The sequence below is a fragment of the Carassius gibelio genome, chromosome A24 (assembly GCF_023724105.1).
Source record: "Carassius gibelio isolate Cgi1373 ecotype wild population from Czech Republic chromosome A24, carGib1.2-hapl.c, whole genome shotgun sequence".
NCBI classification, from domain to species: domain Eukaryota; kingdom Metazoa; phylum Chordata; class Actinopteri; order Cypriniformes; family Cyprinidae; genus Carassius; species Carassius gibelio.
In genome coordinates, this window is record NC_068394.1 from 6,099,520 (window position 1) to 6,243,698 (window position 144,179).

The window sequence follows — 144,179 nt, forward strand, 5'->3', positions numbered from 1 at the left end:
ATAAAAACAAAAGAATAATGATAAAAGAATAATGCGGATAATGTGTCATACTTGGCGGAGGTGTGAAAGAACCGTTTGGTGAGAACAATACAATCATGATTCGGGCAGTTTTCTACAGTGAAACATACACAAAGAGCACAGGAAAGTTTACATGTGAGATCTTACAGAGATGACAAGGGCCATAAATCAATCTGATTAGCCTTCTCTAAAAACACACATGACATGGCCTTAGAAAATATTTCATAAAATTCACAGTTTTACAGATTCGATTATGAAATTTTTTATGAAGTCTTGGAAGACTTGTGGCCTTAGCTACACTGTGTTTTCAAACTCATTTCCTACATCAACATTTTTTTAAATACATTTAAAACATATGTTTTTAATATTTTTATTTTTGTTTTTATGTTTGAGCTTATATATCTCTATTATCATAACAGTCTGAGTGATTCTGATTCCTGAACAGTAAACTTTAAAGTGTCAGCTTTGTGAACAAATGTTGAATATGTATCTAGTCAGAAAGAATCATGAGCAGAAACCTTTTTATTTTGGGTATGTAATTTCGGTCTCCATGCCAAAAAAGGGGGGTTACTAGTAAGGGGTTATATATGGGGGCGTGGCTTGTGAGATAAGGGATGGGGCTTTAATGCTATATTTGAAAAGGTAGCCTAAAAACAATGATCTTATATGTGACAGAGCATCTTCATGTTTCAGATTGTGGGTAAAGAAAAAAAGAAACAGCGGGCATCAATTTGATCCTCAAAACTGACATGAAATAGCAATGCAGGAACGTGTTTATAAACTCATGAAAAAGCAATTTCACACATGATAACATGAACGTGGAATCTGTCCTTGTTCTCCTGATTAATTTACCTTCTTCAACCACAAACGGAAGACTGACAGTGGGAAAATTAATTAATGGAGCAGATATGCAAATATGTTAGCCAACCCCGTGTAGCAGAGGTTAAGATACGCTAACGACTTTGAGCTCGGAGAGATAAAAACTGTTACTAGGAAAATCAATCATAGAAAAAATATCTTCTAATAAGTAACAGACTGTAGGTAAATTGCAAATGGGGATCAGAGGGAGAGAGATTGATGCTTGCATTTTGCATTTATATGATATTCTCAGAGGCTTTCTCTCCTAAGCTATTTGCAGGAAAATGAATATGCACTGAAGTCAGTTATTTTTGTTGGTAGTCAGGATGCTTGAGAGTTGAGAACTAGTGAAATAACAAATGTCAATAAAATGTTTTGCCAATATTTTTTTTTTTTTGCTGCTGTAATTTCAGTTTTTAAAGGCAAAATCAATCTTAGTTTAGTATTATTCATACACCATTATCATTTTTGTTAATGTTGAATTTGCTTTTATTTTTACATTTGCAGTTTTCATTTTTATTTTATGTATCTTTTTAGTAATTTTGTTATGTGCTATAGTCATTAAAAAATCTATTTAGCTTTATTTTATTTTGAAAATAGTCAAAATAGTAAAATAGTCTAAAAGGGAAAACTATTACTTTTTTAATCCAGTGTCATAGAAAAATGTCTTAAAATATAACAGTTTGCTCAAATAATACGTCAAAAATTTTACCTTAAATATTACTTATATTCTTTTTTTTACATTTCAATTATTTCAATTAACAAACAAAATGAATAATAATAATAAATAAATAAAAACACTTGTATATTTGTGTGAATATGCTTAAGTAGTTTCATCTCTTTCATCTGTCATCTTGTTAGTCCACAACTACGCAGTAGGATGGCTGATGCATCGCAGTCCTTTGTTTCATCACTTTTAATATGATGCTGTAGCTTCTGTACTGCCATTAATCTGAAGTTGTCTGCTGAGCTCTGTGCGTGGTAGATAATGTGCTTTGGTGCCGTCCCAATGCCAGCTGTGCCAGACACCACCCAGATTGGAGCCTGACTGGGTTCATTTGACCACAGCATTCTGCTCATAATTCTCTGTCCTATTGAACATTTCAGAATAAAGCCTGAACATATCCATTGTACAAAACTAAACAAAAGTGTCATATAAGAGTCTCATTTAATTTTAACACCTATTTGTATGAATTATTTTCCAAACTGTTTCTAAACACAGCCGTGCATGTCGCTTGAGCCATTACTGAAGAGTCCCTTGCCGGCAGTTCTCTAAATACTCCCTGTATTTCCCAGGAAAGGACATTTTATCACAGTTAATTCCCTCATCTTAATTATATGTGAAATGAGACAAAGAAAAGGCAGCAAGCGTGAGCTGCAATAATTAGTTGCAGTGCTGTAATTGATATTGTTCTGTTGCATTGACTGAAGTCATCCGCATGTAGTCAAAGACCCTTTCATTAAGCTATCAAAACAGCCGCAGCCATAACATGCTCAATTATAGAAGAGTATTGGATTCTTTCCCTGCTAATCTTTTGCACGGAAAAAAGTGAGAAGTGAGAAAAAGGCTGAAACTGACTTGAGCAATTAATAGAACAAATTATAAAGGTGTCTGTGTTTGCAATAAAATCCAAAAGAGAAAGAAAGAAAGAAAGGATGGACAGAAAGGATGGACAGAAGGATGGATAAGAAAGGAGTAAAGAAAGGAATGGAGGAAGAAAAAATAATAGAAGATAGATGGATGGATGGATGGTATGAAAGAAGAAATGGAGGAAAAAGTAAGACAGGATTGGTGGATGGAAGAAAATGAGGAAAGAAAGGATGAAAAAGGAAAGGAATGGAGAAAGTAAGGAAAGAAGAGGGAAATATGGATGATGGAAGGAAATGAGGAAAGAGAAAAGAATGGTGTGATGAAAAAATGGAGGTAGAATGAAAAAAGGAAGGATGGATGGATGGAAGGAAGGAAATGATGGTGGAAGAATGGAAAGGAGTAGAAACATGGAAGGGAGGATGGATGAAAAGATGGGAATGGAGGATAGAAAGAATGATGGAAGGAAGAAGAATGGAAAGAAGTAAGAAAGAAGGAATGATGGACTGAACCTAGGATAGGAAGAAAGACAAATTAAGGAAGGAAATAAGCGAGGAAAAAAAGGGAATGAGATATAAGTAGAAAAGATGGATGGATGGAAGGAAGGACAGGAGGAAAAAATTTTGAAAGGATGAAAAGATGAAGAAAATACGAAGGGAGGGAGGTATGAAAGAAGTAAGGGAATGATGGAAGGAAGAAAGGAGTTGAATGAATGAATGGAGGAAGAAAAAAGAATGTAGGAAGACTGGAAGGAGGGTAATATGAAAAGAAGAATGAATAGATGATGAATGGATAGAAAGGGAAGAAATGAGTGGAGGAATGATAGGAGAAGAATGATAAGAAGGAAACATGGAGGGAAGAAAGAATAATTGATGGAAGGATGCATGGAGAAAGGAAGAAAAAATAAAATAAACATCTTACGTCTTACATGAATCTTATGCTGCAAATGATACATTTTCCTTTTAATGAGGAAAATGATTTATAAAATATCAACTCCAAGAAACAAATTGTATAAATATGTTGATTCAAACAGCCACGTCCCATTAGAAGCCTTCCATACTTCCTCCCACTTATTTTGATCCAGACATCAGAGCGTTTATGCGGATAGTCTTGAGTCAGAAAGGTGGTTTTACTGGCTTTCAAGTGCTGCACATTGTGAGCTGTTCTGACCCGCTCTTGTTCTCTGAAAGCAGCGATATTTCTCCCCCGCTGTGGAGGCAGTGAGGCCACTACTTCAACGGTGGGCTGAACTCAAACTTCGTCTCTCCGACAGAACTCTCCACGAGTCCCTTCTGCCGGGCTATTTGGAAGCTGAGGGATCCTGGGAGGCTCCTGACGTGAAGAGGCTTACGTAATGCAGTTACTGATGGAGAGTGACTCTAATGCACACCTGGAGTGGCTCTTGTGCATCTGGGAGGGCTCTTAAGGGGAGCAGGGCCGCACCTTTGAAGAGCAGGTACCGGGGGCCTTAGGAATACCACTCTGCAAAAAACCCCAGCGGAGATGCAGACATGCTCACACACATTCATTTGACTCTCAAAACTATTTAAGGAATAATTCACCCTACAATGGAAATTATGTCATGTTTGGCTTGCCATATGATTTTCTTCTGTGGAACTCGACAGATAATTTGAATGAATATGGAATATGTGGCTGGGTACATTTACTACAATAGCAGTACATATTGACTTACTTTAATGCTAAATGAGACACCAAAGAGTGTTAGAAAAATCAATACATGTGGCTCACTAATCATTTTAAAAAAAGATAATCCAATATTTTAAGCAGTTTTAAAAGTAAATTTAGTTGTTTTGTCTTCCACAGATTATATACATTTACTTCCATTATGTGGACAAAACTAATTAACTCAATGAATTAATTAGTAAAATGGATCATTTTCAAAATATCTTCTTTTGTGTTCAACGGTTTCCAAGTCATACAGGTTTGGTAAAACATTAGGGAGAGTAAATAATTATCTATCCCTCTGAAGTACGAAATCTGTCTCAGTTATTTCTGTTAAAAAATCTTAAGAGAGTTAATATAAACAAATGACACTTCCTGACACGTTATAGCATAAATTATAATATACTGTAGATAAATGGTTAGTATCGTGCAGATCATTTGGTCTTGCATCTCTACGCTTGTAAAGATCTCTTCTGAAACTGCTAAGGGAACATGTGGGGAAACTAGAATTTAGGCATTGTCTCCAGTTGCACTCTATTTAATCTCATTGAGATTGTGTGTGTGTGTGTGTGTTTCATGTGGCTGTTCTCTTTTAGTTATCAAATAAAGGTGGTACAACACGTTGCTGTCAGAATACTATTGTGCATCGTGTGAGTTGAGGTCATGCCTGGCTGAGAGTTTCACTTTGCGAGCTGATAAGACAGCACTTCTTTAGTGCATGCTGATATTATGACAGGTCCAGGGTGAGAGCTTGAGGCTATATCATCGTTCACATCACAGGCGATGAATTTAAGTTGATTTTCACACTGAAAGAGTGCAAAGATGCGAACACATTCATTTATCAACAACATATTAGCAGTTGTAAAAACTGTTTGACACAAATGTCATGAGAGTGTAGCAAATGTGTTCAACTTGGGTTTTCACAGCTGTTCATATTTACACGTCATTACTTTTATATCGGGTTTTGGACAGAGTGTCAAAACTTGTCACAAACTGTCAGTTCATGCATACATTAATTAAATGTATGTGATGAATTAATCAAACTGTTAGCACACTTTTATTCAAAACAACTTGCAGTACATAAGGTTTTTTTTTTTTTCACCCTCTACATTATTTTGTTTTCACCAAATATAAAAATATCTCATAATTTACTTGCTCATGTCATATGATATCCATTTGATAAAACAAAGATTATGTTGTACAAAAAAAAAATTCTTTTTTCACTGAACATTAAAAAAAATATATATTTTTTTTCTCTGTGTATTTGCATTAAACTCCAACAATGATTATTTTATTGTTCTATTCTGTAAAAAAGCAAAGTTCAGTTCAGTTTTCAAAGAATAAAACTTTGGTCCAAGCTGTCATATGAATTCAGAATAATTACGTTAATAATTTTATGTTGGTATTTTGTCATTTTGAAACTTGACAGCTCTCATACTCTTTCATTACTAAATTACACAATACTATTATTCCCACAATATTCTTCAACATTCCTCAAATTTTGTTCCACGGAAGAAAGAAACCCACACAAGTTTTGGAGCAACATCATTTGTTCCTTACAGGGCTCATATCAGCCCTTCTGTCCAGACCAGCGCTTCAGCCACTTCAGCACCATCTCTTTAGATATAGTAAATACAGATGGTGAGCTATGCCAAGATACATCTCCAAGTATCATTGAGTAGGTCACCATCTGCCCCATGTTTGTGTGCGTCTGCTCTCTCACCTGGGAGGTTATTTATGTTGAGAGGATGGAAGGTCATTAAAGGTCTCAATGGTGCCACAATGATGGATCCAAGAAAAGACAGATGTGTTCCACACCACCGTTCATAGCCCTGAAAGTCAGGGAGAAAAATACCCGTCATTCAAGCAACATGATCCTGGGAAATTGAACATGATGTGGAAGCAGGATGAGCTACTGTAGCATTATTTCACCTTCTCTTGCATCCCAGACATGAGAACAGGACGGACTGGTTGCATATGGGTCAGTGTGTGAGGCATTTTACTTTGTACTGGAAAGGCCATTTTGAGAATGTGATTTCCAAAGAAAAGACGAATGGATTTGAAGATGTGCTCCCTATGATGCAGTGCAGAGATACTGCTCTGTGTGAGACAGGGAAACGTGCGTCGCTATAAATCTTGCATGCCATACGCCAAGAGGAATTCTGTAATCCTGAGATTTTGGGAGGGTGATCATTTTTCTTCCCCTTCCTCTCAATGCACGCCGGAAAAGGGAAAATTAAAAAGGGATTGCAGGTGATTCATCATAGCAGGTGCGCCTGGAAAACCTCCTCATTACGAGGACTGAAACTGGAAAAACGACTCTTAAAAGAATCAAGATTTAACTCAAGTATAGTAGAATTATATGATACCACATCTATATATAGAATAGCACTGGAAGCTGTTCATGTTCGCTGAATAGGATAGAAAATTGAACAGTCTGTACTTTTTCTGTTGAAAAGATGAGAATATTTTCATTATGTTAGAGAACAACTTTTTTTTCACTATTAGTATCTATCTATCTATCTATCTATCTATCTATCTATCTATCTATCTATCTATCTATCTAATCTATCTATCTTTCTATATACCTGTTTATAGACACATGCTCACACACACATAGTCTAATTTATTAAAGTGAAGGTAGATACTATAATATGAAATAATATATGTATTTTAATATCTGCAAACAGGTGTGGCAGTGAATATTCCTCCATGGTGCATAATATCCATGTCTTAGCATAACTAAAAAAACATTTGGTATTGCTTCTGTAAGTCAAAGTAAGGCTATGGTTTGTTCATAAAGTGTGCAGTGACTGATTGAGGCGGCGTCTTGGGAAAGAGAGGGATTATAGTCTATTAATTTTGGTTATTTTTGTCCCTTATTGTATTTGGCTGCATGGCCTCAATGCTTAGGGTCTAATGGGAATGCTAATGTATTCCAAGTCCATGAGGCATGAAACGATTCTTGCTTTGCATTATGTTGCATTCTCTCTGCCATTAAATCAGGACGTTGTGCTGATGTAGTCAAAGAGTGGGCCGGCCCACAGAACTCAATTTGAATAATTTGCCTGTCACTCTGCATTGTCTGTTTATTTACCTTCCTCTCTGTTGGCTCAGTTATATATATAGTGTTCCTGTAGCTCAATTGGTAGAGCACTGTGCTATCAATCGCAATATTGGGGGTTTGATTCCCCGGGAACATGTGATATCTAAAAATGAATAGCCTGAATGCACTGTAAGACGCTTTGGATAAAAGTGTCTGCTAAATGCACAAAAATATATATATAATATATATTATAATATAAATATAAGTCACTTTTATTTTAAAACATGCTTGTAGCCTGAGTGTATTTTAAAACAATAAGTGTATGTTAAAATAAAAAGCAGACGACTTTATATAGTGATGTTCAGTCTAATTATTTTAATGTGTTGTCCAGGGTTATCATAGTTAACTAAAACTATAAAAAAAATTCATTACTTGAAATAAAATAAAATAAATATAGATATAACTTCTATTATAATTCAGCATGTTTTTCAACGTTTTAAATTTTACATCTAGTTGATGTACTAAAACTGACTAAAACTGAAATAATTATATACGAATTTACTATATAGACATGCTTAATAATGTCATAATTAATCAAAATATGACAAAGAACCACAACAAAAATAGTTAACCTTTAACAAAACGATAACAGACGTATTAAAATATTATTTCAGCCTTTCTACTTCCAAAATTTTTTAATCAGTGTGTTACTTGACATTTCTTTGTAATTTATCATGAAATTCACTAGCAATTTCTGAGTAAATCTATATGTTTACTGTCGATTAAATGGAAAAAAGAAAGGCATATATGCGGTCATTATTCTAAATGATCTCTGGGATTCAGGTTATAAGCAAAGTTTACCACGTGGCTCACTTCAGCTACTGCAGCCTTGCAATTTGCTAAAAGAAGCTTATTGTCCGTGTGAACAACAGACTGCCCAGCAGTTGTCTTTTTACTGCTTTTCTCTCATTACCAGGAAGACCATGGACAGAAAATCTCTGAGGCCATGTGCATATCAGATTCAATTAGAGCCTGATACATTATTCTCAGAGCTTTTGAAAATGAGTTAACTTTAATCGTTTCGTTGCTGTGTAACTGCTGCTTTCTGATTTCCATGCTGCAGTCACACAAAAAGCTCTGTCCCAGACAGCAAGCAGTTTCGGGCCAGACCTGGCCCACATTTGGCCCGCATGGATTTTACACAGGTCAGATGTGGGCCGGTTCTGGGCCGAAACTGCTTCCTTTCCGGGCGTATGGGCTTTCATTCAAGTTTGAGTTCATTTTTAAGTTTAGCCTGAGAAAAGATATACAGGTTGGGAAGAAAGCATAAAAAGTAGTACAGGGTCATTCTACAGAACACTATTTTTTGTCCCTCTTGTATCTGACACATAGACATAGAAGTTTAAGGTTGGTAAGATTTTTCTATGTTTTTGAAAAAAGTCTGCTATCTTCAAGGCTGAGTTTATTTTTTATAAAAAAATTCTGTGATATTGTGAGATATTATTTGTTTTGTATTCTATTTTAATAGTTTTTTTCAATGTAATTCACATGAATAATTTCCAGCAGACATCAGAGTCTTCAGTGTTGCATGATCCTTCAGATCAACTCTCCATTTTATAAAATGTCCCATGGAGAGGACAAGACTGGAATAAGGTCTGTTTAGTTTCTTTGTTGAGGATCAGAGTCTGACAGTCATGAGCTGTAGGAATACACTAAGCAGGACTGCCATCTGTGCACAACATCCTGGAGATCTGCTCCACACACACACACACACACACACACACACATAAACTCTTGATGCTGCATGAACAAAAGTGCCAACGGATTTAGCCGCATGGATACATTGCCAGTTTTACAGCCATCTCAATAATCCATGGACAGTCTATTTGTAAATGTTTCTCATTTTCAGAATTCTGTCCTACAATTTATAAATTCAAGATGATGAAAGTTAAAGTTGATGTTCATTAGAGATAAAGTTGCTCTGAAAGATCCGAATGGAAGGACTTTGGCAGCTGCCACAGCTTGTTGTGCACACATGTGTGTATGCTTGGGCTAAACAGACACATTTATGATAAAGATTGGATTCTCCAAGTAGCATTATGTATTGGCTGTCACTGGTGATTTGTCATTAACGCCGCAAAGCGACTTTGTAGACTAGTCTATTATAGAAGAGGAGGAAAAGAGAGTTGGTTTATCTTCTTGAATTAGATTTGTGCTCTTCCCTGGAGCGATCTTTCAAATGTGTTTTCCTAACCGCGGCACAGAAACAAAAGCACACAAAAAAAGATGGAAAACAAATGTGGTCTTTAGGGTGAGATTGATGAAGGAGAGATGTTCATGACTCAGTGGAGGTATTTTAGAGTTGGGCACCTCCTTACCAGATCTCACAGCTATGCCGAGCTTTTGCTGAAAATAACATGAGGATGCATTACTCTCAAATCACATTTGATGTTAGCCATATACATAAGCGGCAAAGCTACACGATCAGATTGTTCTGAAATGTGTCTGTTTGTCTTGCCATAAAGAAAAATAAAGGACAATAAATTAATGAATGGAAGAAACATATGAAGGAGAAACTGAACAAATGAGAATATGAATGAAAAGGGAAATTAACAAAAAAAAAGTGAAAAACACCATAAAAGGAAAAAAAATAAAAAGTTGAGCAAACAAACTAAATTGAAACTGAACAAAAAATTAAATTGAAATAAAATGACAATCCATGAAAAAAGTTACAGAATTAATGAATGTTGAACAAAAATGAACAGAAAAGTGAAAAAACACAAGGAAAATAAACAAAAGGACAGACAAACTCAATTGAAAGTGAACAAAAGAGAAAGTGAAATAACAATGGGATAAATAAAATTAATGAATGTAAGAAAAAATCACAAAAAAGAGAAAAAGAAAATATACATTTTGAAGAAAAATTAACTGACAAGTGGGGGGGGGGGGCAAGCATAAATAAAACAGTAGAGAAAGTCAACTGAAAGTGAACAAGAGAGAAATTGAAATAAAAGAATTAACAAATTAATGAATCAAAGAAAAAAACAAATGAAAGAAAAAACTAAATAAAATATGAATACAAGAGGAAATGAACAGAAACGATAACAAATGAACAAAAGAATCAATAAATCAATGAACAAGTTAATGAGTCAGACTCTGATTTCCTCTGATTACACACTAACTCTTTAAAATAATAGTTCTTCAATGAAGAATCTTTCATATACATGGAAATCCTGATTCATTGTTTAAATTCCACTACGATATTTTGTTTTGTGTGGTGGTTTCCATTGTTGAGCTGTGTAGTCCCAGAAGTAAAATGCCAGCTTGCTGATCACATTCATTACTGTTGTACCTGCTTGTATCATGTTAATTGCTTCTCTAACGTATATATATATATATCAAATAATATTTATGTTTATGGACCCATAACAGACCAGAAAGACAATGCACTGACAGGTTCTGAGCATGTTTCCTGTGTGCGACTATTAATAAAGAGCGGGTGTGAGCAGTAAACAAACTGAGTGTGTGTGTTGTAGCATGTCGGAGCAGCGAGCTAAGACCACTTTAATGATTCGAAGGGGCCTTAGGGCTCCAGAGTCCAAATGATGATTATCACACCCACTGTAATAACCTCAGCTTTATCATTTCCCTTTTACAGATCTCTGCAGCTTCCGAGGAGACACATAATCCAGCCAGGATTGAAATGGATTTACCATTTTTTCAGCAAATAAACATCATAAAGCCATACAAGGGATGGGGAAAAGATGGATGACTGGATGGATGTGCCTGGACAGACCAGGATAATCAGCAAAAATACACAGAACTGCAGTGGAATGTTAAATATACCTATAGCATATATTCAATAATAATGATTTATATGAGGAATAGGGAAGCTGTGCTAAAGTTTTTTCCTTTAGGTTTAAACCTTATTAGCATAAAAGTATATGCTAATTTTCCCTTTTGCCTCTCTTAAAGGGATAATTCTCCAAAAAATGAAAACTATCCCCATGACGTTTTGGGTGAACTATCCCTTTAAAAGTACATGGTTATGGAAAATAAGATGGTAGAGAAAAAAAAATGTCAATACTGTTGCATTCTCCCACAAAACTTTCGCATTCCCCTGAGATGTTGTGTGTCCACTTGCAAAACTTTAGTGATGGAAACATTCTGAGGTGAGAGGAAAAGTTATTTCAGTGATGAGAGAACACTACTGTTTTAGAGAGAAAGCGCAAATGTAACGCAGTACTTTTGCAAACAAATGCAAATGTTTTGTGAGTGAACCCAAAGTTTTCCTGGGGAATGTAGTACTTTGGGAAGAGAACGCTAATGTTTGTAAGCAACTTTGCGTTCACTCACAAATTATTTACATTCTCTCAATCAAGTATGCCATTCCTAAATGAAATCTTGAAAAATTTTCTCACAAAATTATTGCATTACCTGATGCAAAACATTTTGTTCTATCGCAAAACATTAGCATTCTTTCACAAAATTATTGCTTTCCCCTAAGAAACTTTTTTTTTCCATCACAATGTCATAGGGGCTCTGTGGTATCTTTTGCCTGGGCTGCATTTTTTTTTTTCATCTTTTGTATCATTATCAGTTTCTTTATAGAGGCACTTCTGCTTTATTTAATGCATACTTGCATTAATGCTTTGTGTTTCTGAGGTGCAGAGATTCTATTCACCACACATGCTGATTCAAGTTGACCTTTTGATATTTTGAATTCTCAGTGATCAGGTAACCAACAGCACTGCCTGGGTTGTTGCTCTGTCTTTGTCTAACGGTATCTTTCTATATCCATAACAATATAAACAAAGTTTACTGAAGTGGCATTCTGTCAATATCCCTGTAGGGGTTAAAGATATTGAAAGGGGCTTAAATGTCACAAACACAGCATCTGAAATGAAAACCCAAGTGCGCTTCCCCATGGTGAAAACAGTCATTTTTTCCATATCCACAGTGTTTGCTTTAACAGGTTTAATCAATGGGCTTCATGTCAAATATATGAAAAAGTCTCTTCTTGTGTAAACAAAAAAATGTGCTTATGACTTAGTTTGTAAGAAGCTGCTTGTAACTAATGTTACAATCACAAAACAGTATGTTTTAGAATTAGCAGTGCTAAACATTAATACTGGCAAACCGGCACTACTTCTGTGATTACACAGCTTAACAGTGGTAACACATGTAAACAACAAGCGATGTTATACACATTTCTAGACATTTAACTAGTAAAGTACATCATTTGCAAAATTTATTTGCTCAGTCTCTTTGAGTAATTTGATCCAAAACTGCTCACAACCACTGTACAACTGGCAGCACTAGAATAAAGATATACTGTATGGCTTGCATCACCAAATATACAGGTGCTTCTCAATAAATTTGAATGTTGTGGAAAAGTTCATTTATTTCAGTAATTCAACTCAAATTGTGAAACTCGTGTATTAGATAAATTCAATGCACACAGACTGAAGTAGTTTAAGTCTTTGGTTCTTTTAATTGTGATGCTTTTGGCTCACATTTAACAAAAACCCACCAATTCACAATCTCAACAAATTAGAATATGTTGATATCCCAATCATCTAATCAACTCAAAACACGTGCAAAGGTTTCCTGAGACTTCAAAATGTTCTCTCAGTTTGGTCCACTAGGCTACACTTCTGACAGTTGTCCAGAAGAAAATCATTGACGGTAAGCCACAAATACTCATTGCCAAAGAAGCTGGCTTTTCACAGAGTGCTGTATCCAAGCATGTTATCAGAAAGTTGAGTGGAAGGAAAAAGTGTAGAAGACAAATATGCACAACCAACCAAGAGAACCACAGCCTTATGAGGATTTTCAAGCAAAATCGATTCAAGAATTTGAGTGAACTTCACAAGGAATGGACTGAGGCTGGGGTCAAGGAATCAAGAGCCACCACACACAGACGTGTCAAGGAATTTGCTGAATCACAGACAACATCAGAGGCATCTAAGGAGAAGAAGAACTGGACTGTTGCCATTGGTCTAAAGTTCTCTTTTCAGATGAGATCAAGTTTTGTATTTCATTTGGAAACCAAGGTCCTTGAGTCTGGAAGAGAGGAAGGGTGGAGAAGCTCATAGCCCAAGTTGTTTGAAGTCAAGTGTTAAGTTTCCACAGTCTGTGATGATTTGGGGTGCAATGTCATCTGCTGATGTTGGTCCTTGTGTTTTTTGAAAACCAAAGTCACTGCACCTGTTTACCAAGAAACTTTGGAGCACTTCATGCTTCCTTCTTTTTGAAGATCCTGATTTAATTTTCCAGCAGGATTTGGCACCTGCTCACACTGCCAAAAGCACCAAAAGTTGGTTAAATGACCATGGTGTTGGTGTGCTTGACTGGCCAGCAAACTCACCAGACCTGAGAATCTATGGGTTACTGTCAAGAGGAAAATGAGAAACAAGAGACCAAACAATGCAGATGAGCTGAAGGCCACTGTCAAAGAAACCTGGTCTTCCAGACCACCTCAGCAGTGCCACAAACTGATCCTCTCCATGCCACACTGAATTGAGCAGTAATTAAAGCAAAAGGGGCCCCTACCAAGTATTGGGTACATGTACAGTAAATTAACTTTAAATTATTATATTACTTTCTACAAGTGCAACAGTTCACAATATTTTTTTTTTAATTCTATAATCGGTCTTATGAAGTATTCTAATTTGTTTTAGTTTTTTGTTAAATGTGAGCCAAAATCATCACAATTAAAAGAACCAAAGACTTAAACTACTTCAATCTGTGTGCATTGAATTGATTTAATACACAAGTTTCACAATTTGAGCTGAATTACTGAAATAAATGAACTTTTCCACAAAATTACACAAATAGCTTGCCTTATTGAGAAGTACCTGTATATGTATTATAAGCAAACAATTAGCAATAAACAATAAGCAAACAATTAGCATATGCTAATTTGGTTGTATAATTTGGTGTTTAGTTTAGTACAAAATTAGAAATGAATAAATAGGACCATTGTGACCTACAATGGGACACAAAGTATCCAGTATTTTACCCCTTAAATCTAAATGAATTAGCATGACCACAATAATATTAACAGATCACTTAACCAAGAATGAATGAATGAATGTCTAGTTGAAAGGTTTGTTTGTGGGATAGCTCAGGCAATAAAGAAAGAAAGAAAGAAAGAAAATGAACTTATCCTCATGTTGTTCCAAACGTGCTCTTCCTTGAGAAAAAAAAAAAGTTTTGAGCCATTGACTTCCAAAGTATTTTTCTTCCCTACTATGAAAGTCAATGGCCACTGGCAACTGTTTGGTTACCAAAATTCTTAAAAATATCTTCTTTTGTGTGTAAATGATGACAGAATTTTCATTGTTGGGTGAACTATCCCACAATTAGTATCTCCTAGAATGTGACACATAGCTTTCTCTAATGACTCTCCCAGGCCTCTCATTGATAATGTAACCCCTGCAACAATGCCGTCCCCTTAATGGAGGTCTTTTTCTCTCCATCCTGGCTGTGCCAAGGGAGGGCGACCAGGTGAATCATTCTGTCCACTTTTACTGAAGCCATACAAATGTCATTATTCATGCTCTTGCTAGTTAACATGATCAGTGGATAAGCATATTAATCCACTGCAGAATGAATGTTCATTTAATATTATTAATAGTGATATGGTTTTGGAAACATAACGATCCGGGGGGAAACGTGTTGTGAGCCCAGCTGTTGTTTTTTTCTGCATGAGCAGCCATGATGTAAAGGGCAGCGGATGTCTGTACTCCGGCACACAGGGAACTGCTGTTCCCTTTCCATTTGTTCCCCTCATCTGGGGCACTTGGTAGTTTCTGAAGAAAAAATATCCAATTAATTCCTGTTTTGTTTCGATGGCGTTTGTTGTACTAATTAATACTGGTTGAAGCATTATTTGAATGCTGGCGTCAATCTAATTGTTTTGGCCATGTGCCGCGTAAACAACATGGTTTGCATTTGCACATGAAAGATGCAAGACATTTGTTTCTGAGTGTTTCAGAGATAAGTTGGCATTTTATGTTTTTTCATTAGAGTTTAAGAGCCTCGAGAGGTTTTTTTTTTTAGGGGAAATTACATTTTCTACATACTGAAGCTGCACATCTCTTTACTATTTTACAGTCTATCAATGCAAACACTGGACTGCCAAATGCAGAACATAAAAGTCTTTTAAAATGAAGCCTCCACACAACCTGATTCTGAAATGTTGTGGTTACCACTAGAGAGCCAACGATGGCTCAAACTGCCAGACAACACACAAATAACTGAAAATAGCATATGTGAAACAAACCTGTTGTAAGATCTTACCAAAAAAAAAAAAGACTAAATACTGTAAAATCTTAGTGATGTCAAAATTTGGAATGGTAATGTAGTCCTCACTTTAAATATCCACCAGAAAAACTATAAGATAGCACTCGCTTATTATTTTAATGGATTATTATTAGTGTGGATTTGGGACACACTAATTCTAGTTTTATATAACCCTGTTTAGGATGGATAGCAGCCAGTGTGAATTGTGATGGAGCTCAAAACTGCTCATTAGATGCAGACACATCTCTCTCTGGCCTGAGAACAGCACTGAATGAACATTTATTGTAACACCTACAACAGATTCTAGGTGGAGTCTTTGATTGTTTTGAGATCTAATGCTATTATTTTTCTTAATGTGTAATCCATCATTCAGGAAGTCGTTCAGGAAATCAGCACTTTTAAACATGCATTATGGGATCAGGGTTTTCTTGAGGGCTTTCTTAGAGATTTCTTAGAGATGGTTCCATTCCCATGACCTGAATAGAATGTTTATGAGTCGTACTGTGCTAAATCTGTGCCAGCCTATCTTTCTCTCCTTTCCTTGAACTCAGAATCTAGAAGGTAATTTCTGTGATCTAAAAAAGAACTGCTTGGTTTCTCCACTAATATTTTTTGTTATGAGACATGCAGAATCTGAGCTGAACTGAGGCTGATCTGACAAGTCTCTGTGGACCAAGGTGTATAGATCACTTTCAGCTGAACATTGCTCTGTTTTTTTTCTCATTAGGGTCTCATTCACTGTCTGTGCTCATGTATAAGTTGGGTTGCATCATTTATTTTTTGGCGTGTGTGGGGTAGTTAAAATTGCATTAAATGTTATTCATTTATAATAATAAGTAATTTATTAATTTTATTATATTAAAGTAAAAAAAAGAAATATATATATATCTTTGTTTTCTCTAATTTTCTTTTATTTCAAGTAGATTCTAATTTTTATTTACACACACGCAACAATTGTACTAACTAAAACTTTAACTAAAATTAAAGTGAAATCAGAAAATATAAAATCTATTTCAAAATATTAACAAAAACTATAAAACCAGTAAAACACAAAAATCTATCATTAATAATAATGAAAATAATTAGAAAAAATTAAACATTCAGAATCAATAAATATGAAGTTACAGTTTTGAAATATAAAGTGACAGGTGGACAACCCACAGACCTGACTGTACCTCGGTCCCAAACAGCTTCATTTTCATTCACGAAAAATGAAACCTAGCATCTATCCTGACTAAGATCCATAGAGAGCCTTTAAGTCGGTCCAAGTTCTAACTGGTCTTTTCTGGAAGCCTTAAATTGAATTTGCCACAATTTGTGCTCAGAAGTTGAATTGGACAATCTTTGCACACTAATAAATTAGAAACATGCTGATCAAAGAGAAAGAAAACAAGATAAATCGACACAGAGAGGGAAACGGGGTGTTGTAATTCCATCTCTATTTGCAGATCCCAATCCTTTTCTTCTGGTGTTGTTTGTCTGATGTAGTGGCTACAATTGCTAGTTTTTTCTTTCTCCCCAGTAGCTGTTTCCATCTTAAAATACCCCTTTCCTCTTTTATACATCTTAGAATAATTGAGGCGAGACTATTTGTGAGAGTGCATAGAATAGAAAGATATCAATTTATTTTGAAGAAAGAGCCACATGTCGTTCCGAAGTTCAACAGTGTGAAGAATAGAACCACTAATGAAAATGGTCTATTTCTCTCAGTGGGAGCCATTCTGGCACTGTCGCCTGAGATATGACTCACTTCTGGCAGAGGGTATGGAAACAGATAAAAGACAGGGTGTCTGCAGCAGCTGTGCAGGATTTTGGATGTTTGTGGCGTTTCTTGTATGCCCAGAAAAGTACGGGCAACAAAACACTCCCTCCACTGTGAGGCAGAAGGTCACACACAGGAGGAGGCAGGACTGTGTGAAATGCAAACGTCGTCTCTGCCTTTCTCTCCACCAGCGCTCACGCCTCTAACGGCGCTACCAATTAACAGGAGAGTAAGGTGTGAGGACTGCTGTGTTGACAAAGCGTTCTCATTCCCCTGTGAGTTTTGTGGCTCCCAGATCGCCGCCGTTCCGTGTTTTCTCACTTAGGCCGATGTGTTTCCAGAGGCAGTGCCTCGTTTCCTCGCCCAACTGCACAGACTCCCTTTATTTGTAGTGAGCACTGGAGTCATTAAAATGAAGGTGACCCAGTATTTGCATACACAGTGGTGCAGCTAGTATATGAATGTAAAGGGATGACAGGTCCGTTTGGTGGGGTACCCTATTTTATTAACTCTTTAGAGGATTTAGTAAGCAAAACCACTGTAAATTACATGATATTTTCAATGATGATTCTGTATTCAAACCCATTTTGAATCTTTAATTTGAATAGAAAAAACTGAAGCGTTTTATTTTTATTTTTTATTTTTATTTTTTATAGACTACTCTCTCTAGCCCTTACGAAAAAAAATTTACCTTGGTTTTGCTTCAAATAAAATCTAATAAAAACATGGTTAATATGGTTAAACCATGATAACCACTATTTATTAATGAAATAATTACGTTTTTGTAAGGAACCCTTAACTGGACTGCTATTTTCCTCCTGGTCGGCAGGTGGCGTCTCTCACCAGACTCCTGCTGAACAATACTACTCATTATGCCTGATGCATCACACCTGTATCTTGCCCTATTTAAGTGTGTTTGTGCCATGCCTTATTGTTCAGTCTTGAGCCTATGTAGTTTAAGTCTTTGGACCCTTGTGTCTATTTTTCTTTGTACTGTTTTTTGGAAGCTCGGCTTCTCTGTTTTGTTGCACCTTTTATTAGTAAAGATTTTATTGAAGATCCCGACTCCTTGCTGTTTGATCATCCATGCTCTTGGATTCATTAAGTGGGGTGTTAGCTCAATCCATTAACTCAGTGATTTTGAATGCAACAATCCCCACCTAGAACAGCCTCCTTACAATTTTTGTAAGAGAGATTACATTGTTTCACCAGTAGTTGGTGACTTTTCATTCAATTTTAAGCGATTCTTTTACAAACATTGATTCATTCGGAATTTAAACAAGTGGTGATTCACTGGATAATTCACTCGTTCGTTCAAAACACTGATTCATTCTGCAACAAAACAAGGAGTGAGCAAATCAATCAACTAATTTGTTTTAAAACACTGACCCTGAGTCTCGATGTTCATACTATTCATCCTAAATAGTATGTGTAATTAAAATAAGTGTATCCCAAAGCATAGTATGCTGAAAAGAGTATGCCAGAAGTCTCTAGATGGTCTATTTCAGTAGATTTTTGAAGTGTGGATCTACTGTATGCATACACTAATGGATAATATTTCCCATAATAGGTTGTACTTTGGTGAGGGATTCAGTTCAGTATTACAAACACCAATAAAAAGCATTAAAAAACTACAAACAACAATTAACCTGGTTAAAATATTTATTTAATGTTATTTGTGTTATATTATAATTTAGAGGATGTTAAAGGTGCCAAGATGACTGACATGCCAGTTTACAGTTTCAGGCTGTGCATAACTCAGAGCTGTCCGTTAAAGACACAGTTGTATGATGTAATAGTATGTCTCAAAGCTTGCGTACTCTTCTACTACACGCTCGAAAGTGTGTACTTTTTGTTCACCAAAAGAGTACATACTTCAAGTGCGTATAAGTAGGCACATTGGGACGCAGCATGATACATTCAGGAATTTAATAAATGGCTATCTTTAGGAGTGAGTCATTGAGTCATTCACTCAAGTGATTCATTCAAAAGCACCGATTCATTCAGGATTGAAACAGCAATAATCTTTGTTGGTGATTCTCTTTTGGCTTCGTTTGGATCTGTTTTGTATTTGGAGCAGAAATGGACAATATTGTTTCTAAAATGTGAGTTACTCAATATCAACTTCTTATTTATTGAAGTTATCAAATCTATATTACACTTGCAATAATGTAAATGAGCTTGCATGGTCACATAATCTGTATGTACTGTTCTTTGGACACGTGCTTTGAAGACTGTGCTATTCATTTTCTGATTGAATGGACATATAATTTTGGCCTCTTGGGCAATAAAATCCCATTGACATAAAAAATAGAGATCTCAAGCAATATCTACTGACAAGATAATCATAAGGAGGGACTCTTTTGACCAGTAAGCAGCTGTCATTAACACCCTAGCAACAGCCCAGAACACCCTAGTAACATGTCTCTGAGTTGTGCATAAGTAAATCACTCAGATTTTCTTCAGAAAGGTATCACACGCAGTCTCAGTTGTCATTTAAGTTGCACCGTCTGAATGATACATTGATTATAATGCTTTTATAGTCTTCACATGTCCTCATATACTTTCATTAAGCACTACATGAAGTTATCTTTACATTTATTTTTCTTCAATATTCTCAGCTGATTTAATCTTGTTCTGCTTGTTGATTTCGAACGAAGGAAATTACCTGTGCTTGCTTTGTCTTTGTGTATGAATTCAACTTTGTTTCCACTCAGCAGATCTGCATGGAGAGAAAGGGAGCTAAATCGCTGATTAAGAGGCATATGTAAAGACAAGCATCTATTTTCTGAACTAATGCCAGGCAGGAGAGGAAGTAGAATTGCAATTGTATAAATGCTGTCCTTCATTTTCCTCTTTAAAGTAAGAGGGGAGCTCACTGTGCCAAAATGAAATGTGATTTATCTTGTGTCGTGAAACACTGGTTGTTTCTGAGGAGCTCACTCTTTCCAGAAGTAAACAATCAGATGCCCTTAATGAGCATAAATTGCACTGTTGTTTCTTCAAGGTCAGACGTTTACATGAGAAATTGGTCAGGGAACATAGTTATTTCATTCCCATTGCTTGGTGTGAAATAAATCAGCTCTCCCCCATGCATAAACCCTACCAAATTGAATTGATGATGGGATTTAAAAAAAAAAAATCTGAGGGGTTATTATGAAAGCATGCAGAAATCTTGCTAAGATGAAAAGTCATATATCTTAAATTCCACCTTTGGCAAATCGGTAAAGGAAAACTGTATGCTCAAAGTTCGATTGTGCCAGAAATGACAGAAATTATTCTATAAATATGGTAAGTGATAGCGGCACGGTAAGACCACACAGCTTATGCCCAATCTCTATTTTACTATTATTTCCCATCCTGCTACCTCCCACAGCTGTGTTTTTTGTCTGCAATTTACATTTTACCACTATTAACCAAATAACTCAAACCTGAGAGCAATTACTTACAGACCATTACACAAGGTTTTGCTTAAACCTCTTAAATTTTCCACCTGAGGCTGCAGGCAATAATTTTATGATATTATACAAAATGAGATAATGAAATTTTGAACTGTCACACAATAACTCTGATTGATTTTCCGAGATGTTTTATGCATGCATTGCTCCCTGCAGAGATATAAAAACAATGATGCTTTGCATTTCACTCGTGCATATCCATCAATCCACTCTTAAATGAGAGAATGATTGCATATACTTAAGCATGTTTATCTGTTGAAGACTGTTGGCTGCTCCCCAGTGTGTAGCTCTGGTTTAGTTTGAAAACACTCACTCACACTTGGCTTGCATTTCCCCATTAAGTTCCAAGACAAACCTGTGGTCGTAACCAAAGAACAAAACACAGTTGGAAAATAATAATAACCAGACTGAAAGAGTTGATGACCACTGAGCGCGGAATGAGAACATGCCGCCTTTGCATTCCAACTCAGAACATATGTTTAGAAAAACAACCAGTTGAACTTTAGATTGTTGCTGGATCACAATTATGTTTTCAAGTAACTTTTAGCACTGGTTTTAAGGGAGAACTTAAGGAATGGTCGTTGAATGGCATTTCAAAAGATGATCCTAATGTATCCTGCTTGGCTTTTTCCTTTCATTTTTAAATAACATCCAGTTTTTCATTTTTATCTGAAGTCTTTAAAGATGTTAAAAAACACAGATTTACATCTAAAGCTTCGAACATGAAAACTATCCTCAGCATGCAATTCAAAGTAGGCCTGTGTGATGACACTTTTTCAGGATCAAATACATTTTCAAAATCAACTTTTGATCAAAAATGTGCTATTTTGATTTGTTAATTTGCAGGTCTGGGAGATTTATATCATAGCCAGCACTGATGAAATGATAGAATATACAGATTAAAGTAAATATTATTAATTATTATTAAATTATTAGCTAACTGAGAGCATAATTCGGAGCATAATTCATTAATGTATTATCAATTAAATGAGGGCTCTATGACTTTATGATTTCTTACATCAGAAACCCACAACCTGCTGTAAGTCCTCTCGAATACTGTCTATTCAGAATGTAATGTTAACTGACAGATGATTGACAGTCATGTATGAAGGTAAATCAGTTGCAAAACTCGAGAGGTTGTAAGTTGGAATTTGAGAACTTGTCATATTAATATTTGTATTTGTAAATTGAAATTTACACTCACGACCCTGATGTGAAAAGCTGAATCTTTCGATTTGCACACACAGACAATGATCAAAACACCCCTGTTTTAAAGCTGAACTTGCAGATTAAAAGTTACAAATGTGTAAAATGTCATTCACATGTACAAAATGACAGACACAAATGTGTGTATTTTGCACTTTACTTCAGTTTCGCTGTACAACCTCAAGTCGGCGCTTACAACCTCTCAGATCTGGCAGTACAAGTTCAATTCCTGGCGCTTTGACTTTTGCTACTCTTTTTGCGATACTCCTGTTGCAAAACTGACTTGTGCACTTGTAAACGCAGACGCGAGAGAACACGTGGAGGGGGGTTGGGGGGGTGATTGAATCCGTTTTATTGGTCGATGCCTGACCAATGAACAACGCCAGCCAGTGCGACTTGTCATGCTGAAAAAAAAACATTTTTATGCATATGTATGCTTCATTTTTAAAACACTTGGACAATATTTTCATTAAATATCCTGACGGGATTTTATATTGCACTAAAAAAAAAAAAATTCGTTTATTGGTTGGAGCCAATGAAATGGGACGTTTTTATGTATGCGATGACGTCACTTCATAGAGCAGATCGCGCCGTTTGGCGGTCAATGTAGCAGTCTGTCATCACGATGGAGGCATCAAACAATCCCAGGGTAGGTTTTTATTTTTAATAAATTAAGACAGTTTCAAAAATCAAATCATTATTATGTTTTCCTTGACTGATATGTTTCACTGATGACGACTACCATCCACACAAAAATAACTTTTTGCCATTTGTTTAAATGTGGGTGTAAATGCTCAACATAATTCATTATTTAAGGCATTTTCTTTGATGTAACGTTAACGTAATAAATGACGAGAAGGTGATAAGAGCGCCAACGCGAAGTGTCACCATGTTATCACACTAAATGGGGTTTATTTTGAGACAATGGCCAATTGATTATGATGTTACATGCTGTTTATTACACATTATTTGGTGTAAAAAGAGGTCGTACTCTTTTTGCGACCATATATGAATATATATATATATATATATATATATATATATATATATATATATATATATATATATATTCATACAGATTAGGTATCCCAAAAGGTATTTTATTGTTGTTGTTGTGGTTTTTTTTATTATTATTATTATTATTATATAATTTCACCCAATGTCAAAAGTTTCAAATAATTACATTTTTTGTAAGTTTTTCAAAGGCATCTCTTATGTTCACAAAGGCTGTTAATTGATCAAAAATACAATAAAATGGTTAAATTGTGAAATGTCACATTTTAAAAGAACCGTTTTATTTTTTTATACATTTTTCCTGTTTTATTAACTACAAGAGCTTGAATAACGTGTAGTACAGCAGCAATGCATTAGCAGTATTTCTTATCTCATTTGGGCTGTTGTGAGTTGCGAGTAGCTATCATTGCAGCCAGCGACTGACTGATGTCTGAAGAGTTGTCACAGACGTCTTCTGTCATATGTTTGAAGTTTCTTGTGGCTCTTCTCACCAAGAGTGTGTCAGTCAGTCACACCACTGTTGTTCCTGGCACACTTTTAGTTTGGAGCAGTTTATTCATGCATAAATTGTATTTGGCTGGTCTACAGGGTTCAGGCTTTTTACCAAGAAATAATGGTGGTGTGGCATAGTGGTTTAAGATTTGGGTTGATGACCAAATCATTTTGGGTTTGAACCCCACACTCTTCCAGGAAGACTTTTCTTATATAATGTGGACTGACACTTGCATCTGCTTTGCATGTGATTGTTTGTGTGGTGCTATTTCATTGCCAGTCCTGCTAAAAATTGTGTGTGGTCAGGGTTCAGATGTCAGTCACATTTCTCCAGTAGCAGTTATGTGGGTCGTTCCAAAGCCATTTTATCACTTTGATCTTTTATTATGAATGGAATAAATAATCAGTGTAAGATAAAGAACGAGGAAAAAGGTGTTGTTGGCAAGGTTGAAAAAAGCAGTGTCATATCAGACAGACATTTATTTATTTATTTTTGTTGCATCTATTTTATTTATTATTATCTTTATGTAGTATTTTATAGTTTAATATCTTTATTTTGTTGTTTCATATTTTATTTGAATAAATTTTTTAACAAACTTGTTTTTACAGTCAGCAATTATTCACTCCAGTATTTTATATTGTTTCATATACTTTTTTTTATGCCTATTTGTCCTGTTTTGAGACTGTTTTGTGTTGTGTAATTTAAGTGTAAGTTATTTTATTCTGGTCTTTATTTAGTTAACTGTACTTTCCAGCCCTTATCTATATAAGGTTTATATATATAAAGAGAGAGAGAGAGAGAGTGTGTGTGTGTGTGTGCGCAGTGATGTTTCAACCTTCAGTTGGCCTTTCTGGACTGACCGTGTGACTGTAATCAATTGAAGGAATCCCACTTTGACGCTCTGCATCTTTCCCTCTGTGATTTTATCAGTACTATACTCTGAGGATGAAAGTAAGGCCTTGCTCTTCTGAACTCTTTCATAAAATCAGTGTCCCAGTTGGCTGAGAGCTCTCGTGAGTCACGCCATTCAGATTCATTTTTCTCCATGAAGAATAATTAATTTTTCCTGTCTTATTCTCTGCATCGGGGTCAGTTTTAAAGGTGATAGCCATGAGCACAGAGAATAAGACAAAGAAAAAAGTAAACTAAAAAAGGAAAAGATTTGTATGATGATGATGTCTGCTGATGGTCAGATGATCGGCAGTATTTCCAGAGAATTTTCTTCTTTATAATGGTATATTTAAGCATGTGTATGAATTGTTTAACCTTGTTCTTAACCATATATTCACCTGTGTGTTATTTAAATGAAAGACTGTCATAGGATTCACAATTGAAATGCCCCCCAATCCCTCTCCCCCGTCTCCTTCAAGGTCCTTGTAGCTGTCGAACCACATTCCACAGCTGTTAATTAAGCTGGTTTGTGCTTCATAATGTCAACCCTGAAGGCCCTTATATCACAACAATGTCTTTCCCAAGGACACCACCTCCAACTGCCCCTTTGACAGGGTCATGACCCCACCTAAATTTTGTAGATGCACTAATTAGGGCAACCTCCCATGTGTCCGCACTAGAGGAATGAAGTTTCAATGAATGTAGCATAGCCAGACTTGTTCTGTGAAAACCAAAGGCTTTTTAATGCTGTGAATGGCATTTCTCTGGCCTTTGAAAATATATATGGAACAACTCAAACGTGACTATGCTGCTAATTTATTGATAGAAAACACTGAATGTCCTGATATATATAGGTAAAATGTTTGGGATAAAATTAGAGACATCATACATCATCGAAATCCTGCTTCCCAAAAAAATGAGCATGTTTGTCTGTTTCATATTTTCATGATAATCAGAATTATACCCTGAATAGAGATGTTTAAACCACACACTCAGATAAAAAATCCAAAAATCATTTTGCTGTAGAGGGCTCTTACAGTAAGTAGGCTATGTTTCTTTGAAGATTTAAAAAGTTTATGTTTCAAAGGTTCTTCAGATCCACATATTGGTGTCTAAGAGCTTTAAACAGGTCAAATAATGGAAAATCACATTTTTAAAGGTTGAAAGAGTACTGTGTACATCACATACACATACACACTCACATCGACAACATCCATTCAGAGTTTAGCAACTGCACCCATCAGTCTCAGTGGAGTAATTGTAGTATGTACTGTATTTATGTATATTTGTATCTATTTGTCTGTCTGCCTCTTACCTGTGCTGTCTCTCTCTCTCTCTATCTGCCTGTTCATCTGTCTATCCGTCCATTCATTGTTGAGCAAGATATTTCACTTTTGGGAAAATCAAGCTACTAATGTAGTAGTTATAGTCTCTTCATGTAGAGATGTGATAGCAAAAAGTATTTTAACATTAAAAAAATACACCCTTCAGCTTTAAGCGCTTTGTTTCAGTGGTTTTAGTGTCTCCAATATATAAATCATATACAGCTCATACAGTATGTAAGTGAGTTTCAGGCATTAAACTTTACATAAAGAGAAACTTGAAGTTAAATATAGTACCTCAAGAACATGTACGAGTACATTATAGTGGAGTGTGTGGAAAGGTGAATGCCCCAGTTTGTCCCAGTTTGGTCAGCTTGCCTCTGGGCATTTCTGACTGGGCTGGGGTGCACAGTAGGACTTCAGAAGACTGTGTATGACTCCCACTCGGTGACTCCTGCTCATGCACCCGGGCTGATTAATCTCTATTTCCACTGCAGTGAGTGGAGGAGTGTAGAGGGGATATCACATGCTCTCACTTATTCCCTGCATTAATACAGTGGGTGTGGGTCACCTCGCTGAGGAGTCTGTAGACGCTTATTTTATCTCTCTATTCTCAGCCCACGTTCTGAATCAGCTTTCAGGACCACAGAGGCTCCTCTCTTCAAGCAACTTTTGTTTCTGCAGAATATTATAAATAGACCTCAAACACACCACTGGATAGAACGGGAGATTTAGTGTGATTTGTACAGGTTTATGACTTCCCTGGTCTTACGTGTCACTCAGTTGATTTAGCTGCTCTTAAATGGCCTTTGAGATTTTGCCATTTTTCTTCCATGGATTTCAGAGGTTTTTAGCTGGACCTCAGGGAGGTTGTATGTTTTGTGTCCTTTTGCATGTAGCCAAGAAGAATCACAAATGAGATATTATAAATGTCTGTTTTAGCAATAAGATGAAATAGAGAGCATTGCATTATAGCACGTTACTGTCACTGCATGTCAGCAAATGTAAAATCAAGTAAGTAAGTACTTTTGATTTTGTAGTTGATGTAGGCATCTCAGATTGGATCAAATTATTTTTATTTTTATATAAATGTATGTGGTGGGTTGCATGACAAGAAACACAATCTGTCAGCCTGTAATGTGCACATATGTTCAATGCTGCCATATGTTGAGACAATCAAGTATTTTTATCTAATCTAGCACATTATATAGTGTACCCCGAGTCAGGAAGCAAGAAAAAACTGCCATCCTGCTAATTCACTGAAGAAGTCTAACGTTAAATTACATGGTTAACACTAGAAATAAAAGTCCCATCAATTACCAATAACTATTATGATCCCATTTTCCAACCAGCACTACTGATTACATTTTTTAAATGAATTACATTCTTTATTCATTTCTATTTTTTACTGACTTTAATTAAATGACATAAATTTGTGCTAAAATGAACCTGTGTAACCAGAATAACCAGAATAACTGCATATAATCCAGCATACTGTCTACTTTCCCTTTGTTTCTTACACACTCTCTCTTTCTCCTTATATTCTTATTACTGTCTCTGCTTCTTCTTACTGTGCCACAGAAATGTAGCTTTAGCCCTGGAGGCAAACTACTGGTCCAGGAGATTTTTACATAATCAGCACAATAAAATGTGCCTTGTTAAAGATGATGAAATTGAATATTCTGGCCAGTTGGATAGCAATGATTTCTTTAAAAGCAGCACAGTATGCATGAACTGAACTCCAGTAAAGTTGCATAACAGCATCCTACATTACAGTAGATAATTCTCCCCCATGTATCTGAACACCCTTAGTGTTGCTTTAGTCTCAGTTCTTCTTAATTCAAATTTATGTGGGATTATGTTCTAAATATGCAAATTGTGGCACTCAAAACTAAACTTTTTTTTTTTTTTTTTGAACATTCCAACCATCCTGATACGACAACATTGGCTCAACCAATAGTTTGAGTTTAAGGGCAGGCCTTTCTCTTTGATTGACCAATGCCTATGGCTTAAATTCTTTGTTCTAAAATGTTATCTATGTTGTGTGTGTGTGTGTGTGTGTGTGTGTGTGTGTGTGTGTGTGTGTGTGTGTGTGTTCTTGTTTTTGTGACATATCAGGACTCAACTCTGTATAATGACATGGGTATGCCACAGGTATTACAAGGAGAGGGTGACTTATGAGGACATAACCCATGTCCCCATTTTTCAAAACGCTTATAAATCATACAGAATTTTTTTTTTTGAGAAAGTAAAAATGCACAAAGTTTCCTGTGAGGGTTAGGGTTAGGTGTAGGGTTGGTGTAGGGCCATAGAATATACAGTTTGTACAGTATAAAAACCATTACGACTATGGGATGAACCCACTTTTCACAAAAGCAAACATTGTGTGTGTGTGTGTGTGTGTGTGTGTGTGTGTGTGTATGTTTTTGAAATATATTTTAAGATAATTTTGAATTCAGATATTCAATTAATTTAATTTGGGGTTTTTGCTCTTTCCTACACGCAATATACTGCAAAAAGGATATTATAACATAAATTAATTATAGAAACTTTGGAGCAAAGTTGAATTTTTGCAATCCGTTTGGTGTGATTCTAATGGAACAGAAATTAAACACTTTTTAAGAAATAATGTAAATGGCAAATTAATGTCCAATTGCTATAGATTCTAATTCATCCTTTTATGTCATCCATTTCTCCACTAGAATGCTCAGCTTGATGATCACTGTAGAGGAATTGCAGGCTAAGAGAACAGATGGGTCGGACTGATGAGAGCGAACCGTAGAATCTTACCCATCAATCCTGTATGAACGATCCCCAAGGACTCACATGTGGCCTGCTTCCGTCTGCCGTGTTTCCAAGTATAGGCCCTAAAAACGTACACTATTTTGCACATACTCTCACCGCTGACTCATGGGTGGGCTTCAGCGGGGCCCAGATATGCAGATGTACACTGCCAGATGAGCATCACTGTTCCACTTACTGCCACATCCTCTTTCGTCTTTGCTTTCACTCCATCCCCCTCTCTGTCCCTTCTATTACCGTTCTCTCCTTTTCCTTCTCAGCAGCTCTGGTCTCTACTATTCTTACATCGTAATCAGGAAACACTTCTCTGCAGCCCCTTGAATGTACCATTTAATTAACCCTGCAATTATTGCATCTGGAGCTTATTAACATATCAAATGAGCAACCACTGGGATGCAAAAAGGAACTGGGGCTTTTTGGGAGGCATTGATTACCTTTTCAATGCACAGCTTGCTTTAATATGACTCATTGTGTTTAAAGCAGCCTGTTCATTTTCTCCCATGCAAATGTGTTGTAGCACATTTTCTCGGCTCATTAGTTTGAGGTTCACGTCAGCAGCGTGCAGAGATGGAGTTGGTGGATGTGATGCACATATTTCTGCAAGTTTTCTGTGTTGGTTTAATATATGAATAAGTTCTTTTTTGCTGATTATGCCGAGGTTGATCAGCACAGGGCGATAGGTTTCAGTTCATTGTGGCTCGGCAGATGGGACGTTTCTGTCTTTATTGAAGTCAGTACATCATTGAGATGTAGTCAAATTCCAACAGTCATTACAAAATTGATTGTTAGCATTTTAGCTTGTACATTTCTATTATCCAAACTTTGGTCAGTCGTGTATTTCATTGCTGTAAAAGGGCACTGGATTTCAGATCTGTTCTGTTGAATAACCGCACATGTTTGTGTTTGACCTCTAATGTTGTTCTTTGCATCCACGGCTTAGCACAGATGGTTTTAATTGTGATTTTGCAGGCATGATGAGTTCTGCCCTTAGAAAGACAACAAAGAGCATATGGATAGACTTGTAGGAGTGGAGAGGGATACCATGTGCTGGGGTTCTATGACTTTTGTTAACCTGTGGGCAACCAATAAAGTCAAAGGCATACCTTGATGAGTAATTTTATCACAAGATTCCTTGTCCTACAAAGAGAGAAGGAGAGCGAGTGAAGGGTGAAGTAGTGGAAGAAAGCAATTATTTCTGGGAGAGGACCCCTTCGGAGCCTGGTGAACATATATAAGATCTCACATATGGAGAGAGGTCTGATTGGCTGAGGTGATGAGGAAACCTGCATAGGTGTGTTTCTACCAATCTCACAACCCTCAGAGTGTCAGAGACGAACTACAGGTCATTAGAGACACTTCACCGTCTTTTCACGTAACACAAATAACATCTGTCTGGGAGCAAAAAACTTTTCACACTAACCACGAGGGGTATCATTGCCAACATATCGGTTAAATTTAAATTACTTTCGTTTTTTTTTTTTTTCAAATCTTCCTTAACACATGCAATCTAGAAAATACATTTCTTAAAACAATTTGTATAAGCAGCAGCACAAAATGGATCACCTGCAAAAGCCTGCACATTGCTCAAAATCCTTAGTTCATTTCAAATATAAATAGTTATGTCAGTAAGCACATCGATACCATCAGAATGACTAATCCTGGTGTCATTGTACACAAACAAGACTAACAATTCTTATCCATGTTATTATCAGTATAACAATGTACTGTCAATATTTCCTTTTGTAAACTGTGGCTACTTTTTTTTAATGTCAATTAGGGCTGGGCGATATATCTAACGATATGATCATGCGCATCTAGTCAGTAAATCTGGTTCCGTGATTACAGCTAAATCGCCATCACCTGTTTTTGAATGGAGCAGAATTTAATAGACAGAGCCGTAGATCGCTGACAAGCTACGCAATATCGCGTTCATTATCGAAGGCGATTCATCTGCGATAATGAACGCGATATTGCGTAGCTTGTCAGCGATCTACGGCTCTGTCTATTAAATGCCACTCCAATTATAAGCAGGTGATGAAGATTTTAGCGGTGATAACGGAAGTAGCTTTACTGATTAGATGCGCATAATCATATCGTCAGATATATCGCCCAGCCCTATAATGTCAATGATTGGATACATTACTGTATATGGATACTGGATTGCACATATGTGGGATACTGGCTGCAAGACACTGGACAAGATTTACATTTATGCATTTACTTTTGGTCTGTCAGTAAATGACAGTACAATGTATATACAAAATGGAATGTCGAATCAATTCAGGACAAAAATATCTAATAGAAATGTGTTGAAAAACTATGACCACTGCTTCAACCATTTTGCATTTAATGACTTAAGCAAAAAACTAACGCTTAGATGTTCTGGGGAGTAAGCCTTTTTACTGTATGTTTTGATGAACTTGACATTAGCAGCTGATAATGCAGATTTGTACATAATCAGTTGGCAATTGGTTCAAAAGAATGAAAATTGTTTTTATAGTGTGCACAAGTGACTAGATTGATTGAGAAGTTTGGAGCACATTAGATGTAATCTGGAAAATACCAAGTGCCTGAAAAAAAACTGTCAAGTGGAATAAGAGAAAGTATTTTAACATCATAATTAAACACTACATTAAATAAAGAAATAAAAGAATGTGCTTTAGTAAGAGCCTAGAAGAGCAAAACTGAATGCATTTAAGTGCTTTGGTGTCACACAAGGCGTCTGCAAACATTTTTGCCGTTTCCAGTCTCCTTTTGTGTGAGTGTTTGTAGGTGCATGTTATTTCATTATCTCTGAATGTGTGCTGTTCGAGGTCATGATGGAAAGTATGAATTTAACAACTCTTTGCTTTCATGGCATGCTCGACAAGCCACCTTGTCTCTGGGAGGCGTGTGGATTTGTCTAATCTAATTTTGCTTTGCAGCTGCCTCGCTCTCTGGCATCAGCCCTTTGTGCTTCAAAGGCGAACCCACAGAAACTGAAATATGGAAGGAGTTATTTTGCTACAATTAATCCATGGCCCCAAGCAAATTCATAATTTTCACACTACTGATACGCTGGAGCCAGTGTCTTTGCACTTACTGCCTTTTATAGCTTTTTGAAACGTTCCAGTGCTCAGGCACGCTGAGTCAGAGGAGACATTCATTCTCATTTGTCAATTTAAATGACCAAACTAATCATGCTGGGGAACATCATGGAACATTTGTAACCCTATAGTGACAATAAAAGTCCATTAAATAGAGAAAGTCTCATATTGGTAAAGTGCTCTGGTCAGTTCCGTTATTGGATTGGTTGCAAACAATGTGAACTTAATGTCTCAACCATAAAACAGGGTTCAAATTCCACACGAGCATTGCTTATATATTGCAAGGTACCCCGAAGTGGACCATTTAAAGTCTGGTTAATGATCAAACATGTTTAACCATTAATACACCATATATTTCTGTCATTCTTTGAAGACTAAGCATCCACTATACTCTTTTTTTTTTTTTTTTTTTATTCTTCACTAGGGGTAAAAAGATGTGAAGTATATGAGGGTCTTAACTTATTCAGCTTCACTGTCTCTCATTCAGGTGAATTATATCATGTACTACTTTGCCTTTGACATACTTAAATGTTAAATGCAAATGAATCTACCGAAAACATTTCTGAAAAAAAAAAACATCATAACAGGAAGTGCTTCCTGTTCTGTGAAACAGTAGATGTTCAGTGCTCAGCTGCATTCAAGAGATCTGCTTCTGATTTAAAAAAAAAAAGAGCATTGTGATGTGTGGATGAGTCCTGAATGCATATACACTACATCAGCATATCCTTCAGACCTTTCACTTCTATGGGCATCACTTTGTATTAAAAAGCAGACACATCCTGGCTCATAATTATTAATTTGGTTGTGCAAAAAAATGTAAATATGAACTTCTGCTGCTTTAATAAATAATACTGACTATGGAAACAAAACTCAGAAACTTAATAATCAATTATTATTCTTCTGTATAGAATTAAAAACCATGGTCTGAAACTGCAGTTTTATGTTCTGTCAGGGAAAACTTCTGTAAATGTGGACTAAGTACTATGCGGCATGCTGTGATAAGTTATGCAGAGCAAAATGTGGTGTTTGATGACAAAACATCCCAACAGCAGCAGGGAAACACGCAAGGCACACTTTGCAGCCATGCATGTGCTCTTAAAATAAGAGAAATATTTCCTCTTTTAATCCAATAAATGCAAACCATCTGTATTACCAAAGAGGCATAATGATTACAAAAAAGTGCATAAGCGACACCAAACATATCGCATGACAGTCTTTTTCCATTTAATATGCTGTTTGCCTCGATTTTCCGTAATGATCATGACTGGTTTGGGTCAGACTCTACGATCACTGGTCAATAAGAAGAAGAATTGTGAAGAATCATACTGTGTCCTTGCTCATTATAGGAACTTGAACCACTTTCTTGCTTCAATGCTTTCACCCCTTAAGGCAAATAACAAGGTTAAAGCCAAGGACACTCAGACAATGTTATGAGCAAGGCCAAGTCAGACGCGATGCATTAGACGAACAATTGCAATTGTTAATCTCAGGTCCTTCTTAAAAAACATTTAATTAAATGAGCTCCTAAGCTCTCATGTTCAGATGCCAATGGTTTTTGTTAAATTAAAAGAGGTACCTGAATAGTAGAATATACATACCTAAACTACATACAGAAATAACTTAATTGTGTATTAGAAAAGGGGAGGGGGGAAAGGAAATGTAATCTTCACTTTACAGGAGTCCAGATGTCTATAATCAGTCGTCTATAATGGAAACTCAATTAACTGCTATATTCTGTCAGGAGATTGAAGGTAAATGTAGTTTGCACAATCAGTATTAGTCATTATCTTTCAGGATACAGGCCGTATTCACAAATCTGTTTACTGTGGGCAATGACTTCCTATTGGTCATGTGAATAGAAAGTGAAAGTGAAATTGACGTGACATTCAGCCAAGTATGATGACCCATACTCATAATTCGTGCTCTGCATTTAACCCATCCAAAGTGCACACACACAGAGCTGTGAACACACACACACACACACACACACCCGGAGCAGTGGGCAGCCATTTATGCTGCGGCGCCTGGGGAGTAAATATTAGAGTAAATGCTTTTCATATGCCCATCCCCAAACTTGTCCTATGTATGCTGGAGCCTTATGTGAAATGTATATAAATATAAGTACAATACACTCTATGTGTATTATTTAATTTATTTCTACACTTTTTGTACAATGATGAAGGATGTTACTTTTTTGGTTTAAAAATACTTAAAATGTATCCTATTCTAACTATTCAACTATACGTAAGCCGCCTATTGTTTTTGTGGCTATCTGTACTTCTGTTCAGGGTTATTTTGGTTAACAAACTAAAACCATACAAAAATAGTAATAATATTAATCTTAAATTAAATAAGATATTGAAAAACTTTAACTTATTTTATTTCACTTAGTTGCCAAAGCTTGTACTTAACTAAAACCAAAAGCATTTTTTTCTGACTAGTTGCTAAAGCGACACCTAACCTCTCTCATTGTCATTTGTACTAAAGTAACTAAAACAAAAACTGAAATAAAAAATGATTAAAAACTATATTGACATTAAAAATCTAAAAATGACAGATTTAGCAAAAACTAATGTAAAATAAAAAATGAAAAATACTAAAATACAAATGAATTCAAAATTATTTTTAAAAAGTATATATTAAAAATAGTATCTTAATAATGCTAAATTAACACTGCTTTCAATAAATTGCTGATAAATGGCATATTGGGAAGTTGTTTTGAAAACTGCTTATTTTGGATTCCCTCTTTGAGATCTGTTTGAGGATATTTGTAATTACTTAATAAATTGCTGTAAGATGTGTTGATTTTAATTATAATAATAATAAATATAATAATTATTTTTGGAGTTTGGTGGTGCTAGTGGCACAGGATTTGAAAACATTAATAACATGCGAGTATACAGGTGCTGGCCATATAAATAGAATATCATCAAAAAGTTTATTTATTTCATTAATTCCATTCAAAAAGTGAAACTTGGTAACTTGGACTTTTCTGAGATACTGAATTTGGGATTTTCCTTAGTTGTCAGTTATAATAATCAAAATTAAAAGAAATAAACATTTGAAATATATCAGTCTGTGTGTGATGAATGAATATAATATACAAGTTTCACTTTTTGAATGGACTTAGTGAAATAAATACACTTTTTCATGATATTCTAATTATATGACCAGCACCATGTATGTTTGCTGATAGAAGGCTAGTTTGTAAAAACAAAATCATATTCTTTTATGCATAATTTAACCATTTAAAATGCTGTGATGGTTCCGCTGCATGATATCATTTCATTTATTTGCTAATGGACTCTCTCCAGAGATAAATAAAGAGATATAGAAAAAAAAAAGAAAAACACAGCTGATTGCTTCATTGAAGTGACAAAAGAGATAGTTCACCTCTGTATTGTCAACAAATATGCCTGGGATCAAGCAATCTATTTCAGCCGAGCTGACATAAACATAGAATATTACATGGGTATGTAGTCAGGTGAACTGTACTGTGAGGCTGACCCTAAAGGTTCATTTAAAGCTCATATTATCATTAGTATTTGAGCTAAAAGGGGTTGAGGTCAGGCTTCCTACTGAAATTTTAGACTGACAAATGGAGCTGGAACACGTGTAAATGACTACGGGGAAAACTGAAGGCAAAGCAGATTTCAATGGAACACCACTCAGAAACTGTACAGCGTCTACGTGGGTTCGTTCACAGTCACGACAGCCACATACAACATGAAATAAGCTTACTTCTAAGCCTTATTGTCCCTGATAGTGGGTTCTGAAATGGAACATTTAAGACCTAAATATATTGCTTTACTTGCACTCAAGCTTAAATTCAAAAGCCTTAGTGGTTGAAAAATCCTTTGTGTCACAAATCATCCATGTCCATCCATCACTACTGCTTCTGCTTTTAGATCTACTTTGAAAATAAAGCTTAAATGGCAGAATAAGACATTCATAGGGAGGAATTTTACATGCCATCGTCAGGCCTCGTTCTCTTCTGTGTCGCCCCCTGTCAGTTCTGTGTGGAGTCGCGGAACAACTCTAAATCTCTTCAATTACTACAGGTTTGATGTTTCGGTTCTCGTTCGAAATTGCTTTATGCTCCGTGCACCGGCATAAAGCTATTTAATTATTTTCAAGTTACTAGTGCAAGTCCACTATAAAACATGACGAAACACAATAGACTTTAAACGAAAATACTATTTATATTAACTGTCTTTTTTAAACAAAATTATTATGATCTAGACCTTTATTTATTTGTATCTCTTGCCTTACACACACACACACACACACACACACAAATATAGAGATGAATAAAATATATAAAAAATTAAAGGTCTAGATGATAAGTTAGTATAAAAAGAAATTTAATAAAATTTGTAATTATATTTCAGATAGTAATGTGTGTCTTTTTAATAATTAAATCATATAAAAGTTAAATACTTTTTTAAAAAAGTTAGGCTGATTCTGTAAATCCATTAGCCTATTTTGTTTACACAGTATAAATTGGTCTTTATATATGATATAGGGCCCCTTGAAAGCTATCTACATATTTGAGGATCTTTAGAATTAAAAACTGAAAACATGTCTGTTAATAAAATAGTCCACGACTAAAGGCTTCCTCAAAAAAAAAAAAAAAAAAAAACCTGCAAGCGAGAACTCCAAACCGAATTTTCTTCATAGTTACGAGCATGAGGTTGATGTGTGTGTGTGTGTGTGTGTGTGTTGGGGGGAAAGTGGGTGTCGCTGTGTAGAATAATTATACGAGACAAGGGAGGTATTTTCTGACGGGTGGCTTGGCTTCACTCAACAACTCGAGGTTTGAGGACTGCTCTGCCTTCATCTGCAAGAGTCCCTTGAACGGATTCGAACTGGATTTTAGACAGGTAGGACCGGTCGAAATGTGGATATAATTTATCCAAACACACATTGTCTGCAGATTCTGAACTCTTAAGTGGACCTATGATGATCTGCCTCCGGAGAGACGAGAAGGGTGCAAGCCACCACAGAAGCACCGCGGACTGTTGTTGTCTGAGAAATGATAACAAATGAACGACACGGAAAGGAACATGGTTGAAAGGACCAGTAAATTTCTGTTGATCGTCGTCGGATCAGTCTTCTTCATGCTGATTTTGTACCAGTACGTGGCGCCCGGGGTGATAAACTTCGGCTCCCCGCACGGGTATGAAGAGGACATGACCATTTTCCCCACTCCGGACCCGCACTATGTGAAAAAGTACTACTTCTCTATTAAAGATCTCGAGCGCAAGATAGATTTCGAAATCAAGGGGGAGGACGTGATTGTGTTTCTCCACATCCAAAAGACCGGCGGGACGACCTTCGGGAGGCATCTAGTCCAAAATGTTCGACTTGAGCTTCCTTGTGATTGTAGACCGGGCCAGAAGAAGTGTACTTGCTACCGTCCGAACCGAAAGGAGACCTGGCTGTTCTCTCGCTTCTCCACCGGCTGGAGTTGCGGCTTGCACGCGGACTGGACCGAGCTCACCAGCTGCGTTCCGGGGGTTCTCAACAAGAAAGAAAGCAAGTCGAATAAAACGAGGTGAGTTTGCTTGTTTCACCCTGCAAGTGCTGTAACGTTAGTCGCAAGGTTTTCCAAACATTCAGTGTCGCCGGGAGTTTAAATAGCCCAAGTTACCTCTGAGAGATTCGGCGTAAGGGAGATTTGCAAAAAGTCTCAGATATTGGGACTGGCTGTGCCTATATTGATACTATTACCGTTTTAAACAATTTTTCTGTGTAAAATCTCCTCCGTATACATTTTCAGTTGTGCTTAAACCGTAGACTCTGTCTATTATTCTCGCTAAACCGTTCAAGTCGTTGTTTTTTCTCATTCAATATTACTGTATCAGTTTCAGGAAGGAAAATATACTTGAATCGGATACATTGTTATTGAAATAATATAGGTATGATCCGGTTAGGCAATTTAATTATTATATTATTATTATTATTATTATTATTTTTTTTTTTTTTTTTTTTTTTTTTTTTTCATTTACTGCTTCATGGCGGGATGAGGTTTCCACTTTAATTTAACTGAAGTTATGCTGGAAAAGTCCAAAGGGACATTCTACATTTTCCATTTTGTAAATGGGAGTTTCTTTAGTTTTTTAATCATTTTCATCAGACATGTAGCTATAGCCGCGTTTCCACCGCAGGAACTTTACCCAGGAACTAGGGACTTTGGCCTGGTACTTGGTGTGTTTCCACCGCAGGAACCAGGAACTAAATAAAGTTCCGGGTAAAAAAATGCCCCTCAGAAAGTCCCTGCTGGCGAGGTGGTACTTTTTCAAAGTTCAGGAACTTTCGGGGGCGGGACTTTGGCGCTAAACATGCTGATTGGTTGAGTTCACGCAGCATTGGTTCAGTTCAACCACCATTTATTCGTATCAACATTTTCAAAATATTACTGTTATTGTGTCATGAAATATAATTTTAAAACTATTTCAGGCGAGAATGTAGTTATTTAAAACTCAAATCTGTTGTTTATTTATGAAGACAGCGTCTATTTAAAAATGTGTTTCGCCGATCTCTGAGACGGTGAGCTCCACGCAATCAGCGGGAGCTCAGTGATCATCTATCCGCCGAGAAGCAGCCTCTGCTGGGATAGACCTTCTGATATGTGCCGCTGGCTCTGATATCTCTTTAGTGGTTAAACATAAAATATAATTCAGCTGCGGGGTAAATCTAGCAAGTTTTCTTTGGTCTGTATTCAATTTATCTATATGTTAAAATGAAAATAAAAAAAAGGCAAGTCTATATAATATTTCGTTTCATTGTAATGGCTGTATAACGTTACACATATACCTGAAATAAGTACATTTCTGCAGCAGTTATTATGTTTAAATGAAAACGAAAGGAGGCAGTGGTATTTTATATCCTATTTCGTGTTATTGTAAATATACTGAGGGGAAAATTGCTGTAGCCAAAGCCATCTGGGTTCACGCAGCATTGGTTGAGTTCAACCTCCATTTATTCGGATCATTTTCAAATATTACTGTTATTGTGTCATGAAATGTAATTTTAAAAGTATTTCAGGCTAAAATGTAGTTGTTTAAAACTCAAATCTGTGGTTTATTTATAAAGACAGCGCCTATTTAAAAATGTGTTTCGCCGATCTCATAGACGGTGAGCTCCACTCGATCAGCGGGAGCTCAGTCCTCATGTATCCGCAGAGAGCAGCCTTTCCTGGGGTAGACCTTCTTATATGTGCCGCTGGCTCTGATGTGTCTTTAGTGGTTAAACATAACATATAATTCAGCTGCGGGGTAAATCTAACAGGTTTTCTTTGGTCTGTATTCAATTTATCTATATGTTAAAATGAAAATAAAAAAGGCAAATTTATATAATATTTCGTTTAATTGTAATGGCTGCATATACACATATCCCTGAACTAAGTATATTTCTGCAGCTGTTATATGCTTAAATGAAAACCAAAGGAGGCAGTGGTATTTTATATCCTATTTCGTTTTATTGTAAATATACAGAGAGGAAAATTGCAGTAGCCAAGACGAGCAGACTGAAGTTATCAAGTATGCTGCTGTTTATAGATTTACCGGACTTGCGTCGTCGCTGACATCACACTCCCCAGTCGAATGCACAAAGTCTGAACTAACTACCGATGATGCACGTCCAAAATCAGCATACTTTTTTTTTTTTTTTATCAGAGGTACTTTGTAATGAGAAACGCGCGCGGACCTACGTCACCAGTCTATTTGCCTAATCTTCCCGGTACTTTACACCGCGGTGGAAACGCAGAAAGCAACATGTCTGGGGGGAAAAAAGTTCCTGGGAAAAAAAGTTCCTGGTAAAAATGTTCCGGGTAATTTCGGTGGAAACGCGGCAAAAGTTATGATTTATAGCTAGAGTTATTTAGCCATTAGTCTTGAGTTCAAGGTAGTGGCACTGCAAGGCGTTTGCTAGAAATATTTACACATGCTGATGTTTGTACAAATGTCCATTTTTCAATAACCAGTTGTTAACTGTGAGAAATCATGGTAAAAGGGCCGACTTTTTAAGACCGTTCAGCCAACTCATCTGACATTTATCTTTAAAGTGTCCACTTCCAGAAGGGTTGAAGATGTTATTATGAGAGATTTGTTTGTAATTATTTATAGCATAATACATCATTTTTAGTTGTCACTTTTATGTAGAACTCTTATTTTGACCTGTGGTAATAGTTAATTGTTTCATCCCTTCGGGTTTGAAATTGTCCTTACACAAATTAATATGTTAACCATAATTTTCTATAATGTCAAAGTTGCTGCAATATAATATAACTGTCCCTCTCTCATTGAATATTTTTCTTTCTTTCTTTTGGATGACAGTGGTACCACAATTGACTATAGTTATATTTTGGTATTCTTTTTCTTTCTTTTTTTATGTAAAGGAAAGGATGCAGGGCTTGAACCTACAACCTTTCAGTTCATAGCTTGGAGCTTCAACCACCATGCTATATCTCCCCCTTTCTAACCCTGTGCGCCATTTCTCTGTGTTGAGCACAAAATAAAGTGGCTTGATTATGTTTATTGTCACAAGATCTAGAAAACCAAAGCAGTTGCAGTTCATACACAAGGAAGCTCTCCAGCTGTGTAACCAGTCAGACACGCAACAGGGTGTGTTTTAGCAGGCCTGCAGGGAGAGCTGAAATAACATGTTGATATCTTCCTATTCTGGACAACTTAGACTTCTTTCAAGACTTCTCTGTGCATTTGAAAATCACTGGCCTTAAATGTGATAATGGATACTGTTACTCATGTTTCAGAGTTACTAAGTGCAAGGAAAAAGACATCCTAGAACTTGCCTTGGCTTTCACTTTCCCAGGTGGTTTTCTATGGACTTTTTTGACTCTGCCGGGGGAACTTTGTGGAATGCGTGTGCATTCCAATGTACTTTTTAGCAAATGGCCAATTAACCTCTTAAACCTTGAACTGACAACCTGTTCATTCATGATGGTGATGATGGTGATAGTACAAATGTGCACTTTTCAGTAAAAACTTTCCACATCCACAGGCATTGCAGCCGTTAAATAGCCACATTCTGTCAACTGTACACTTGGTTGGTGAAAATTGGGATTTTCAAGGGTGGTTATGTCCAGTCTCTGAGAAAGAGGGTTTAAAAGCTGGTCCAACTAGCCTAATAGGTACCCTGCTGGCTGAGTGCATCACACTTGCCTTGACACAGGCCTAAGTGACTCGCACAACCAAGAGAACTGTCAGTTTTTACTGGATGAGCTCAACGGCCCAACACCATCAGCCACACTTACACTTAGGGCTGCAAAAAGGTGGAAAATTTCCAGTAAATTATGGAAACAATCCAGAAATTTTAGAAACTTTCTGGGATTCTTTTTTTAATTTTCCAGAGATTTTTTGGAGAATTTCTGGAAATTTACCTAAAATGTTCCTCCCCTTTGCAACCCTAGTTACACTTAAACAAGTGGAGTGCTGTTCACACTTCCCTGTTGTTGACATGTTTTCGTGTTATGGCACGACACTTTTACCAGGTGTTTTGAAGGCAGATCGACATTCACGACGGAAATTGTGCAAACTGTAATGAAGCAGAGATCAGTTAGTTCCTCATTTTCCGCGCTTATGCTAAGATCGTTCACCAGCTTAAGTTAACGTACCTAGTTTTCAACTTATAAATTACACGTCACATTCTGATGTCACATGTCTTTACGGGACCTTTATGGGTTGTGTGTGAACGCACGCACATATACCAGGTAATCACTGGCAGTGTGAAAGGGGCAAATTCTAGCAACCCAGGAACAATTGCCGGAATACATTACACATGTATTTTCTGGAATCGCAGTGTGAAAGAGGCTTGAGTGTCACGGTGGATGCCCAAATAAAATAATAAGGTTTTTGTGTCACGAAATGTAGTTTTGAGAGTTTTTTTTGTACTTGTTTAGACGTCTAATATGCAGTTTGTTTGTTGTTAAGATGATGTCTATTTGAAAATTTGCTTCAGTGTTTTCAGAGATGTGAGCTCCAGGGCATCCGCTCATGAACCTGCCTAGAGCAGCCTCACCTCGGCCAGATCTTCATTTCAATTAAAATTTAGACTATCTTTGCCATCATCTACTTGCTGATTAAATTTTTTTTAATAAAAATATTGCTAAATGTAAGCAGCAAATCTGAAAAAGAATATAAATTTTTTTATGTTATAATGTTATAGTAATGTTGTAATGCCTAGATTACATTTTAGTATTTAAAATAAAATTATTGCAAGTTTTAAATGCTTCATTATTAATTTATTTATATATATAGTAGTGTAGAATTTGAATATTACTTAATACAGCAATTTATCAGCTCTAACATGAAAATAATATCATCTTACTGGCATCAGACAAAAAATTTACATCTGTGTAAAAACTTTTTGTGCTACCTGAACATGAGAATTAGAGTTCACTGAAGTCTTGTTTTGACATTTTCAGTTTATATATAAATTCATCTGTTTCTACTCTAGTCGACTGACTATTGATTCTGCCAGAAGTAGTTGAACCTCTTGCTCTAATGGATTTCATGGTGAGGGCAGTAGCTTGTTAAGATTATCATAAACTCCACACTAAAGGCTCATTATCTGTTCTCCCCCTGGGTAACATCTCAATGACACACACATTTGTGTGTGTGTGTGCAGAGAGAGGGAGAGCAATTTGACTCTCAACCAAAAATAGAATCAGGTTAGTTGCACTTGAGGAAGATGTTGTAACTGATAGTTAGGATATGGTCTGTGCACTACTAAATTAATGTTGCAGCATGCAGTTGCATGGCGAGGAGTTATCTGAATGACTGGTCAAGGGGTTTAGCTTCATGGTGACTCATCGGAATTGCATTTGTGGCTGCGTTTCTTTGTGTTATCTTGTGTTAGAAATACAGGAGATTAGGGCTGCACGATTATGACAAAAATCATAATTGTCGATTATTCCTTTGAAATTGTAATTGCGATTATTAATTACGATTATTACAATTTACATTTGATTGATGTTTTAAGTAGCTTTATACCATGTTTAAAGCAACTTCATGCCATATTTGTATATATATAAAAAAAAAAACAAGCTGAAAACACTCTTCCTGAAAAACTTTTATTGCTTTTCTACATTGGTTTGGTTTCTTTAAATAAAAAAAAGTGCAAATATGCAATAGTATGCATGGTATTATACTAAAACTAAAATTAAAACAATAGAAAAACTCAAGATAACCTGTAGAAAGAAAAAAACTGAGTTTGCCATATGAAGTATTTTGGCCTAGAACACAAGACATAAAAACACTTCAAGGTTTCAGGAATGAACAACATCAAGTTAGACTTTTAAAGATTTTTGGCTAGGAACACAAGCCTGTCCACACTTTCAGGCTTTAGGGATGCACGCAAACAATTCACAATGTTTCCTCCAGTGCTGAATACTCTTTCCGAGGGAGAGCTTGTGGCAGGAATGCACAAATACTTTTGTGCCAACTTGGATAGTGCTGGGAATTGTTTTGCATGTTCCTTCCACCAGACCAAAGGATCCTCCTCACTATCAACAGCAGCAGATAGAAAATAAGACTGTAGCTCTGCAGTAATGGCCATGTCTTGGAGATTGAGAGATGGCGATGCTGGCCTCTGGTCCTCATCTACTTTAAAGAAGCTGCCCAGTGTTTTTTTGGTCTTCTTTAGTGCTGGAGCATTTTGGTCATCTGCTTCCTCTCTAACAGTCACCGATGGTTGAGGCTTTTAATTAAACAAAGGCAAAAATTTTGTTTAACTCATAAAATATAATGTCATGTACTAGTATAGTAAGGACTATTTAGTAATTTTAAATTAATACTGAGAATGGCCAAAACAAAATATACATGGCACACACAACCTCTGATAATTACCTTGACTGTAGTAGATATTGATGCCATTTCAGCTCTCAAACGAGTCTTGACAGCTTCAACTCTGTTCTCATTGACGTACTTGAGCTTGAATCTGGGATCAATTGCAGAAGCCATGTCAAGCAATTCTTGAGTCAGTGGATCATCATACTTATTATTCAGGTAGTCCAGGATCTTTTTCTTGATGCATTTTGACAGTTCTGTTTCTCCCTCTTTCTCTGCCAAGATTTTATTGTTGAACAAATGAAGAACAGGCTTCACATATGACACACTTACATATTGCTCTCCTGAAAGAGCATCCGTGAATTCAGCAAGTGGAGAAAGGGAGTTGTTGACCGCCTCAAGGACCTCTACATCCTGCCATGTGGGGACAAGGTGTCTGGCTTTTCTGTCCGCGGAGAGAACAAAAGAAATGGCACTCTGTTGTTCCAATACCCTGGCGATCATTGCTTGTTTTGAGCCCCATCTTGTCGGACACTCAGTCTTGAGCTTGTGTTGAGGTAACTTGAGCTCTTTCTGGGCCTCGGATAACTCCCTCCTTCGTCTCCAGCTATAGGAGAAGCACCCTACCACCTTTTTGCAGACATTTAGTGCACGGTCAATCCGTCCATCTTTCAAAGAATGTTCTAAACACACACACACACACACACAAACAGTTTACTAATGCTATACATTTTAATTACAATTAAACAGACACAATTTCAAAATTACAGTAACAGTACAATTTATATTAGTATAGTTGTAAAAACATTATAGTTACAGTTTATATAGTTCACTTATCTATATTTATAACATTATATTAATACAGTATATATATATTAATACAGTATATAAATATATATAGATATATATATATATATATATATACTGTATTAATATAATGTTATAAATATAGATAAGTGAACTATACAATAGCCTATATATATATATATATAAATATATATAAAACACTGAAGTTGTTGCATGCTAAACTGTTCAATCACTGAATGCATTATAATCCAGGAATGAATAAAAAAAACCTGGTCTACATATTATTAGCCAAGTACATATGATATTGCAATGAAATAAATATGGAATTATGTGTATATTTTTAGCTAAATGAATATTAATAGCAGGCTACTACTTACCAATTGCTAGGTGCAGCCTGTGTCCAAAACACTGAAGTCTGCTCCACTTATTGATAGCAATAGCGTTCACTATATTTGCTGCGTTGTCTGTTGTGACACAGACTTGTTGCTCCTCCTTTAAATCCCAGGCACCCAGCATCTCTTTCAGTCCTTGAGCAATCGCATCCCCGGTGTGATCTTGCGGAAAATAGGACGTTTGCAAGCATCTGGTTTTGAGTTGAAACTCGTCATCAATGTAATGAACCGTAAGGCTCATATATGGTTCCATAGTTCTACTCGACCATAAATCAGTCGTGGTGGAATAGAACTCAATTTTCTGCAGATCTGATTCAATGCTTTCCCGGCATTTTGAATAAAGCGAAGGCAGCGCAACTTGAGAAAAATAATTGCGGGAGGGGATGACGTATCTCTTGTCCAGTGTGTTTATGAGTTTTTTAAACCCCGCGCTGTAAACTGTATTAATCGGCACCATGTCTTTTGCAATGAAATGCGCGATCGCTTCAGTTATCTCGATCTGCTTTTGGGAACCTGCCGGGTACGGAGTAGCATTAAACAAAGATTTCGTGATGGGTGTCTGTGTTGCAGTTCTCGCATCACTTGGCGCTTTTTTTTTTACGCTGAGACACTCCTCGTATTGCACTCTGTGGTTGAATTTTAAATGGTTGTATAAATTTGTGGTGTTGCTTGATGGTGCAGAAACAGTTGATCGACACAATTTACACAGTATAACACGCTGATCGACATCATCTCTGGTGAATCCGAAATAATTCCACACCACTGATGTTGCTTTTCTTTTCGGTTCTAATTGTGGATGAGCACTTTGCACGTTGTCGGAATCGGATGTTGTTCTATCAGCAGACATGATGAAATTAACATGACATGAGACGTATCAGTGGATAATCTGGTCGTTGATAATGACACGCCTACAGACTATTATTAAAAGTGGTGATTCGCCACTCACAACCTGACATGATCTAAACACGCCTCCTATGCGCGCAGATTTTTTTTTTTTTTTTTTTTTTTGTGTAATCGCGGCTTTGGACGATTACGTAATCGTGGCTTCTGTAATCGTGATCGCGATTAGAAATTCGATTAATTGTGCAGCCCTACAGGAGATGCACATACAAGTTAGTAAGCAGCCTTTAAAACATTTAGGCAAACTTAGCAGATTTCCCAGTGTGTCTGTAAAGAAATAGATTTCTTGTTCTGGGTTCGATTCGGTAATCAATTCCGGGACGTGGTTGCTTTCACACAGAAGGCGACCAGGCAATGTTACGGGAATATTGCGGGTCCGACGTGCAGTGTGAAAGGGGCTCATGTGAGCTGTGTGCACATTCTCACTGGCGTCAAAATAAAAGTCCTGCCTCAAACACATCGGCCAAGCAGAAGAAAATATCGGCCAATGCTGATATTAGAAAAATGCCAAATATCGGCTGATATATATAGGCCTTGGCGATATATAGGTCGACCACTTGTCAAAAGAGCACATCTGTTGGCCTTTGACATTCTGTTTGTGCTTTGATTAAATGTATTTCTTTACTTTCTTTATTCACTCATTCTATTGTAGTTCCAAGGGAATTTCAAAGGTGAATAGTCATCAACAAACTACACTTAGTTGGTCATCGGTCATGTTAATAGCACAATCCGTGAACATTGCAACTTTAATACTGAGCATTTTGAAGAAGACTCTGTATTCTGGCCCTTTGTTTAACCCATCACCCACACACCGTGTTAGTTTTCACCTAAGCACACAACTATTGACAGCCTTAAGTCCAGTCTGTCTGTAGCTTCTGGCAACAGAGTGTTTACATTGTCTGCATATTTTGAGAGTTGCTTATCTTAACGTTTATGCAGGACTTCAGTTAAAAAGCCTGTGAAAGCATCCATAAACCTTGTCATTATCAGATAATTAGATTGTTGCAGTAATGTTATTTAATAGTTGATGTGTTCAGTATCACCGCACCTCGGTGATGTTGTGCAGTTCAGAGTTGAGGTGCGATGAAATGCTGGCTGTCTCGATTTGGATCAGGCGGGATGGTGACATAGATTTAGACAGAGCTGCTTTTGTGCTAAATTTGGGTCTCTGGATCCACTGGGAACTGTTCAGGGATATTATGTCTAGTTAACGTCTCTTTGTAGCTGGAATGCTTATAAGAGGATTTATGGACATAAATGCTGATTATCAGTTCGGAAGATCTTCAGCTTGAATTTCTACTACACCTATTAAGAAACTTGTGTGCAGCACAGGTTGATTTATGAATTGCTTTGTTTTATTCATGGTGCTTTTGACGCTTTGGGATAAACAGAGTAGAATGGAGAAACGGAGTTAAAATGGCTTCAGTCAAGGATGTACTGTAATTAAAGTGCTTCATGTGTTAAACTGTAGCATCCGGAGAAAGCTATTTGTATTAGGGGTGCTCCGATCACGATCGGCCGATCGTTAATGCGCATCTCGTCAGTAAAGCCGGTTATTTAATCAGCGGTTAATTCCATCAGGTGCGTGATTTCACATAGAGCAGCTGTTACTACACAGAGCCGTTGTTAACTGAGAAGATGGGCCAATAAACGCTGAAAATTAACGTGATTTGCGCATCTTCTCTATTAACAACGGCTCTGTGTAGTAACAGCTGCTCTATGAGAAATCAGGCACCTGATGGAATTAACTGCTGATTAGAAAACCGGCTTTACTGAGGAGATACGCATAACGATCGGCCGATCGTGATCGGAGCACCCCTAATTTGTATTCCCAGTTCTCAATGTCCAGTGTGGGTATTAGGGCGATTTTTAAGACATAAGTGTTCATTGAATTGATTGTAAAGTCGATTTTCCATCTCTAAAAAAAGACCTTTCCTTTTTCAACGTCAAATAACGGACGAATGTAAAGAGAGCGCTGGAAACGCACAAGTCAGCAATATTTCTTATTTATTGGCATGAAGTTTCGTGCAGAATAACAAACAACAACAGGAGTGCAACATTCTCGAAAAAATATATATGCAGAGGGGACGGCTGCCATAAAAAAAGAAAAACATCACTGCAGGCTTCAACCCGGCTGCATTTATGATTTAGGCAATTCAATTCAAAATCTCCAAGATTATTTTTAATAATGATTCAATCCATTTCAAACAACGGTTAAAAAAATGAAACTTTAAATGGACTTGAGAACAGGCCATGTGTGTTTTTTTTTATTGAACGTAACTGACATAAGGCTAGGGCCATTACAAATTTATTGGACTGGAAAACAAGTCGATCAACATTGTCGGGGTCTAGAGCAGTGCATTTTTAATTCACTAATGTCCAGCTGTTGAGAAGACGTGCTCCGACCGCACTGATGTCCCAGGGACACTCTGGTACAGCTGCGCAAGGTGGGGGTATTACTGCCAATTTTCCATCACCAAAGCCGGTCGCTCACAGCTTGCAATGGTCCTTTTCATAACTCAGAATCTCCTGTAACTAAATGCGCGAATGAGGCGAATTTGCTTGTACCGCGGTAATGTTAGCCTAATGTTAAACCTTAAAATGATCAAAGTTGTTATTTAATATTTAAGTAATCATTAAATGTTTGTAATTGTATTTCGAAACTGATGCATTGCAATTTAAAAATGCTTTTAAAAGAAGCCTTTTATTCTTTCCAATGCTGCATTTATTTGATTAAAAATGATGTGAAAGTAGTAATATTGTGAAATAATATTTCAATAAAAATAAAAAATAAACACTATTCTAAATGACTACTTTTTAAAGGTCCTTAGTTTTGCTTTTTGCTCTTGATTTAATGTAGTTTTGCCATCTGCCAGTTGGCACTAACTGCTAAACATAACCAGCCAACAATTAAAGCAATGAGCAATGGCAACACGGGGTCAGGAAACCATAGGATCAGAGGTTATAAATGGACTCTCAATGGATGAATCCTCTTTGCCGCACTGGTGTAATCTTGGAGAAGGTGCACAGACTGGTAATAATAGTGGTGCTGGCTGTGGGATGTGATTTACTGTGAGCTAGAGAGACAGGACAGCAGTCTGTGACGGAACAGGCCAGCGGTAAGCCACTAACTACCTGTCCGCAGAGACAAATGAGGGCCAAATTCTCTCAGACTTTCCCCCGCTCTTATTTTCTCATTGTGCTCATTGCCTTCCTCACTGTATCTACTCCTCTCACTTTATAGCTTCTCTCTCCCTATCCTTCTCTGTGAGCGTGACTGAAGTGTCTCTTTTAATGTAAAACTACACAAATATAACCATTTTCTTTTGTATTGCTTGTTAAGTAAATAATGTTGGCAGATTAGGGTAAACTACTATATAAATTGTGGTTCCCTTACATATGGGTTTAATGCAGAAGTCCCTTTAACCCTTTAAGGTATGGATTTCCTGTGGTAGGCATGAAACTGGATGAGCTCTGGATGAGCAGTGGTCTGTAGCAGCGGTGAGAAGCAGGAGGTTCGTCTCTAAATTCTCTAAACTCTAAACGGTTCAGTGAGAGCCACTCGGAGACACTTTGGAGATAATTGGAGGACTTTTCTCTTCAACCTCACTCGTCCTTTGGATGATTTACCTTAAAATATGACTGTAGTGCTGGTAAAATTTGACACTGATATCACACATTCAGACCCACTTCTGGGTCTGAAGTCTCATGTAGCCTTTTGAAGAGAGCCTTTAAGAAATTGTTACTTAAAATAAATGTCAACTGAAATAAAAACATTTTAAAAAAAATGATATAATTTCAAATTTGGTATAGTTTAACTTGAAATGCAAAAATAACTAAAACTAATAAATAAAAATTATTCTAAACTATAAACACACTTATTCTAAGCACCTTGATTGAGATTCCGAGTGAACCGCACTATTACCAAAACGTGACATGTAAACTCTGCTGATCACGTATTGGCCGGAGAGAATCGTCTACAAAACCCAACAGGTTCGCCAGATTTAAATCAGCACAGCTAGCAAAGGCTCGAACACAACTATTTTGAACAAGCGCACCTTTTTTTAACAATTTTTGTTTTCTGTTGCTGATACACAGATGTTCCTCTTGTTGGTAGCAGAGGGAGCATATCCAGCGAGAGCTTGATGATGCAACGCGGAATGAATGTTTAGGAGTCATGGCAGTAGAGGCGGTGCAACTATAACGATGTGAATGATCACACCCACTCTAAAGTGATACTAAACTGCAGCGGAAAAGCAAACCAAGCCCGAGCTGTGCTGTACCGAGTCATACCACGCAGTGGAAAAGCGCCATTAGATTCTTGTGGGTTTCTCAGTATTAAGGTCAGTTTATGAGGGGACACGCCTGAACCTTGGGACGTTGGCTGTGTCAAGTGGCCACACATGGCATGATAGCATAGCACACAACCATGCCCCTGTGAGCCGGGACAGCCTTAGTGTGTTAATCCAATCAGATCAGCAGGGTATTAGAGACCGTTGTCTCCAAAGAAGACCATGGAGTTATGCTAATCTCTTTAGTGATGAGTGCTGGGGCCAGAGCGTCTTTCTCTAGTGAGATGCAGACAGACAGTTGGTTCCTGTTTTGAGAGGGTTATTTAATGCAAAAGCGAACATCCATGATGATGTTGCATGCTTTAGGACTACATAAGCCCCTTTCACACTGCACGTCGGACCCGCAATATTTCCGGAACATTGCCGGGTCGCCTTCTGTGTGAAAGCAACCACGTCCCGGAATTGATTACCGAATTGAACCCGGGTAGGGGACCTAGTAACATTGAGGGGTTCGACCCGGGACGAGCGCTGTGTGAACAAAAGCCAGATCTAATTCCGTGTCGAAGTGATGACGCGCGTTATCGCGCGACTCTTTTACCGGCTGTTTTGAAGGAAGATCAACATTCGCGACGAAAACATATGTGTAAACTGTAATGAAGCAGAGATCAGTTAGTTCCGCACTTTCCACGCTGACAACAGCTTAACAACAGCTCTGTGTAGTAACAGCTGCTCTATGTGAAATCACGAGCACCCCTACTTCTAATTGAGAAAAGTTCCATTAAACAAAAAGTGCTGGAACTGAATGATGTTCCAAATGACGTGGACAAATGATTCCAATGAGTTTGTTCTCCTTAGTGAAACATATGGCACAACCATTGTGGTCTGATTCCTAGAATAATGATTCTTAGTCATTTCTTTTTAGTAAATCAGAAATATACAGCACATTTAGTGTGGAATGATTTCCAAATGAGTGAATATAATAGATTGGGTCATTTTAGTGAATCCGAAACATACAGTACAGTGCAATCAGTGTAACCGATTCCTGATAGAATGAATCTTATGAACTGGTTCTTTTTATTGAATCAAAAACCTACAGCACAACCAGTGTAATCCCATTGAGTTTGTTAATTTTAGACAATTAGAAAAATGCAGAGCAACTAGTGTAATCCGATTCCTAAAACGAAAGTATCTTATAAACTGGTTCTTTTTAGTGAATATAAAACATGCAGCGCAACCAGTGTAATCCAATTCCTGAATGAATGAATCTTATGAGCTGGTCCATTTTAGTCAAGTAGAAACATTCAGAGCAACTGGTGTATTCCGATTCCTGAGTGGATTAATTATTATGAGCTGGTTCATTATAGTCAATCAAAAACTTTCAGCACAACCTGTGTAGTCTGATTCCCAAACAAATGATTCATCTGAATTGGTTCTTCTAGTGAATACAAATACCACATGCAACAATGAGTCCTAATTGTGAGTCACTGACTGATGTATTTAAAGATGCATATTATGTTTATTCCTTTCAAACACTGAAAATGTTGTCAATGAAACCGTTAAAGAACTAAAATCTAAATGAAACCTATGGACATCAGTGTCACGAAAAGGGCACACTTGAAAGTCCTTTTTTAAATATGAAACTCCTTGTCCTTACCAAACTTGTTCTGCATGAAAGTAAAAAAATTGATGCTTGCAAATGCATTACACTTTTAATGGCCAAAAGTCCTGCTCGAATACGCCCCTCGCTGCCTCAGTGAGTAGATGACTGATCTTCACATCATTTGCCGGGACTCAGTGCTGTATGAAATTGAATTCAGGGTAAGTATAAACCACAATATGGGGATTTAGAAGCTGATTATTGTATTCTACTGTGTTATCAGTTACTCCCTTCAGGAAAAGCAGGCTTAAACCAAAGCAAACGCACACTGACTTCACCACACAGGAAGTACACGAAAGCTCACCGGTCGATCTGTAAAATAAAAGATTCCCTCACGATCTTTGTTCCTATCATCCTCATCTAGCATCAAGGACGTGAGGGGGATGAGGAATTCTTGTGTTAGTAATCATGACCGTTGTTCTTTTTCAGCTTTAACTCAATCATTTTGCTACAAACTTTGATTTTCTTGGGCCTCATTTGTCTTTGTGTGTCTGCTGTGAATGACATCTCACTTAGCACGTCTTCAGATCTATACCGGTGCGCACAGGAAATGCGAAGTCCTGCTGTCCTGCACTAGATTGATGCTCTACAAGGGCAAATTACAAGGTAATGAGTGGTTAGCAGGAAACACTCTTTAATTACGGCTTGATGGTCTCGAGTAAGTCTGAAGGACAGCTATGGATTGTTGTGAGCCTGTCTATGCATGTCTGGATGTTTCAAGTAGCGGCTTGAAACCGTCTCACACTTTCTCCTGTATTTTTAGTCTATTCCAAATCTGGAGGTTCATCTCAAGGCGGACTAATAATAGCCCAGGGGCCTATTATGACAATGACGTGCAATCTGTCTCTTTCTACTGAACGGCTGGCAGGGCGCAAGCAGACTGCAGAGATTCGGCTCATGCTAGCTGCGATACCCTCATTAAAGTGTGGTCTTATTAAAATATGTGAAAACGGGTGATGAAGGAGAGCAGTTTGTGCGGGAACGATGACAGAACCAAAGCTGTGACCAAATGGTTGCTCCCAGTGGGATTTCATTATCGAATTGTCGAGCACATGTCAACATATTTACACATGCACACTTAGTGGTGTGTGTAGTATTTTTTTGCTTTGCTTTTTTTGGCTACATTCGGACGTCATTGGTGACATTGGGAAGCACAAGCTGTGTTACCCACAACTGTGCCCACACAGAATCCGCACACTTTTTTTACATTTTCCATACTGGTTGTGGATGGAACTCTTATGAATTTATTTAAATATGATAATTTTAAACGGAATTTTAGATTTTTGTTTTGGCACATGGGGTAACATGTGAGAGAAACACTAAATGAAAGCACATTCACTCTCTGACAGAAGATGGCGCAAAACTGCAGAAAATGCAGCCATTACATTGGAAACCCCATAAATAAAGCTACTTTCTAAAACATATTTAAATTATTTAAATAGCCATTGAGATCTGTGGATTTGCTATGGTGTTCATCACAGCGCCAAATACTTATATATTTAGCCTTAATAGGCTATTCTTTCTCAAACTTTTTCTTTTCATTTTAATCTGGACTACAACATGCCCAATGAAAAATTCTTCCGAACATTCATAAATCTTAGGTATTCAAATATTTAATAGCACTTTGTGGTAACACTTTAGAATAAGGTTCCATTAGTTAATGTTAGTTAATGTATTAAATAACATGAACAAACAATGAATAATACATTTATTAGTGTATTTATTCATCTTCGTTAATGTTAGTTAATGAAAATACAGTTATTCATTGTTAGTTCATGGTAATTCACAGTGCATTAACTAATGTTAACAAGCACAACTTTTGATTTAAATAATGCATTAGTAAATGTTGAAATTAACATGAACTAAGACTTATAAATGCTGTAGAAGGATTGTTCTTGCTTAGTTCATGTTAACGAAAGTAGTTAACTAACATTAACTAATGGAACCTTATTCTAAAGTGTTACCCACTTTGTTAAAATCGAAAGTTGCAACTGTATTATTTAATGAGCTAACATGATCTAAGATTATTGTATTTTTTTTTAATAACTTCGGTAGCAAATGTCGCTATTGCTCATTGGGAATGTTAATGGTTAACGAGTGAGGTCTTATTGTATAAGTGATAACTACTGGTATTTATAGTTCTTTTGTGCACTAATCTGTGTAAATCGTTTAACTTTTATCTATTTTTCTGTATTGCTTTATTGTATTTAAAATATTGAGTTATTTTTGTTGTAAGATAAAATATATTAAACCTGTTATACTGTATTATGATCACATTTCAATATCGTAATAATACCGTATACTGGGTGTGTGTTCACGGTGTGTGTGTGTGTGTGTGTGTGTGCACTTTGGATGGGTTAAATGCAGAGCACAAATTCTGAGTATGGGGCATCATACTTGGCTGTATGTCACATCACTTTTTTACTTTTTTTCAATATATCTATCAGTAGTGCAGGACTTTGTATATATTGACCAAGCTGTGGGTCAGTTGAAGGAAGTGTTGTAAAGTTGACGGGAATAAGGTTTCTGCAGTGAGGAAGTGCCTGGATAATGTGCAATGGTTGAGAAGAATGAGGTCTTCCAGAACAAGTTCGTCACAGAGTTTGCGTATAGTTATTTTAGAGCAGCATGTTTGGCTCTGATTCATAGGATTCACTCTTCCGCAGACGTTTGCTTCCCACTGCCTCTGATATGGTCTGCCAGTCTACATGCGTACAGTAATTCCAGGCTCCCTACGGTTGTTACTGGCTTTACCGTGAGTCCTGGACACAAGTCCCGCAACACTGCACCAGATTGATTCATTTTGCATGCTGTAAATCTTCCCGCACCTCTTCTAATGCCCTGAGAACAGAACTAGGATAGACAGCTATTCATTACCCCAACAGCGGGGCATCCAAACCCACCTGTGACACAGTCGATTCTCAGCACAATCCGCATCTGTTATCCCGAAGTCTAAGATGTTAAATAAAGAAAAGGAAAGGCTGAGCATGTGGAAACTGATCATTTGGCTTGATTCTAGTGTTTGTTTTTTCCCCCATGTTGTTGCTGAGCAGATGTCCTCGGCCAGCTAGAATTGGATTCCGTGAAATTTGGGCTGGCATTGTGTTATTAGACATCTGGATGCTGTTGCCTGATATTTGGCTGTGTGGCAGTTGAGGGATTTAAACCAGCAAATGTTTTGATTTTTGAGCCACTTGCACCCACGGTTGAAAGCTAAACGCTAGAAGTAACATCTGATAAATCGAGGGAGATGGAGCATATGCTGGGAAAACAAAAGCTTAAACTCATATTTTACAGGTTTCCACCTCCCTGATCCTGAAACATAAACCTAGTGTGATTGGGAGAGAAGGAAAACCAATGTGCACATCACTAGATATTATTACCCTTTTATGGTACTATTTATACCTCTGCTGGGCCTGCAGAGTACATAGGGGAAGTGAGGTCATATATGTTGGGATTGTAGGAGACTGGTTTACATTCTCCTGAACATGTTTTATTTATAAATAATACTATGATGGAGGTCAGTAACAGGCACTTTTCTGCACATAGAGGAGGCGTTGAGAGCACCGGCTTGCCTGCAGCGATTTGGATGATGTGGGTGGGTTTTGGTTTATGCTCCTACCTGGACTTGGATCAGAAAGGCAACAGGCCATAACAGGCTTTCAGTGGGTTGGTCCCAGGGTTAGGTTTGAGCTGTGTGAGCAGGCCCAAGGGTTGTTGTTGGTGTTGAAACTTGAAGAGGAACGGGAGAAGGAGAGAGAAAGGAGTGATAAATAGATAAACCGTGCCACATTGATAAAAAGATTTGCATTGACCTCCAAAACTGTCTGTGAAGAGTAATTGTGGAAAAAGATTAATGGTCACCTGCCTCCCTCTAAAGTCACAAAATGTAATTGGGTCCAATACTATCTGTCTGTATCTCCGTCTGTCTGTCTTTTAGGGCTGTGACGGTTGCCACCATGGTTGTCTACTGCCACCGGCGGTAGTGCACGTGACGACACACACGCTATAGCAAGCTTAATACAAAGTTTTGTATACAAGTGTAATAACAGTAATAGTTGCAAATTTTATGGTAAGTCTATGGTAATTCACAAATTACCTCAAACACCATACACAGCGTTTCCTTTAGATTGACAGGTTTGAGCATAGGAAAATACAGTTTATGCATTCAGCAAAGTAATTTAGTGTTGGATGATGGACCTTGTTGGGAAACCAAATACTACATCACCGATCTGGAGCCATCTCCATTTATGTCACCCATCTGCATTTGCACAAGTTCCTGTGATCGCAAATGCCTGGCTGGTCAGGTTTGGTGAGGCTTTCTCCAAACTGGCCAAATACAAAGAGACAGCGATAAACGAAAGATGTTAACAAGAAATATGGCAATGATTCCTATTTCAAAGAGAGTGTGCAAATGAGGAGTTAATGAGCCTGCTTGGTGGCGGAAAAGTAAACCGGATGCAACACTGCCGCGTTGCGACAGGTTTAGTCTGTCTAATGTCTACACAGGACATTTGAACTCTGTGTCAGTACCTCATAGACCGGACGGGGGATTTATCATGTCGTGTCATGCTGCATCCAGTGTAACATCATTGATTATAATGAGTATTTTGTTGCGCTGTGTCGCTCGCGTCCGTTAGACAGGGTGTATTTAACTTTCTTATTTAGGCTACTTTCTTGTTTAACTGTTTTATTTCTTTGATATTTATTTTTGTGTTTTGCAGGTGGCGTTCACTGATGGAAGTGCTCAAATAAACACGAACTGATGAGTTTAAATAGGGTTTGTTAGATGAGTGAGACAGTGCTGGGCTGATTTCAGAGATGTGTATAAATATATATGGGAACAGGACCGTTTCCGCGCTCGCTCAACTTGCACACTCACCAATCAAACAGCCACGTTGCGTTTCACGTTTCAGTCTCTCAAAAACCAGTTCGAGAGAGAGAGAAAGAGAGAGAGAGAGAGAGAGAGACGGCTAATAATCAACTTAGATATGGATACATTTTCCGCTTGGCCTACATGTTTGCATCTTTATCTTTTGCTGGTTTGCACGCCGCACACACATTTGTTTAGTGAAGTTCACTAAACATTAAGACTTGCTAAAAGAGTTCACTAAACGTTTGTCATGACATCTCTCTGTTTGTATGATAAATATTATTTTAGAAATTAATAATTATTTTAGTTTCACACGGCATACTTGTTCAGTGATAACTATGAAAAAACAAAACATAGCCATAACAGACTGTAGTACTGTACGACTGTATCCGAATGCAGATACGAAAAATGTTGTGATTGTTACAGACACAAATACAAATACTGGCTGTTACATGAAAATGTTAATATGTAATATCATAATAGTTTTGAAAATGTATATATGTAATTGTTGCATAAGGCTATGAATTAAAAGCATTTATTGATTAAAAAAATTATGTATTTTCTAGTGCTGTCAATCGATTAAAAAAAATTAACTAATTAATCGCACAATTTTTTAAAATTAATCGCGATTAATCGCGATTAATCGCAATTAAAAGACTGAAACTTTTTGGATATGTAAATGTAAAATGTTAATAATTAATGTAAACTCAAGACAAAGAAACTATTTAAATTCAAAATATGATTGTTTATTGGAATTTTTGTTTAACTTGTAACACAGATTTTCTCATGTAAACAACATACCTGCAATAAACCATCAATATCCTCCAAATTAACTGTTGGCTTGAAAGCCATATTTATTACAGAAATAAAAACACAGGCATGTAAGTACCATTTGAATTTCAAAACAATCAATGCCAAAAATAGACAAAAATGATTTCCATGTTGAATTCTAAGTGGACTGCAAAAAAATTCCAAAGTATAGTCATTGCCAGTGCTTTAAGTGGGCCGGTATGCACCCGTACTCAGTACCGCCACTTCCAAATATAGCTCTTGAGCGTACCGCCACCTCTCCGTGCGCCCAGAACGTGCTTGTAGCGTACCGGTACGCTCATTTGGACATCTGTTTTAATAGAGGTTTTAATCTTTCACCTGCACTGCCGATTTTCAGAGCGCCCTTCACAATGCAAGCTTCCTAATTCATCCCACCCAGAGCAGAAACTACATTTCCCATTCACCCTTAAGTTACACAAGTGAATAGCGCATGTGTTGCTTTTCCCACTGTTAAGTGTCAACAACTCAACGTGGCCGGAGAAGGTGTGTGAAACTCGTTGTGAGTTATACTAAAGCAAAATCTTGAGTATTTATTGTCTGATAAACATTAAAAACTGTCTGCGGAGGTTGAGTCGTCTTGCAGCCCCCGCTGGCTGTTCATTGGCTGCAGCATCTTTTTTCTAAGTTCTAAAAAAATACCATAGACGGCAAGGCACAAATTTAGATATTCATTTATCTAATTAATCTATAGCCTATGCACAAAGACAATATGATCTTTTTGTCCCCTTTTTGTTTTAAAGCTTGATGAAGAGAGAGAGCGCAAGTTGCTGCAGCTGTGAGGAGGACAGTGATGCACGCGCACAAGAGTGATTGACAGTTCGCGGCACTGTGTACAAAAAATACTCCGCTACACAATTATTTCGTTTATTTTCGTTTAAGCTTATTAACGTTAAACAATGACATTTGAGTTCATGATTTTAATGTTGCTGTTTCTTGTGGCAGACTGAATGAAGAGTAATGTTTCTTGTGGCAGACTGAAGAGTAATCCGTTTTATACTGAAACTTTCCGTCTAAAAGTCCTTCCTTGGTCTTATCCATATTTCTTTGCACGTTGAACACACATGGCCACAACTGGAAATAAAAAAAACTGCAACCGCGTTAATTGCGTTATTTTTTTTTAACGCGTTAAATATTTCAAATTAATCGAATGCGTTAACGCACTAATTTTGACAGCACTAGTATTTTCATTTACAGTAGCATGAACCACGAGTAGTCGAGTAACTCAAATATTTTTTTTATAAAAAATTGAATAGTAGAAATCAGTAGTCGTGCAACCCCTAATATATATATACAGTACAGACCAAAAGTTTGGACACACCTTCTCATTCAAAGAGTTTTCTTTATTTTCACGACTATGAAAATTGTAGAGTCACACTGAAGGCATCAAGGGCTATTTGAGCAAGAAGGAGAATAATGGGGTGCTGCGCCAGATGACCTGGCCTCCACAGTCACCGGACCTGAACCCAATCCAGATGGTTTAGGGGTGAGCTGGACCGCAGACAGAAGGCAAAAGGGCCAACAAGTGCTAAGCATCTCTCGGGGAACTCCTTCAAGACTGTTGGAAGACCATTTCAGGTGACTACCTCTTGAAGCTCATCAAGAGAATGCCAAGAGTGTGCAAAGCAGTAATCAAAGCAAAAGGTGGCTACTTTGAAGAACCTACAATATGACTTATTTTCAGTTGTTTCACACTTTTTTGTTATATATATAATTCCACGTTACTTCATAGTTTTGATGCCTTCAGTGTGAATCTACAATTATCATAGTCATGAAAATAAAGAAAACTCTTTGAATGAGAAGGTGAGTCCAAACTTGCAACGACATAAAGATGAGTAAATGATAACATAAGGGTCATTTTTGAGTGAACTATCCCTTTAAGGAGCTTGAGAGAGAGTTGTTTGGTGGTATGTGTGTTTGTTTGAAATTCTTGGCGTGGCCCTGACTGAGGGTTTTTAATATGTCTGGATTTTTATTGCCATTGGGAAAGGATGGAGCTTTTGTGAACTACAGTCTAAATTGACATGTAGATTGAATTTGTGGAATGGATGATGAAATGCTATTGAAATATTCACTTTTCCTTTGTGATGCAGATGGGTCGGGTCACCCACCCACAAGAACTGTCACCGATTCATCACCTCATAGCTGTTCGTTAGAGGATGAGAGTTCCCATAAACAAACACACATTTCTCATGATGATCATATAACTGTAGAACTTGTTCCATTGAACAAAATTAACAGAAACTGAGGGAGCAAACATTCCCAATACAATAACATCCAGTCTTCTGTTATTAAATGTTCTGAGGTGTTGTCTGGAGCTGATGTAATGAGTTTAAAGAAAGAAAAACATTATGTTAACTTGATAGATTTAGGCAGTACAGGAATCGCGCAGTCAGGAGGCATGTGAACTAAGCCAGACTTTTCGTCGAGTGTGATAATTGAATTGTTTGAAATGCAAAAGTCCATTTCAACGTCATCTGCATAGAATGACCCCTGCATGCAAATAAAGATCCACCTGTGGAAGCTGTGAGCATGCGTGGGGAGTTGTGGGTAATCATTGCCCTGCAAGCAGACAAATACCCTTTGAATCTCAGCAAGTGCTTTGTGTGTTTTCACCTTATTCAGTCTTTTCATTCTGAACTCGAAGTTGAGACTTATCAAATCTGGCAATCTCTCATCTCTTTCATTCTTCCATCCACAATAGATTGAGTCAGTGTAGATGCCATATTAAATGTTTTAAGGACTTTTTAGTAGGGATACGCTGATATTGAAACTGATATAGTGTTTTGATGTTATGACTGATAACCCTTAAATAGGCCAATATTAAAACGCTATACACTATTTTTCTTAATAAATTAGAAATAAATACTGTTTTAAGTGGTCCAAGTAAATTTAGTCAGCACAACGTTATAATGTATGTACAGTTGAAAAAATGTATATTCATTTTGAGATTTGCTAAAGATTACATCCAAAGTGATTTAATGAAAATCCTTTCATTTACTCACATTCCACTTGTTCCAAACCTGATTTTTTTTTTTCTACTGAATACAAAATAAAATATTTTGACTTTTTTTTTTTTTTTTTTTTTTTACCATTTTATGCCTTTTTTTCTTCTTTCTTTCTTTTTTCTACTATGGAAGTCTAGTGCTTTCATCAACTGTTTAGTTACAACAATATTTAAATATATATTTTTGGTCATCAACAGAAGAAAATCTTTTCTATAAACATCGCAGTCCTTTTAAGCTTATGCTTTAAATTATTCACTTGTTTGTACTGTATTTGTTTGAGCGAGGTTCTAGTTGTTCGAACATGAGTAAATCCAACCATCCATCATTCTCAGCAGTCTCCATTGCACCAAGCCGCCTGTTCCTCCCCAAACTCCTGAGTAGGAGCTGTGGAAAGATTGCTCAATGAAAAAAGTGCTGAAGGTGGTTTTCCTTTTGAAGCGCAGCGGTCATGGCTGTGTACAGGCCTTTGTTGTATGATGACGTGATTGAAAGCTAAACATGGTGGCTTTCTAGTAGATCAAATGATACGAGTTCTTTAAACCCCAGAGCAGTGTTTTCTTTGGCTCAGCGCTGATGTACAGTGGTTTGAATATGCGAGTAGATTGCAGAGCACATTGCAGGCCTCACACTTCAAAGATATCTGTTTATATCTCACACATTATTTAAGGCTGCTTTAATGACCACTGGTGGAGGAAATTGGATGTGATTTACAGGATGTGAGCGAAACCACATGATTTACTTTGCTGCTTCTTACATCATTTCAAAGGAACCCTTCTCCATCTTCTCTTTTGTTCGCCAGTGTTGCATGGAGTTTGACAGCCCTGTTGAAGCTTGGTGGCTGTGGCCAAGGGGTTTTTTGGTTTGACATAAGTGTTCGGGTTTTTCCAAAGAATTCAAATTGATGATGCAGCTCAGCAGGAATAAAAAGTGCTGATCTCTGCCAGTAAAATATATTTGTGACAGAGAGAACTGTAACAGAATTTGGTCTTTCTAGCATAGCTGGGTTGACTTCTAATGGTTTTAAGTTTTAACTTGGTGTACATTAATAAGTTTGTTATTGCTCAATTCTCAGTTTTTAAAAAGTTTTGATTTTGGCTTTAATGATTTAAATATATATAGGAGTTTATGAGATATATATATATTTTTTTTAGTAGTGGCATTTTGTTGTTTATCGGACATTCATGAAAATAATAATTTCCTTATCAATATCAGAATATAGAATTTAATATTAGTGCATGCTTAAACCAAAAAGAATAACGGGAGAATTTCAAACTAAGCATCCTTTTCAAGCACAATGTTTTATGAACCAGTTCAGTAGATTTTATACAATAACTGTACTGTCCAAAATAGGGCTGGGCGATATGGCCAAAATTTCATATCCCGATATAGCTCATTTGATATCCCGATAACGATATACAGGTACATAACGAAATAGCAATTTTTCTGTTAATTCAGTTTATGAATAGTCTATATAAAATTGCAATGTGGAAATGCAGTTTGAAATTAAATACAAAACAAATAAAGGTAGTATGGACTAAATATTTATTTTATTTAGAGCCTGTTTTCAAGCAAGACTGTTGGTAATGTTAGCTATGGCTATATGGTGTGCCATGGGTAAAAGCCTGTTGCAGGGTCTGTGTCTGGAGTTTGTTTTGAGCGCTTACGTCACCACTCGACGCTGCTTTTGCAGTTTTTGCTCGTTGAGTCTCTCTGTATTCTTTTTCGTGGTTCTTGCACAGGTGATAAAATACAGTATTGTTCAAAATAATAGCAGTACAATGTGACTAACCAGAATAATCAAGGTTTTTAGTATATTTTTTATTGCTACGTGGCAAACAAGTTACCAGTATGTTCAGTAGATTGTCAGAAAACAAACAAGACCCAGCATTCATGATATGCACGCTCTTAAGGCTGTGCAATTGGGCAATTAGTTGAAAGGGGTGTGTTCAAAAAAATAGCAGTGTCTACCTTTGACTGTACAAACTCAAAACTATTTTGTACAAACATTTTTTTTTTCTGGGATTTAGCAATCCTGTGAATCACTAAACTAATATTTAGTTGTATGACCACAGTTTTTTAAAACTGCTTGACATCTGTGTGGCATGGAGTCAACCAACTTGTGGCACCTCTCAGCTGTTATTCCACTCCATGATTCTTTAACAACATTCCACAATTCATTCACATTTCTTGGTTTTGCTTCAGAAACAGCATTTTTGATATCACCCCACAAGTTCTCAATTGGATTAAGGTCTGGAGATTGGGCTGGCCACTCCATAACATTAATTTTGTTGGTTTGGAACCAAGACTTTGCCCGTTTACTAGTGTGTTTTGGGTCATTGTCTTGTTGAAACAACCATTTCAAGGACATGTCCTCTTCAGCATAGGGCAACATGACCTCTTCAAGTATTTTAACATATGCAAACTGATCCATGATCCCTGGTATGCGATAAATAGGCCCAACACCATAGTAGGAGAAACATGCCCATATCATGATGCTTGCACCTCCATGCTTCACTGTCTTCACTGTGTACTGTGGCTTGAATTCAGAGTTTGGGGGTCGTCTCACAAACTGCCTGTGGCCCTTGGACCCAAAAAGAACAATTTTACTCTCATCAGTCCACAAAATGTTCCTCCATTTCTCTTTAGGCCAGTTGATGTGTTCTTTGGCAAATTGTAACCTCTTCTGCACATGCCTTTTTTTTTTAACAGAGGGACTTTGCGGGGGATTCTTGAAAATAGATTAGCTTCACACAGACGTCTTCTAACTGTCACAGTACTTACAGGTAACTCCAGACTGTCTTTGATCATCCTGGAGGTGATCATTGGCTGAGCCTTTGCCATTCTGGTTATTCTTCTATCCATTTTGATGGTTGTCTTCCGTTTTCTTCCACGTCTCTCTGGTTTTGCTCTCCATTTTAAGGCATTGGAGATCATTTTAGCTGAACAGCCTATCATTTTTTGCACCTCTTTATAGGTTTTCCCCTCTCTAATCAACTTTTTAATCAAAGTACGCTGTTCTTCTGAACAATGTCTTGAACGACCCATTTTCCTCAGCTTTCAAATGCATGTTCAACAAGTGTTGGCTTCATCCTTAAATAGGGGCCACCTGATTCACACCTGTTTCTTCACAAAATTGATGACCTCAGTGATTGAATGCCACACTGCTATTTTTTTGAACACACCCCTTTCAACTAATTCAACTAATTGCCCAATTGCACAGCCTTAAGAGCGTGCATATCATGAATGCTGGGTCTCATTTGTTTTCTGAGAATCTACTGAACCTACTGGTAACTTGTTTGCCATGTAGCAATAAAAAAATATATGAAAAACCTTGATTATTCTGGTTAGTCACATTGTACTGCTATTATTTTGAACAATACTGTAAATTAGTAGTGTTGGAGTCCGTTGTTGGCACTGGGAGCCGGTGTAGCAGTCGATTATGTTCCCTTCGGAATGTCTGTTCCCCTTTACGCAAACATACTACAATTCTTGCGTAGTTGCCGAGTTACTATACGTACGTTCAGAACTAGCGTGCGCAAGAAGCATGACTGGATGTACGGCAAGTCAAATAGTTCAAAATACCGTCCTAAATCCTAAACTTGAAAATAAATTTAAGACGAGAGGTTTTTCAACTTGAAATGTAAAAACATAAGACAAAAATAACTGAACAACTGCAAGATGAATAATAATAAAAAAAGAACATAAACGGGAGTGTGAGAATCATTTTACTATGCTGCAGTGTAGCAATAAATTTGTCCCTTTTTGCTTTCCTTACATTCAGGTGTGTTTGGTGTATTTGCATGCGGGAATGTTCCCAAATCCGCGGAATTTAGGCTACTTTGGGAAAATGTTTGATTAACTATTTGGTTGGGTTTATTACACGGACCTGGCAACCCGAGGGGAAACAGACATTCCGAGGGGAACAGAATCGACTGCCGAACACCGGCAAACTTTACAAACAACTGAACCGCGTCTACTACCGTCTTCCTCCATGTTTGTTTATGTATTGCAGTGTGCATGGGCATGCCGTGGCGTGAGGTGGATCTTGACGTAAAATTCTGCCGTAAACGTCTTATCGTGGCGTAAACGATAGAGCCTTATTTAAAACGATAGACATTTTCTATCGTCCAGACGATATATTTCGTCATATCGCCCAGCCCTAGTCCAAAACAGCATTTTTGGATACTTGCTGTCAAAAGTTAGAGGATCATATTCATAGTTAAGGTGTTGAACTACACCTGTGTTTACTCTGCTAGGACACCTGTGTGAACTTTTGGAACTGACTTCATGCTTCCACAACAAATGACACGTGTGTGTGTGTGTGTGTGTGTGTGTGTAGTATACTTGTGTCAGTCTGTTTTGCATGTGTGTGGGGTTGAGTAAAGGATGAGAGTGGTCAGGGTCCCTCTGTGCTAGTGGAAAACAAGGTGATCTGTGATTTATTGTGTCAGTTATCACCTTCTGTGTCCCCAGTAGCTGTTGCCCAGATGGTCTTGTCGTTAAGAGCAGTAAATTACACATTTAAATGGAGTCATTCCAGAACTCTGTATGCGCATACACATGCCTTCTTAAATGAGATGTTCATCTTTGTATTTCACACAAGAAAGAAATTGACAAGTAAATCTCATTACCAATTTCATAAAATCTGACAAATAATATTTGGAGTTGGTTGCAAAGCTTTTTTATTTGGCTTCACCTGTACCGATGAATTTTGGGTACATGATATGTGGGCAAGAGTGTGTGTGTGTGTGTGTATGTGTGTGTGTGTGTGTGTGTGTGTGTGCGCGCACACAATACATGTGTTTGTGCTGATCCTACTGCTGGCAGCTGCATCCTGTCATAATTTACTAGGGTCAGCAAACCATGTGTGTCTTTGAATAATGGCTTTAGCCTCTTTTAGCAGGTGTTTAATGGAAGAATGAACCAAAGCCTCCTTCCCTTCACCTTCAGTTTAATTTAACCCTCAGACTGGAGCTTTTAAACAGCAGCTGAGGGTTGACTGAAGACAGGATCATAGTTAAGCGTTTTTCAGGGAAGCAGTAGCCTTTCAAAGCATCAAGAGAGGGAAACGGCTCATATGGGATTCCTCCTGAAGGATTTGGGTCAAATAGAATTTACAGAGGGTGGATATTTACCCCCAGATCAGGCCTGATTTCTATTTGCCTGTTTTCTTTTTGTTAATGTAATTTTGCATGAAATGTACATGTCCTCTGTCCTGTAGCTGAACTCCAAATAGACCACTTGGCCTTGAGAGAAGAGGTCAGGACGATCCAATGTCACCATTCACATGCTAAAAATGCTATTCACTTTTACTCAGTGTGCCATAGTAATGGATCGAGTATCGATTGTAGCTGTCATGTTAAGAAACGTCACGGGATGGGCTTCTTTTTTTAAAATGCAATTACAATTCAATGATGGCGGAAGGGTTTTCCCCTCGTAGCTGTCAATAATCAAACATTGTATGGAAATGGGACTCGAAGACAGAAAGTCAATGGAAATCACTTTACGTCATGTGGTCTATTAGTAGACATATGCTGAGTGATTTTTTTTCCAGTGGTCCAGGATTGCTGATAATCTTTTACATTAGTCATTAAAGGCTTAAAATGGTGTTCACAATCACATCAGGATTTGATTAGCTTAAACATTTTATTGATATTATATTTCCTTTCTCATCCAGCTGTTTATTTATTTTATTGGTGAAAAATAAAAATCACAATTAGATGAAAGATTAAAAAGACAAACTTTTAGATTTTTAGTTTAATGTGAATAAATCATGCACCGAAAGACCAGGAACGTTTTACGTAGAAATGAGTTTTTCAACGTTGTCCTGAAAAGCCTTTCTGTTTCCTCTTTGTTTTTGCAGCAGGGCTTGGTTTGGTTTAGCTGCATCTTATTCTTGGTTTCTCTTAATTACATGCTCATCTTCCGCCCCTAACTGTAAGGATGTAATTAACTAGAAAGCGTTTCGGCGAGCAGCTGTTTGTGGTCTGTGGTGTGGGTTTGGTACGAGGCATGACAGCCGAGACTCTGGATTAACAAATCACTGTGTCATGATCTGTAGCTGAACATTATGATAACGGCGGCCATGATGACATGATGTATAGACATGGTGTTTTTTTTAACATCGGTCGGAGCTGACAGTGGCAGGTGGCACCGGGGCACCAGAGAGACTCCTTTGTTCATTATTACATTATTCCACCGTTTCTCTCTGTGAGTTTCTACATTAGTTGTTTTAGAGCCATCTGGACCCACTCACTCTTGTCTTATACCTCTTTTCTTCAATTTAAAGGTCAGTGGTCAGTAGGAATATGAGCCTGCAAGTGGTCTGGAGTGGTCACCACTAATAACATTATGTGTAGAGGTCAAAGGTTAGACATGGGGTTAGTCCCGGTTGGGGGATAAAAGCAAATTCTTATTTTATGGCGTGCCGCCGCCTTCTCAGAATGATTCCATTGCTTTTCCAGAAGGACACCAAGTCAGAAAGGCCAGAAACAGAAGTATCATGATTTCAATTTAGAGAGTCATAATGCAATTCCAAAGTGATACTCCAATTATTTTAAAATAAAATAAAAATTCGAATATAGTTACTATATAATCATAATTATATAAATGAAATATAAGTATATAATAAAACTATTATATTTTATTTTGTTATTAGTTAACTGTCATTTATGTATTATAATATCTATAATCAAAATTATATTAGTAATTTATGTATATGTATGAATACTTTATGTATTATAAAATATAACAATAATACAAATTGCATTAATAATAAAAAATATTGATAGTCATATTTCTAATATTTTATTTTTATTACTTATAATGTACTATAATGTATAAAAAATTATAAAAAAGTTGAAAAATAAAATAATAAAAGCTAAATTTAACAGTTTTATATTGTGCTTATATAACTACACTTTATTTATTAGAATATATAACAATAATGTGTGTGTATGTATGTATGTATGTATATATATATATATATATATATATACAGTCTTGTTCAAAATAATAGCAGTACAATGTGACTAACCAGAATAATCAAGGTTTTTCATATATTTTTTTATTGCTACGTGGCAAACAAGTTACCAGTAGGTTCAGTAGATTCTCAGAAAACAAATGAGACCCAGCATTCATGATATGCACGCTCTTAAGGCTGTGCAATTGGGCAATTAGTTGAATTAGTTGAAAGGGGTGTGTTCAAAAAAATAGCAGTGTGGCATTCAATCACTGAGGTCATCAATTTTGTGAAGAAACAGGTGTGAATCAGGTGGCCCCTATTTAAGGATGAAGCCAACACTTGTTGAACATGCATTTGAAAGCTGAGGAAAATGGGTCGTTCAAGACATTGTTCAGAAGAACAGCGTACTTTGATTAAAAAGTTGATTAGAGAGGGGAAAACCTATAAAGAGGTGCAAAAAATGATAGGCTGTTCAGCTAAAATGATCTCCAATGCCTTAAAATGGAGAGCAAAACCAGAGAGACGTGGAAGAAAACGGAAGACAACCATCAAAATGGATAGAAGAATAACCAGAATGGCAAAGGCTCAGCCAATGATCACCTCCAGGATGATCAAAGACAGTCTGGAGTTACCTGTAAGTACTGTGACAGTTAGAAGACGTCTGTGTGAAGCTAATCTATTTTCAAGAATCCCCCGCAAAGTCCCTCTGTTAAAAAAAAGGCATGTACAGAAGAGGTTACAATTTGCCAAAGAACACATCAACTGGCCTAAAGAGAAATGGAGGAACATTTTGTGGACTGATGAGAGTAAAATTGTTCTTTTTGGGTCCAAGGGCCACAGGCAGTTTGTGAGACGACCCCCAAACTCTGAATTCAAGCCACAGTACACAGTGAAGACAGTGAAGCATGGAGGTGCAAGCATCATGATATGGGCATGTTTCTCCTACTATGGTGTTGGGCCTATTTATCGCATACCAGGGATCATGGATCAGTTTGCATATGTTAAAATACTTGAAGAGGTCATGTTGCCCTATGCTGAAGAGGACATGCCCTTGAAATGGTTGTTTCAACAAGACAATGACCCAAAACACACTAGTAAACGGGCAAAGTCTTGGTTCCAAACCAACAAAATTAATGTTATGGAGTGGCCAGCCCAATCTCCAGACCTTAATCCAATTGAGAACTTGTGGGGTGATATCAAAAATGCTGTTTCTGAAGCAAAACCAAGAAATGTGAATGAATTGTGGAATGTTGTTAAAGAATCATGGAGTGGAATAACAGCTGAGAGGTGCCACAAGTTGGTTGACTCCATGCCACACAGATGTCAAGCAGTTTTAAAAAACTGTGGTCATACAACTAAATATTAGTTTAGTGATTCACAGGATTGCTAAATCCCAGAAAAAAAAATGTTTGTACAAAATAGTTTTGAGTTTGTACAGTCAAAGGTAGACACTGCTATTTTTTTGAACACACCCCTTTCAACTAATTGCCCAATTGCACAGCCTTAAGAGCGTGCATATCATGAATGCTGGGTCTCATTTGTTTTCTGAGAATCTACTGAACCTACTGGTAACTTGTTTGCCACGTAGCAATAAAAAATATACTAAAAACCTTGATTATTCTGGTTAGTCACATTGTACTGCTATTATTTTGAACAAGACTGTATATACAGTATTGTTCAAAATAATAGCAGTACAATGTGACTAACCAGAATAATCAAGGTTTTTAGTATATTTTTTATTGCTACGTGGCAAACAAGTTACCAGTAGGTTCAGTAGATTGTCAGAAAACAAACAAGACCCAGCATTCATGATATGCACGCTCTTAAGGCTGTGCAATTGGGCAATTAGTTGAAAGGGGTGTGTTCAAAAAAATAGCAGTGTCTACCTTTGACTGTACAAACTCAAAACTATTTTGTACAAACATTTTTTTTTTCTGGGATTTAGCAATCCTGTGAATCACTAAACTAATATTTAGTTGTATGACCACAGTTTTTTAAAACTGCTTGACATCTGTGTGGCATGGAGTCAACCAACTTGTGGCACCTCTCAGCTGTTATTCCACTCCATGATTCTTTAACAACATTCCACAATTCATTCACATTTCTTGGTTTTGCTTCAGAAACAGCATTTTTGATATCACCCCACAAGTTCTCAATTGGATTAAGGTCTGGAGATTGGGCTGGCCACTCCATAACATTAATTTTGTTGGTTTGGAACCAAGACTTTGCCCGTTTAGTAGTGTGTTTTGGGTCATTGTCTTGTTGAAACAACCATTTCAAGGGCATGTCCTCTTCAGCATAGGGCAACATGACCTCTTCAAGTATTTTAACATATGCAAACTGATCCATGATCCCTGGTATGCGATAAATAGGCCCAACACCATAGTAGGAGAAACATGCCCATATCATGATGCTTGCACCTCCATGCTTCACGGTCTTCACTGTGTACTGTGGCTTGAATTCAGAGTTTGGGGGTCGTCTCACAAACTGCCTGTGGCCCTTGGACCCAAAAAGAACAATTTTACTCTCATCAGTCCACAAAATGTTCCTCCATTTCTCTTTAGGCCAGTTGATGTGTTCTTTGGCAAATTGTAACCTCTTCTGCACATGCCTTTTTTTTAACAGAGGGACTTAGCGGGGGATTCTTGAAAATAGATTAGCTTCACACAGACGTCTTCTAACTGTCACAGTACTTACAGGTAACTCCAGACTGTCTTTGATCATCCTGGAGGTGATCATTGGCTGAGCCTTTGCCATTCTGGTTATTCTTCTATCCATTTTGATGGTTGTCTTCCGTTTTCTTCCACGTCTCTCTGGTTTTGCTCTCCATTTTAAGGCATTGGAGATCATTTTAGCTGAACAGCCTATCATTTTTTGCACCTCTTTATAGGTTTTCCCCTCTCTAATCAACTTTTTAATCAAAGTACGCTGTTCTTCTGAACAATGTCTTGAACGACCCATTTTCCTCAGCTTTCAAATGCATGTTCAACAAGTGTTGGCTTCATCCTTAAATAGGGGCCACCTGATTCACACCTGTTTCTTCACAAAATTGATGACCTCAGTGATTGAATGCCACACTGCTATTTTTTTGAACACACCCCTTTCAACTAATTCAACTAATTGCCCAATTGCACAGCCTTAAGAGCGTGCATATCATGAATGCTGGGTCTCATTTGTTTTCTGAGAATCTACTGAACCTACTGGTAACTTGTTTGCCACGTAGCAATAAAAAAATATATGAAAAACCTTGATTATTCTGGTTAGTCACATTGTACTGCTATTATTTTGAACAATACTGTATATATATATATATATATATATATATATATATATATATATATATATATATATATATATATATATGATAAAAGGCATACTTTTCAATGAACAGAATTATTAAACATGTATTCTAAATTTGGATCATGATTATTTCTCGATCAAACCAGAAATGCTTGACATAGAATTGTTATTCTTTTGATATTTTTGTGAATCACTGGTGGGTTCAAAAATAGGTTGTTTCCTAAAGCTGAGATCTATTACCCAATGTCCTTATGTGTGACTGTCAAATTACAGCTTTTAGTTTCTACAAAGCAAAAATGTTGAGTTAGTTTACCACAGTTTTTTTGTGGAGACGCCTGCTGTTTGTATTCAGCTTTTCTGAAATGAGCTTTGCCATTTAAAGCCCATTAGGTTGATTGATTGTGTCTGTGTTATGGTAAATGGCAGTGTTGGGTTAGTGCCCCTTTTCATAAACTCTGTTTTTAATCTAGCAGAAAGGTTCACGCATCTGTTCATTTTTCATCCTGGCGGCTGGCTGAGGTTCATCGTGGCTGGGGGCACCATATGGTTGAATTACCCAAAAGCTACTGGTTCATAACCTGTTTTTTACATTAAAAAAAGCCTGTGGTTGAGAGCACTGGAGTGGGCAGAGAGGGATAAGGCAGAAGCACAGTCCTGTGAAAAACAACAGATGCAGAGAATGCCTCCTCTGTCTGACTGAATGTCATGCCATACATGAGGAATTCTGGGTGTGTTTGACTAACCCCAAAATGTGTCTGTCACTTTTCCTGCTAATAACGGTGAGCCCTGTTTATATACAGCTCGATAACGCTGCATGCAAGCATGCAAGTCTCAATTTAAGTTAAGATCCTTCCTAACTGTTAGCAAAACATTTTGTGATCATAATAATAATAATAATTATTATTATAGTCACTTTGTCAAGTAAAGGGGCAGGTGAACCTCTGATCAGGTCTTCTTGTCTAAATGGATGGTTGTAGGATAACATAACCTGCAGTGTGAACCAGGTAGGTGAAGTCTGCCGATGCAAGACTAATAGGAATTTGATAAACTGGTGATGACACCGGTTTACTCTCTACTGCTGGTAATCTGGAGTTCATAGGTCTTTGCGTTTGATGTCGCTCGGTCCTCAGATTATCCCTGTAGATCCTGTTAGTGTGATGTTCACACTGCTAATCTGAGCCAGAGACATGCAGCACATCACATATTCAGATGCACACACAGCCACCTGCTCATGAGATCACAGCTGCGATGGAGACGAGGAAAGAAATATTTCATTTGACCTCATCAGATGTTATTTTTCTGCAGCGAGCGTTTATCCTCTCATGTTCTCCTCTTTTTGTCTGCATTTCACTGTTTGCATCTTTCAGATCTGAAAAAAGATTTGAAGTTAACCTGTCACCGTTTCACAACGTCTGTTTGGGAAAGGCACACATTAGCTAATATCACAAAACAGATACTGAACTGATCTTGCTCTACGTTTGCCTCTTTCTATCTCTGCTGAAAATAATATCAATATTACATTTACATGCTTGTTTAGTGCTGGTCTACTCAGTTTTATTCAGATCATTTACCTCAAGTATGAGCAGTATTGAAAGTGATGTTTGCCTGTTTAAGACTAACTTCTCTCTTTCTCTCTTTTCTTTCTCGTGCTGACCATCTCTGCATCTCGACTCAAGGTAAGGACATTTCATTGTTCTCAGTCTCATTCCCTTTCACAGTGTGTCATCTCAGTGTGAGATGTTTCAGGTATCTCTGATCATGTTGCCAGTAATGGTGTCTCATGGGATGCCAGGGTCCTTCTGTGTCAGTGGTCCTGCCTTGAGACCATCTGGGTCTCTAGTTCACTGCCTGTGCATTTGTCTGTCATCAAAGACTAATATTATCCAGATTTCTTTGATGTGGACGACTGCATGGTTATACAAGCTGTTTTATTAGTATTTCATTTTTCCTTTTCCTTTTTTGATATTTTATTTTTCCTATAATAATTACACACCTCAATACAAATATTAAGGTCTGTAAGATAAAAAAATATATATATCTAATGTTCAACGTGGCGGTATTTGTTTGATCAAAAATACAGTAAAAATCTTTGTAAAACTTGTAATCTTGTGAAATATTAATACGGTTTAAAATAACTGTTTTCTATTTTAATATATTTTACAAAGTAATTCTTTTGATGGCAATGCTACATTTTCAAAAGTCATTACACCAGTGAAACATGATCCTTCAGATATATTCAGGATTCTTTGATGAATAGAAAGTTGAAGAACAGCATTTTTGAAATAGAAATATTTTGTAACAAGATTTTAGTTGTAGCACCTCTGATGGTGAGTTTAAGCGGTTATTTACAGCTTACTATTATTAGAATGGACAATCAGGCATTTTCATTGCATACCACTGCTGATCCAAGTGTATATCAGATCGTGTTGTAAGGATGGATATGATCTCCACCCAGTGCTGTAAATTTCTGTTGCATTCTATTTTGCCCTTCCCTTTACATTCAGCAAATGATGGAGGATTGTGGAAGGGTTTGAAGGTTTCTGTTGCGATGCAAATGCATATTTGTTTAATGCAAATCAACCCATAAATAAACAAAAAAACTGTGGCCTGAAGGTTTGGTTTGCACCCAGTGAAGTGTGTTAGGCTCCTGTCAGAAACTGCTCTCCTCATTGAACAGTACTAGGGATGTAAAATATCGATTAATTCCATAATCGATTGTCGTTTAAATTAACAATCAATTAATCGATTAATAGTTAACCATAATGCTGCAAAATGCATCTAATGCAGGCAGCAGTCACTGCCATGACAGGATGTGCAAAAGACACACACACACAAAACACTTTCTCACTTGAATTAATGGGGTTTTAGTCTGAATAAAATGCTAGCAGTAGGATTCTAAAATTAATAGATGTGATTATGTTCATTTCATAAAATGAAGAGAGCATGCCATACGTTTGAGATCAATTTACTTTGTTAATTTCCCTATCCCACATGGAGACCGGTGACAGCGCCTCTTTTAATGGTGCTTGTTGTTGTATTTTAAAACACAATTGCAATGTTTTCTGCCACTGACATTATGGCATTTAAAATAAAATAATCCCATACGTAACTGTGGCATGCGTGTGACTGCGCTGCGTATTAAGTGAACTGCTTTCATCGACGCTGCTGCAGCAAAACACACTGTTGCTCACATTAATTTGATCCTTCTGGATCTGTTCTAGAAAATGTCAGATTTTTAATTTTCGCATTCCGGTAGGCATAGCAGTTTTGTTTTTTTTGTTTTCTTTCGACATAAAGTGCACTAGATCATGACAGCGCGTGCGTGCGTGCAGATGAGGATGAGGGAGCAGGGATTTGACTAGATTTATTTGGAGATTACAGCTCATGTCTCATTCAGCACAAATCCAAATGTTTCCATATTCACAATGTATTTGAATGCTAAACTATTATTTATAATGTAAACTACTTACACATTCGCACATAGACAGAAAAGCTGATCCTCTTCATATGAGCAAATACGTCCTTGGAACAGCAGATAGGACCGGTATACTGGTCTGTTTTAACTGACCAGTGTAACCTTTTAATTGTTTAGTTGACTTTATTTTATTTTGATAATGAACAGACTGCGATGTAAGTTTGAAACGCTAGAATATACGTGTGCGCCAGGCTCTGACATGGTCGAAACAATAAAATAATAATAATGTTAGATCGTGACCATTCCTCTGGATGTCGTTCGAGATATAGCCTTCATTAATGTGGCTTTGTTCTGGTTTTCCGTTTTCCTTTCTTAAATCTTCTAATTTCGCAGGTTTATTTTATTATCTTTCACTTTCAATCGCATCGCTTACCGTGTGGGGTAAACATGGGAAGGGAAATGAAGATTTCATGAATTAAGAATTCGTTCTGTTTATTAATTTGTTCCCTTATTTCGGTTAATGACTTAGTTACTACATTTATATTGCTTTTCATGAATAACTTTTGTGTTGTTTCTATTTTAATGTACTTTTAAATCACATTAAAAGCTTAATTAGTACACTGTGAATTAATGATGATGCATTTATATAGGATCACCGTCACTCACAGCCGCTCGCACGTGTTCTGCACAAGAGCCGCATGCAACACAACATTAAATCAGTTAACCGACCATCGACAGCCTTAATCGATCAATCCCTTATCGACAATTAACCGATAATTAATTACTCGTTTGCATCCCTAAACAGTACAGTTGTCCATTATATTTGGCAGCCAATCAGTGTGAGCGAAAAGAAGTCTATTTATATAGCTTTAACCTGATTTTTTTTAAACTTCTGAAAGAGTTTATGTATGCTCTGCAAGCAAGGTTGAGCTACTCTTAGAAATGGGGTTTATTATTGTACACTTTCTCTTTTCTTTTCCTGAAATCAGTCAAATTACACCAGGGTTACAACACCATTTCTCTATCAAAAGTCAGTCTTTTCACTGAGGGATCTAAGTGCCAGCGCTTTTGTCTCAGGATCACAGAGGTTAAATTGAGACTGTGAAATTGAGGAAGGAAAGTGAGCGTTTGAAGAAGGAATTCAGGAGTCCCTTTTTTCTGTTGCTCCGTTATCATCTATTCATCCTTTTATTCGATTCACCGTCTGTGTGTCTCTCATACTCTCACTATTTCCCTGATTTGTTGTTTTTCTCTTTGCATTGAAATGTGAAATCTGATAATTGAAAAACGATAGGATCTGTGTGAGCTAGAAACTTTTCACAAACTGAAATCTGTCATTTATTTACTCACCCTCATGTTGTTCCAACCCCATATGAGTTTATTCCTACCACTCAACATAAAATGAGTGTTTTTGAGTGAAATTACTGTTTTCATGATTTTTCCATGAAATTACAACACAGTGAAGTAATTTCCTTCCAAACTGTACCTTCTATTGCTTCCGAAAGGATTCAAACAAATCATTCCAATTGGTTTTGTGAACCACAGATATTGAGTAATTAAATTTTTTTATTTAAAAACAACTATTTATTAATGAAATTGTAATATTTTCAATATGTAATATTTTGGGGCTGCAACTAAAAACTATTTTGATAATCGATTAGTTGGCTGATTATTTTTTCGATTAATCGGATTAAATCGGATTAAAACCCCTATTTTCTTTATTATCATTTTCAATAAATTCCACATTCTGCCCAATGTATGTGTCAACTGAATGCTACTGTGTGTAAACATACAGTGCTACACAATTTATAGGATTCACCTGTCATAAGACAAAATATTTTAGGAATCTGTCAAAAAATCTCATTGTAATTTTTGGACAAATAACAATCTGAAACTACTAAATAGTATTTATTCACATAATAACAAAATTGCCTCCTTTGCTTTTGATAACAGATTGTATGCTTGCTTGCATAACAGCAATAGTTATATTATAGCATTAAAAATTGCTTCCTACTGTTACTAAAACACTTACGCATATTTGAGATCTAACCAATACAGAGAGCTAAAAAAAATATATATTTTGGTAATTACCAATACTGCTAGTTAAGAGCAGGAATGGAACAAACCTTACAAAAATGGTTAAAAACCTAACATTTGTTTTACTAAATTTGTTAATCACTCTATTCTATATAGTAAATATAGTTTAAATCTCGATAACAATAAAGACAATAAAGATTTACACATAAGGATATGACCGTTAACAAAAAGTTTTTTTGCGCCGAAGGCGCAGATTTGAAACCACATTAAGTGAAGACAGATTTTTTTGGTGATCAAATAAAGAATCCTACAAAACAGTCAATCTCTACTTTTTTTCTCTCGCTCTATTTTTTTGACCCTGCTGTCTGACCATCTTTCATCTGAGTGAAGTCAGATGAAATGTGTATGACTTGTAACTTTTTTCATTTGTAACTATTTTTACATGACTAATTCTGAAATTATGTCTCCTGTGTCTTGAGAGAAGCATCGATCTGCAGTAAAGCCATTTATAAAACTGAGACTGATCCATGTATAGTGATAGGGGTGCTGTGTCTATCATTCCTAAACATTTGAGGATGGACCTGTTTCTTACATTTTAGTCAGTTGAGACCATCCTGCAAGATGTTTATTGCATGTGTTCGCTACTGATGAAATAGCTTCTCTTTGAACGGATCGTTGGCTCTCATAAGTACCACGTCCTTCTCAGAGGACTTGCTCTGTTTGTGTAGATGTTTGAGAGCTTATTTCCCTCCGGTGAATTTTACCTTGAGTTTTTTGAGTAGCCTGAAGAGCGCTGTCAGTCAAGTTGATTGACATGGAGACTGCATTCACACTATGCCTTTGTGTAGGACGCTTTCCTTCTGTCCATTCATGTGTGCCACTGTGTGTCCCTGCAGCCCATGGCACTAATAAGTCTGTCACGGCGGCCTGTGAAAAGTCACGTTCAGCTGTGTGTATGTGTGTGTGACCCGAGGGAATGCGGCACCTCATTCCTCAAATGAGACAACAGAAGCAGCAATCTTCAAAGCCTGCGGTGCCGCTGGAATTGAACCCTGTGTGACTCTGTGACCCCAGTATGGGATGAAGCTTATACTTTTCGACACTCCCACACAACTCACACAGAGGAGCTGCCGTCTCCCTCATGTGCCAACTGCTCATAAATGTTTTACATTCAGCATATGTCAAACACACACAATGTTGTTGGCTTGCCAAATAGTAGTGAACGTATAGGGATATTGTAGGGTGAGTGCATAATGATTTTTTTGCGTGTTTTTGTGTGAACTCTCTTTAATTAGTTTTGGCAACAATAAGCTCTTCTGTTGGGCAACAATCATTTTTGCACTAAGCAGTGCCGTGTCTGTTAGATCAGGTGCATAACTGCATCTACACCTCCATCTCTCTTTGTTTTTGTCTCTGTGCTTTGTCTCTCTGACTGCCAATTTTGCTTTAGTCCTGTTCACACCAATAAACGGCACAAAATATTACAAAATAAAGCTATTCTCCTCACCCAAACAAGTCCTGTACAATTTTTTTATTCATTCTCTGAAAGTATTTGCATACAATTTTACCGCTCTGATTGTTTATAGCATCTAAAATGCATTAAATCTGTAATGCAATTCACGGAGTTGCAGTTTCATATTCAAATCCTTTGCTGAAATTTTAGGCTTGGTGTGAACAGACCTCAGCTCTTTATCTTGTGCACGTTGTGTATGTTGGAGGAGTAAGGTGTTCCCGCCAGCACAATCATTTGTTGATGTGTCTCATGGGACTTAAATAAAGTGGAGTTGGGCATGTGTGTGAGTGTGATTGAAGGTGTTAATGCTCCAAGCCCTTGTATATCAGCTCCAGTCCTGATTGGTGAGCTCTGTTAGTGGAGGTGACGGGCTCACGTGAGGTGAGGGGTCTGATTGTGGCAGGATCTCCACCCCAAAGCTGCTCTGTGGCCTCTGCAAATGTTTCTCATTCTCAGCTGTCATCCGCTCCTCACAGGCAGACTGGCACGCCAGGATCTGGAGAGTATGCATGTGAGCTGCCACATAGAGAGAGCTGTGAGAGAGCTCTTTTTAAACTGGATAAAGGGGCAAGACCTCCCCTTTCTTTCACTCTTCCGCTCTAATCGAGTTCAATCCCAGAGTGCAGCTCAAGAGGATTTGGAAGAAGTATAGATTTAGGAATGAGTCCTGCATAATGATCTGTTCATTTATTAATTATCTGTTTAAGAAGAACTTCTCTCCCCCAATGTAAACAATGGACCTCCCTTGGAACCGAATGAAACGTGTGCGTATTTACATAGTTTTATTAAATGTCAATAGTGCTAAAATCATTTTAAGTGAACATTTACAAACCACTTTTCCTTTTCAGATTTGTATAATTTATTTCTTTATTTTTCTTTTACTAAAAGGCATTGGGAGCAAGTAGAAGAATGGAATTGGGACTTATTGCAGGTTAGATTTCAGGTGTTACAACACTATTGCCTTTCAGGTAAGATTTCAAGATAATTGTTCGGTGTGCGCGCTCGCTGACTGAATTCTGCTCTCTGGCAAATTCTCTCATCAGAATGCAGTTTAGGGGTGTCGCGATATATATACTAAAAAATAATAAATGATAATGGTGTTGCACAGAATACTGTTACCCACCGAATTATGTAACCATTGTTGGTGCTGTATTGATCTGACCTACTCCTAAAACCAATCCTAAATCGACCCTACCCACAGCGCCTACTAGGGTCACAGAATTTGGTGAATAATATATATTAAATATGAGCAGGCCTAAAAGCTGGGATTGGAAATGCTGCACTGTAATCATAGTTATTTATTTATATTTGTAATTATATTTTATTATATGATATTGGTTTGAGACTGAGAGTATTTTATTTAGTGGAGAACTTTGCAGCAGTATTTTATTTCTTATTCTTTTATTTTATTTTATATATATTGTATTAAAAAGTATAAAACAAAAGTGTAAACAAATTGTTGAAAAAAGTTTACAGTAATAAACAACCTGCAGTGTAATGTTTGCATTTCTTTCCCTTATTGTACCGAAAATGAGCCAAACTGTGACTTTAAAACCGAGGTACGTACCGAACCGTTACCGTTACACCCCTAATATATATATATATTATTGTTTGGTTATCAAACATTTAGTTCGCAATCAAACCTGATCCCATTCCCCTTTCTTTTCTCACTTGTTCCCAGTCGCTATGAATAAAGCAAACTAAAATCATGCGTTTTTATAGTAAAGTGACGTACAGTTTCATTAAAACTCAGACACTGCAATTTTTATTATTATCTCCACTCAAGCTCTGTCTCTCACACACTCAGTCGAATCTAACATTAGCGATGGGAGGTAATTGTGTCAGAGCCTTAGAGGGAGGTAAAATGGAATAATGAGACTCATTATCATACTAAAGAAGAAGAGGGAAGCAGAAGATGGGGAGAAGATGAGAGAATGAAAGAGAGGGAGGGTAGGATGAGAAAATGCTTCCATCAGTTTGCGAGCGAGAGATTCTATGCTCTTGTTAACAGAGTTTAGCTGAAGAACGGTGTCAGTCTGGCTTTGCTGAATATTCTCTCTAACGCTGCTGAAATGAAACCACTTTTCCCTTTGCTCCTTCGCTTTGATCTGCCCGCGCCAGTCTTCTTCCACATTGGAAGAATATCTGGGAAATAAGACTAGTGGAGCATGTTACCACCGCACAAATGACAGGTGAAGGGCAGTTTCCTCTCGCTCGCTGGCAGAGCTGATCCGGTGACAGACTTTGAAGTTTAGAGGAATCTCCGCTTCATGTTGAAACAGGGGCTATAAAACCACTTCAAACTGGGTTATTTTTTTGTCTCCTCTCTGGAGTGGGCAAGATTACAGTGTTTTGAGTTTCTTTTTATCCTCACCAAGCCAGCACAATGGAGTCGGAAGTAGAGGAGGAGAGTTGTTCAAGGACAGGGGAAGTTTGTGTCTTTTGAGGCAAGTGCGACATGCTTACTGAGATTTAACTGAGACCATGTTTTGTTCTCACATTGCTGCATGATGCTTTAATATCGGAAGCCTAGCTGAAATATTTTCTTACATAATGAAAGGGGTAAGGGGAGAGAAAGAGAGAGATAAAAGAATCTGGGTGGTGTTGTTTGATATGATGTGCAATGGTGCAACATTTTGTCAAGCTGAGAGGATGTCAGCACCCAAACTCCTTTTTCTTTCTGTAGTCTGTAGTAGCCAGACTTTTATTATTTTAATTAAGATAACAAAAATAAACAATACTTTTAGAGGCATTATTAGTCTTCATTAATGCAAACACTACCAGTATGTGTTTATATATGGTAGTCACACAGCATCAGCAAAATCATTTCTAAACTGGACACGACAAAGGGACAGTTGAAAACCATTTGAAATTTGTGTCAGCACGTCATAAATAGAACCCGGCAAAAGTTTACTGTCAGGGATTTGTGGTGCCACGCCGCATCTAGTGTAGACCGCATGACTGATTATGATGACTTCTATTGACTGATTTATATATAATAAATCTCTATTATAGATCAGTGGTTCTATAGTATTTTGTTGCGCTGCTCACATCCAGTGTAGACATGGCGTTAGGAATCGTTAGTTGTTTTCCCTTATAAGGATTCATGCTAAGAAACATGGAATGTATTTGAATGCCAAATTATTATTTATTATAATCTAGGCCTACATCACTCGCATTCCAATATCCATTTAAAACAAAATGTTTTTCATTATATCATGGCGGTATGGTGGTAACACTTAACAGCACAGATTTTATTACATATTTAAACTGAGCAGTGTGTTGTTTTTTTCCATATGTTTGACTGACTGTACTTTATTATGACAATGAACAGGCTGCATTGTCAAAGTAGCTTAACTTTATGCATGCATTTGGTGCCAGCGCAATCACTTGAGTTTTGAACAGTGGAAGCAACTTCTCCTTTTAGTCATAAAGATAATTGGAATTGTAAACATGTACATTCACAATAAAAACGTATCTTTTCTGCGTAAAATAAGCCTAAATAAAAATAGGATGCCACTTTCTGCTGTCTGTTACTTTTTGTTCAGCACAAAAATTAACCGAAACTCTTTTCATTTTTGTAGTTTTATAAGTCTAGTAAAACACATTTCTCATATTTATTTGCTATATATAGCCTAGCTGTATTATGTTTTTCTTCGCTTGCTGAAGCGCTGCAGGTGTGTGATATGATGACCATGTGAATCCTCATGTTCTGTTGTTTGTTGCCTTTTGCACATTTAAAGTTAATCCCCAGGAAACAAATGTTAGTATTTGTAACGGGTCACAGACAGTTATCCTTTCTGATTTAATTCAATTCTAATTTAAAATCATCTTGTCGGTTAACGGTTAACGAGTGTCAGTTAGGAAAAATAACCAAAATGAACATCCCTAGTTTGCAGCTGCTTACAATAGATTAAACGGCAAATAAATTAGTGAAAATATCTGTAACTTTCATGCAGGAAGCTATTTTTTGGAAATTGCTTTAAGCTAGCTAATCGAAACTGTAGATTTGCAGCCAGTGCTTGCCATTAATGTGTGCAGTGTGCTTCAGACAGTCATTGAATAGATTGTGAATCATCTGTGGGTATGTCATCTGAGGCGGAAACAGCTTTTTATCTTGGTTAGGGGTAATTGTGTAATGGTTTGGAGCAAGGCTTAGATTCAGAGATGTCAGCAGCACTCAAACCTGTGATCACCATGAATCATCACTGTATGAATTTGTATTTGTGAGAGTCTGCCGCTAGATTTCTATGGCCTTTGTCAAGAGAAGATTTAGATGAAACTCAAAAAAATTTAATAATAAAATTGCAAATGACCACTATTTAGAATTTAGTAGTCTCTGATTATCCCCAAGGCTGTAATGGCAAAGCTGAATTTTCAGCTTTCTTTTTTTAATATTTATATAATAATTGTAACTGCAATTATAATAATTGTAACTTTTAAAAATCCTTGATAACGTTAGTTTTTTTTAGATACGTTGATTTTTGTTCATTGTTTGTTAATGTTTATTCACAATGCGTTAAATGGCGTTAACAGAAAAATAACTTTATTTATTAGTAAATGTTGAATTTAAGAAAAATAAATGCTGTAGAAGGATTGCTCCATATTAGTTATAATGTTCTTATCAAACAGAATTTATATATTATAACATAAATAAATTTTTGTATTATAGAAACTAACATTAGGATTTGGTAAACTGTCAAAAAAAAATGATATATTCTAACATTATAAACATTGTAACACCTTTCTGTTTCTTTACAGTTAGAGATGCTGTATTTGTGCACTTCTGGTGCACCGCAGAGCCGATGAGAATATAATTTGATTAGCTTTTATTGTGTGATGCCAAAAGCTCTTGCTGAAATTATGACTCCATTTTAATAGTATCATTACTTATTTAGCACATGGAAATGAGCCATTAGTGGTGCAATATATCTACTGTCTTCGGCTTCATTATGTTTCGGCTTTGTTGTTTATCTGTAATCTTTCATATGAAACCAGCAGAGCCTGTTTACTCTTTATTGTGTGTACCAGTAAATTTGATTTAGATTTAGTATTTTCCACCAAACCTTTGATTACAGGGTGGGCGGCATGGCCTAAATCTTATATTGTCTTATACTATGTATACAATGTTTTATATATTATATAACCATGAAGCTGTCTATGTAAGAAATTACTGTATTTTTTTACAGTTACAGTTTACAGAAATTACTGTTATGTTTTTTTTAAGCACTACCTCCGTATTGTTTTGCACTAGTATAACTGATTTAAAAGAGACAATTGCACAAAATGGTAGAAAAGAAGTCACTGTACCCTTCAAAAAGTAATAATATGTGCAATTTAAGGGTAAAATAGGCAAAAAAGTATGCATTTTGAAAGTGTACTGTCGCAGTGACAGCTTTTGGACAATATTTTCTGAGAGTGAATATGATTTTCAGCTCTAAAAAGGTACTGGTTTATTGAATTTGTGTGTTTAAGAGACAGCAACCTGCTCCTGTCCTGATATGTTTGTTGTATCGACACTATAACCAACAAAGTGCTCTGTGTCGTGATTTCAGCTTCACTTTGAAGCCCACTGGCTGTTTTGATGGATCACAAGGAGGACCAAACACACTTCTCATGTCACTGGCTTCTCCAAGGTGTTGTGATTTGAAGAAAACGCTGCGCAGGCTGCATGTCATCTGACACTTTGCCTGAAAAACCTGCTTAAAGCCTAGACGGTGTGCATGGTGCTACCTTGTACTTTGTGCCTGTGTATCGGTCCATGTCCATGATGTTTCTTGAGTGCTTTGACGATATGTCTTATCTTTGCTCAGTGTCTATAGACTACTAAGAGTGCCGAATCTCTGTTCTCCAGCTCTGAGACATGTACTTGTGTTTGACCGCTGTCCTTGGTGCTGAACAACTGTCTGGCTGAAAGCTGGAGTGGTTAAATGGGTGCTCTCATACTCACACAGGTTGAAGTGATGGACCAAACGCCGGGCACAAACAGCACAATATTTCAAGTCATCAGATCGCTGCACATTTCACACTGCACAACTGTCTGGAGCACCATCTAGTTGCTATTGTGTGCACATTAAATGACAGATCGGCGACAGGGGTTCAAACATTACAAACACTTTTCAATAGGAAGAATCTTTAACAGGTCCTGATATTTAACATGCCAAATCAGACCACGATAACACACACACACACAAAAGGAGTGGCTTTGGGAAGGAGAAAAGAGAATCAAAATTCACTGGAACACAAATTGGACTGAGGTGAAGAAGTGTTGTCTGACCGCCAATGACTCAGTAACTGCTATTATTCCCATCCAGTCAAACTCACTCACTGGAATTGGTAATTTCAGGTGTTAGATTATGCTCATATTACACAGACTGATTCCTCTGAAAGGTTTGAAATAATTAACTCAGATGAGAAGCAAAACCAAGAGCCTCTCAGACATGTTAATTAATACGAAAGTCACTTCTTTTTCAGAAGAAAATCTGCATTAGTGTTCTGTAAATTACATAGTAGCCATACTTGACTATTAAACCTATTTGAACAGTTGGAGGTGGAGAACTAGAGACTGTTAGGATGTATAACTGATTCACTAATCCTTTTTTGTCGGATTAGCAAATTAATAATTTAGATTGAATAAAGAACTGACTGGTGTCTGATCAATTTAGTTTACTTAAAAGTATGGTTTGTTTGTTAATCAGACAACTTTCAGTGCCATTATTTAGTTTTCTACGATTTACGTTGAGAAAAACCATCAGAAAAGTCTGATGGTTGAACGATTGATTTGCAGAAGTATTTTTGTTTTACTTCTGATATACATTTGTGTACTAAAGCTATTAATTTACAGAGAGCAGTGTGACCTCATCATGAGAGTAAATGTGTTTTCTGGATTAGCTCAATCTCTTTGACAAATAACAAGCCGATTAAAACACTTTCATAAACTAACACATTTTTGAATGAGACCATATCTCACGTTTGTTTCAATCTCTTTAGTTTTATGTTTTAGAGAAGGGCGGGAGACATGTTTGGTTGTCAGGTGTAATACAGAAAAATGTATAAATATTAATCCGATATGATGGAGTTGCCATTCCAAACACTGTGAATCACTCTGTCACACATGATCCACCCCCTGCAGACGGATCCATATTGATCAATGTGGACGTATCCGTTTAGATCCGGATCGGCGCGCTATTGTGACATCAGCGCATCAGTCAGCACAACAGAAACCGTTAATGCAGAACTGATTAGACCACACTAATAGGCATTTGTTCTGCTAGAGATGCAAAAAATCGATTTAATTTACTGATCAGCAGTCTGAACACCACTGTGACTCTATATGTGTAAAAACCTGGTTTTTAGTAGTGGAATTGGAAACCATTTTCCTTACGCTCTTTCCATTCTTTTAATTCATTGTGCAGTCTCTGATTTTCTTCAGTCTCTCCTTCCTTGTGATTTGAGTTGATCAGTGAAAGAATAGACCAGACTGAATTGTGGACCAGTTTGATTGATTTGATGAAAATAACTGAATCATAGAAAGATTCAATTGTGTATCGTACACTATCACATTCCCTTGTTGTCTTGCATCTTTCCATCTTTCTTACTTTGCTGCTTTCTCACTTTCTTTCTTTTTTACTCCTATTATGGTAAATGGACTGCATTTATATAGCGCTTTCAACAGACCCCATGGCCATCCAAAGCGCTTTACAAGTTGCCTCACATTCACCCACACATTCATACACCGACGGCGATGCCAGCCATGCAAGGTGCTATCTAGCTCATCGGGAGCAGCTGGGGTTAGGTGTCTTACTCAAGGACACCTCGACACTTGGTCAGGTGGAGCCGGAGATTGAACCACCAACCTTCCGGTTTGTAGACAACCTACATCAGCCACTGCCGCCCCATTATACTCCTAAGAGTTTTGCTCGTTCTGTTTTGGTTATGTATTTGCTTGCAGTGTGTGTGTGTGTGTGTGTGTGTGTGTGTGTGTGTGTGTGTGTGTGTGTGTGTGTCAGTGTCTTGTGTTAGTTCAAGTGTGGGAGATTGACAGCTGGCCCTGAAAGGTCTATATGAAGGTTTCTGTCTCACCGCTTACCAAGGACCCTCAATGCATTATAGCAAGGCTGATGTTTCATTTGAGACTTTTTTTTTTTTTTTATCTTTCTGTTGGTTTCTCTCAGCCATCAACTGATAAAGATGCTCTTTGTGCTTTAAAATGACAGAAGTTTTCAAATAATTCAAAAGTGACTCAATTAGCATGATCTTTATTGCACTGAGAGAAAATAAATTCTGCAATTATCCAGGAGTATCTCATGTGTGACAGGCATCCTGAGGAGGTCAAAAACACTTATTAACTTCAAACTGTGTGAGTGTGCATCATGTCTACCTTCTGTTTTTTTTTTTGCCTTTTTTCAGTGGCAACTAGGAAACACTAAATACAGTGTGTTTTGTGCAGAATTTTTTTAATTTTTTACTCGTGTTCATTTGTTAACTATTTGTAGTTTAAGTACAAACCGATAAAAAGACTTTTAGAATATGTAACAGGTTTTTAAGCAGCTGAAAACACCAGCATATATTCTGATTAGCATTAACCAACCCTATAGCAACACAGTGCATACTGGTTTCATTTTTCAACATTGCAGTAAAATTTATGTTTGTGTTTGGGTCTCAAGCCGGTCACACACTGTACGATTTTGGCGACAAATTTTGCAAATCCTAAAAGATTCCTCCTATCCTAGGCTAAAATCTGTAGTCTTTGATCATTAGTTTGAGATGTTCACCCACAGCCAGTTAATGACCATTGGGATCAAATTCTGGCAGTGTCAGAAGATTTGCTGCACAGTCCTGCAGTGTGTCTTCTACAACAAACGTCAAAGTGTATTCATTTTTCAAGACATGATCAGAATTAATGCTAGAGATTTCTTCTAACCATTGCTGTGATAAACACCGGTTGTGCTGCTGTTTTCATGTCGGTTTGGATTGCTGCTTACACTATCATTTTGAATGCGCAGGTATCGTCACCATTCATGAACTTTTCACGATCATACAATGTTACATTAATGACAACTGAGATCCCAGTGTGACATGATCATTATGTTTATACAGTCCGACAAGCAACAGTCGTAAGGCACTATTATCATTTGTACAGTGTGCATCAGGCTTTAAAGAATAGCGTAAAACAAAGCAAAGCACAATAAATAGACAGTTTAGCCTTAATGGATCGAAGTGCAACACCAGCAGTGATGTGCATTAGCCAGGAAAAAGGAGGGTAGAGCCCCTGGCCTCCTTCCAAACGGCCTGAAAAAGAGGATCTGGAAAGAGAGGGAGGATGAGATGAGCAGAGAGAGGAACCAGCATCTGCTTCGCGCCTCAGTAGTTTTAAAAAAAAAACAAACGAAGGGAAAAAATGTTGGATGCCAGTGACTATGAATACACCTGACAGTGTGTGACCATAGCAACCTAATTAGAAGGCCAACAGGATGAAGGCAGGGTCTGGTGAGAGACAGCAAAACAGGAGCTCAAAGACAGTTCAGCAGTGAAGACTGCAGAAAGATGGCTTCAGGTGGGGATGATTTGAAAAGAGAGAGTGATGATTTGTCTTCATCGGTCAACGTCACAACAGAGCCCTGCCTTTTATTTTTAACCCATTTTATAAAGTTATGTCTTTCTTTTTTTGATTCATGAACCCATATTTACTTTTGCTTTTTCATTTATTTTATTTATGCTTTTTGTATTTCTACTTCATGCATGTGTGTATGTGTAGTTTTTTTAAATTACCGTTTATTAATATTTTTGTATAACCCATATTTATTTATTTGTATAATTTTTTTTATTGTTAAAAAAGAATATATTATTTAATATATAGTTTAATTTATTTATTTAGATTATATTTATTTTTGTCTTTAACCCATATTTGCTATTGCTTTATTATTTTCATTATTTTATGTATACTATTTTAGAACTTTTTTACTTTTTATAGATCAAAAGTTATTAGTTTCTCTAATTTTGTATTATGTTTATTTATTTAGATTTAATATTTATTGTCTTTATAGTATATTTATATTATTTTTATTTTGTTTATAATATGTATTTTCATTTTTATTGTCTTTAGCCCATGTTTACTATTGATTTATTATTTTAATATTAGTTTTACATTTTTAAATTTTATACATTATATGTTCAGTTATTGTTTTATTAATATATTTTTGTCTTAAGTTAAATTATAAAAAATAATAATTTGATGTTTAATTCAGAATTTATTACCAAATGTACTGTTTTTTTCCACTTTAGTTGAATGAATTAATTATTATTTATATTATTTTTTATTATATATATGTTCCTGTAGCTCAATTGGTAGAGCATTGTGCTATCAAGCGCAAGGTTGGGGGTTCGATTCCCAGGGAACACATGATAGGTAAAAATTTATAGCCTGAATGCACTGTAAGTCGCTTTGGATAAAAGTGTCTGCTAAATGCATATATATTATATTTCCACATTTTAAAGATGTTTTGTTGCCATTAGTTTTATTGCCTCCAGCTAACCTGCAGCACAAATGTAAGGTTATTTATCATGCAATAAAAGAAATCTCGAACTGAAAGTGAGAGGGATCATTTTAGAGAAATGGACCAGGACAAAGGTCTCTGTCTTTCACTTCCAAGCCCCCTCTCTCGCTCTCTTTCTCTCTTAGCTCTCACTGTCTGTCTGGTAAGACTAATGGTATAAACCAAGCCTGGGGTTAAACACATTCTGTCCTTATCTTCCAGAAGCACTCACTGTTTAAACCGTAACCTTGTTAATCCAGGAATCCAACTCTAAAACAGACACCCCTCTTCTAAAATTAAAATATGATTAGTTTGTTAAACTCAACAGAGAAATCAATTTTAGTCCGTACTGCATCCATTAAATACCCAGGATCGAAGAGATTGTGTTTCCATTTTATCTCAAGCAGTTCTATAGGAATGGTGGAGTTCTGTTGGAATTGCAGTGTGTGTCAGTGAAGGTGAAACGGAGGGATCTCCCCCTCAGGCTGTTAGGGGGTCTCTTCGCTATAAACATTCCTCACATTTCTGCTGCTAATAGGATCAGAACTGTGGAGTTCCTGGAGCAGAGCTCTTTTATTGTGCACTTGGAGTCTTACAAGGATGGTGGTCTGATTCTTCTCTCTCACTCGCTACCGTTTGGACCCTGATCTGTTTTTTTTTTTTTTAAGGGCACTTGGTTTTTTCATCAGATTTTGGTTGCATATGGGAAATACACCGAATAATTAATTATTAAGTGAAACACACTAAAATAATATTCACGAAAATGTATTCTTTATCGTTATCAGTAGTAGTCATTGACATGATGTTTCAGATAAAAAATCTTATCTTACTTATACATTTTATTTATATATATATATATATATATATATATATATATATATATATATTTATATATATATATATATATATATATATATATATATATATATATATATATATTTATATATATATATATATATATATATATATATATAAGCTCACCTAAAGACTGGTTGGTTGGTTCTGCTAGTTTAGTTTAGTTTGATTTTTGTTTTGATTAGTTTTTGCTCTGGTTTTTTTCCCCACCCCATAGCACATGATCGAGGAGTAAACATTCTAGATTGAAGGTTAAAGGTCAGGTCATCCTAGACTCTCTCAGGAGAGCATCGTATTATGAGAAGGATTTGAACCACTGTATCACTGTTGTCTGTCTCCAACCAGAACTCTCTCTCTCTCCTCTGGAGTTCATCAATGTTGTACTTACCGTATTTTTCAGAATATAAGTCGCATCAGTCCAAAAATACGTCATGACGAGTAAAAACATATATAAGTCGCACTGGACTATAAGTCACATTTATTTAGAACCAAGAACCAAGAGAAAACATTACCGTCTACAGCCGCGAGAAGGCGCTCTTTGCAGGACCAGCCAAGTACGGTAATACGTGGCTTTTTAAATTGCACTCTGCTCTTTGGTTGTCTCCGGTTCATTGTCACTAAACATTTTGTGTGTTTGATTATGATCTATCTACTAATATTTTACAGATTTAGGGTGCTTTCACACTTGGTTCGCTTGCCTTGTCCGAATCTGCGTTCGATTGCTCCCCCCTGCCCCCGCTGGACTGCGTTCATATTATTTTATTTGGGTCCGAACCGCGTTGGGTCCGAACAGCTCTCTGCTTGCAGCGCGTCAGTCATGCTCATCAAAAAGTTTGTGAAACACAGACACAAACACACATTTGCATCAAGTAATATGTCATTAATAGCGGTTCACTTCCGCGATTTAGTATGATTGCGTTCACATCAGCAGCGAATGGAGTTCACATGAACAGTACCCCAGACCACCCTTTTTAAGCGAACTCGGGTGCAAGTTCGGAAGACAGCGTAGACATCCAAACGAACTGAACTCTGACGTCAGTCGAAGACAAAATCACTGGCCGCTGATTTCCCCATGATACCTGTCACAATTCACATCCTGACTGCTTTTTTAATGACACCCAAGAGCTCACACAGGGTTCCTTCAGTGTGTTGGTTTAGTGCTCGCCCCGTCCTTGCACATTTGGCAGATCTTAAACCTGCCAGGAGTCTTTCCGCCTGCTAGCATCCTAACATGTTATTTATCACCCACTCTGAAGCGAAACACCTGTGCGGGTTTAAGATAGCTGGTTTACGGGACCCCTAGGAAAGACCCAGGACCCCCTGCAGGTCGACGCTTCCTGCCTGACTTATTTACCACATTTCCAAGATGCTCTCCATTTCTTTTTGTGGTTCCTTTTGCGGTTCCTAATCTATTTGTGGCACTACTCATGTTATCTTCATAATTGATTTCTTTATACCTCTCTCCTCTTTCCTCATCTCTCTCTCACATACACTGCTGTCTTTATCTGTGTCTCTTCCTCCCACATCCCAAGACGAAATAATGGCCGCTCTGTAGTTAGTCACACTCCCTCAGCTGTTTCGGCTAGTGTGTGGCAGCGAGCACCAGGAATCAGGTGGAATTTACATTCACCCAAGCAAAAGTAGTTGTGCCGTCTTTGATAGTCAGAAAAATCTAGTTGAAAACTCATACTTTACTTTAACAGGTTTGATTGTGACATGGCTGAAATTTCCTCCTACTGCTTATCTCTGCACTCTAGGCAGAACGCTGCCTCCGCGAACATTCGAAAAGACACGGCGAGGCCCTCTTATTTCTTATTTGTTTGTGTATATTCACAGATCGGAGTAAAAATAGCTTGTTTTCTTGTTTTGAAGGATTCTGTAAAGCATCGTTTATCGGATGTCTTCATGGAGTGTTATATTATCATTTTAATTATAATGTATTATATGTATTATTTTGATGTATTAAATGAATGTTACTGTCAGATTGGATTTCTGCAGACTTCATTGCACATATTATACTGCTTATTGTTATTAAAAGCTGTATAAGTTTCCATAAAAAAATTATGCAGTCCAACTGTTTTTAACACTGATAATAATAAATCTGCAAAATAGAATAATTTCCAAAGGATCATGTTACTGGAGTAATGGCTGTTGAAAATTTAGCTTTGCATCACAGGAATAAATGACATTTAAAAATATATGAAAATAGTTATTTTAAATTCTAATATTATTTCACATTATCACTGTTTGTTTGTTTGATCAAAAAAATATCTTGTTATAAATAAATGTCTTGGTTGAAGGAATAAAATATTGGTCACAGATTATTGGTTTCTCTTTATATATATTAATATTATAGCACATCCACTAGTAATTATATATAAATAAATACATTTTTACAAAATATGTTAAACGATGCATTATGATACAAATGCCAAATTGTAGCTGATGTACACTTTTTTTTTTTCGATGCATTTCATTGTCAACTTTTATACCAATGCACTGATGCAAATTAGTGAATCTTCCCATCCCTAGTACAATATAATTATTGCATATATATTTTCCCATATATTTTATGGTTTTGAACTAGTTAAGCTGTCTTTAGCTGGTTCTTAAGGTCTCAGCAGATCACGTTGTGGTGGTTGGCCACACAGGAACATAGTGTGATGGTGCTGGGAAAGAACTTTGTGTCTCTTTGTCAATGAAACAACCAGACCTACAAACCCCTGAGTATCATGTTAGCAGAATTACCTCTTATGATTTAAGAAATATGTATGTCACTACATATACAGTGGGCCAGTTCAAAATGATTTCAGTGTTGTGGATCTTTTTTCCAAAATGTGAAAAAGAACCAATGCTTGTAATGCTAAAAATATCCATTCTGGTCCCATTGATATGTTACTGTGTTATCTTTGTGTGGTCAGAAAAGGTATTTATGAGTGTGAGAGAGAGATTTATGTGTGTACATAAATGTCCACACTGAATTGCTTTTCTTTGTCCAAGTTTTTTATACTGCGTTGTTACAGAGAAATGGATTTTCAAGTGGACCGTCTCCAGGATGACAGTCTAGAGTCTTTTTGCACAGTCTGGTGCTTTTTGCTGACAAAAAAATGAGATTTCAATTTCCCAACCCATACTCAGAAGCAGCAAGCGTCCCTGATGAAATTAAACCAGTCTGAAACATATTCACCCGGCCTGTCATAGTCGTGTCACCTTCAGATGGTTGTCAGGGGTGATACCAGTGGAGGTTGGATGCCTTGGCGAGGTGAGGGAAAAAAGTGTAGCCAGAGTCAGCAAAGGTCCTGCATCAATAATGCAGCAATGCTCCACTTCCCTAGTTTAAGTGCACCATTGGGAGGGTGGCACTGGGATTGGAATGTCTTAGGAAGCATTTGAATGGCTTTCTCAATATGCATGCGTGAAAACAAGAGCATGTTGACATCAATAAACAATATGGCGGTTAACACACTAATCTAAAGTTTTCAGAGTTTTTTGCCCATTTCCTTTCTGTGTGGGTGTGTCTGAAAGAGGAAATGGTACCCCCACAGCTGTTTTGTTTCTGGTCTGTCAGAATGGGTGACTGGTCTTTGTGCAGTCATCATATATTTGGATAGAGGCTGATTTGCATGTGGAGTTATGTCAGACAGAGAGTTGTGACGGCTCCACTGTGAGTTGTCAGCCCGAGGAGGAGTCTTCTAGTTTGCTCTGTCTAAAGCTCTGACCTTGAACTCCACATTCTCCAGTGATCCGTTGAGGCCATCTCTCTCAAGGGCCACATTTCCTTTCCCATGTCTCAGTGGGAGAGAGCAGGGTTTTAACCTCAATAATGAGATTTTTAATGACATATTGGATTGTTTTAATGTATTTGTTAAGTGTGTTTGATTCTAAAGTTGAAAAGCATGGATAGAGATGAGTGACTTTGGAACGAAGCATTCCCCCCAATATTCACATTAGTAGTGTTGGTTTTTCAATCGCTCTTCTTCATAATAGAGAAGATGCGCAAATCCACTTCATTTTCAGCATTTTTTGGTGCATCTTCTCAGTTAACAATGGCTCTGTGTAGTAACAGCTGCTCTATGTGAAATCACGCACCTGATGGAATTAACCGCTGATTAGAGAACCGGCTTTACTGACGAGATGCGCATTAACGATCGGCCGATCGTGATCGGAGCACCCCTACAGATTTCTATGTTCCCCGTTGACTTTGCCAGTGAAGCCTTGCACACAAACACACAAATTGAAGAGCTTCTACCCAAGCTGGCATCAACCAAGTCTTAATTCAATGATGAAAGACTTCTATAAAAATAGACTTGTGTTCAGTAGCTTAATTTATGAGTCTGCACACTGCAGCAGTCCAAGCTCGTAGTATGACCCTCAGTTATTTTGTGAGGTGCCCCAAGTCTCAGTACTGGGTCCATTTCAATTAATAATGTGGCTATCTCAGTGTGTTATTAGTATTGACTGGCCTTGCAGAGAGCTGGCAGACAGTTATTGGCTGGGATTTGGATCTGCCGTGTGTTTTGATGGGGCCCAGAGTTTAATCACTGTGGAAACATGAGTTATTAAAACGGGAAGCCTTGGCACTGCAGAGGGATCTCGGATGTCTCTCGGGCTCACTAATGATAATAAGCCTTCAGCTTTGTCCCCAAAAATTGAGAAAGGAAGAGAAAATGAATGAATAGATTTGAAGATACTGAAAATACAGAGTCAAAGATTTAGAGAATTAAGGAAAAGATCAACAAAAGTAAATCAGAAGTCAGAGAGTCATTTTAGCAATGAGCTCACATTCTGGTCTTGCATGTTTGAGAGTGTTCTTGTTGTGGCAGGGAAAGTGTTGAAGTGCTCATAATGATCCTATGCTTTCTGTTAGGGCCTGGTTAATACATGCACACTGCCACCATGTGGTCAGTAAGGGCACTATATGCACAGTGAAAGGATATTTGAATGCACAGTGTGGGCTGGATTGCCACCTCTTGGCCAGAGGCAAGATTATTTCAAATGTGTAACCAGCTCTCGGGCATTTTAGAGGGAATCTGTTTCCTTGGCATATTTGGTCACAGGGGTGTGAAGAGGTAATGTAGGGTGAAGCACAGCTGGAGCTGGTGGTGAGGGGGTTGTGGAATTTGTAGCTGAGAGCTAAATCTCTCTGTCTTCAGTTGGGTCGAGATTAATCTGCTGAAAACCACCTGCTAGATTGTTGGCAGTGCTTGGTCTCCCTCCCACTCCACAAATCCTTTGCATGGTTCCGCCGAAACTCACTTTTCCCTGTGGCTTGTGTCTCTGTAGCATTCTCAGAGTGGCAGAATGCTCTGGTAAAGATATTTTTTATGTATTGTCAGGAAAGGTCTCTATAGTGTGCATGCAAGCAGTGAGTTATTATTATTTAATTTTTTTGTGTGGTTTCATCTCCATCATCTGACCGCTCTCACTTCAAAACAGCCTTTCACTAAAAGACTCTGAGCTAGGCTTGTTATTTCACTTAGTTCAGCTCTATATATTGACTGGCAAAGATGTTTGAAGATGTATAGGTATGAGTTTTTTCATTTCTTGTTAAATAGGGAAGTGCGTGCATGGACATATATGATTTTGTACTCTGTGTGGTGAAAAAGGCCACTTTTGTGAACATTTTTGAGTGATAACAAATTCATTATTTAATCATAGGTTGAAATCCGTTCCTTGAAACCGATTCATTTGATTGCATTTTAGCAGATGCTTTCATCCAAAATGACTTGGTATGTGCTAAACGTGGTTTTCTTTTTAATCAGCATGTGCACTGTAATAAATAAATAAATAAATATATATATATATATATATATATATATATATATATATATATATATATATATATATATATATATATATATATATATATATAAAATAGATTATTATACATTTTTGATAAATAAAATACACAATATGTTATATACATATACTCCAATGTGTACACTTCCAGACCTGGAACGTTCCAGTCCTTATTTTCCTCCTCCTATCAATCAAATGAGTATCAAAACAGACGGGATGTGAAGTGGTGGGAAAGGATTAAGGCATTGGTGCCACAGGGCATGCTTTGAAGTCTCTGAGCAAAAGCATTTATTGAGTCACTGTTTACACCTGTTGCATCCTGTCTTTCAAAACAAAGAATTAATTGTTGGATAAAGATGAAGATGTACACGTACAGGTGGCATTGTGAAAATTTCCTTTTTTTTTTCTACTGTGAATGTTTTGTTGTTGATATTAGCAGTTTATTATAGCTCCAACAGCATAACTTTATTAGCAACACCAAGGTTATGGGTTCGATTCCCATGCAGTGAAAGACACTTTGGATAAAAGAGTCTGCCACATGCTTAAATGTAAATATTTTCATAATCTTGTATGTGATTGTTTTTTTTTTTTTTAGTAACTAATGGAGTTGTCCTGTTCTGTTTCCTGCAGAAAGTTCTACTATATCACTCTGCTGAGGGACCCTGTTTCCCGCTACCTTAGTGAATGGAGGCACGTTCAGCGCGGGGCGACGTGGAAGACATCCCTGCACATGTGCGACGGTCGGACTCCCACTCCCGAAGAGTTGCCACCCTGCTACGAGGGCTCAGACTGGTCGGGGTGCAATTTGCAGCAGTTCATGGACTGCCCCTACAACCTCGCCAATAATCGCCAAGTGCGCATGCTGGCCGACCTCAGCCTGGTGGGCTGCTACAACCTCTCCACGGTACCCGAGAAGAGGCGCTCACAGCTCCTGCTCGAATCAGCCAAGAAAAACCTGCGAGACATGGCTTTCTTCGGCTTGACTGAGTTCCAGCGAAAAACACAGTACTTGTTTGAACGCACCTTCCACCTCAAGTTCATCCGGCCCTTCATGCAGTACAACAGCACACGGGCGGCCGGCATCGACCTGGATAACGACACGATACAGCGTATCGAGGAACTCAACGATCTGGACATGAAGCTGTACGACTATGCCAAAGACCTATTTCAGCAGCGCTACCAGTACAAGCACATGCTGGACCGCCGGGAGCAGAGACTACTGAGAGGACAGGCATCTTTCCACAGCCCGTTCCGAGAGGACGGAGCCGGAGGAGAGGGTACAGCACGCCTGCCAACCGAGGACTACATGAATCACATCATCAACGGATGGTAACCGCCCACCCCTCTCCAGAGAGACCGCAAAAGAGACACAGTAACAAAGGAGAGGGGGAATAAAGAGACCCAAGTGGAATATCCATTCCCAGATCGGAGAATTCTACACCCCTTCCTTTGGGCGGGAATATGGGACCAGAGAACGTTCAAGAAATGAGTCCCTGAGCGTCTCGCTTGGTGCACCATTTCATAGGCCTTTTTTAAATAAAAGTTATGCCATAACATAAAATTATAAGCAATTTTTTTTGTTGTTCAGCAAAGTTTTTCTTAACCTCCATCTGCAGTGTTTCTCAAAATGTGTGATTCAAATGAACAAACAGGTTTTAATATCTGAGAATCTATGAACTCTTCAGGAAATTATAAAGATTGATATATATATAAAATGTATGTATGTATGTATAAATCTTAGATTGCCATTTTTTTTTTTTTTACCTGGTGTGAAGTGGATGGAGCTGAAAATGATTAGCAGGTGTTGTGAGTATGATCTTAATATATATATAACACGGAAGAGTCCTGTTTTTCATGAGCGTTTTTATCATTTTTTTCCCTTTGAGTGTTGATTCCCAAACAGATTCTCAAAAGCCCTGGAGATAGTGTTGGAAAACCATTCCTGACAGATGTTTCAAACTGCAGTACTGGTACCCAATAAAATGATTATACCATCACATAAGCATGTGCTAGTTTATACAGTATGCATTGCATGTGTTTGTTTTTGCACATTTGCTGTGATCCTTTTACCCAATGCAATGCAGTATGCCCACATTTTGCATTGAAAATCATGCACCTTATACAAAATCTTCTTGGTTTTCTGATCAGGATTCACCATTTGTCCTTTAATGGCCATTAAAGTTGCGTTTGCCTGCATGTAAAACATGTTAATTGAACTTGCACTGAGCGTGTTGTGGCTTTACATCCCTCACAGATAGTTCTCGTTTGGCTCTGTGTCTGTGGGGACTCTTTAACTCGCATCTTAACATTTCCCTCCAGCTGAAACTCAAAATAAACACTGCGATCGAAGCCATGATTTGAGCCACGTCAAAAATGCTTATGGGAAAAGAGTGAAGAATGGATCATATGTTACTTTTGTCTCGGATCAGTCAGAACATCAGATCAGTGCTGAAGATAGTGTGACCATTGCTTTGAGTGTATATGTTAATATGTACATGTGTGTGTGTGTGTGTGTGTGCGTGTGTCTGTGAGCAAATGAGGTGTCTTGAGTTTGCTTCCCAACAACATTCAGTACTGTATTTCTGTTCATGACACCTGGATCTTTACAATTAATTACCAATAAAAAGATATTTCTTTCCTTCTGTTTTTCTTTCCTTTAAAGAGCACTAAAGTTAAAAAGTGCAAAACATGGGCATTACACCAGTCTTCAGTGTCACTTTCCTTCAGAAATCATTCTAATATGCTGATTTACTACTCAAGAAACTTTTTTTATTAATTACAATGTTGATAACAGTTATGGTATTTTTTGTGGAAACCATAAGTCCTTTTTTCAGGATTATTTGATGAATTCAGAAGCTCACATAGAAATAGATATCTTCTGTAACATTAAAAATTGCTTTCTTGCTGAGTAAAATGTATTTCTTAAAAATAAAAAAAAGTCTTACTGATGCTGTAGCAAACACATTTGAATTTGTATTAATTTACATTCAGTTAGGACTCGTAAACAATTCAGATCATCCCCTAAAATGATTTAATCACAGGAAACCCAGCAGCTCTGTGTGAAAGTGTTTAAACAATCACAGGTTTTCTCCCAATGTCTTACAAAACAGTGTTTCTGTTGTTTGAGTTAATCAGCAGCTCTCTCCCGAGTGTTAATTATCTCTTCAAGGGATGTGTGTGTGTGTGTGTGTGTGTGTGTGTGTGTGTGTGTGTGTGTGTGTGTGTGTGTGTGTGTGTGTGTGTGTGTGTGTGTGTGTGTGTGTGTGTGTGTGTTAGTGTCCCAGACACTGGCTCTGTGTTATGACTTGCACATTTTTATATGAGGACAGTTTTATAATTACTTTTTGCCTGGCACATCAGATTTGAAGAAGTGCTGTCTACATATTAATTTAGTCAATTTCCTCATAACCGCAATCCTACCAGGTAAATTCAATCTAATTGTGATTCTAATTCTATAATTCCAATTCTATCTCTAGTTCTATATATTACTGTATTAAAAAGAAAAGAAAAACAAACAATTGCAAAGCTTTTTCTCAGGTGGCCAAACCCAAACCTCCATGTGTTCCCCTGAGAGTGGAGCTGAAATCATCAGCTGTTCCTCTGAGATCGTCATCTCTCGCCTCTGCACTGAGATGCTGATGAAACTGCTCTGCTGTAACCCCAGAGATCCAGAAATGCACAGGGGCGGCCACTTACCTCATTTGTTGTTGTTTTTTAATTGTTCTTTGTGTGACCAGTGAGATCAACACGGACTTCAGAGGTTTGCAAAGGACACAATGTTACATCCCAGCCTAAAGTTTCATCACTCTCTTTCATGTGTCCATTAAAAGGGTAGTCAGTAGTGGACGCTCTACAGTTGAACATAAAATGGTAATGCACTATAACCAATCATAGAGTAGCCAACCATTTAGCATAGTAACATAAATGGTCATTTTCAGAATAAACAAACAAACATCCAAGAAATGTTAGAGTTATACCTGCTCTCCGCCGTGTAGTATGAGATATGATAATCAATTGTGGTAAATTAAGTAAAGGTCCGGGATTGATATCAAAGTATATGTAAGGGTGTAAAGTATATAAACAGTGGAAGGAATATGGCAGCAGTGTGTATATTTAGCCCCTTAAATCACATTTGCCTTGTTTGCTTCATCACGGGTGTCAGTGGCGGCCCCAAAAAAGCTGGAATTTCCCCACACACAGCTTTTTAATTGAATCATTAGACTTGAATGGTTCTGCACACCTATACATAATCAAGTCAAGGAAAGGTAAGCTCTAAGTTCAGAATCACATGTGTGCCTGTAAGATGACATTAACCTAACCATTAGACCCACAACCGGTTATACATTTTATTTAAACCCAAGGAAAAAAAAAAAAACTATACTCTTCCTGGACACCAGAGAGCACTAGAGGACAGGTTTTTTTTTATGTTAATCTTTTCTCTCTGCAGATATGTTTTTGTGTTGGTACACAACATACAGATGTATCTATATCTGTGTTTATGTCAGGTTTGAGTCTGTCTATATATTATATATTTTTATGAAGGAAAAGCAGCAACTGAACTCCCATACTCTCAGAGTAATCACAGAACTTCCTTCTCAGCTGTTGATCAAGTGTTCTTCATGTCTGCAGATGTGTAGATGAATATTGTTTTCATACTACATCCATCATCTTGGCATCACGACAGACAACATACAATCAAAAATAGGTTTGTTAAACATGTTAAATTTTACTGTAAGGAACTATTTATTTTTGTATGATACTAATACTCAAAATATTTCACCCAGACCACCTCCACTAAATGTCTCATGAATAGTACTGGATCTACTCATTATTTGCCATTGTTTTTTTCATACTGTGTAGTAGAAAAGCACACCTATTCAGATGCAGGAGGTGGGTATGGGTTTATGCAATGTGAAAATGAAGACTTTCTGGTACTGAAATTAATTTAGCCTTCATGGCTACAAGACGCTGACATCAGATGAGATCAGTTCCTGCTCAAATAATGACCATCAACTAAAAATAAGTGCTGAATGTCCATAAGATGGAGCTGTAGGCTCAGTTTTGATATGTTCATTTTGTTTGATTCATTTTCAGAAGTGGAGGGTATTTGATTTTAACAGGAGGACTACTAACACAATGATACACAGTGGGACAAAAAAATATATATATATTTTGGTAAAAATGTACATATATTTTTCTTGAATTTGTTTATTTTCTTTGTGTCTCCATCTGTCAAGTTCTTCACTGACCTGTACCAAGTACAATATTGATAAAAATTATATACGATTTTTTTTTATTTATTTTATTTTTTTTTATTTGACCTTAAAAAGGAAAATGATGAAATATTTCAGATTTAATTTTAAAATAATGATTAAATACTAAAGCAAAATCTGCCATTTAAAAGCAAAGCGTTTAGTGACGTAATAAACTCATGATTAACCGTCTACACGAAAAGAGAGCGTTGTTTAAGATTAAATGATTCACTACGAATTAGACTTGCTATATAATGAGAAGATGGGGACTTTTAAGCATGAACCGACTCACTTGAAGCAATGTCTTTTCAACAAGACATTAGATAGAGTTCAGTCGTTTCATCCTGAACTCTACTCTAGCTATTACATATCTAAATCAGTCATCTTTTAATCTAAACACATGAATGTAAACATTTATTCAAACAGCATCCACATGAATTATGAACTCCTCAGTGGGCCGTGCCCATTAATATTATATTTCAGTGTCTAAGCGTCCTCAAACTCGCACACACAGACTGATTCCACTGACCTCATCTCAAACACCATCTGGGTGAACAGGAGCCTCTCAAAAATCACAAACTATATGGTCTACAGCCAGAACGGTTACTTCCAATCCATGGAACACACACTTCGTGGATCTTCCCTGTGCTCCAGGCATGACGGTGTTTTTCCCTGCAGCTCTTCTGGCAGATTCTAGATGATTTTTACATCTGTGGGAAGAAAACATTATTTGAGTTTGTAAATAACAAGAGTGTGCCATCAAAACAAAATACATATATAGAATTGGGGATAACGTTAAACGACTATTAAAAGCAACGATGCAACTAACGAACTGCATTTGTAGTACTGTGACAGTACTATAGCATTTTAAATTAGGTAAATCTTAAATATTATTTTCATTTATGGCCTTAGAAGAACATCCATTGTTTAGAACTTGAAATTAAATTAACTAGAAATTAAAAATATTGTAAATATTGTTTTTACCTGCCGGTACCTACTTTTGAGACCCTCACAGAAACCTCCTGCCTCGTTCTTGTCAGAAACTGAGAAACAAAATGATTGCAACACTGTACATAATGATAGCATTAACAAAGAGTTTCATGTTATTTAACTACATATAATTTTATATGCTGAGCCTGGTAATCCCAGGAGAGCACCTAGACATGTAATTGTATAGATTTAAACTGTTAACTGTTTAGGCTAATTTCAGCTAGCTAGCTAGCGATGATATATCGTAAAGGACATGGTATTTTTGATCATCAGTAACTGACCTTCATAGTCATGAACACATTTTTAAAACACATAATATTTTAAAGCCTTTATAATTTCTCAAATCTACCACTGTGCAGTAAAATGTACTTAAAGGGGGGGTGAAATGCTATTTCATGCATACTGAGTTTTTTACACTGTTAAAGAGTTGGATTCCCATGCTAAACATGGGCAAAGTTTCAAAAATTAAGTTGTACGTTTGTCACAAGTTTCGGAAAGTTTTTTTCGCATGCAGTGAGTAACACTGCTTCAAATATCTCTGTGTTGTTAACTTAGCAAACGGCGCGTAAGCACATCAAGTAAACAACATACGATGTTGTCATCAAACTGCACTTTCCACAGCTTAAAAAAAAAAAAAGACGACATAAAGTGGAACTTAGTCATTTTCCAAAACCGCTAAGCAAATATATACAGTTTCAATACATACAACATAGAGACGTTGTTGCTGCTGCTGCTCTTGTTAAATTTCAGCCTCTGGATCTGATTCTGGATCATAAATATACACTGAATCTGACTGTTAGCCATGGTTTGTTTTGGATGATGGTTTTGTCCTCACGATAATGTCACAGCTTCCAGCCGCTCTCAACGCAAAAGCTTACTCGTGCTCGTGATTCTTTAGCTCCGCCCACACGTCACGTCTCTAGGCACTCGTGATTCTTCCGGGAAAATAATGGTACAGACTATCTTTCTCTTGTAAATATAATAAAACTAAAGACTTTTTGGAGTCATGAAGGATGCAGTACTACTCTATAGGTACTCAAGATTAACAGGATATTGAGTGAAAAAAAGCATTTCACCCCCCCTTTAAATACACTTTTCATTCATTCACTTTTCATTCATTCAAAATGTGCCAAAAATGTGTCTCCTGGAAGAAAACAAAGACTTTTAAGATGAAATGACAAATGACATATCCAGTAGATGACCATAGGATCACTCATAGCAGTTGCCATTTCAACTACCTAGTTTTTTTCACGAATTACATTTTTTTTTTTTTGGATTTAATAAATGACTGTTATAACAAATGTTAGCACTTTTACAATGATAAAATATAAACTATAGCAAGTGCAGAAAGTTTGAACTTTCCGTATGCACAATGGATAGTGATTTAAATATAATTTTGCCACATCAATTGAATGAAAATGCTTTTATGTAAATGTTAATAAGCATGAAACACGTGGCCAGCATGATTTCAGATAATAAAAAAAATTTCTGAAAAAAAAAATTATATATATATATATATATATATATATATATATATATATATCATTTACATGCAAAAGCCATTACCTTATTGCTAGTGTTCTGCATGGTTTCCACAACTTTCCAGGGTGTTAGTTCATGGTTACTAATGGGATTTTAGCATTTGATATGAGGTTCTATGGTGTTACTTACTGGCAAAATCTGAAGTGAAATACTGTAACCCTTAGGCCCCATTTAAACAAAACCAAGAACACAAAATCAAGCTGGAGCATATATTAACAATTCAAGCTCTAAAATATAGTAGTAAAACACGTATATTTAACATCTGTAAAATCTTTCTTTGGATCTAGACTGGCAGTGGCTCAGCACTGAATTCAGGCCTGCATTACTCACATTTCAATTACAGATCACATTACTCCCATCATACCTCGCTAGAATACCAATTCATGGGATGATTACCTTTCTTCCCCCCATCATCTGGAGAAAAATGACTGAACAGCTACTCATGGAGCTTCTTGTCTCCTGAGTGTTGAATGGTTTAGCATTTAGATAGCAGCCATGAAAGAAATTAAAGACGATGGAACGAATGAGAGAGGGAGAGAGAGAGAGAGAGAGAGAGAGAGAGAGAGAGATTCTGACTGAGACTGAACCTCCTCAGAGAACAAGAACTGAATTACGATGAAACCCACATAATAAGAATCATGTAAAATCGTGTTGCGTTACAGCATCATGAACAGGTTAATGGGTTTTTGTGCAAAGATAAACACATACCTTTTTGCTTAATCAGTCTGTTGAACTTAACTGGATCTACTAGACCTATAAAATCTAAATAAATAAATAAACCAACATAAATCAAAATTGTGTCATGAAATGTTCAGCTACATGGATCAAATGACAATCAACCCTTTGGTAACTGAAATGGAAATCAAGATAAAATGAAAAAAATGTATAATAAATAAATATAATTTAAAAGTTTCGGGGTCAGTAAAATTTTTAATGAATTTATACTTCCACAGCTCATTAGTTCACTATAAGTGTTCAAGTTTTAAGTGTTAAATTAGAACTTAATTGCATTAAAAAAAATCAAAATAATTGATCACAGTATCATTAGATAAATAAATGAATGACAGCACGAAACCTGACATTTATAAGAGTTTCTCTTAGAAATGAAGGAACAATAGAACAGACGTTCTTTAAGACACCTGTTAAAGGGTGAAGGAGGGTGTGCAGGGTGTCAGGAGTGTCGTCTACGCTGCATGCTGATGTTGATGGTAATGACAGGTCGGAAGATGAGCATCAGGTGGGTTCATGTTGAGGTCAGGGTCAGCTCACTGTATCTCAACAGAGAGCTTACACTTGCATTTGGAGACTGAACAAATATCTCCAGCACTCCTTTACATTACTGCATTCATTCTCCCATGAAATGCCCTTCTGCACGACACTGAAAACATCTGACACTCTGCTACAGGTGTGGGCTTTGTCTATTTGTGACATGTATGATTATATTTCAGTAAGAAAACATAAGACATAGTTACTTATACAATAAATAACATATGAAATTCATGGAAGGATTTTATTGCCAAAAAAGAACAGATCTTTAGACAAACAAATATGAGCAAACTTTTTATTTCTTCAAAGCCAGTGGAGTTCTGTTGAATCTGTTATCTGTGTTTTCACAAGGTTTTAAAATTGTACTTTGGACAAGTGGGGAATATTTGACCTTCATGTGACCTCTGTGGTGAATCATTTACTATCAAATTCTGCACTGTGTGAAGAACTTTTCTTATTTTCTTTCTTTTTCTTTCTTTCTTTTTGCTGAATGTTGCTGTGCGTTTCTCTCTTATTCTGACATTGATACGCTCAATTATTTGGTTCTGTCTTTGTTTTTTGTTTTGATTTGTTTTGGTGTGCACAGATTGGTAGAACATTATTGATCTTAGTTCATATATCCATCCCATTTTCTTTGACTTCTCTCCCTTCAGTATTTGTTGCTCCATTCAAAAAAAATTATAATAATAATAAGCAAAATAATAAGAGAAGTAAATAACTTGTAAGTGGGTGATGGGGCAGTGAATTAACGCACAGCTAGAAGGTGGAAAGTTGGTGGTTCCAAAGAGATGTTAGATTTAATAAGTGTGTTTTGGACAAAAGCAACGTGGCATCATAATAGCATTTATACAAATGCATAATTTGAAAACTGAACCATCGCCCCTTTTATAAACGTTCCATATACCCATTAAAAAAAATTGAATTTCTTATTTGCATTGATGGTTCTAATAACATTTAACATCCCAGGAACCTTTCCATTGCACAAAGGGTTCTTTAAAGTGGGAAAAGGTTTTTCAGATTATTGAAATATTCTTCACACACACACACACAAATGTTCTTCTATAAACTGTTAACAAAAAGCTTTTATGGAATCCAAAATAGTTCTAATGCAGTGCTACAAAAAAAAAACATGGAAACCTTTTTTTTAATGAGTGTACATCATGTTAATAATATAGGTTATGAAAATTATTATGAAATGTTCTATAAAGAAGCTGGAAGGAAATAAAGGACAAATAGGAAGACTTACAACAAAAAATATAGAAACAATGAAAAGATACTCTAATGGTTACTTTAGAAAACCACATGTACTGTTTTAAAGAAATCCCATGTGCTGTTTCAACTTGGAAACAGTTGGAATTTCAATAGCAAGAGGCAATTGTCTTTGTTCAGTCGTGATCTGACAAGCCCCCATGAAAATGGTTTTAAATTACAACATACGAGAATAACCTGTGAAAAAGAGTTGAGCCGAATAACAGCAATTTTATCAGCATGGTTCCTTCTCCTCAGTTCTTCACAGAGACATTATTGCAGTAAAGAGAACGTGGCAGAGAGAGTGGACTCGGCAGGCAACCCCATCTGAGCAGAGGAAGGGTGGCAGGGACGCACATCCATTGAGATGAAAGCCACTGCTTTACTGATTAAACTTCACACGTTCCAGTTCAGTTTCAGAGATGCCACGTCAATTACCCACAACTCTTTCCACCACCTGCCGGCTTCAATCCACAAATTGCTTGTAATTAATGCAATTTTCCTCATCAGACACAATAAGGGTTGAGCTGAGGAAGCCTCACATCATTAGCTCACACTCAGAGAATTGGACAGTGGATTTAGGTAATGTTCCCTTTGTGACTTGATTTGCTATTCAGACCTGCTGTGTCGCCTACATGCTGAACAAAAGTAATTTAATCAGTCGAACACATCACTCTTTGATCGTTTTTTTTTTCCAGCTCTTTGTTGTTAGACGCTGGCCTAAAACCTGTATTGATTTGGAAGCTGATGACTGTTTATTATGCCACATTGTTCAATGGGCATCACAGCTGTTTGGCATCTTGCATTTTAGAATATGTTAAACACATTGATCACAAGCTTATTGATTGTGTTTGATTAGTCTGCACAACAAAGCAAAGCAAAAGGTACTTGCACGTAGTGGTATATTTAAATGAGCAGTTTTAGAATTACAACACCAGCAGAACAGTTTGTGTTATTTTGTGCCTTGAATGACCTATGACCCTAGCCTTGCATTGCTGTGTTTCAATGGAATAGCATTTGCATATGATGCATATGTCCGTTACAGTCCAATGGTCTCATTGCTCATCTACCTTGGGTGAGCGAACAGAAAATCAGAAGCATCAAATGAAAACTTAAAGGGGGGTGAAATGCTATTTCTTGCATACTGAGTTTTTTACACTGTTAAAGAGTTGGATTCCCATGCTAAACATGGACAAAGTTTCAAAAATTAAGTTGTACGTTTGAAGGAGTATTTTTGTTCCAAAAAAACCTCTTCCGGTTTGTCACAAGTTTCGGAAAGTTTTTTTCGAATATGGCTCTGTGTGACGTTAGATGGAGCGGAATTTCCTCATATGGGTCCTAGGGCACTTCTGCCGGAAGAGCGCGCGCTCCTGTATAGCAGAGCAGAGAGAGGCTGAGCACAGCCTGATCAGAGCGAGAGCGTCGCGAAAAGTCACAAAAGAAGTGTGTTTTTGGTTGCCAGGGCAAGACAACCCTGCACAGATTACCAAAAGAGAAACAGCATTAAGGGACCAGTGGATGGAGTTTATTTTTACAGAGCATCAACGGAGTTGTGCAAGTGTTTTTGTTTGTTCCCTGCATTTCGGATTGCACATCGTTTATTTATTAAGGATAATGCAGTCCCAACGGAAAAGGGTCACGATCGTGTGTTGGAACCGCATGCGGTGAGTAAAACTGCTTCAAATATCTCTGTGTTGTTAACTTCGCTATCAGCGCGTAAGCACATCAAGTAAAGAACATGCGATGTTGTCATCAAACTGCACTTTCCACATGTACAGCTTAAAAAAAAAAAAAAAAGACGACATAAAGTGGAACTTAGTCATTTTCCAAAACCGCTAAGCAAATATATACAGTTTCAGTACATACCACATAGCATACCGCCTTTGCTGATGCTGCTCTTGTTAAATTTCAGCCTCTGGATCTGTGTCACAGCTTCCACATGCTCTCAACTCAAAAGCCTACTGGCGCTCGTAATTCTTTAGCTCCGCCCACACATCACGCCTCTAGGCGCTCGTGTTTTTCCGGGAAAAATCGGTACAGACTATCTTTCTCTTATAAATATAATAAAAATAAAGACTTTTTGGAGTTATGAAGGATGCAGTACTACTCTATAGGTACTCAAGATTAACAGGATATTGAGTGAAAACGAGCATTTCACCCCCCCTTTAAACTGTTTCTATAGCTGGAAAGGTATGGCATAGCGCTAGCAATAGGACAGGGTTTAATTCCAAGGGAATATATGGATTGATAAAAAGAACTGAATGCAGTGTAAGTCACATTGGATAGAAGTGTTTGCCAAATACATTACCACTTAAAATTGCGCATAAAAGACTTTAAAAAACATTAAAACCTTTAAAAGTTAGTACAACATAAATAAATAAACAAACCAACAAATATGGGGTTCCTCAAGGCTCTGTTTTCAAGCCTTTGAAATTGCTGCTTAGCAGGGTTTTTTCTTATTCACAGCATAAACAGATTATTATGCTAATATGCTAACTGCAGATGCAGAATTGAAACTTAATCAGTGAGGGTATGTTCACAAACTGCCTCTCTTAGATCTGTAGAGACAATGGGCATAATTACCAGACTTAGTTGGAGGATTCCCTCTGAGCTGTCTCAGATGACAAATCAGATTTAGACATACTCCACAGGGACAGACATAAAGCACTTCATCATGCCAAGAATTAGAGAAAATAACAAAAATAATAAATGGCGACTATGAGAATAACAACATATTAAAAGTAATCAAACGTGAAGTGAGCTGTTAAAATGTTGTAAGCTCTCATTTTCAACATCAAAAGAACAAATAGAGTAGCAATTTAGCTGTAATCCCCTTTTTAGACTTCCTGAAATCTTGGATTGATAATACATACAAAGCCCTTTCATCTTTCATTTTATAAGTATTTTGCAGGAGCATAAGAGAAAAGTACAGGGATCAGTTTAAGGGGATTTAGAATAATTTAGAATCAAATATTCCAGAGAACTACACAAATAAATAAAATACATCTCTACATTGAAATTTATTTCTTTCATTTCCCATTACTTCAAACATGCACACAACTAATAACTATCTGTAGTGATGTCGGAGGGAAAGGTATTGCATTTACCACTTGATAAATGTAGCCCTGCTTTACATTTCTATGCTATTTTCCTCAAAGAGAGAAAGCAATTACACATCAGCAGAAATCATCAAGTGATCAAGGGATGAGCATGTATGAGAATGTAATTTCAGAAGGGGTAAATGTCCGCCATTTTCTGAGTTTATCCAAAGGGTTTCATCTAGCCTACACATAAGAATAACAGCACTTCTAAAAAAGAAAGCAAATATTGACATTTTCAAGACACTCAAAACACTGATGGTTGTCCAGGTGTTTGATTTATGCTTGACTTGCCTCTGGTTATTGTGAGATCTCCCCTGCATCTCTGTGCTTTGATTCTTCTCATACGCCATTGTGGCTTCCAGCACCACAATCACAGTTTTAGAGCCTCTGTATTTATTGCATTTCAGAACCAGAGCATTTTAAGAGCAAATATATATTATATTATTATATTATATTTCTGTTCTTGCCAACTGTTCTGAATTCTTTTAAACATAACACTTTCTTACAGAAAAAAACACACAAGACACCACACAGAGTACTGAAAGAACCCATGTGTTTATTTATATGAAAGGTAAAAGAAAGATATTGAAATACTGTACTAGTGAGACACCGCGCAATGGTAACATAACACAATAACATGGTAACACAATATTACATGTCAACCAGCATCCCACAACATTAATCCATATCTTTCAACAAGGGAACCCATAAGTGAATGTAATTCAATGCTCTACGTGGGCAAATAATTAAATAAATATTAAAAATAATAAATAGATATTTGATATCCGATATAGATAGATAGATCCACAGCTTCTAAGCATATACCTGGAACATATTGTGGAGAATATTGAATGTCCTGTCTACAGCCAAAAGACAATCCAGTACAACAAACTGATGAGGTTCCTCTCACAGGTTCCCACTAGCGCCCTCAAAATGCTTTTATCAGCCCGTGCACCAGGGATCTGTCAGGGACAGACAGCACTTCGGCAGTCAGCCTGGGAGGCTGATGAAAAGGTCTGTAAGATGACAAAGGCAGCGGAATAATATTTGATGTGCTAGTGACAGCCCGCAGTGTGTCCTGGAGAGATTTCAAGGTGATTTCTGCAAATAATGACTGACCGAGAATTTCTCCATCTTGAAATAGCCCAGAGACGAAACCGAACACCTGATACCTTCTTAAAATATACAAATACAAATTGACCAGCTTTCTTGTTTTATTGCATCATGTATACAAATATCATTTGCATATGCTTGACAAACTTGCAGACTGTCTCATGCATCTACAGGTGGTGATGTATCAACCTGTCTACAGTAATGTGGTGCATCATTCGAGGCCAGATATACCAGTCTGAGACAGCAGATGTTATCAGATACCTTCCTTGTGCACTGATGGCCTGAGCAGAAGGGATCTGCTCCAAATGGAAAGCCCAGCGATGGAATTAATCTGCCATGCCTGCACTCATCAGATCCAGAGCCAGGACATTCGTTTGATAAGGCCTGGACATTGACACATATAGATAGACTGGCAAGGCTTACAAAATGTCTCCTTCGGTGATGGACCCAAGAGATAGCCATAGAATATTTCCTGCAACATATTTATCTACACTTCTCTGTGCATGTAGTTGTAGCAGCAGTGATATTAAATACACATAATAAGCAGAACAGAATGTTCCGAATAATGTGACAAACACATCCCTTGACTCATCTGTCATGAAAAATATTACAAATAGTCAAGAAACACTGTATAAAAGTATTTTCCCATAACCTTACAGTAGTTAAAATTGTTTCGTTATATTGTTTTGCACATTTTTTTATTTTTTTGAACAACATTTTTGTATTTGAATTTGAAATGTATTTGTTTAATACATATATTATATTTGAAATTTGTTTATTTATTAGATTGTATGAAAAATGTAAAACAAAACAGTTAAAGGAGTCATATGATTCAATTTCAAGTTTTCCTTTCTCTTTGGAGTGTTCCAAGGTCTTGGTGCATAAAGACGATCTGTAAAGTTGCAAAGACTAAAGTCTCAAAACCAACACGCCCCCACATGTCTATCACTATGAGGAAATTTTTGCGTAATGCTGCCCAAATGTTCACACAAAGAAAGAAGGTGTGGTTTCAGTAGCCGCAGTTTGTGTTTAAACAGCCATGTCAGGGAGATTCTGTGTGTATCTAGGTGAAAGCAAAAGCACTTTACAGGTGCTGGTCATATAATTTGAATATTATCAAAAAGTTGATCATTTCACTAATTCCATTCAAAAAGTGAAACTTGTATATTATATTAATTCATTACACACAGACTAGTATATTTCAAATGTTTATTTCTTTTAATTTTGATGATTATAACTGACAACTAAGGAAAATCACAAATTCAGTATCTCAGAAAATTAGAATATTGTGAAAAGGTTCAATATTGAAGACACCCGGTGCCACACTCTAATTAACTCAAAACACCTGCAAAGGCCTATGCTATGTAATGTTCAAAAGATAAAAAAAAAAACGTGTAAGATTTCAAAACTTTTTTTTTTTTTTTACATTTTTAAGTTAAAAACTTTTTTTGCGTTGAGGGGAGTGGGGGGCTGGGGGTACTATTATACTCCCAGTCAAAGTTTGAACACCAATTCATTGCTTATTATTGCTTTTTGCATTTTGAAATAGAGCAGCCAACATAAACCCATATACAGAAAAAAGTTATGAATATCACATTCAAATTAAGATTCCATCTCTAGCTAATAAGTTTAATATAAACCTCTGCAAGGACAGATCTGTTTGTGAAAGCCCTGAGCTCTATGCTGGTCCAGGCTGAAGGCCTCCCATCTCACCCCTCTAATTGCCATCAGATTGTATGATCACGTTTAATGGGCTGTAGAGAGAGTCCTGTCACTGACCCTTCTCAGACCTCCCTTTTCTCATTAAAGCAGACAGAGAAAGAATACCCAAGTCTCTTCTCTTCTCTAACACACTCTGCCAACAGCTAAATTGAGCAAAATGTTATTAAATCCTTTCATTCAAGTTCTGTGTTTGTTTTTATAACTGTATTGCCATCAATACTGCTAACACGATGATGTTATATTATTACTGAGGTAACAAAATTTGTCTAGACTTTATCATGTTTAAAATCCAAACAAGAGGAATCATGTCTTGTAGATAAGGCTAATTGTATATAATAGCAGCTGCTGAAACAATGATTTATTTCCAATCGTGGATTACTGCGAAACAATAACCGCTGTAACCACAGATACTACAGATTTTATGGAAGAAAAAAAAAATGTTCTGTACGTTATACGAAGCTTGTAAAAACACTCAACTTATGGATATTTATTAGTCACCCAGAAGCAATATTCTTATTTTACATGCTTACATTTGCCAGTTATAGGATAACTGGGGTTAATTTTCACATTTAATGACATTGAAAACTGTATAAACCTCAGAACAGGTTTATACTTATAACAAATTTTAATTACTTAAAAAATCTAATCAACTTGATTTGCAAAGGATCACATGATACTCAAGACGGGAGTAATGGCTGCTGAAAATTCAGCTTTGCCAACGCAGGAATGAATGTCATTTTATTCATGTATTTTTAGATTTTTATGGGGATATTTTGTCAGAGTTTAAATGTGTTTGTGTATATAGACTCACTGGCCACTTTATTAGGTACACCTTGCTAATATCGGGTTGGACCCCCTTTTGCCTTCAGAACTGCCTTAATTATTTATGGCATAGATTCAACAAGGTGATGGAAACATTCCTCTGAGATTTTGGTCCATATTGACATGACAGGGTCACGCAGTTGCTGCAGATTGGTCGGCGAATCTCCTGTTCCATCACATCCCAAAGATGCTCTATTGGATTGAGATCTGCTGACTGTGGAGGCCATCTGAGTACAGTGAACTCTTAGTCATGTTCAAGAAATCAGTCTGAAATGATTTGAGCTTTGTGACATGGTGCATTATCCTGCTGAAAGTAGTCAGAAGATGGGTACATGGTGGTCATAAAGGGATGGACATGGCCAGCAATAATACCCAGGTAGGCTGTCACGTTTAAACGATGGGACCCAAAGTGTGGGTCCCCCCCAACTTTGCACAACCACCAGCAGCCTGAACCATTGAGACAAGGCAGGATGGATGCATGCTTTCATGTTCTTTATGCCAAATTCTCACCCTACCATCTGAATGTCACAGCAGAAATTGAAACTCATCAGACCAGGCAACATTTTTCCAATCTTCTATTGTCCAGTTTTGGTGAACCTGTGTGAATTGTAACCTTCGTTTCCTGTTCTTAGCAGACACTCAGTGTGGTCTGCTGCTGCTGTAGCCCATCTCCTTCTGGGTTCAACGTGTTGTGCATTCAGAGATGGTATTCTGCATACCTTGGTTGTAACGAGTGGTCATTTAAGTTACTGTTGCCTTTCTGTGATCTCTAAACTCTCTGCCCATTCTCCTCTGACATCAACAAGGCATTTTCGTCAACACAACTGTCACTCACAATCTGAGCACTGGATATTTTCTCTTTTTTGGACCATTCTCTGTAAACCCTAGAGATGGTTGTGTGTGAAAATCTCAGTAGATCAGCAGTTTTTGAAATACTCAGACCAGCCTGTCTGGCACCAACAACCACTCCACGTTCAAAGTCAATTAAATCCCCTTTCTTCCCCATTCTGATGCTCGGTCTATATACACACACAGACACACACAAACACACACACACACACATACACATTTAAACCCTATAACATGCCCTCATAATAATATAAAAAGACATGCAATTGCATAATTTGACATTTGACAATAATTTTTTCATAATTATAGAAAAAAGCTCTTCCTTATGTGACAACTTGCCCCAGTTTCCCTTCTATCTTTTAGGTTAACTGGTAGAGCATAGCGCTCGCAGCAGCAAGGTCATGGGTTTATCATATAATGACTCAAACTCATTTCACCCAGTGCAACTAATTGAGGGTTGTCTGCCGACTTGCTGTGGTGTCTAACTAATTCTCAGAGTCAAACCATCATGTTCGTTTTTAAAAACACATTAGCTCAAATGGTCCTCTATTTTATGGGTAATTGCTTTCTGGAGAGCTCTGTGGGCTGATCCTCTAAATACCCTCACACTTTCATCCATCACATATCGCAGTCAAGATCCTAGTTTATTAGTCCTCGTTTTCTAATTTTCCCTGCACCTTAGGGGTTAATCTCTTTCCGTATCCTAATGGAATCCTAACAGTTCCGCACCTGGCCCCCCACCAACACCCACCCTTGTGTTTAACACTTCATAGCTTCAAGGTGACTGTTGATTATTTTCTGTATTTTCCCCCTTCCAGCCTTTTCTTTTACGTGTGCATCAAGGCGAGGAAAGAAAAGTGTCTATCATGCGAAATCAGTTTTCCTCCTCCCAGCTTGCGGGTCGGCAGTCCCACCGGAGTGGGCATATTACATAAATTAAGTTTAGGCTCAATTTTCTTTGCCCTACAAAGAATAGGTCACCTTGAACAAATTCAACTCAAACAAGCATGCAAGCTTATAATTGGCGTGTCTTACCAAGAAAAATGGAACGCCAGTAAACTCGACTTTATCCATTTCACCGGCGGTCATAATTCCTCAGCCAGGGTTTACCACCCGAGGTCCTGTCTGACATTATCTTTCTTTTATGATGACTGAGTATTCAGCTTGTGAGCTACACCAATGTAGGAAGGATGAGGTTACCAGATGTGTCATATATTTGTGCTGTTTTCTCATGGGTCTTAGAAACCTGAGACCTTCTCATTAATTTTGGAAATAGCAAATAAATCAGCTGGGTAGCCTGGAAGTTGCAGAAGGGGACAGAGAAATCCGACTGACCTTTATAGTCACCATGCTTCACTGCAGTGAATGACTTGTGACATTAATCTGCCGAAAGTCTGCTAGGAACAAATAGGATGAGGTAAATCATTAAAAGCTTATGGTGATGGATTCCTGAAGGGTCTTAACTCTGATTCGTCACACTAGTAGAGCATCCTTGCCTTGGTAAACACGTTAAAAAGTGATGGAGGGAGAGAGAGAGCGAGAGAGAGAGAGAGAGATGGATGAGATGACATCATGTGTATGCATCGCTCTCAAATCAAACAAACATGCAAGAACTTAATAAAGATTTAATTGTAAATACTGTATTTATACTGCTTTTAAAAAATAATTAAAGCTGCAGTAGGGAACTTTTGACGCTCTAGCAGTTAATAAACAGAACTGCTTGCGTCTTGCGGAAGAACATTGTAGCCGGAGCTACTTCTCTCTGTTTATGTCTATGAAGAATCACAAAGGTACTGGGTTACTCCGCTGCGGTACCCCCGAAGCAATCTAAAATAGTCAGAATATAAACACTTATTATAGGTGCACCCTAGTGGTCCAGGACAAGCTAAAAACACGGTTTGGAAAATGGATTCATGGTGTACTCGCTTATTATGTTCATTTTTCTACATTTTGAACACAAACAAAGTTACGGACTGCAGCTCTGATTGGTTGTTTCTTACCGGGAGCGATGGAGTTTCTGCAAATGGCAATAGGACCACTGGGAGGAGCCAGAGGAGCTTGTTTTTTTTTCACAGATTATCTGTCTCATATTCTACTGTCAGGACATAATGACAGGTTTAATAAATATGTAAAAAATATTTTTTTACAAAAGTTCCCTACAGCACCTTTAAGTCTCTAAGATTTTTTTTTTTTTTAAAGGAAGAAATGTACTTTTTTTCAGCAAGGACGCATTACATTAAAAGTGACAATAAAGACAGTTATAATGTTACAAAAGATTTCTATTCCATATAAATGCTGCTCTTTTGAATGTTCTCTTCATCAAAAAGTTTGCTTTGCAGCAACAGGAAAAAATTACATTTTTAAATATATTACAATAGAAAACGGTTATTTTAAGTTTGAATAATATTTAACAATAAATAAAAGCAGCTTTGGTTGTTAAGATGCTTTTTGTCTTTGTGTGTCCCATAAATCATGCAATACATGTGAGATTACTCTCTTTCTCCTTCAATAAAGTGAACATCCCTACTTTATTACATCCACCCTCTATAGGCAAGCGGTCAAACACCTGGAGCGAGACTCAGAATTTATAAGAAAAAATATTATTTATTTGTTTTGATAGATAACTATAACTGAACGACAAGGACAATAAACCTGATACGGCCACAAACAAACAGACAAAACAAGACAATAATATCACAAAGCAGTGACTAAATCCCGACTGCCGTTCAGAATGCTCGGATAATGACATTTCAGAAATGCTGTCAGTAGATTTAGAAGAAGAGATATTGGATTTTACAGAGGTTACAAGAGGACAGTGATGTTTATGATTTCCTTAAATATTTCTCATAGGCGCTGGGGTCACATCAAATTTTTCTCTCAGTCCCTAGAACAATAGCACTGCATGCTTCAGGCCAACACATAACTCCACAAGTTTTCATCAACAAGTAATTTTCCATACTGACAGTGAAAATTCTGCAGAGCGCATCACAATCACAGCTTATCAGAATATATTTGATTAATTTGGGCCAATGAGATTTCACTGTGGGCGGGCCTAATGCTTAAAAATAGAAGCCAAGTGACAGTCTGAACTTTGTTCTGTACATAATGTGTTTTTATGTGAATGTGGCAGTAAAAAGCCTCCAAACTCTTAAGAGTAACCATCAAATGCCATTACATTGAATAAGTTATCTTATCCAGCTATACATGTATTGAGTTTTACTAACTTTAACTAATTTAAACATAATTTTTATCCTCCAACTGTTGCTCTACCAAGACAGTTGTTGATGTGCAAGAACTGTATAAACGACTATGCAAGCAGCCGATACAACATCATTGAGAAACTGAGCTTTTCTCACTTTTAATGGAGATAAACTCCGTTTAAGATATAATGCAACTTTTCATTTTATAAGATAAAACACATGAAATATCTGTATAAAATTTAACAACTTTTAGGAGTATGGGATTTTTGCTTATGTAATATATGGTTTCAGTTTTTCATGAAGTGATTTTTGTATGAAAGTTATTGATAAATCATGACTTGTCATATGCATATTTCACTCACAAATCTATAAGAACACAGTGAATAAGACCTATTGTTTCTGTCTTGTTTGCGAATGAATCAACTGAATCAGGCATCTTGTTCATGAACAAACATCTGTACAAATTGTAAATCCTCAGCTCCTGAGCATTCACACAGAAAAACATCAGTTCCAGCCAACATCCAAAGTACAGTACATCTGTATCAACCTGTGAGATCTGATATTTGACTGACAGGCAAAGATGTAAACAGGCCAGATATCTGCTCATGATTCATTTTTCAGTGCCAATACCAACAGCTTGCGATGTTAAGCAAAGTTGTCTTTGACACAATTGTTGCCTTGCACCTAGATGGACCCCGATCATGAAAGCGCTGTGCCTTGTCATATCCGCAGCAAAGGCAGCCACACACACACAGCCACTTGCCTCAGTGGCGAATGAGAAGGGCGTTTAAAATGCAAACTTTAAAAAGAGCAGCACAGTAAATATCCTCTGCGGAGCGCTGATAAGGTCAACTGTCAGTCTTCACGCACCATGTGGCAGAGAATGTGAAAACGGGACAATTCATATCCCCTCTTTAAGCTGTCATAGCAGGGTTTGTCATGTATGCCATTACATGGGGCCGGACTGTAACAAGCTCCCTGGGACGTAAAAAGATATGCACATAATAAAAGCACTCTCACCAGTCTGTCAGTGATTGACTGTGTGTGCAGCCATGGGCGACACCGGGCTGTGCCCACCTATGGCTTGTGAACAGTTTTTCTATTTATAAAGATATTGAGCCTGCTGTTTTATGGGTATGTAGTCTAGGAGAGATGAGATTTAGGGCAGGATAGCACACAGACAGTCTCAAGAATGTCTTGCAGGAGCCATAAGAGAGGGTCTGATCCACGGAGAAGGGTCAAGTTTTCTCTCGAAAAGTTTTGCTTCTTTTGCCCTTTTAAGCATACACTCACTAGATGTGCTGTAGACAAGCGAACTGTTTTTATGAAGGAGGAAAAAAGCATATTATTTAACAAATTGACATCTTAGCAGTTAATCTTCTATTATATTTGATCCCTACCTTTTTGTCTCAATGATTCAATAAAGAACCTTTAACATCTGAAGTACCTTTCTTTTTTACAAAATGTTTTTTGTAGTGAAAAGAGGTTCTTCAGATTATTAAAACGTAAGACAAAGATGGATCTTTAAAGAACGTTTGACTGAATGGTTTTTTTGTGGAACCAGAAATGGTTCTTCTATGGCATCGCTTGAAGAACCTTTCGAAAGCACCTTTATTTTTAAGGATGTGTTATTCCTATGTATGTCTGCACTATGTCTGTACTTTCTTCTGCATTGGAAGCTCGTGTCGTCCAGACAAATTCCTTGTGTGTGTAAACATACTTGGTATTAAAAGTCTTCTGATTCGGATTCTAATCTTCAAAATGTTTGCCATCAAACATTCATTTAGGATTGTGCCATTTTTAGAGTTTGCATAGGAAACAAAATTCTGTTAGAGAGTGTCGAGCTCTGAAAAGTGAGGATGCTGATCTAGTTTCTAGACTTCCTCAGTTTCCCTAGGTGTTTCTGGAAAAGGTTCAGTTCTTCTGCCCTTTTAACCACGTGATCTCGATGTGTGCTGAAAACATGCATTGTTAGAGAGCGTTCAAGCTCTGAAAATTGATGCTAGTCTGATTTAGCAACCACGTTTCCTCAAACTATGCCTGCTGAGGCTAATTTGTCCAGCTGTGAACTCTTTTAGAAAAAAAAAACTGTCATTGGAGTTCTACCAAAAGCTAAAAGGCACCTTTGTCTTTGAACCTCATTCACCCCTAAATGCTACATTTAGGGACATTTACCACTTAAAGGCCTTTTTTGTGAGAGTGGATATGAAGGCCAGGGGTCTATGATTCTTAACAGTAAAACTTTGTCTGGCCAAACTTGAGCTGTTTTGATGGTTATGAAAACAGTATATTTAAAAATGCTTTATTGTTTAGAATAGAATGGACTGATGAACTGCACAATAAGATGAGGGATAAATAAATAGGTACAATTTTGATTTCACAGTGTCTTTAACTCTGAACTTTTATACAAGGGTACAGTATCAGATTTGCTCAATTATTATCCAGAGGCACAGAGTCTGTTAATTCAGCTTCTATGTGGCATCAGACCCCATATATTTCATTAAACTGTCATCAACCTTGAAATACAAGCTTGAATCGCAAGGCACCGCAGTCTAATTCTGCCCCCCTCCTGTCTCCACTGTCTACCCTCACTGTCACTGATATTAAACTAATATTTTCACTCTGGTGGGGGAAAATCTAGCAGCAGCAGGCAGAATTCAATGAGGCTTTGTGTGGGATGAACGAAAGCCAAAAGAAGAGAAATTAGTTTTTAGCAAATTAAGTGAATTGGCTTCCAAGTTAGTTTGTGCAGCTGTATTTATGCTGCACTTTCATCACTGAAAAGAACAAATATTGGACTATGTTTTACAAGAAAATACTATTTCTGCCTTAAAAGTTCACATTTAATTCAGTATGCTACTTGACAATTATTTGTATTATTTGCGAAATGTACTACCAATTTATAAGTCAAACTTGTTTAAGAGAAAAAATAAAAATTCTTTTTCAGCGTAGCCCAATTAACCTTGGATCAGTAGTAAAGGTGCTTGTTCTCTTTTAAGCAAGCAGATATACTGCGTATAAAAGCTGCCAATCAATATAAATTGAAAACTTTATTAATTAATACAAACACTATAATTTAATCCAGCAAGGTTTTAGTCCCCTTAAACCTTCCCTCCAGCACTTTTCCTCACGCTGTGCATCACAAGCAGACGGTTGCGGCCCATCTTTGTTTTTTGTTTAAGCCTCCTAATGAATTCTCGGATGGAACAGACACAAATGATGATAAATTCCTGCCTCTTACTTTGTGGTAATGCCGTATTTACCAGAAGTCAATCAATTTGCAATAGCAGCACATCGTGGAGGGAGTGCACTGTGGGAGAGGGAGAAGGAATGGAGATTGATTCTTAAAAGGTGACGCTCTCTCAATCACCCAGCTGTTGCAGATACAGACTAAAGCATGATGGATGACACCGCTTCGGTGGCTGGCCGGTGTGTCCGGTTAGGGCTAAAGCAGCACACCTGCTCTAGTTTTAATCCTTTCTGTCCAAGGAAATTGATTGTGAGGTTTTCCGTTTATAGAGGCCATGAGCCAAACTTGGCTGAACCTCAAAACGGTGGTCAGGCTCTGTCCTCAATATATCTAACTAGGATTTCTGACCTTTTGTTGCCATATAAAGAAATTAAACGGCAATGCTTGCATTTTGTATGGCAGGTTTATCAGTAATTTGTTTTATCCAATTGCCTCTGCAAATGTTTGACAAACAGATTTTTAAATTTAATAAAATGCCATTTTTCTCATTAAATGATTCAAATTCCCCCTGGCTGCCATGATGTTACAAATCGAAGTTGTAGATTTCTGCACAATTGTCTGATTCCGACTTTCCGAGTTTAATGGAATGTAGCATAATAACAGGTCTTAAATGGAGCCTTTTTTAGCATGAACTTTAACCCCTTATTAAAGTCTCCTCTCAAGTTATAATAACTTAAATATCCTATAAATTATCTCATTGTGGGAGTCTTTTCAAATCAGCTTAGACTATTATTTATTTTTCTTCTGTAGAACACAAAAGAAGATATTTTGAAGCAAATTGGGAGTCATATGGGTTTGGAAAGACGTGAGGGTGAGCGATTGGGAACTATCCCTTAAAGCCAAAATTAACCTGAAATATCACAAGGCAAAGAAAGACAGACTCTAATGAGGGAAAATATATTCAATATTTCTGATCTTCTGGTCTCGCATCAATTCTGAAAGGTCAGAGATCAAGTAGACTTGAGTTCTCTCGTTAAGATTGTCATAAACACATTAAGTGGAGCATCATTGTCTTGTGTCTCTCTATTTCTGTAAGGTTAATTGAGTGAGGGCATGTCCTGTCACTGAGCTCAACATTAATATATTCTTTTCTTAACACCACAAATTTCTTGAGGGAACATGCCGGCCCCTCAGCACACATTTTTAATTATATTAGAAAAACTATGATTGATGATTATTATTTATTTTTTTTAAAATCGAGAACCACGTTGAGACTCAGTTTCAACATTTATAAAGTAGGCTTGCATTTTAATGAGAATAAAATATAACCTGCAACATTTTCATTATTAACTGATTCTGCCAGATCTTATTAAACATCCCTTCTTATTATTTTCTTTTTCCTTTCTCCTTTTCTTTAAATGTATAATGTTTTCAGGAGACTGCAGCATCTACCTCTCCAAGTTCCTGTTACACAGCCTGGATTTGTGGTCTAGTCCTGCCATTAACTTCTGCAGAAACACAGGCAGCCTGAGGCATCGCAGATGTGTTATAAGCGGCTCCAGAGAGGCAGAGCACTGTCAGAGTCCACCCAGCCCGCAGGTGCACATCCACATCCACAGACATTCAGCTGCCAGAGAGTGCTGTCATTATGAGAGAAAAAAGAAAGCAAGAGAAACAGACAAAGAGACAGATGGAGAGAAGCAGAATGAAGAAAGAGGAGATGTGTCGAAAAGATGGAGAGAGAAAGGGGTGTATGTTCAGAATAGAATAGCATACATCTTTATATACACAACAGTAAGCAACAAGGAATGATAATAATCATGAATTAATTAATAAAAAAATAGATTTTTTAATGAATTTTTATTACATTATATTATATTATATTATATTATATTATATTATATTATATTATATTATATTATATTAGTTTTTTTCCTCTCAATTTTTTGGCGGACCCCAGTTAAAATATATATATTTTTTTTTTTATAAAAAAAAAAAAGTTGTGCATTAAAACAGCTGATATTTATGTATCTATTAATAAGCATGTGTGTGTGTATATATATATATATATATATATATATATATATATATATATATTAAAAATAATAAACATTATTACTTTCCATTTTGCAGAGTGCAGTGCATTGTGGGGATACAGTATTATGAGCAATATTTTGTGTAGTATAATGCACATTTTGACAATTATATTTTATACAAAAAATTGCATACTGTGATCCGTATACATATGTTCTGCAGAAATGGTGTGAGCAGTATGATATTTCCAGCATAGCCAAGAGAGGTTTTTAGTATTCTACGAACAGACTTTGCTCACTCCAGTTTTAAATTAAACATAGGATATTGTGTTTTCTTACAGACTAGACAAATCAAATACAAATCGTTACCAGATATGTCAGTCTGATGCAATTTTATGCAATGTGTGTATGGATGTGTGTGTTCTCAGCAGACATGGAGAGCTTTTTGTGACACCTGTGAGGACAAAGAGTTCGAAGCTCACAGTTTGGAGAAGAAAACAACAACAAAAAAACACATTGGTTTTAATCTTCTAAATCTGTGACTTGACAGACACAGCAAGAGTACGGCAACTTTCACATAAACAAGAACACCACTCAAAACAAAACATGCTATCATAAATCAAAGTCTCAGGGTGCTTTTTCAGCTAATCTTAGCCTATTCTCACATGTTTATTCCCCTGCAGTCACTCAAACTGTATTTATTCGATGCTTCTCACCATACACAGTGTTGTTACAGATTGACAAATGAGCCACTTGGGTGTCTTTGTTGTTACCATGGCAACATGTCCATGTCCACGCTGTTAACGTGTAGACACTCTTCTTGTGCATGTTATAGTATAATACAGACAACCACGTTTTGGCTTCACACAAATGCTGTTTCTTCATTTGCAACTCATAAAACGGTATTTGCTGAGTTCACTCTGTACACACAGAGGGCTACAATCTCTTGTTTTGACTGCTACTTCAGCTCAAATACATGAATACAAAATCATGTTTTCATGGTCAGTTTACATATATAGGACATGTTTATAAGTCACAACATGATAAATATTAGTACTCACCTTTCCAAAACCAATGAGCTGGTTAACTAGACATTTCAAATCCTCAATAGGCATAACCCTAATGTGAAGGCTGTTCCAAGCATGTGTTTTGTATTCTATGTCACTATCATATGTCCTTTTAGGGTAAATCAATCCCAGAATGCACTGCAACAAAGTGAAAAAAAGTTATTTTTTTAAATATTTCAGTTTACGTCAACAAAGTAAATTAGCTGAATATAATAAAAAAATATATTTTTTGCTTATTATTTTTGTGTACTATGTATTTTGTGTTTTAAGAGTGTGTTGTTGTTATTAGCTTAGCAACATGCTAATATCAGACACTAAAGCTGTTCTTTTTATACTCCAGACAAGACAATCCTCTGGGTTTTCATATTAGTTTTTTTTTATCTATTGCGTCTAATGCATGATACTGTAACACCTTAAACATTAATTTTGAAGCTGTATTTTATTAAAAATGTTAAGTTGCTATAAAATGTCTACAAGTACTACCACAAGGATATAAGTTTACATGCTAGGCAAATCAGACAACCTTTGATGCATAGCCTACTTGATCGCAACTTCTTACCATTTAAAAAAAATGTAATAAAAAAAATTGAATGTGACTTGACATGTTGACACCATGTCAGACACGTCGTTGTGCCTGGAGTGGTCAGATGTGGCAGCTTCATATACTTATCTATGGTTGTAACGGATTGGGATGCCATTTTACAAGATTACTGACTATATTCTAAGTTTTGGAACAAAGATCTTGACTCTTAACTGCTGGTTTCATTCGACAGCATTAATCAAGTACTGTGCTGTAATCAAATGAAAGGTGGAATCATTGGCTGCAGTCTCCATAATGATCTGCCCTTGAAACATCTTCAAAGAGGATAAATAGCCCAAAAAACGTTAATCATATTCAACAAAAGAACGTGAGAAGCAGATGCTTGGATTACTTAAGACTGGCCATGAGGAAAAATAATGTGATATTCTCCAAGAATAAAACCAGGTTTTCATTGGACATTTGAAAACATTGCAGCTTGTCTGCTGATGTCATTACACGGTTGATCAAGATTTTTCATAACCCACACCCACACATTTTTTTTTTCCATTCATACATACACCAAAGACTGAATCAATCTTTGCTTGAGTTGCTTGTTCGTTGATTCCAAGCCAGGAATGAATAACTAGCTGAATTTGAAAAACAAACTCTAATGAAACATCTGTGAGAAGCGTAAACCAGGAGCTGTTTTTAAGGTGGCAAACCCTCGCTGCCATTCAAAGAAGCCCCTCCAGATGGTGGCCCACTGTTTGAGCGGGGCATGATGGGAATAGCAAAGACCTCTGCTCTGTTTGTTTTCAGTTAGTATGGATCTCACGAGCATCTCCTGGAAGAAGATGGGAGGTAGAAGGGAAGGGAGAGAGACAAGCGTCTGACAGTATGTTTACCCCTGTGTTTATTCACAATCGCTCCGGGGAGTCTAGGTTCAGGAACCGTTTTCTGGTGACAGATGTTCAAGGTTTTTCAACGATATTTCTGGATAATATTTTAAATGAAAAGATAATATAATATTTTAATTATATTTAAATTAAATGATAATATTTTTTGGTAATATTTTAAATGAAACTTAATTTAAACACTCTTCATATATAAGGGAAGTCAGGGCCTAATGGTTAGAGAGTCGGACTCGCAATTGAAAGGTTGTGAGTTCGAGTCTAGGGCCGGCAGGAATTGTAGGTGGGGGGGGGGAGTGCATGTACAGTGCTCTTTCCACCTTCAATACCACGACTTAGGTGTCCTTGAGCAAGGCATTGAACCCCCAGCTGCTCCCTGGGTGCCGTAGCATATGCCATGCCGTGGCTGCCCACTGCTCCGGGTGTGTGTTCACAGTGTGTGTGTTCACTTTGGATGGGTTAAATGTAGAGCATGAATTCTGAGTATGGGTCACCGTACTTGGCTGAATGTCATGTCACTTTCACTTTCAATCATTTTAAAAGTGTGATGTAAGCAAGATTAAAGTTAATAACTAATTTCAGTTTGCGTCATGTAATTTTTTTAACAATTTATTCATAATTTATAATCTTTAAACAATCTGCTGTTTTATACTTTAAAACAAGCACTTAAAAAAGTTTAATATTTATTAAGAATAAATGGCTAATACACACACACACACACAAACTAATAAATAACTAATTTCACATTCATTTTGTAGCAGACAATTATGAAAACAAAAGGCTAAAAATATTAACATATTTATTAGACACAATGTTTAAAATGCATACAACTTTATGAAATAATAACCAAACCGGTACACAAATGAGAACAATGCTGAAAATCCAAAAGAAATGATACACCGAAAATTAGAGGTAACATCTTCAGGTACTGACCGAGGACCTGGTTTGTTAAGTCAATGACTCAGTGACCTTTTTATTGGAGTTATCTGATCATGTATCCATTACTAACGATGTGCAAGCCAGAGAAGCTTTTTGCACTCAGGGCTGAAGTACTCCAGTTTAGAAGTGGGTGGCAAAGTGTACACTTCAACGCATGTACACCAGATATGATTTAATTATAAAATGCACTGTGCAGTTACCCATACAACAAAACAACAGTCCTGATTGGTACAGAGTGAGTTACAGAGTCTGACTTCAAAACCATCCAATGATTTTGTAATACTGAATCTTTTGGCCTCAAGAGAGTGGCCTCCTACAGTTTAATTCATGACTTCCAGACACATTATTACTATTTTTCAATCAGCACTACACATCTCGACCACTGAGTGACATACATTTATTCTCCCGTCTTACTGCTGATATTCAAACCTGGCATTTGTCACTTTCTTGGCTAAAAATGTCTAACCCAGGTCCTGATGCAATGTGCAGGTAACCAAGTAACAAGTAGTGTGGGCTGTGTAAACTCCCAGACCAAAGTATGCATGATATTATTGAGTATAATAACAGTACTTCACAAAATGAAACAATAACTGGCATTTATTGTTTCTAAAAATCAAAAGGAATGTCAAAAATGCTTCAAGACATCATTTACTGCATTGAGTGTTTTTGTGCATGTTTGTGTCAATAGATGACTATCAGCTAAAAATATGATAGATGAGAACTGAAATCACTCCAAGAATTCAAAAGTTTATTGTTTTGGGTCGGAAGATGCTTTTTGCAACGCCTCATTAAATTATTCGCTGTTATTGTTGCCGCATGGGAAATTACAAATCGGAACAGGCACACGTTTCAGTAATTTGACCATTAGGAATAGCTCCTAATTAAGAATTACCAAAAGGAGAGCAGATGTGCCAATTATTACAATTATAACCTTGACTTTCATCAATAAATATTCTGAAGAAATAAACATTCTTCATTATTGTTTCAATTAAATGAGCCAAAGGAACATTTTCCCATAAGAGTTCACAGAATGAGAGGATAACACTGTTTTTGTTTCTTCTGCATCACTTAGAAAATGTTTGCCAACATTATAAATAATGTAAAAAAAAAAAAAAAAAAAACCTGCTTGATCTTTTATTTAGTTTTTTCCTTACCCAGAGTGCTCAAGTTCTTCTTATTAAATCAATACAGTTTCACCTAAATCGGTTTGCGGTCTTGTTTTCCAATAAAATGTTCTTCAGAAAGTTCAAAAAGTTTGGGGCAGATCATATTTTTTAGAAAAAAAGTCTCTTCTGCTCACCAAGGTCACATTTATTGGATCAATAAAAACAGCGATATTGTGAAATATTGTTAGAATGTATTATAACCATTTCTTTTTGAATATATTTTAAAATGTCATTTATTCCTCTTTTCAGCAGCCATTACTCCAATCTTCAGTGTCACAAAATACTTATTAAATGTCTTTATGGTCACATTTGATTCATTTAATACATCCTTGATGAAAATAGTATAATATCTAACTGATCTCAAACTTTTGAACAGTGTTTGTACCTAACTGACAAAATGTTTTCTTTTTAAGCATAAAACCCACACATTTATTTTAGATTCATAACAGAAAAATAAGTAATATTACGGAAAACCAGTGTTAAAAGCAATTCTGATGTTTAGATATATTTTACTGGAAAACGAGACAAAAATGAAGGACTTGAATGAATGACAAAACATAAATAAGAACAATGAAACTGAAAGGCATCAAACAGGAAGTGTATCCGTAGAAAACAGAACCCAGTTGGTGGTTCTGTCTGATCTGCTGCCATCTTGAAATCGTGTATCAGTGACAAACAACAATCCTGAGAATGCTTAGCTTTCCCCAACACTTTAAAGCTAAATTATCCATTACATTCGACAGCCTCACAATTCTCATCTATCCAAAGCTAGAGTTGAAGGTTAAAATAAGAGTCACCACCTTGTCTTAATTTACAACTGACAAAAACCTTCAAGTCATTACTGTACAAATACAATAACCAACACTGTACAACGTCTCAATTTCTACTGCAATAGAATCCTTTCTTCTTCAATCACGTTTCCAAGCGCAGAGCAAAGAACTGCCAAGATACTTGGGGCGAGAAACCAGAAAATAGAGGATGAAGCTATTTTTACAGCACCAGCATCTGTTGCGGACACCTTTTTACATGGGATTGTGAACATGGTGCATGAAATGACATGGAAAGTTTATGCTAAAATGTTTAAGCTCCTCCGTTCTGTTATCAGATCATATGGAAATTTAATCTAACTGTACCAAACACTCGGTAAGCACCAGAAATCTATGCTAAATGAGGTCCAACACAAATATAGGTTCAACAGTCCACTGAGTGCAGCGCCATCAACACCAGGATGATTTAGGAATGAAGTCTCCCTCATAAAAAGCTCAACACATATCGTTCCTCCTTCCAAAAACGACGCTCATGTTTTTTGATGAAATGCATGTAATGAGGCAAAATTACTTTAAATAGGCAATGAAATTAGAAGGAAAAGCACATCAGATGAAGCGGCTCCACATCGACGTGTTGAAAAAGACGACTGAAAGCTGCTGCCAGTGTGAAGGAAGGACGACATCTGCCCCTTTCATGACATCATCATGCTGTCAGGTCTTTGTTTGTGAAGCAACAATTGCTCTTCATTCCTTAAATGTCTCTCGTTTCTCTGTTGCTGCACATTGGATGTCAGAACTTGTCAAAAATGACAAGCGTGGGCACTCTAAAATCTAGGATCTCCACGGTGGAATTAACGTATTCCAAAGACGCTTGAAAAAAGGGCTTGATGGGAGCCGGTCAAGGAGGGGCCCTTCTATGTAGCGTTTAAATGTGTGCGTATGTGCGAAAGAGAGGTCAGTGCTTCATTGCCTCCTAAAGACGAAGCTGAACGTTTCAAAAATATTTCCACATACACAAGATGCAAGGACATCTCGCTGAAGCTTTCCTCATCCTCGCAGTTCACATTAATTGAAGATGATCCTACTAGTATCGCTCTCAGAACAGTTCAAAGATTCACAAAACACAGTCTGTGTTTCTTCTCAAGGTCTTCTGTACAAAGAGGAGTGAAGCGAGATGTTCACAGTGCTGTGATGTCACATGGTGTTGATTCTTGTCCTTACTTCACTTGGATCGATAGACAGCCACAGTCCACAATCTCGGACATCCGCAGCGATCTACTGCCTTTCTGGATGCTGATCACAAAGGGGAAGGTACCAGCCCATTCTCCTGTAGGGCTGATGAACTTCAGTGCTGGTAGAGAGATAAAACAGAGTCATTTTGCAGCAAGACGCTTCCATGTGGCAAGAATGCTCCCGATCTCCTCCTCGGTGGAAGCAGAACAGGTTTGAGGACATTGAGGTGGCGCGCTATACCTGAACCTGTGTCCCGTGGTGTGCCTGAAGACACTGGATACTAGACAAGATCTTTTTCTGATGGCCTGCCAGTGCTACGCCCATCTTATCCAGTTCACTGTGAGAGAAAGGAAAGTTACAGAATCAGATGCTTTAACATAGGGTGGTTATGTTCATAATAGCATACCACTCATACTATTTTTACAGTATTCGGTGTGTTAACTATGTACTGTGTGTAGATTTTTAGAGCACAAATATGGTATTACAATGCAATGCATTCCATTATTGCTTGACACAAATTTTTACACAAAACTTACAAGCAAACACTAGTACTGCATACTGTTTTGAAGTAGTAGGCAGTGCATAATATGCAGTTAATAACATTCAGTTTTGCGACATAGCTGGTATATTTGGAATGCTATACTACTATAATAATTATATATAATTTATTTGTTATTATATTATACAAATATAGTAATTTAAGTTGAACTCATGAGGTCATGTGACATTTAAGCATACTACTGTTGCATACTAATGCCTGTGGGATATTGTACTGCCATAATGCCATGAGAAATGCAAATGAAACTTCTTTGGGGACTCATTTTGATTGCAAAATAATCCTTACATGTATTTGGATGTAAATGCAAACCCATCATGTTTATTTTCTATAATATAACTGGATGCAACTTGCTGAATTAAACATGCCAAGTAATGAGGGCACGTCATAACAATATTGTTTACACCAATTAACACTGTATATTTCATACGGGTTTGCATTTTGTTTTTATTGTAGGCAGTGTACAATCTATTCAAGTATTCGGTTTCCAACATTGTATGGTATGTTTGGAATGCCATTCTACTTTTTGGAGCTCTGTATACCGCAGTTTGTAAACTCTCAGTTTGATTCTTAGTATGCATATAATATATCAGATAATACACCATTGAGAACACATTCAAGTGTCTTTTGAATTAGTGTAGCTTTTATTTACCTGGTGCTGACGTACAAAACTGAGTCCAAGGTGACATAGCCGGCGCTGGAAAAGTGTTCCTTGTACTGACCCATTTTAATCAAGTCCAGCCAGTCTTCCACCGTGCTGACTCCCGCCTCAGGAGTCACTGGGTCCTCCCTATGGTTGGAGCAGGAAGTGCAGTCAGAAAAACGGTCTTTCATAACCATGTCATTTCACATCTAGTATTGCAATTGTCAGAATTGTCATGAAGAAAGCATTCTGCATTGGTCTGTGATGTTTATATCCATTTGATGTTGTGTTTTGGTAAAATTCAATTTAGATTTTGCAGTTTCAGAGTAAGTGTTTCAAAGATGTGAGCACTTACAAACACAGTTTGGTAACGGTAAAGAACCTCGCTTTTTTTAATGCATTCAAGTATGTGCATGTTTGTGTCAGCTTATCAAAAGCTTATCATTGCCTGGACACGTTAGGCTTTCCAAATCCAGAAGCTAGGCAGATTGTCCCAAATCATGACTCTGTCACTCTCTTCCCTCTCAGTTGCATAGCCTCCACTACAACACACAATCCTGAGTAATTTAGATTTAAACCTTTTTTATTTAATATTAAGGGCACTAAAGCAGAGTTTTCCCAGTGGTTTGTGAGAAAATTTAGTTTGCACATTCTGCTTTAACTGTGGCCAGCACTGGCTAAACAATCCAGAGCCCATCTGCCTATTTAGCAACCCTCAAAATGTGGCAGAGGGATAGACAATCAGATATCAGCCAAGACTACCGCAAACCCCTCTCCTAACTAAGAGAAACATGCACTGGAAGGAAGAGGTTCATATTGACGTACATCTGGCTTCAATCTAGATTAGTTGGATATCCGTTTCATTTATTTCGAATTTATTGGATTACTGCAAAAAAAAAAAAATTTAAGCACACACCTGAGCAACATCATAACACACTTCATGAACTATATATTGCAAACTGCCACACACATCCCAGCGGATCACCTCTATTGAATTCAGATCTAATCTGCGAAGGGCATTTGGCTTACCAGGCTGAAGTGTTGGCCAGCTGCTTCATGCAGCTTGGGTTCCGGATCAGCCTGTCCAGGGAACTGACAATCTGCCCGAATTTTGGTCGATCACTGCGGTTCTTTTCCCAGCAGTCTAGCATGAGCTGGTGAAGCACCACCGGACAGTCCATTGGAGCTGGTAGTCTGTAGCCTTCATCTACAGCTTTTATCACCTGGAGGGAAGAAGATTTCACATTAAAAATCATACATTAGCAGCGTCTACGCTTCATGAATATGGAGCAGATTCATTCTCTCATTTAATGCATTTAGCTTTTTTGTGAGGTTGGATTAATTCATTTTTTTACCCATCTGTGACCGTGAGAATGAGATTTCGGGTCAGACCGTCTTTGTTAGCGCAAGAGGAGAGCAGTTTAATTTAGTCCCTTTTATGAAATGATACCGCCGTAAGGGAAGGAATAAACAAGCTTGATGTAAACATTCGTATTATCTTAACTCTTGCCTGGAAGACTGTAACCGTCGAAACGCTCCATTTCCTATTACAATGGCAAGGGAAGGAAGACGGATGGATTTTGTGGTTTATGCCTTGAATGGAACTTGCAAATGTTTTTGCGTTCAATTTTAAAATGTTGGGTATACAGGTTCGAATCATTCCCAATTGTCTCAATCTCTTTCCCAAGCAGTCTCTTTCCAAATCCCAAGCAAAGATCTCTTCCTAAGGTGATAATAAATAAATAAAAAGAGTTTCTGGTGTGGAAAATCTGCCAAGAACCCACTAACACTGATTCAAATTCCCTCTTTTAAAGAGGCCTGTGAATTGAAATCTGAAAATGTTCACCCTCCAGATGCATTTAATCTTTTTACCTTTTTAAGTATTTTTTTTTTTATTCCAGTCCCAGTGAAGTGTTCTGGCAGAGTGCTTTTATTATAAATCAGTGAGGATTCTAAAGTTTAAAAAATAAAGTAGCCAGTGGCAATGGTTAACAGTTGTTACGGTTAACTAAAATTAAAACTATTATTTGAAAATAAAGCTTAAATAAAATAAGATATAAATATTAGATAAAAAAATCCAAAAAGATTTAAAAGAAAATGAGAAAGACTTCCTTGGCAACTAACTGTAATAAATATGGCTGAAGTACTAAAATTAATAAAACCAAAATAAACATAAAGCAAAAAAAAATTTGGCCTAAAACTTAAACAAAAATGAAAACTTTAAAACGCCCCTAAATTATGCAGAACTTTAAGGCTTAATATAATTTAAACGGATGAGTTATAAAAAAAAAATTCACCCCCCTCACAGTTGTCATGAAGGGTAAAATTAGCTATATAGACCAAAATAATTTTGTGCATCAGGCTGTAAACATGATTTCTCTGCTGTAAAGTTGGGCATTTTAACATGGGCAGTCTATGGGACTGACTCCCTTTTGCAGCCAGATTCAAGCCGCCAGTCGGTTTATTACAGTTTTAGTCACTTCCTTATGGGCTTCACGAGAGAGAGTGGGATGTTGCCGTTCGGTTATACACCACAAAATTAATTCTAAAAACTCTCATTTTCTGTTTACTGTGAGATCTTTGAGCAGGAAAATTACGGAAAATAATAATGCATAATGCACATAATAATCAGAATTTACTCACGTCCTGATTGGACATTTCCCAATACGGTCGTTCCCCATAGGATATCACCTCCCACATGACAATGCCATAACTCCACACATCACTGGCTGAAGTGAACTTCCTGTAGGTTATGGCCTCAGGGGCTGTCCATCGAATGGGTATCTTACCCCCCTAAAAAACAGCAAAAAAAAATAAAATAAAAATTGATTAGCAATTCTCTGAAGCAGCATCACTACAAAACTATTAGCAAGCTATTAGCTGCTGCTAACGAGCTAGCACTGCTATTTTTTAAATAATGCAGCTTTACAGTAGTGAAGCTATTTTATTATCTTAAGTTGTGGAACTGCTTAATAGCAAGCTATTTTTGAAATGTACAGTACTGTATGTTGTAGCTACTTTTGCTAAAAGGTAGCATTTAGCTTAGCTTAGCTAACTGTGAGCTTAGCTAGCAAGTACCTTGCCCAAAACTACTGATTATTAGTATGCCACAGTGACATCAGAGGACACATATGAAACATGAATGTTTGGACAATTAAAGAGGAGACAAACCACTTGTTGAAACATAACTGGGCATAATTGCAAAACTCAATATTGGCAGCTGCAGTAAAAGCAGTCCTTCCTTTCAATTGAAAAAGGCTTTGCTAGAATGCTGGTCCAACCTTTATTTTAAATTTTTTTATACATATCTTCCAGCAAAACCATGTACAAATGCATTCACAGGCAGGGAAAGGCACACACCCACACTGAGTAGATGTTTAGCCATCCATCAGTCTGGACAGCTGTTGTGACAGTCCTGTGTGACCTCATTTCCAGACTACAGGTCAGCAAGATTGTGTCTGATTTTTTCCCCTCCACAATCAAATCATATTTATTTTAAACAAAAAGCTGAACCAGCTTAACATATAACAAAACTGTTGCACAGTAAATCTAGTTAAAATGAGACTGGAGACCAAACATCCAGAGCAAAAGCACGATCTCTCACCCGTGTGGTGTATGCCGCCTCGGGATCGTCCTCTAACACACGCGACAGCCCGAAGTCAGACACTTTACACACCAGGTTTCCATTCACCAGAATGTTCCGTGCCGCCAAATCCCGGTGCACATAGTTCATCTCTGAGAGGTACTGCATCCCCGCGGCTATCCCACGCATCATTCCCACCAGCTGGATCACCGTGAACTGCCCATCATGTTTCTACACAAAAAGATGAATTCACGTGTCAAATTCTCATCCCTGTGGCCTTGTTCAACTTCTGTGGATCCTGGCACAGTCGATCATGTTCGAATGTGTCTCGTGAGTAATTCATAATTCATTGGCTCTCTAATTAATAGTGTTGCTCACATGTTACAGGGCAAGAGCTATTAACTGCAATCACTGTATAATCATTCAGGCTTTTATGCAACCAATGGCAAGTAAGTAACCAATTAACCAAATTATGATGTTACATTATACCCTGTTGGCAAGAAAACGTAATGTTTTGATTGTTAAATATGTTTGGATGGTAATATTCGGGTAATAATGGGATGCTGGTTTGTTAGAGCAGGGGTTTTCAATTTATACCTATTATGTATGTCAATATGTTTAAATTATGTATATTATGTGTATGCAATTAGATTAATTGAATATTTTAATGTAATAAAATCATGATACTTTAAGATATGTATGAAATTCGATATTATTATCACTTCATTCTGCTTGTAAAAGATTGGTCAGAAATCATAGGACTATTAATGATTTTCTTTTATTTAAAATATAATGAAATCACAGTTTTTATTAGTTTTAAAATATTTCTGTAGTTTTTATTTAGTTTTAAAGCAACATTTTGCTTTGACTGTAGTATAATAATGTAAAAAAAATGAAATAATATATCTTTATAATGCCACTCTTACTATTTTTCTAAGAGAGTAAAAATTTTTTGCATATCAGCTACACACTAATTTGCCATCACAAAGCCTGATAAACCTTTTGTGGCTAGTATCTCAAAGCTTCTAAACTAGCTTGACCAGCAAGTCAACTGGCATTATCAAGAAAGACAATGCTGGTCGACTATCTCCACCAGATAAGATTTGCTTGCGAACATAATAATCCAAACCAGCATAAACCATGGTGGGCTAAACTGGGAAACAAAACACAAGCTGAGGGACACGAAGAAGAACCAGGCATAGAGAGGGGTAAACATGCAAGTTGTGGAGTCATATGACTGCTTTGTGTTCCTGTGATATTCACAGCATTTCCTTTGGTGCAAATTGGCCTCCATTATTCGCAGCAAAATAGAGTATGCTCACCTTCAAAAAAGTGTCCAGAGATCCATTTTCCATGTACTCTGTTACTATCATCACAGGCTTACCTAGGGGAGACAAAGAGGAGACAAAATGGGAAGTGTGAAATTTTGTGGAAAAGAGAGAGAGAGAGGGAGAGAAAGAGAGAGAGAGAAAGCAGAAGCAAGAGAAAGACATTTATTATTTTTTCACAGGCGAAAAAGAAAAGACACAGCAGAGAGGCAGGAAGAGGCTGGCACTTTTGTGTCCTATATTTAATTAATTTCCAAGATGACAGAGAAAAACATGCAGATAAAGAGAGTGGACACCTCCCCCACTCGCCGCGACATCACAGACCCTCGTTCCTGTTTTCGTTCGCCTCTACCTACTGCCTGTTACTCATAGTGACAGCCCCTAATCAAGGCTCTCAATAACAGTCAGGCAGATAATTAGAGTGAGCTGTCCACTGAGAATATCTTTGTCCAGAAATACCTAAAATGGTAATGAGTTCCTTTAGGAGGGAGGATGATGAAGGGGGTGGGGGGGGCAAGTGAGGGGGGAGGATTTTAGGGGGTGTGGTGATTAATTGCCCTGGGGGTGGTGGGGTTTGAAGATGAAGGGGTGTAAAGATCTGCTAATTGGAAAAGTATTCAACTCTTTCCTGAAGCCCATATGGGGAGCTCGCACCTGCGTTCCTGAAAGTAATTAAAATTCTCCCTTGATTCCACCCAAATAACACGCTGTCAATCAGAGAGACCCCCCTTCTCAACTCGCATGTGACAGGGAAAAGCACATGCTAATCCATCCTGATCATCAGAGATGCTTGATGGATGTATTGTACAGCAGAAATGTTCACCTCGTGGCACCAGACGCAGATGCCGTTTAGCCCTAGAGATGTTAACCATTTCTGTTAAGCAGCCCTTTATGTTGTAGCCTGTAGCGTAGCTTTACAGGTGATAGGTTTGAATGCTGCGAGGTTATCTTTGAGGTATTACTATTGTGATATTGAGGAAACAACATAAACGCAGTTTGCTCCATGTGGATATTTTTTATGTAAATGACTATACGTAATAAAAAAATATATATATTTTTTTATTTAATATATTATGAATAATATATTATTATTATTATTATTGTTGTTGTTCTTATTATATTACTCCAGTAAATGTATTGTTGTATTTATATTTATTTTAATTCATTCATTTTAGATTCAAAATAATCTAAATTAAACTGAATGAATTTTTTTTTTTTTTTTACAGAAAATAGGCTGGTCCAATTAATATGCTTGCATTTTCTAGGGATAACTAAATAACTAACTAAATAACTTTTTTATATGATTAATTGATTTGTGACGTTTTTTTCATATTTATTTTATTATGTTATATATATATATATATATATATATATATATATATATATATATATATATATATATATATATATAATATTATTATAATAAAATAATATTATAATATATTGTTCCTGTAAAATTTATATTTTGAGCGTTTTTTTTTCGTTCATTTTATTTTTATATTCAATAGAATGTTCAATAGAATGAAAAAGAAATAAAAATCTGAAAAATTTGAAGAATTTATAGAAATAAATAAATGGAGTCATGAACAATTTTTCCCTTTGATTAATTGATTTGTGAGGTAATTTATCAATGAGGTTTTTTATATTTCATATGGTATAATGTATTTTTTGTAATTTATTATATTGTGCTTCAGCTGTTAAACAGTTTGCATGGAAAGCATTAAAAAAATGCATAATTAAAGCACCATTTCTACAGCAATATGAAAACAGGCAGAAATCACTGGCCTCTGCGTTGTGACTTTTGCACATCTCTAGCTGCAATACAAGTGAAAAGAAATTATTAACAGAAGACCTTGAGGACAAAGATAAGACATCTGCCCTATCAATTTCAAAATTTAAGTCTGCAGACTGGAGACTGGAGAGTGAGGCTACAAGCAAAGAGTCAATGGTTTCATTATGGTTTTGTAATCTTTACTTCGGCAAAGCACAAAGAAATAGAAGCCCAATTGAATCCAATAAAACCCCATTCAACCCTAACAAGCTATTTATAGCACCAAGCCCTAAGACATTGCCATTTGTGGTGCAGATGAAAGGGGGTTGCAATATATGTCCTAGCTGTCACTGTAAGTAAATCACAAATGTATCGGTCACATCATTTAGAATCAAAGCCACACGACAAGCGTGGCGAAGGATATCTGAAAGGATTGTTCATTAGCTAATCAACGTGGGACAAATTACTTTGACACTTAGCTAGCTGGATGACGCGGCCTACCTGCCTCAACCTACAATTGTTTGGCCACCAGAACTGAAATATAGAGCGCATGCAAACATAATCCGCAACATCTCCCAGGCATTGCTGCTGTTCGCATTAGATCAAACAGATGTGCATTTCTGCACTCTAGCCATTGAGCCAATTTTGAACGTATAGCTGTATATTCAAGCGACCACAATGCAAGAGTTGCCTTAATACAAGTTACACAGTGAATAATGGGACAGTGACATTAAAAGTAGGGGTGTAACGGTTCACAAAATTCACGGTTCGGTTCGATACGATACACTGATGTCACGGTTCGGTTCGGTACGTTTTAGATACTGCAAATGTAAAAATATCTCAACTTTTCAGAATGCCGCAAGCGCACCGCGGGTCATGTGACAAGAACTAACCAATCAGCTTCATCTTTTCCCATAACAACGTTGAAAGCTCAGCCAAGATGAAGGAACAGCTGATCATAGTTGTATATGGATTGCAATTTTGAAATAAATTTAGTAGCAGAGCTACTGCAAGTGATTTTTAGAGCTGCAAATCCATTTATCCTTTGCTGAAATTTCCGCGTCTCATGGAGAGAGCACGTCATTGTTGCTTAGCAAAGACAGACGCCTTCAGGGGCGCTTCTGCCCGAGCGATTTGGAAAGGAGGAGAAAGCAGCGCAACTAGCGTTTTCCATGTGTTTTTGGGCACGATATGTGCATCTAAGGCGTTCGCTCACTCAGCACGCGCTGAAGTCTCGTTGCAAAATGGCCAATGCGTTTAACAGACCAGAAATAGAAGATCCTCCAATAACCAACAGGTCTGGTGTTTGGGTGCACTTTGGATTCCCTGTAAGCTATAATGGTGTACCGGTGTCTAAATGCTGCGGGGGATAGTTTGTTGCGTGTATGTTTCTCCTTTTTTTCGTCTTTTCCCAGATACTGACACAATAAGGTGATGTCGGCGTAAATGAGTTGACATGTTTCAAGTATTCCCGCTGGTGTTTTTTTTTTTTTTTTTTTTTTTTATTCCCGCTGGTGTACCCTATTGTCATGTAGCAGATGCGACATAACGTTGTTTTTTTATCCACCACTCTCTTGCCATCACCATTATAGCTTAAAGGGAATCCAAATTGCACCCAAACACCAGACCTGTTGGTTATTGGAGGATGTTCTATTTCTGGTCTGTTAAACGCATTGGCCATTTTGCAACGAGCCTTCAGCGCGTACTGAGTGAGCGAGCGCCTGACTGAGTAGCCTAACATAAACATATAACTATAAGTTGGTGTTTTTTTCTTCTTCGGGAGTGTCAGGGACATTGCCTGTTACGTTGTTTTGGTTATTGGGCTACCTTGTTGAACGCATATCATTATATTTCTCTTTTTTTTTCCAAATATAATTAATTAGTCCAACGAACCGTTCGGTACATAATGCGTACCGCGTACCGAACCGAAAGCCTCGTACCGAACGGTTCAATACGAATACGCGTATCGTTACACCCCTAATTAAAAGTCCTGCAGCTCCAGTATTGTATGTACTCTGTGCATCATCTGTAATCACATACTTTGGTGACATTTGATGAAATGACAGCAATTTGTTATGAAATATCAGAGGATAAAGGCTCTAAACAAGTAATGCTCTAGCTTAAAAGCACACACTACTCTGAACAAAGCAATACTTTCAATGATTTAGAAAAGACATCCTCTTATCTATTGTTGATGGCACAAAGAAAAACTTTTCTTGAGGACTCAGCTGGAATGAACCTGAAAATAGAGCCGAGGTTGGCGAACGTTATCAGACAGCAGACTGCAGTCCGCTAATCTGATGGTTAGATGCACAATGGGTTTATAATAGAGATGATGACAGCTCTGTGTTTTTGTAAAGATGGGAATAAAGAAATGAATGGGGCATTAAGGTCTATTCTGATTCCATTCTCTGAGCTTCTGACACATTTGCATTACAAAAAGCTCAATCACGGTCTAATTTTTTGCCGTCTGAGGTGGTAATGATAGAGCGCCCCTCTGAAAGCTGTGTTATGTGACAGATGCTTTTCATATTACACCACAAAACTCTTTGTCTTTCTCGCCGGCGCTCCATCAGGCAGCATAAACACTCTTCAGCCTCTTTAATGCATCTCTGCTCAGCTCCATCAGCGCTGTGATTAGTCTGTGCATACGAGGAGGGGGCTGGATTGACAGCTGCTTCAGTAATGCAGTGCTGAAGGGTCACTGACCTCTCCTATCCCCATCCCCGACACCATCGGGCTGATCTGTGACCTGTGAAATTACTCCGGCTATCATATCTAACCCAATCAGCGGCAGGCAAGGACACGTCCGCAAACCGACACACGTGTGTTATATTACTTGCCAGAAAGAGCAATATGGAAGATACATAGTCTGTGTTTCAGTGAGCTTCACTCGCTAAAGTTTGATTACATATGTGCACAGAAAAGGTTCTCATTCAGCTTTCCAAATGCACATTCACACATCTTGTTTGTATTCTTATTCGCTTGTTTACGAATCAGGATTCTTCTAAATTAGGGAGTATGTGCAATACAGTTAGGGTTAACAGGTAAACAAATGCTTTTGTTTTTTAATTCCTATGTCCATGTAAAATATTCATCTTGCCATAAAATGTATTAACGAGAGACGTTATGAGGGCTAAAGGAATTCTGTGTGCCTTTGGAAAATCCATGCCTACAATAATGAATGCCTTTCACTGACATATTTGTCATAACCTCATAATTATGTTGCAACAGCACAGAATTAAAACAATTAGAAAATCACTGTACTTTTAATTAATAAGAGAGGAAAAGCTGTACTGCCAACATTAATAATAACTATTTGAACTGAATCAAACTAAAGGCCACCATTAGCATTTTCCATGAGTACGAGGAACTGGGAGGAAATGTCGAGAGGATTAATGTTAATAATTCTGACACTGAATATTCATGATCCCTCCAAAAACTCACATCCAATTACATGTTTGTATAATCGATATTCGTGCAGCTGGCATGAATATGGATGATCCTTTTGTTATAGAGCCTGTCAGTCTAATCCACGGAGGCTTGAAGGAGGGAAAAAATCATAAGTGAGATCAGCAGAGGAAATTAACACTCAATAGTGACCAAAACACCTGTTGCAAGATCCTGCTTTTTTTAAACACAAAGACAATAGTAGCCTTGAAATGAACACAATGGTAACATCATTCTCAATAAGCTGGCAAATTCAGGTAAGGTTCAGTAACGCTATTCTAATCACAGCCAATATCAGCATCTTCATTATCAACGAGCAGTGCACATCAATTTCAGATTCTCAGGAATGGTGATACAAGCAATCAGATAGAGCTAATACAGACCAAATATGCCTTTATAAAATCCACAAATCAGTTATTTTTCTCTTTACTTCAAACTATTTAAGCCAACTCTCACCATGATAAGTTATCTGTGACCTTTCCGAAGACATTATCTTAACAGCTAGAGTGATAATTCAAAGCAATAAAAGCAAATTCAAAGGCATATAGTCATAGCACATTTGTATCTAAGTAGGGCAGAAAATCACTGACATAAATATTGTCATACATTAGTAAACCAATTAATATTCATGAAACGTGCTATTTTGTTTTTGTTGAAGATAAGATTGTAAAGTCCATTATCTCTTTGTGGAAAACACAGGCGGTACAAACTATTCCCAGCAATGGAAGTTAGATGTTCAAATGTGTTCTGAATGTAAATGCTTACATCTGGTGACGACTCCCTCCAGTCGAATGATGTTGGGATGGTCGAATTGGCCCATGATGCTAGCCTCACTCAGAAAGTCACGTCTCTGTTGCTCTGAATATCCGGCTTTCAGACTCTTGATGGCCACCTGGATCTCCCTCTTACTGGGCAGCCTCAGACACCCACTGCAGACCTCTCCAAACTCACCTGGGAGTCAAGCAAGGGCCTGTCAACTAATTGAATTTAAACTCAATCCCTAATTTCATTTCATTACAATACCTGGAGAGCTGTCCAGGTGGTTTACACAAGTAGGGCATGTTCTTGAGTGATTCATTTTGACTTACCGGCCCCAATAACTCTTTCAATCCTTATGTTGGAAACTTCGATCTCTTTGGCGAAGTCTCGCACCGCCTGATTGGGGTCCTCGTACGTATGCGGGTGAATGTATGTGCGGGTTTCGGGAAGTTTGACTGCAATGCAAGAACACGGACGGAGTGTGGATAACAGTCGGATTGTTTCCAGTCACTTTAGTTACCTAGACTAACCCATCCATTTTCCTAAAAAAAGGGCAGTGCCGCATTTTTAACCTCATTAAACATTGTCTTTGGCAGGCAGGAAAAGTGTCATTAGACAAAACACACATTAAGCGACTAATGCGATCAGAGACATCAACAGATCCATCAAAAGCATCTGTTCACTAACCAACAATTTGCTGGAAAAACATGCAATTTCTTTATTCAACCATCCAGCCACCATGTTCACCATCTGACTGGCCAGAAAAAATACTACACTGATTTGATGACATTTCTCAAACTATGTTCTTTGATTGCACTACATTAGACATCTTAAAAAGTTGTGCCCAATATTTTGCTGATTACTCTTAAAAGATTTTAGCTCTTTTCCAAGACCAAAAAAAAAACCTGTGTGCATTACCTCGTCCATGCTGAAACTGCATTTTCTCTTCCTCTGGGTCCTGCTTTGCTTTAATATATCCACAGCGCCTGGAACAACAGGATAAGCATAATTAAAACAGACCGACACAATGAAATAAAATGCTTTCTCTCACACTAAATCAACCAAACAACCAATCCCCCAAGACTAAGAAAATGTTGATGACTGTATAATCAAATATACAATGGCTTGGTCTGGTCACATATATCATCTTTTTATATTCTAGTTTAACCATAATGTATCTTCAGAGGCCGGTTTTCCCACCTAGTAAATGATTTCACTGCTCTAATCCGCTCTTTAGCACCGGGAAAATTCAATCCTTTCACCTCTGACTTTATCATTAACTACATCATTCCTCTCACAGTGGAATCATGAATAAGGAAATGCCACAGATAATGAATATACCAATACACTGGGGAGGAAAGGTGGTCAGCGTAGGACTGATAATTATGTTCATTATTCATTTAATCCTGATAATTGACACACGCTCACACATTCCCTTTTCCTGTCATGTCTTGAACAATAACGTATTGCCAAAAATGTAATGTCCCAGGCTGACTAGCCATAGTAATTATACAGCATGTTGAAATGTGGAGAATGGCTGCAAAATGTCTACAGACTGGCACATTTGATGGGGACCAGGTGGGGAAAAGCCATCCTAAATGGGTTTCTAGAGGACATTGGCTTAATAATATGGGTGAATATCCATTTAGGAATAAAAATGAAAGCTGGAGTCTCTATCGTGCTATAACAGATTACAAAATAAGGTATTTCCTGTAACTGTGGGTAAAGACAGCTAAAAGGTCAACTATGGAGAGGCAGTGCTATGAGTCAAAAGCCTTTGGGGGAATACACACAGAACTTGTTCTTGCATCCAAAACCATGCTAGATTGCAAGGGAATGGAACAGATTGCAGGGACCATGAGTTTTTTTTTTTTTTTTAAGTTATCAGTTTAAATGTTTTTTAACTGACATACCACTTTTTCTTAATGCAACAAGCAGACATATACCACACAGTTGTCAAAAAGTCTTGTTGGATGAATGTGTTGACAGATGACCTCAATGAAAAGTGTAAATGCCCCTTTAGAAAACCTATAATTGAGTGCTAATTGGGTTGAGTGCAATTCAGAATTAAATTAACTATGCTGCCTTAATTCCAGTTCAAATACTGAACTTAAAATGAGAGATGCGGAACTGCAATTAAAATTTTGGTGTAGATAGAATGGCAGATTTAGAAAAGCGGATATCTAGAAAAATATCTAGAATGATAGGACGATAGTATATTACTAAAGAATGATAGATATAATGACATGGAGCGAACAACAGAATGGTGAAATTACATATTAAATGATAAATCGACAGAACGATTGATAGAATGAAAGAAAGACAATACAATGACAAATAGAACAATGGATAAAACAACAAACGGATATGCAGAGTGACATACAGAAGGACACAGCGGCCGATACGGCAGAATGACATAATGATATAGATCGAAAGAACAATATCTAGTGCTAACGACAGACAGAATGATATATTGAATGACAGACAGAATGTTAGAACAACAAAACAACAGAACGACAAACAGAAGGACAGAGTGACAGACAGAACAACAGAATGATATCTACACCGATTTAACTAAATCTAGACTGATAGATGACTTATAGAATTATAGAATGATAGACAAGACAACAGATACAATAATAGATAGAATGACAGAAGGATAGAGTGACAGAACAATATAATATCTAAAATGAGAGAATGATATCTAGATTGGCAGAACAATATCTAGAATGACCAAGTGATAGAACGACAGATGGATAAATGGATAGATGGACAGTATTTAATTCAAACTCATGAACTCTGAATTCTGTGCGGCAATCAGACCATAATGTCGGTGAGAAATCACCAAAACCCTGCAATCAAACCGCATATCCAGTATTACTCCTGGAGCAGCTGTGGAAATGATTATGCATCAGTGTTACCAGTATTTTGGTTCTGGTATTGATTTTATACATACTTAACAAAGCTAATCAATACAGGATACAGGGTTCCTCTCATTCAAGAGCCAGAGCATGCTCAGTTGCCACAAAACGGTCAAAGCATCGGGGCCTGAGGCCGGGGGTTGGGGGGAAAGAGCAGACATGGGGGTCTATTACATAATAGGAAGACTGCTGGGTTCATTCATGCCCCCTCTAATCCGGTCTGTTGCATCTCCCTGTGGAGCTGCGGGGGGTACAGCTCTCCCTTTCAGCTGTTGTACAGGCCCGTCTGGTGGGAGGTTCAGACGTACATGCGTTTCATTTCCTCTCTGCAGCTTTTAATGAGACCGGGGGTCTCAAGAGAGACCCCACCTGTTCATCAGCCACACATACACATGCACCCCCCTAAATAAATGCCTGGGGCCTAGAGTGCATCTGTGTGCAGGTACAACCCCCCAACCCCTCCGATCTTTAACCGTCCCATGTGTGAAACACAGTCTATTAAGTGCAACACACGTGCACAGGAGGCACAGAGCTGGAGGGGTTCGCAGAGGTGGGCCGCCTGACTGAAGCATGTGGTAATCAGGGAGAGTAAATCGACTCTGAAAACAACCCCGCTTGCTCTCTAACCTACCCTGCCATCCCTTGAGGTCCTGCAGATGGATCCCTCCCCCATGCACCTGCTGCATCGCTGCTCAACACGCTGATGAAACACTTCCCCTGCCGCAGCGGGAGATCCAGGAGCTTCTAAAGTGAAGCGTGATCCCACCCTTCAACCTTCCTGTCACTCATTTGAATGCAATATGCACACTGCGCCACTATTTGCATATTCTGTTATAACCGCAGATAAAATGGGGGACAAAAATGTGGCAGACTAGTGTCTAGGACTCTGCAATTAACACATTTTTCAACTACGAAGCATTCCTCAAATAATCCCTTTTGTGTGGTGATAAAGACGTTTCGCAGCCCTACACCGCTTGAAGCCCTTTGTCTACGACCCATTTTCTTTTTCCTTTCTTCTTCTTCCTCTCTTTTGTCTTTCTCTCGTTCTCACAGTCTGAAGCTTGTATCTGCAGGTGACAGTGCAGCGGTGCAGCTTTGTATCTGCTGACAGGGTTCACATCTTTCTCTGTGCCTTTGAGAAAGGGATGTTGAGTGTCATGGTGCAAAAGCAGAGAGACTCTTAAACTATCTAGCCAATTTGACAGAACTATGAGTTCTATGAGTCTACCATAAGCATTAAGAGAAAGATTTAATGGGGAAATGTAATGGAGAAATTAAGGTGAAAGATATTTAGTGCAGACTATTAAGTGGTGTGCTAGTACTTTTCAAAGTGATCAAATTAAAAATTTCAGCTAGGTGGATAATGTGTGTATTTATATATATATAAACTACAAAAAAATACAGAAATACTAAATACCTGTAGCAACACCTTAGAAACCACGAAAAAATAAATAATAATAAATAATAATAATAATAAAATACCCTAGAAACAGCATGTTTTTAGCAACAATAACATACTACATGTTACTACTCTAAAATACTGCTATGCACCTTTTAAAGTCTAGATGTTCTGACTGTATCATTTGCAAGCTTTTTCTTTTGCAGTAATTGATTTTTGAGCCTATATGCACATAAATAATGTGGCTATATAAACTAGATCCCATCAGACAAAGAACAAAGTGGTTTCCTTGAACAACCAGCATGAGATGGTGTAT

General features: G+C 37.2%; 3 protein-coding genes across 4 annotated transcripts in view; 1 reads left to right on the top strand and 2 right to left on the bottom strand.

Moving 5' to 3' along the window:
• The first annotated feature begins 36,277 nt into the window (after positions 1-36,277).
• Positions 36,278-97,160, top strand: LOC127946351 (heparan-sulfate 6-O-sulfotransferase 1-B). Its single transcript, XM_052542874.1, has 2 exons — positions 36,278-37,094; positions 95,153-97,160. The coding sequence occupies exons 1-2, from the start codon at positions 36,583-36,585 to the stop codon at positions 95,853-95,855; spliced, it is 1,215 nt and encodes a 404-aa protein (XP_052398834.1). The 5' UTR covers positions 36,278-36,582; the 3' UTR covers positions 95,856-97,160.
• On the bottom strand, positions 42,445-45,635 carry LOC127946349 (E3 SUMO-protein ligase ZBED1). Of its 2 annotated transcripts, XM_052542864.1 has the most exons (3): positions 44,532-45,635; positions 43,408-44,030; positions 42,445-43,258 (listed from the first exon to the last, which is right to left on the bottom strand). In XM_052542864.1, exons 1-3 carry the CDS (start codon positions 45,391-45,393, stop codon positions 42,857-42,859), a joined length of 1,887 nt encoding a protein of 628 aa, XP_052398824.1. In that variant the 5' UTR covers positions 45,394-45,635; the 3' UTR covers positions 42,445-42,856. The 2 variants fall into 2 exon arrangements, with proteins under 2 accessions (XP_052398824.1, XP_052398825.1); XM_052542865.1 differs by lacking the exon at positions 44,532-45,635 and having other exon boundaries at positions 43,408-44,152.
• A 26,970-nt stretch (positions 97,161-124,130) lies between the features above and the next one.
• The window catches only part of LOC127946348 (ephrin type-A receptor 3), a 59,678-nt gene continuing 39,629 nt past the window's right edge, over positions 124,131-144,179 (bottom strand). Inside the window, exons 9-18 of the mRNA XM_052542862.1 lie at positions 140,462-140,529; positions 139,873-139,998; positions 139,550-139,735; positions 133,558-133,619; positions 132,257-132,466; positions 131,296-131,445; positions 129,682-129,875; positions 128,662-128,799; positions 127,694-127,790; positions 124,131-127,571 (exon numbers count right to left, since the gene is read on the bottom strand). Coding sequence (XP_052398822.1) covers positions 127,566-127,571; positions 127,694-127,790; positions 128,662-128,799; positions 129,682-129,875; positions 131,296-131,445; positions 132,257-132,466; positions 133,558-133,619; positions 139,550-139,735; positions 139,873-139,998; positions 140,462-140,529 — 1,237 coding nt within the window. The 3' untranslated portion in view covers positions 124,131-127,565. The remainder of the gene's footprint in view (positions 127,572-127,693; positions 127,791-128,661; positions 128,800-129,681; positions 129,876-131,295; positions 131,446-132,256; positions 132,467-133,557; positions 133,620-139,549; positions 139,736-139,872; positions 139,999-140,461; positions 140,530-144,179) is intronic.

Bases quoted from the DNA above. Each gene is read 5' to 3' on its own strand.
- LOC127946351 (XM_052542874.1), top strand. From the start codon at position 36,583: ATGAACGACACGGAAAGGAACATGGTTGAAAGGACCAGTAAATTTCTG. The intron at 37,095-95,152 runs GTGAGTTTGCTT...TGTTTCCTGCAG, and splicing joins AGCAAGTCGAATAAAACGAG to AAAGTTCTACTATATCACTC.
- LOC127946349 (XM_052542864.1), bottom strand. From the start codon at position 45,393: ATGTCTGCTGATAGAACAACATCCGATTCCGACAACGTGCAAAGTGCT. The intron at 44,031-44,531 runs GTAAGTAGTAGC...GTGTGTGTTTAG, and splicing joins CAGGCTGCACCTAGCAATTG to AACATTCTTTGAAAGATGGA. The intron at 43,259-43,407 runs GTAATTATCAGA...TTTAATTAAAAG, and splicing joins CAATATCTACTACAGTCAAG to CCTCAACCATCGGTGACTGT.